Genomic DNA, 116,038 nt, shown 5'->3' with positions numbered 1-116,038 from the left:
CAGAGAGGTGCTGGCGATGTGCAACTGCAGCTGTGGGCGAGGTTGACGAAATGATTTTGCCAATGTTTTATTTTTGCGCGTATGCAGGTGCAGTGCTGTACTTAATTCCGTTTTAGCATCTGTGCAATAAATGTGCCTCGAAATATTTCGGTCGCAGCTGTGGATTCCTTACTGGACGGCGGGACGCCTCGAAACAGAAGAACAACGAACACACATGACTACGCACCTTATACAGCTGAAAGCGAAATCGCACATCGTATATTACGTTAGGGACTTTTAGCGAACTGTTACCGTGTTCCGCGTACTGCAACATGCTTTATAGTCGCGCACCCGGAGGGATACCGTGACAGCGGGACGCGCACTTAAAAGCATGCTTCAAAGGCTCCGATAGTGCGATACGCGGAACACGGTTTGTTAAACGTCCCTATTATTACACTACCGGGACCGGGCGTGATGCTCAGGAGCCTGGATCCAGGCTCCAGCACGACCCCGAAGCGATCCATACGAGAACCACCCTACAAAAATAAAGAGACGCCATGTTGGATTCTTTACGGCTTGGCTTAGAAACGGCTTCAAAGTAGGCTACTACGTCCCAAACGTGTATATAGAAGTCGTTTTGAAAAGTAAGCCAGATATTTTATTAATAGCATGGTTAGCTCTTAATATAATTTTACAATTTACCGAATATAAAATAATAAGTTAACTCGATCAAGTAATGAGAGCCCCCCACCACGGACGAGGAATTCGGCGCTACTGTACAAAACTCGACTCCATTGGCCCTATGGAATCCGTCCGGGGGTTGGCGCAGTAGATCAAACGGCTCCAACCACAATGTTTTCTTTTTTTACGCGTTTCGCTCGCGTCGCTTGAGATCACCCACAGCGATAAGACGCGCGGGCCGACAAAGAAACCTGGCCAGTACAGATATGGGTAGGCAGCGATGCGTGCCGACGCGAAGTGACGACCCACGTGCGATAAAACGTTTGACAGGTCGACCGACGTGTTGGGTGACCGAATCATGGCTTCGCGATTAGAACTCGCAACCGGTCGGACGGTTTGACGAAAAGCGCGAGGAGATGCTCGCCTAAGGAAAATACCTGTCAGAATACACTTCTCGGGCGCGATTAGGCAAAGGCAGGGCAAGGAAACAAACCAAGGAGATGCTTGAACGGAAGCTTAGGAGGACACAGAGAAAAAAGGCTTACCTTCGAGAAGCACCGAGGAATGAGCCAATTGAGCAGTGCCCATAACCTCCAGGGCTGTTCATTCTTGCTCGCGTGGTGTCTCGCCACTTATTAGTCACAAAATCCATTCTCGGACGCGGCATATCGGATCGATATGAGTTCTACGTAAAAATAAAAGACACACCAAACCGCAACAAAGCTTCGGAAGCTTCGACGCAAATGAAGTTTAGGGTGGATTGGATTGGCTTGTAAAAAACTTTGTTTCGAGGTGCATAATAAATGCGAAAATAAAAAAAGTTAACGTAACATTATTCGTAAAACAGTGGCGAACCGAAACAATAAAACGTTTTAACAAACTCAAAAAACTGAAAGAAATTTATTAAAATAAAAGTTTTATACGCGATACGAAACTGCGCTTAGCCACACAACTACGACGGGATTTTAGTTTCGGTTTGGATTCGGAGGCTGCGTATCTTCGACACCGATTGGATATCCAGGGGGCGTGGACAATGGCGTCATGGACGTAAAAATAGCAGCTTTTATTTTGACATCTTAGTTATTTTTACGTCAACAACACGTTTTCTTTGGATGCCGCTGACTGCATTGTGAAATGTCGCTAGCTCGGCGTGTGTGTGGCCGGGTGCTCGGCTCGGCGGCTCGGCGGTGTCCGCGCTGGTGCGTGTTGTCAACATTGCCGCCTGTACTCGTGGCGTTCTTAGGAACATAAAAATAAGCGTTCTCCATTTTCAAACTTCGCCCGGTGCCGTCCGTCACTCCTGTTGCAAATGAAGATTACGTGTACCGGAGGCGACAGAGCCCAGCCGCAGTAATTTCGTACGCATTTTTCTGGAGCTGTACTTGTGTGCAGTACGACGGATTATCACCCTTGCATAGAATAGCTGCGAAGGCCGTGCAAGCAGCGAGCGAGTAGCCTTGACTGGCATGACTGCACCCGATGCTGGAGCGCTCGTGGCGCGCGATCCAAAGCAACGAGCTCGCGCTTTTAGCACTGTCGTCGACAGCATTTTTCTTTTCTTTTTTTCAGTGTTAGTCATAAAAAAGAAATGTCGTAAATATCGTCAAATGTCCCAACAAAACAAAATGTGCGAAAAAAAAAAGCGGCCGAGGTTGAGGTTTTTAGGGTCTATGAAGTATTTTTTTTTATTTATTTGTTTGCCAGTTTTTTTGCGCCCCTCTTTGAGTACTGTCGCATTTTTTTGTATTATTTTCACGTTTATTTTTCGTTGGTTTTACTTCGGATATTATTTGCATAAGCATTATTGAGCTGACTTCGCACCTGTGGATATTGTCATGATGGATTCGGGAGCCCATATTCGGGTCTTATAAATTTTGAGCCATTGTAATTTCAACTCACTGTAAATAATTTAGGAAAAAATGAAACGTTTGTCTGTAAATATGGTTGTATTAGCGCGTGTGGATGTAGATTGTAGTCATATATTAACACAATTAAAATATTCAGATATGGCTAATTGTCACATTTTTATTTGCCTTGCTAACAAAAGTGTGTCAACCAATTTTATTTTAGTGATCTGGTGTCTTCGTGTATATAAACTAATTTATTATTATTTATTGAAAATATAAGAACGTAGGATTTCATTATCCCAAATTGTTAACTTCTCTCATTAATTTAAGAAAATTTACAAAAAAAATGTACAATTGGTGACATATATTCGGCGATTCAAACATTTGGGCAAGGAATGAAGAAATGCGTTGCATCCTTAACATGTTGTTTGAAGTTATATAGACGAAAATGGTCGCTCCCAGAAATAAGTAATTGTAAAGTAATTGCATTACTTTTTTATGTAATTTGTAATAGTAGTAGTAGTTGTAATTATGGTTAAACTACTTTTGGAGCGAAATGATTGTAATTGTAATTAAATTACATTTTGGAAGAAATTTACCATGTATGGTTTTCTTCAATTTGCCGCGGAACACAAGAGCCAAATGAACCTCTAGCGTATATTATAACTATGGTTTGTACCTAAAGTTTGATTTACTTGCAGCAGAAACTGGCCGGTATTGCACTGCCACCGGGGGCGCTTGATTGACAATAGGATGAGTATAAAAAGACGATAACCGAATTCTGTATTGACACCTGCCAATAAAAAGACGCTAAAGGGTTCTTTCGCCATTTGATTGCCATTGTAGCGCCTACCACGTCAGTGCCAAACTTCAATAAAGGGGTAATACCGTGTCCATAAATTTCAAGCGAGAGCAATCGAATGGCGATAGGGGCAATAGAATGTCAGTCAGATGTATATTGAATGGCAGAAGCCATTTTTATAGGGGTTATATTTGGTGGTTGTGTCTAAACCTTAGAAAACGGCCCGTGACCATGGCGAAGAGAGTGAGCGCGACTCATACCGGCCATTTCTCGATCTGCGGTTTTCGGGCAGAAAGATGCCAAATTTTGAGCAGCAAATTCTGTTCTGGGTAGTTGGACTCTCGTATGTCACGTAAAAGTAAAAACCTCGGTGAGCATAAATACCTTGTCAATGTCCCTTCAAAAAACCCCTAAAAAAAAAAAAAAAATATATATATATATATATATATATATATATATATATATATATATATATATATAGAGAGAGAGAGAGAGAGAGAGAGAGTAATATTGACGGCGCGAGACGCGATTTAGTCGGTAGTCGCCCCCTTTCCGCTTGTTTTCTCTCTCGTCATTTCGGGCGCGTAGAGGAGCGGTGGATCGGCTTCGCCTCCACGTTGTGGTCGAAAAAGCGGATTACCATACCGTGACGTAATGGACTTTGAGCACAGAATTTCAAATAAATCTCTGGCTGTCAATATTGCTCTAATTCGTTTTGTCGCGTGAAATTTATATTTCGACACGCGTGTCCAACTGAGCTGTTAAAAAAAAAAAAAACATTTCTTTTTTCTTTTTAGGGGTCCTTTAATGGAGTAAGTAAGTCCGTGGAATAGAATTCGGGTTGTGTGTTTTCGGACAACGCCTAGTGTCTACCACCCAGTTTGCTGTTGACGTTGAGCGCGTTACCTTGTACAACTTGGAATACATTTTAGCGCTCAGAAACAAGGACAAAAAGACGGGAATCAGACACCACAGTGCGCTTTTTGTCCTTGGTTTTGAGCGCTAAAATGTATTCCAAGTTCCAAACCAACTAGCCCAACAATCTACCCTACCTTGTACAAGTCATGCTTTTCCCACTATATACTCGATCTTTTTTACGGCACTTACGGCGCGAAAATAAATTAGTCTTCCAAACATGTTTTACCCAAGCTAGAGTGTATACTAGAAAGGACGAGTGAGGCAATCGAAGTGCTATTTTTGCACCTTGGCATGCGGAAAAAAAAACAAAAAACGGCTAATCCGAACCACTTGGGTTGTATAGCGCCCTCTCGTGCGCTATGAGCAAAGTGGTTCGAATTAGCCGTTTTTTTGTGGAAAAAGTGTAGCGTTCCAACCCCACGCTCGACCGGCACACTGGTCAAGATCATAAAAAAAATTGAACGCCGGGCTATCTATAGTTTATATAACCTAGACGTTAGGCGTCACGTCAATACATAATGTCACCGCGACCTGACTTGTCTTCACCACGCCAGGCGCCATCACGACGACGTCTTCACTTCAACGTCGTCTTTGACGTTGACAGCGCGCGTTACATGACATTCAGACTGCGTTTTGACGTCATATTGCGTTGACAACGACGTCGATGTCAACGTTGACGTTGACGACGACGACGTCAAGATGACGGCGTCCTTGTCAATGCGACGTCATAAAGACACTTGGTGTCAGGTTGTCGACGTCGTTGTCGACATGACGCAACTCGACGTCAAGACGGCGTCCCGACAAATTAACGAAGACGACGTTACACGACGTCAGGACTTCATCGTCACGGCACGTCGACGTTGATGTTGGCGAGGGTGACGAGGTTACACGAAGTCAAGGCTTCGTCCTGACGTCGTTGCGACGTTGACGTTGACAACGACGTCCTGAAGACGTTAATGTGACGTCATAGCAATGTTTGACGTTGCATGGGGTGTCGACGTCAACGTCGGCATCGACGACCATGTCGTCTTCGACGCGGCGCGACGTCATGACCGCGTTACAACGGTGACTTGATGTCGCGTAACAGCCTCGTCCTCAACGTGACGTCACGACCGCGTTACAACGGCGACTTGATGTCGCCAAACGGCGTCGTCCTCGATGCGACGCTATGTCACGACGGCCTTACGACAGCATCTTGACGTCGCGTAACATCGTGGCGTCGTCGTAACATCACGTCGTCGTGACGTGGTGTTTTCAGGTTACCTCTGACGTCAAAAATCATAAAAAAAATATAGCCCCTAAGGGGCTATATTGCCCATTTAACCTTGACCTGTGTCGTCACTCGCTTCAATCGCAGTGGAGGTGGCGCTGCGATCGAACTGGCTTGGCTTCACCTGATCGCTTTGCACATTTTGAGGTGCAACTAAAAGCATCAGCGGAGCCTGTAGCTCTTCCCACTAAGTCGTTTCTAGCTCATTCAACCCAAGCCATGTATTCCTGGCTCTCTCTGCCACTCTCTTTGTTCGTTTGCGTGCGTGTGCGTTTGTGTGTGCGTGTGTGGCAGTGGGGAGCTAGAGCTGGAGACAGCGCTGTACCATGCACTCCACTGCATGAGACCAAGCCCTTTCCTGTTCTCACGCACAATGCAGCGCTACACAGCACTAACTGAGTGCTTTCTCAGCGCTGGGATGCATGCGGGTCGAAAAGTCAAGTTTATCTTGGAAATCGTCGACTTTTTTTCTCTTTTGCTCGTTTTATTATTTTTGAACACGCTACTTTTATTAGTAAGAATAAATCGAAACAATATTCGCACCCAAAGTTAGGAAGAAACGTGTCTTGTTGCAGGAGAAGCGCTAAAGTAGACTCACTCACCCTCACACTCACACCAGAAAAACGGTCACTCACGTCGCGCTGTGAGTGTGAGTGTGAGTGTGAGGGTGAGTGAGTCTACTTTAGCGCTTCTCCTGCAACATGAATATCCAACTCGCCCAAGCATCCATCCTAAGAAAAAACGTGTCTTACTGACTCGCGGTGCTCGAAAAATTGGAAGTTTACGCGAACCTCCGCCATCTCGGGGAGGCTGTCGCTCGGGCAGCAGCACCTTCAATGTATCCCCGAATATATTTGTGTTAGACAACACTAGAAAGCATAATTTTTGCGTTTGAAATTACCGAAGCAAGCGTTTCAAGAAAGGCGGCGCAAACGCAAGTGGAAGACGTCAGCGGAGGAACGATAACCGCAGCCTGCTAAGCCTAACCACGGTCAAACTACATTGATAAGACCACGTGCCCCCGAGTGGGTTTTTCTTTCGTGTTTTCGCCGGACCGTCCCGCATCAGATGGAGACGAGTTAGTGCAAAGAGAGGCTGCAGGAGCTCGCGCGAGTTTTGCCGTCAGCTTGAAATCTATCGACTTCTGCACTTCTGCGTGATTCTCAGGCTGCTGGCACCAATGCACCACAGGACCTTCACTAGCAAGAAAGTTCATGCCGCTTCCGTGAAAACTTCCACTCAAAACATCGTGAGGGCCGAAATGCCGACAAGGGAGGAACAGGCTAATGTAGCTAATGTCCGACGGCACATGGTGCAAAAGGGACCAGAAGAGTCGCGACATCTAGTGTGAGACGGGTTTATTGACTGAATATTTCCTGAACACCCTAAATATTGTATGGCGATATTTCATGTAATAGTAGGCGAAATTTGTAAAGTATACATCTCTCGAACTTTCGAATGCATTTTTCTCGATTTGCGACTTTGGGTTGTCTTCAGAGTTTGTGCGGTCAGCTTTGAGGCGCTTTCGCACAAGAGGCAACTCCTGATAAATTGCAATATTTATTAGTATCTTAAATGTCAGTAACGGCTGTAACCATAAAAATACATGAGCTCTCTCCTTTTTATTTCTACTTTATACGTAGGATTTCGTGTTTTCTGAGTTTCTTTTTTTTTATTGGTGAAATTCAAAGGGTGCTTTTCGGAATTTATTTTTCGCTGAAAATTCAGGGTTTATCAGTTTTTTTTTTTTTTTTTAATTCCGATTTTCAGAATTTTAGAGTTGAATTTGACTGTTTCCAATTTTCAAGGTGAAAAATAAAAATAAATAATATCCGTACAAAAACATATCCTAAATTAACAAAAAAAAAAAAAAAGAAACAAAAAAAAAAAACATGTTCGTATCGAATTATATTTCTCCAGCTGTTTTTGGAATTGGTTCCCTTGCCTTTAGCAATGCAAATCTTACAAAGGGGTGCTTCAATTAACGTCAGTACTTTGAATTAACTAAACACCTGAGACGCTAGTCCCGCCAAACACAAAGTTGGGGCCTAAGTTCGGGGAGCATGCTGATTAAACTCATGCGACGATCTCGTCACGCGAGAAGAGATGACAATCATCCAGTCCTGTACGAGTTACAGGAAAAAAAGTAACCGATTACAATTACACTTATTTTATTAAAAAGTGTACCTGATTACAGTAATCAATTACTACATCACAAAAGTAATTGGGAAGTTACTAGAAAGTGATAAATTACTTTTTCACGTTGCTTTTTTTTTTACTTTTTATTACGAAATAAAGAAACTGCATATACATATATGTTCAAAGTGGTTACATTTTGTTTCTTTTTGTCATTCACACCTTGTTAAAGGGATTGTCCGGTCAAATTTTGTATTCGAGAAAACAATTGAATATCATTGTTATTGCCTCGAGAAGCATCGTACGTGCACTATCCGAATTTTATATGCCCCTCTGCGTGAGTAATTGAATTTATACTGCTCATATCGCATTCTAGCGTAAACGCTGCTTTCGTTGGCAACATTGAAGCTCTGACGTCACAAAACACAAAGCGAGCATTTTTGTCTCGTTGTTTGCCTGCGAGTGAACGCTTCAGCGTGCTTCGTTTTTGTTGTTGTGCTCGACTTGTTTCGTGGTTGGGTGAGATTTTTGTTGCGCGGTTGGGTGCCACAACCACCGGGCAGCACATGCGAGCCAAGACATGACGTTCCACACTTTTCCGCGAGACGTGCAGTGACGAGCAAAGTGGATCGCGTCGTGGGTAGGGACTGGGTTCCCGTCCAGATCGAGATCCTGCTTATGCAGCAATCATCTCACAGAAGAAAGCTACGAGCTTTTTTCTGTGAGACGCGGACAGAAGGCTTGTAAGCTGAGGTGTGATGCTGTGCCAACGATATTAAACTACGTCTACCCACTCCTCGCCCAAATCGGATCAGTCAATTTAGGTCTGTTCGATTCGCCTGAACTGGCTGAACTAGTTCGGCAGTGCAGGAACTGGTGCATTCGATTCAACCGTAAGTTGCACGGCCGCTGCACTAGCGCGTTCGATTAATCCCAGTTCTGAACGAGTTCAGACCCAGTTCCTCAAAATCTTGCACCGGCTCCGGACTCTGTTCAGCGTCCGTGCAGAAGCAGACGACAAGAGCACACGGCGATAGCAGAACTCCTCGACCGTCTCTGCTCGCGGTGCCATTTTTAGCAGCGCTTGCTCAAATGTCTGCGATCGGTTTAACAATAACGCCGATACGGAGGTTGTATTTCCTCTCATTTATGATAATAACGTACCCAAGGTGGACGCGGAATTGAGATCGTAACCGAGGGTGGGAATTTGCTTGATTATGATATTCGTTTTAGGCACCTGCTCGCGTAGGTTTGGCTCCCTGTGGCGAGTGTTAAAATATTGGCTCACGTAATTTGTTTCTTTTTGATGCTATGTGGGGATCCACAGTGTTGATATTCTTACAGACACGGGAATGCATATTGACGACTCCGATACATTGCAGAGGTCTGGGATTTAGTGCGTTGGCACTCGCATGTCCCCGTAGCTGAGCATAATACTGCATGCTTTGTCCGCTGGTATCTGTGGACGCCCACTAACTGGCCTAAGAAAGAAACCGAGAATCGGCATTTTTTTGCCGATTCTCGCTTCAACTTGACGCCAAATTTACGGTCGATAATTGTCTTGGCCAAGACGCGATCGTCAGGCCTTCGTCTTCGAGGTGACCGGTATACCGACCGCGCGCTGCCGCCAGTGACTCCCGACGCAAAATCATCCTGATGCCGCGAACCTGATGCAGCGAAACCGAAACCAACAGCTTGGCAATCTCGAAATGATACCAGAAGTTGTATTTAGCACGCGTGCAGCCCGATATCTGTTTGACCCGCGTGTGAAAATGGAGCGTAGCTACGATTCAGCAAGCTCGTACAAGTCAAGTGACGAGTCCGACATGCATTTGAACGGTTCGCCGTTTGCCTTCGACCCGCGGACGTCGCCTCTGAGGGAATGACCCGCAGCCTCGCCACCGATCCAGTGGATCCGCCGAAATGTGTACCCAGATGCCGCTTCGTGTACCTAAGTGCCGCTTCAGAAGCGAAATCTGCATCCTTTGCTTTGCAAGCGCCCCTAGTTCGATCGGCGTCCGTCGCAGTTGTGTTTGCGCGAAACGGCATACGTTTGCTCGAAGCTTATGGCTGTCTGCGAGTATCCTGCTAAAAGGCGGACTTCTTTTGCACGTGCTTGGGAACTGCATTAAAAGAACCGTATTTCAGTAGGGTACTAGGAGAGTATATAATTCGAAACAAAATACAAGACATCCATCGACCAACGCTTGTTATCCCGACCATCCGACAAACCTTTGCGTTTTGTGACGTCACGCAGCACCTACGGATGTCAGCCATTGACACTGGCGAAATTCGGGGTGCAGTTTCGTAGATAGTATCATGAAAGGTTTAATTAATCACGGGAGATCATATATCAAAATAAAAATGACGTCTGTCTATATGAAGGCTCCCTCGACGTAACGAGCGCAAGGACTTAAGTACTTCCGGTTTCGACCGGACAATCCCTTTAAGCTTCAACAGCAGTTGTCGTTCAAAGTTCTTGTCGGACATCTTCCCACGTTTCCTGGCGAAGATCTCTGCCCCGACGCAGAAGACCCACCCTCTCGACAGATGCGCTTGAGAGAAGAGAGGTGCTGTAGCGCTTAAACTCTTTTTTGTGTACCAAGCAGTTCGTGGCTGCGCAGTATTTCGACAGATGCTCCCGACTCCTCAAGGAAGCGAAGCGCTTCACCGTTGCGAGGCGCTGTCGACAGCTCGACAGTCAAGGCGTCGCAGAGTGCGTTGACATTCTAGTCTTTTTGGTGTCTTGGTATATTTTTTGTTATTGTTTAGGGCTTAAAAAAAAAACAAAAAAACGGCCCAACGTTGGTGTAACATCGACGAGTGACGCGCAAACAGACAGGGCGACTTTTTAGGTAAAAAAAATAATTCAGCTCATTAATTTCAGCTCTTACGGAAACATATAATTCATTACTTGTAATTGATTACAGAAAAAATAGTGATTGAATTACAGCGAACGTTACCTTAGAAAAAAAAACAAAAAAACACGTAATTGGAGCGTTGAAAAGTTACGATAAAATTGGATTTATTACAAGTAATCAGTTACTTGTAACTCGTTACGCACAAGTCAGCTTCAATCATCCAAACTCTCTCGGCGCTCAAATTCTAGCGAGATTGTGGAAGACAAAATCGGAGCCTGCTTTATCGAAGCGCGCGCGAGCAATACCTTGGGGCCAGACGATTGAAGGGCTGCACTGATGACGTCACGCCGCGTGTCCCTACACCCCTATGCACCGTTAGGGTCAATGTTGTCTAGATTGTCCCTAGGCGGGGGCTGTGGATACTCTGAACTTTCTTGTCGCAAGATCGTCGTTCGCGGAAGTTATCGGTGACGACAAAGTGATGTTTCACAACTTCGGAAAGGAATTCTTACTGAGGCGAAAATTCAACTTTGTTGTATTGTGGAGCCGTGCACCGTGTACGCGGAGCTCATCTATCGGGGTCACTGAGAGTGGCGAAAGAAGTGTCCGAGACAAGAGGGTGACGGGGGTTAGCGAGAAAAAACCGGGGGAGGTGGAATAAGAGGAGTAAGACCACCAAAATAAACATAAATTAGATTTGTGTGTGTGTGTGGGGGGGGGGGGGGGGGGAGGGGGAGGGGGAGAGTGAAGAAGGGAGGAGGAGGGGGATTTCGCATCCTCTGAATTTTTTAACATAATTTTTTTTTTAATGTTTCGGGCTGGGGTTTTTGGTCTGGGGCTTAAACTTTTGCGCGGGAAACAAACCCCTCAGATAATATTTATGAACATAATTGCCTATCACCGTTCTGCCAACAGCTCGAGCTAATTCAATTGTGAAAGGGCAGCTCTTTAAATGTCATATACTCTAGTCGCACCAGAGCCTGAAATAATTGTTTCCGCTGCAAATGAGACTAAGAATATAAATGTAATAAATCAACTATGTTCCTACAGATATTTAAGGAGCGCATATTTGTAATTTGTCGTGGGGATCTCACACCAAGCATAAGTATCATTATCAGTATGTGACCAGGCGGGATACGCGCACTTCATTAAAATTGAATTTATATAAACAAAACTAGTCTAACAAGCTGTTTCCTCACCATCATTGCAGCTTTGTGTGGGTGTTTTGTGTCCTGTCTCTGTGTAATCGTTTAATGTTCAAGCTGTTCAAGACACTCTCGCCGTCTCACAACGTGCATCGTTTCGGGCGATTGCACATTGGGGGGAGTCCTGCTTTGAACTTCAGTGAGGGCTTCTCTCACGAACTAAAGCTCGGAGAGTGTCGTTCATTTGCTCGGAGCGTGTCATTTATTTAGCAACTGAAGCAAGCGACGCCGGCACAAAAAAATCAAAGTGCTCTGGCACTTTGATTTTTTTTAATCTATGTTCGAATATTTGAAATTTACCAATACGATCTCAAAACACCTGATAAAATGATCGCAGCACATTATAAAATACTTGCCTTCGAGCACCGCGTACAAGTGTCAATATTCCTACTTCTCTGTGTTTCTCCCATAGACCTGCGTGTATCGCCTGGGGTCGAGCAATGGCCGCTTGTAGCGCCACCAACTCCTCCCCCCCCCCCCCCCCCCCCCCTTTCCAGAGCCGTGTATACAGAGAGTTTGGTCAATGGGAGGCGCGGGCAGAACCAGGGCGTCCACCAGACGAAGAAAGTGGGCTTGACATGCCGTCTTGGCCAACCAGAAGCCTAAAAGAATCCCCTAGCGGTGCTAGCTAGAAACTTTTAATCAAAGGTATATGTTGGTATATGGTTTTAATAAGCGCGTAAGAGTGAACAGTAGTAACCCTTCATGGCTGTAAATAGGGTGCACGTGATGTTTCGATCACGACCATACAGAAAGATGTAAGAAACGAATGCGCCGCTCAACTCTGTTTTGCTCGGACAGGGTGTGACTACTCGGACGGCAGATTCAAGGCCCCCAGCGCTTGGCGTATGGATCATGTCGATCGTTCCGCTAGTCGCACTCTTCCGCCATGACTTTGGATGACCGTGATAGAAATATCCCGAGCACAATATTTTCAGTCAGCAAGGGTTAGTCCGGCGTATCTATTAGGTTTGCTTCTCGAGATCACCGCCAGGGAATTATTTCCGGCTTCTGGTTGGCCACATTCGAATTCGTGAAGACACCCTGGAACACGCCCAGCCCGCTTTCGGCCAATGGCGCCTTCCCAACGAATGGCCAAACTCTCTACATATAGACGCCTTACACACGCACCAGAATACAGCCGCCATTGCTGACCTTCTCTTGTTTTACCGAGATACCGAGCCACTAAAATTGGTGTGGACGAGCCTCCACAAAGGCCAATGCTGGGGAGAAAGACAGAATAAAATCTAGGATGGCAATGGGACCTAGCCTGCTATGGTAATAATGAAGTGAAGTAAACGTAATAAGGGGAAACAAAAACTGAAGGTCAGTTATGGCTGCGCCCATGCACAGCTGCTGCAAAGCGTCTATAGGGCTCCGCCCCGATCCGCTATCCAGCCTACTATACGCCGTTTAAGCTGAAACTAGAAGCACCGCCTTCAGCGCGAGCTCACTACCCTTGCTAACACAAGTGTGAACGCGCAACGCGCAACTAAAGCACTGCGGAAGCCAGCGAGCTTGCGCTGAAGGTGGAGCTTCTAGTCTCGAAAAGTCCAATATGAAGGGAACTACATGAAGTAAAGGCACTTAACGCCTACACACACACCTGCGAAAGCTTTTAAGATTCATCCTTCTTGTGGTTACCATGGTTTCAACGTGGTACTGGGGAATTGGGGTAGCTTTTGCCTGTAGAGCGCACACTTCATTGGCATTTCCAGGTCTTCAAGTTGGTGTCAGACATGATGCACAAGCTGATGGATTCTTTTGCATGCAAGGCGAGTCAAACTTGCAGCATATAACACTGTCGTGCATCATTATCTTGAGTATGCATCTGAAGTCTGATACCGACAAACCCGTCTCATCAAGGAGCTTGATGTTTAATCCCTTGCGGTTTGTACAATTCATCCAGTCTTCAGGTGAACCGTATCAGTCCCAGCATATTAGAAGGTGTAAGGGCTTTATAAGTATTTTATTATATGGAAACGTGACTGCACCTGTCAGTAAAGCTACCTGCACATTTGTGATGTGTAAAGAAATCATTTTGACGGTGTATGGTGTGTCTCCGTGTCTTTTATCTCAATTTTTTTCATTTTGTGATCTATTTTGTTATGTTCTCAGCATCTGTTCAACTTGTTGTGCATATTCCTGCCATGCACTTTTAATTGACTGGCGGTTTTGTGAAATAAATAAAATTGTGACTTTGATCTTCTTCTTTTTAACGTAATCAGTGCTTGTATAGCTTGATGGAGATTTTTTATCTGGCATTCGCTTGTTTTGCATTGTTCTCTGGATGAGATTTGATTTTTTTTTTACCTCATTCTATTTTACTGAAATAACCTGCAATTGCTTGACCTTTTTTAGATTTGATGTAGACTCTAGAGGCCTTATATAATCTACAAAAATTAATATGTATGAATATTGACATGTTGAATAGAGAACTTTCAGGTCTTCATTAAAGTTGCATAAAAGTTAAATTCGTGAACACTCGATTAGGTGCTGAAACCGAGTACTGGTTCCCAAGTCTGCACCAGGTTTCTAGCCCTAGGACGATGGTCCGGGTGTCTAAAAGCAGTGTGAATCGTAATTAAACCTAGAAACAATTTTTTTTTTTCTGTATGAACGAATAACCGTCGAGATACAGACACTTTGATAAAATTACGGTATACAAAAACGGAACGAAACCGGAGTTTTCATTTCTAAAAACGGGTTCATCACATAAAACAACGTAAAGAGTATTTATTACGCGCGCAGCGCCCCTGCCCAGTGTGGACAAACGCGGTCTTGTTCGTAAACAGTGTGTCGGTCGATACCGTGCGCCGGTGAGAGAAACGCTATCAATAATGGCAAAGACAAGGTGACGAGGCGGGCTAGCTTTTATGAATGATCATGATGAATACCTGCAGGACTGAAAAAAAAAATATTTTTCAGTCCTGCAGTACACGAAACGTATGTTTTGACCTCGTAATTTAGACCAAAGATTCTTGTATTGCGATATAGGGCTAAACTACCGATGGGTCAAAGGAGGTTCTAAAGATGTCTCTGTAAGGTCAAAGATAGTAATGATAAAATGCCGGTGCAACCAGGCACACGTCGGAAACCTTTCTGGCCCATTATTTGCGCGAACAGATGGTGCAAGAGAACGTCGATTTTTCGAGCGTTTTTCAAAGTAAAATGAATCGCAACTTGAATGAGTTTAAACAGGTGGCCTAACGCCTGTCACCTTTTTGTTCTGAGTTGTCGGGCGGTTCGCAGTCAACTGCAAAGCCTGCACGGCTGTGTTCAGTCGGACCCCTCTTCTAAGCACACGTACAGCGCGCCGGCCTCGACTAAGCCGTGGTGAGATATTACATTCATTGCTACATAGGGTATCTCGCTTATTTATAGTTGGGTCTATTAGTGGCGAAAAATGAAATAATGGAGTAAACGTTTTAGAATCGGAATGTGGGCAAACAAACGCGACGTTTTCCTTTTGAACGCGGTATTATTTTCCGTAATTAAAAAAAAAAGAAGAAAATCACTATATGATGCAAAACAGTAGTTGGTAGCTTTGAAGGAATGTATACACCATTATATTGTTTACAAATGCACAACCCAGCGTGACATTTGAGTAGTCCAGCACGCGCGTGTTTGTCGATTCGGGAAGAAAGAGCACAACTTGCGACGTATACGCACACAAACGTTGAATCTGGTTGCGGCCAGAACCACTTTCCTGGGACTGTCTTGCGTGGAGAGAACGCGTGGTGCTTTGGGTAAATGAAGCACATAGCTTCCACCGGATTCATTCTACGGTTGTGGATCCAGCATGGAGGACGGAAATAGACCTCTCAGAGAAAAAGGCGCCATCTGTCGTACGCAACGGCAACCAGCACCATTTGCCATACGGCAGGGCAGTGGTGCGCCGTTGCATACGCTGTATAGGCCGCGGACGCCAGTCTGAATGCGTCAGTTCGGCGGCCCACGATTCCAACGTACTGCTGTGTACTTCTCTGTAAGCGGAGTAGGTGGTATTTGTATAGATGTACTCTTTATCGGTTGACGGGCGCCGGTCGGGTGGGGATATTCAGCGGCGTAGCCGCGCAGACATTTGCCTACTCAAGTGCAAGAACGAAACACGCGCCGTTCCCACCCCACTCTTCTTGGGCGTTTGAGTCCAGTGTTTTTAATTTCACTTTGTAGCCTTCGGCGGTAGAATTTTTAAGTTTCAGCTCATTTGAAGAAATCAAAGCGTCAAATACAGATGTAATGTTGCTCGTGGTACCCACTCCGCATTTTCAGGTAGCACTGCATTAAAAACGCGTAAAGGCCAGACAAAACACAAAGATAGGTATACTGTCCCAAAAGATTCCACAGCAAAGAAAAAAAATTTCGACGCTGAAAAATCAAAGCAACCGACCACGCACAAGCACTAGGGGCCCATATATAGGGCGAAGGCAATTATGAACAATCACAAAACCAAAATTTATTATCTCTTAAAGGTTTAAAAAATTCGTGCTACAGAACCAGATGCCGAAGGAAAGAGAGTCTTATCTTTGCTAGGCCGCTTTATCTTTCAGCGTGGTCCAAAGGCAGCAGCAGCATATCCTCGGGCTGATGAGAAGTCATCAGTCTGAGATCGTCGTTCTGTCATTTGGAGTTCTGCCACCGTGCAGTTAATAGGCAATTGCAAGTGGGGCGCCAGGCCGGCTCCATGGGTCTGCTCGTGTGGTCGAGTTTGCTAAAATGCGAACTTACCAAAACTACGCTCACGCGTGCGCTTCACGTGCTTGCACACATGGGGCACCGGCAGTGTTGGCGGTGGCGCGTTAACGGCGTCACCGGTAACGCGTTGGGGGGGGGGGGGGGGGGGGGTTGGAAGATCGGTGGCCGAGTGGGCTAGGGCACACCAGCTCGGAGCACGTGGAGAAAAAGCTTGCGCTGCAGAACCCAGGGATCCTGGGCTCATTCCCCACCCCTGCCCGTTTCCATCTGGATGAGTATCGTACCGGCGTGCGGTGGTGTATCGCTACTGCGTGGTGCATGTTAAAAACCCCAGGCTAGCGGTTGCACTGCACTGGCTAAATTTCTCATCTACAGCTGGGAGACTCGTCACCCATTGAGGCAAGCCAAGTTCTAGGCTGTATAAACATACACACAACCCAATTTCGGTAACGCGTTAGTTTGGTCGCTAACGTAGTATCGTACTCAATACTTTTTCAACACAGATACGGGTAACGTATGTACTTACGTTGCTTGTTTCGAGTAAAGAGTAACGTAGTTACGTTACTTGTTAGTTCCTCTTCCCAAAAGATATAAAAATACACTTCAATTTTTTTTCATGTTTTTTAGTTCTGTGAATTTTTAAGTTTTCTTTTGCGGTTTTTACTTATTTATGTAAATATTTAGGCATAACCGTAAAAAAAAGTAAAGTACTTACGTTCAGTGTCTGCATGAGCATAATGTTTCTTGAAATATGGCGCTTATGCGTACCTGTACTGTAAGAACAGTGAAACGTGTTAATTCATAATTTAAAAAAATAGCGCAACTTTTTATACGTAACGGTAATGTTAACGCCTTCCTTTTATGTTGTGGTAATGTAGGTCGGTAACGCGTTAATTTTATTTGGAAGTAACGGATAACGTATTTGGTAAGTTTTTTTGTTTTTTTTCTGATAACTTTTAGAACACTCGGCACCGGTCGCGGCGTCATGCCTGCCACGACCAACTCTATATCTGCGACCACGTCATCTGAGCGCTCCCTATGGAAGAGCTTGCTCCCGGCTGATGATGATGATGATGATGATGATGATGATGATCTTGCAGCTGTTCCCTTTGTATCGGGCGGTCCCGAACCACGTTCGTACCTAGCCAAAAAAAAAGATATATATATATATATATATATATATATTAAACGAAAAAAAGACTTATTTCTTTCACTTTCTCCTTGTCCTTCGCGTTCACTTTGCTTTTGTCCTTCGCCACCAGTCCTCCAGTCTACTTTTCGCTCTTTCGATTACTTCCCAGCTCCGTCTAAACGGCTTCGTGAACGCTGCGGCGCGCGTCCACGGACGCTGCCTAGAGAGAGGTGTTCTCACTAGGCGGCACAAAAACTCGGTCCTCCTACCTCGTGGTTTCTTCTGTTAACCGAGGGTGCGTGGCAGCTGATCGCGCTTTCTGGTTTCAAGCGCCGTTCAGGCTGTAAAATGTTTTTCTCTATGCAAAGAATACTAAAGGTGTCCAATTCGTTAATTATTTGCTTTTTTTTCTTTAGTTTGCGCAGCAAACATTAGATAGTATTGGCTACGCTTGCGCGCCACCAACACAATAGAGGCCAACACAACCTGGTGCAGCACAGAAAAGACGAAAAAAAAAAAAAAAACCGAGTTCCAGGTTTTGCCACGACTCGCGAGGCGCCGCTGTATTTCGTCCCTTTGGGAGGTGCGTGCTGGAGTGTTTCCAGATGGAGTGGTCGTAAGTATGGAGTAGTATGGAGCAGTGTTCCTGTAAAGGCTCCCGTAGGGAGCCTATGCAGGAACTCTAGTATGGAGTAGGTTTCAGCGGCGCCTTGTGGCGAGGCCTGGAACTCGGTATTTTGTTTTTCGTCGTTTTCTGCGCTGCACCAGGTTGTGTTGTCTTCTATAGACGCTTTACACACGCTCCAAATTACAGCCGCCATTGCTGACCTTCTCTTGTCTTACCGAGATGCCGAGCAACTGAAACGGTAGTTGACGATCCTCTACAAAGGCCGATGCTTTAGAAAAGGACACAGTTGAATCTAATGTGGCAATAACCTGGCCTGCTATGGTAATGATGAAGTGAAATAAACGAAATAAGAGGAAACAAAAACTGAAGGTCAGTCATGGCGGCGTCCATGCACAGCTGCTGCAAAGCGTCTATAGCGTTGGCGGCGCGCGGGCGCAGCCTTTACCATCTGGTGTTGGCTGCGCAAACTACAAAAAAAGCAAACTAATTAATGAATTGGACTCCTTCCCCATCCTTCCCATAGAGAAAAACATTTTACAGCGTCAACGCCTTGAAACCAGAAAGCGCGATCAGCTGGCACGCACCCACGGATAACTGAAGACGGGTGGGAGGGCAGTAGTGGGCGGCTTCTCCTAAAAATAGCTGAAGAGTTGCAACTGGAGGTGGTTAATCTACGACCAGCATGCGAAGGGCAGTACACATGGTGCGCACGAGGAAGTAAAACCTGCGTTGACTACGCTCTTGTATCTTACGAACTCGGAAAAAAAATATTATATAAGTACATATAGATGAAGAAGGCGATCACAGTGTTGGTAGCGATCATAATCGTTTGAGGCTGGACTTCAGCAAAGCCACCTGGAGAAAAACAAAAAAGTGGTACGAGATCCCCCGGCGATCGTACTTGAGTGAGCGGGCAGTTGAGAGCGCGATGAAAAGTTTTGAAAAACGCGACAGCAGGGCACGGGCAGCTGGATATCAAGACTACATCACGGTGCTTAAAGACCTCATCGAGCGACACACACCGAAAATATTATTCGGACGTAGACACCGTAAGAGATGGTGGGATGTTGAAGTCAAGTCCGCCATTCATGCCCGCCAAGAAGCTATCAGGTGTCATTGATTGGCACTCCACTTTGGGCTCGAAGAGATTGGTGAGAAATGGGAGGTGTATCAGATTCGCAAAAGATATGTTAAACAACTCATCCAGCGGAAGATAACAACTGCAGATCTGGCTACCGTCCAAGGTATCCGGTGCAGCGGCAAAGACGCACCGAGGAAGTTTTGGGCCTACCTTGGGTCCTTAGGTGGCAGAGATCGGGAAACCACTATTGTCGACGAGGTCACTGGGGGAGGGACCTAACGACCTTGGCACCTATTTGACGAACTACCTGAAGGAGACCTTTGTCTCCGAAGAGCCGGCAGCTCCCCAACTAGACTGGCCGACGACACACAGAGGAGAACATTCTCAAGAAGAGGTCATAGGCTCGGTGACAATTCTTCGAGCACTGACGCACCTGAAGACATCTACCTCCCAGGGTCTAGACGGAATCCCAGCCTCTTGTCTCAAATCCATGGGAAAGGACTCCATGAAACAACTGGCAACGATCTTCAGTGCAATCTTCTGCGGCGCAGAGCCTTTGCCACAAGACTGGCGACTTGGCCGGGTTGTCATAATCCCAAAGAAGGGTGGAAACCGAAAACACCTTCGGGACTATCGGCCACTAACAGAGACTTCCATGATATACCGAGTCTTCGCGCGTATCGTGAAAGAAAATATGGCGACATGGGCAGAGGGGAATGGGGTGCTCACAGAGCTCCAGGGAGGTTTCCGTCGGGATCGCCGACTGGAAGATAACCTCTTTACGATCACCCAATGTATTGAGGTTGCGCGTAAAGAAGAAAGAAGTCTGCTGTGCTGCTTTCTTGATATCGCCAAGGCCTATGACAGTGTGCCTCATGACCTACTGATTCTGTACCTAGAAGCGCTTGGTCTTCCACACCAGTGGTTAAAGCTCATCCGATGTCTCTTTTCGGGCAACACGGTGAAAACGAAGCTAAATGGTGCCATATCAGAAGAAGTGACGGTGACAAGGGGTCTCCGACAAGGCTGTCCGCTTTCACCGCTCTTGTACATCCTCTATGTGTCGGGACTGGAGAGGCGCCTAGTTCAGTCTGGAATCGGGTTCTCATTGGTGCATTTAGAGAAAGGCGAGGAGGTAAATTGGGTACTGCCGGGTCTTACATTTGCGGACGACATTGTACTGATGGCGGAGACTGCAGAAGACTTACAGAAACTGTTATACATTTGCGATGTGGGTGCGGATGCTCGAGGCCTTCGCTTTAACAACAAAAAGTCGGCAGTGATGCAGCTGGTTGGACCTCAAGAGCCTAATATAGGTAACTGCGTGCTGAATGGCGAAAGAATCCCCGAGCAAGACACTTACAAGTATCTCGGTATTACACTCACCAATAAGCAAGAGTACATGGCCGAGCGCCATCTACATCTCCGACAGGCAGCTATACGAGGCACAACGTTCTTCGCAAACGAAACTTATGGAGCTGCAACCGGTTTGTTGTTACACGAGAACTTTGGAAAGCGGCCATAGTACGTACCTGGACTGCCAACGCTGTTATCTGCGTACCCGGAGATGTGCGGGAGATCTTGGAGCGCCGTCAGCGAGACGTCGGGAGGCAGGCCGTAGGATGCCATGGTATGGTGGCCAACGAGGCTGTCTAAGGAGACCTCGGGTGGTCATCCTTCGAAGCCAGAGAAGCGACGAGCAAGATCGGCTACAACGGGCGGCTGCGATTCATGGACCGAAATCGGTGGGCAAAGCGACTCTTCGTATACATCCACCTTACAAGTATACAGACAAGATGAAGGAAGCGGCTATGTCAACTGAAAAAAAAAATTGGTTTCTTCACAGAGCCCGTGAGTGCCAATACAGACACAAAGTGGGAAACGGAGGTGCGGAAGAGAGTGCGTGAGGAGGAGGACCTTCAGTGGGCAAATGCGGCCAAGAGCAAGTCAACGCTACGGGTGTACAACCTCAGCAAAAGTACAATATCAGCGGAGGCTCAGTTATATGATAACAGCCTGGGCAGCCGCTTGCTTTTTGAGGCACGTGCAGGAGGGCTGAGAAGACTAGTGTACCAACAGAAACATAATCGGATGGTGGAAACAACAATATGCCGGGCTTGTGGAGAAGCGGATGAAACCATCGAACACATCGTCCTCTCATGCACAAGCCTGCAACCAAGCCATCCGGTGCAGTGGTATTGCGCTCCTGAAAACGTACAGACACCTGGCCAGGTCCTTCCACAAGCCCAATTGCTGGCGGAAGCACTCGCCTTCCAATCACCTGCGACGGGGTCAGTGCTAAACGGGTTTCTAGATAGAGATACTGCTGCTATCCCTCGAAGTGAGGTTGAAACGCGCGCCGCAGCGTCCACGAAGCCGTTTGGACGGAGCTGGGAAGTAATTGAAAGAACGGAAAGCAGACTGGAGGACTGGTGGCGAAGGACAAAAGCAAAGTGAACGCGAAGGACAAGGAGAAAGTGAAAGAAATAAGTGTTTTTTTCTTTCGTTAAATATTTTTTTTTGTTTGGCTAGGTACGAACGTGGTTCGGGACCGCCCGATACAAAGGGAACAGCTGCAAGATTATCATCATCATCCGTGAGCAGGCTCTTCCATAGGGAGCGCCCAGATGGAGTGGTCATAAGTATAGAGTTGGTCGTGGGTCTAATGGCGAATTCCACTTGTCGTTTAGGAGCGCGCCGGGATCGACTTTTCTAGAGCGAGCCTATTTCATTGGCGATCGGGATCGAGACCGACGTGTTTCATTGGTCGTTTTGGGTTAGCTCTGGCTCCAGATCCCGATCTCGATCCAAGAAAAGTCGCTCCCACGATTTCGGCGGATTCAACCGGAAGGCAGCCGGGCCAGCTTTCGGCGCACACATGTGACTTACTTTCTCGTGGGGCATCTCGCCTGATCTCGCCCATCTCGCCTCAGAAGAAAAAGAAGCACGTCGCGCGCTGGGCTCCTAGATTGTCTCGTCATCAAAAGAATTTGTAATGGCCGCTTGTTTACCCCTTGGCTCGACAGCCGGTTCGTTTTCCAGGAAGGAGAAGAGAAGGTATTTGCCGTGCTACGGGCATTCCGGCAATCTTTGCTAGAAGCGCCTGAGCCATTCCTGCCGCTCGTGCGTCGAACACGTGTTAGCGCCGCGATTGCGAAAACGTCTTCGAAGCGACCGCGGCGGCCGCGGAAAGGGGATTCCCGGGGAGGTGAATGACGGGAAGGCATCCGCCGATCCCGGAGCAGTGGTCATGTTCCATTGGGGATCCGTAGGCGGCGCGACCCCGTTTGGATCGTGTGCTCCAGTCCGGATCTGGTCAACTGATCCCGGCGCGCTCCAAAACGCCCAGTGGAATTCGCCATAAGCATGTTTGCAAAGGTCTATGCATGTTTGCATGTTTGCACGGCGTTCGGACCGGTGCCCCACGCGATGCGAGCATGTGCAACATGCGCGTGAAGGTGACTTTGGCAGGCACGCAATTGCAAGTGCTTCCTTTCACCAGCAGGAACATTTCAGCTTCCAGGCGCCCTCTTTGCAATTGTCTATTGACCCCCGTGGGTGTTGATTCTGAAGAACTCTCGGCAGAACAAATCTAACGGAGGCAGCTGTCAAGCATCCAGTAAGTCACTATTGCTAAACCCTTCAACTTCCTACAGCCTCACCGACAACCCATCTACGCGCAAAACTGAATACGTTTCCAGTCAAACACAAATTACGATTTTCTCGGAATTAAGACATATGTTGTCCGTGTCATATATATTTTGAAACTGCTCCGGTGTGGGTTGCACGGCTCAGCGTCATTGTAAATTCGATGTCACCTTTCCGTTGCAACCTTTTGTGTCGCTCGCTTTCTCCCGCAACAAAAACAGAAGAGGATGGGCTTGAATCCTGGTTGAAAATTTGATGACACAGGCACGACCTCCTCTATACTGACGGCCCGTCACACGCGAGTACCACAGCGCCCGCCTAGAGACTGTCTCAGCTGTTCTTGCAATAGGTCGTGAACGTCGCCGCCCGATTCAAAGGGAGTCCGTGTTACAGAGAGTTTCCAACTGGTCGATAGGGGTCACGTGGTTTATTGGTTGTATTTGCAATACGAGCTACGAGGTGGTGACGAAAGCGTTGATCGTCTGCCAACCCCTCCGCCTTTCCTCCTGCCTTCTTCCTCGCCACGCGCAGCGCTTGCGCGCTTGCAACCGACCGCCGCAGGAGGTGTCCGCCATTAAATTGCAAGCGCCCCCCATGGTATGAGATGGACCCTCTCTTCAATCTAAGCTCTCTATGTCCTGCTCGTGGTTCAGCGCGAGCAGCACTCGGGTTTTTAAATTACACCTAGTGTAAATATGCTTTATCATCTGTCAGTAGTGGAACCCGTACTTGACACATGCTTACACTGAGATGCCAAACGACCTCGACAGTAAAACTTATCATTGTGCCTTGCTCTATCCCCCATTGGACCACAGATGTTCGGTGGACATCCGCTGGACATCCGCCAACAGACATTTGGACGTCCGTAGGAGATCCACGAACATCCCGGGGACGTACTAGGGACATCCGTAGGATGGTCCCGTGCAAAGAAATCGATGTACCAACAAAAATCCCACGGACGTCGAAACCGGATTTTCGGACGTCCTTCGGACATCCGATTTTTCTGTTCAGATGTCCAGGGGATGCCTGTGGGACATCCTGTTTATTTTCAGGGGAGCTGACCTGGGCTACTGGTCAGGCTGCTGATCAATGCATTCCAGTGATCAAAGCGACCGAGATGCTGCTACTAAGAATTTGGAGTGTGCATTCTATTCTGGAAATGCACCAATTCATGTGTCTCTTCACTCGGATATTGCGTAGTGTGTTTGCATTCAAGTATCGTTTCTTCAGTAGGCTAGGCTGCACCTTTGGATTTCTATACATCACTATAGCAGCAATATATGCCAGACTTCTACGACACCACTTTACGGTGGTAGGGTGCCTGTCGTGGGTAACTAATTTTCAGTGATATCACAGCCCTAATGTATTAACATCAAAGCAGCTGGCAGTTCGCTGCAATGTCAATATATTAAGATTGTGAACCTGTCGTGGGTAACTAATTTTCAGTGATATCACAGCCCTAATGTATTAACATCAAAGCAGCTGGCAGTTCGCTTCAATGTCAATATATTAAGATGGTGATATCACACTGAAAAAGAAGTAATCCAAAACAGCCTGCCACCACAGTGTAGTGTCGTTAAAACCTGGAATATATTAGTGTCACCGTGATGTTCAGAAATTCAATCTGCAGCCTCCAACCAACAATGAAAGAAGGAAACATGAGTACAAACACAATGCACAATTCCACAGTAAAGTGCCATACATGAATAAATACATTTCTAGAATAGAATTCCCAGCCCAAATGTTTAGTGGCATACAGTCACTTTGATTACTGGAAAGCATTAGCACAGGAAATATATAATGCATTTTTGGTGAAGAGCTCTTCCTGAAAGATAAAAATGTGGCCTTATCAAAGCCTCAGATACATATGGAAAGAAAGTCTTTGGGTGATGCAAGGAATAACATTTTATTCAGACTAGCAGGGGAACATCATATCATAGATACTTCTTGTACCTGACGGAACCCTGGTAAAAATAAGGTAAGCAGGTATCCACGCAAGTTGACACAAAACAATTGAAATGCAGCCCGTGCAGATATCACAGTTTAAAATGAATCACAAGAGTAGGAACAATAACGCTTCACCGTTGTGCCACATTCTCAAGCAGTGTCACTAGTTTTCAACCTTTAATTTTATAACACTAAAGTATATGCGAATTCCGTCATAAAAAGCAGAAAAAAAGTTTCACAACACTCAGAATCGCATGTAGGCAAGTACAAAACGGTATAAACATAGCAGAACACAAAACATGGGTTCACAAACAGCATGGAGGAAATAACTCGCAAACCACGGGGCAAAGTCTAACACACTAAACAAAATGTTCTCAATAAATTGTAAAGAAAGGTAGTAAATTTGATAAAAAAAAAAAAGCTTCATTCAGATGAAAGCAGTAAACTTCCCATAGACTTATCTCGTTAAGCTTCCTTCACCTAGGAGAAATAAATGTTGCTTGGTGTCATTTATATACTATTCAGAAAACAGAAGTGAAATGAAATGAAAAGCACATTTTCCCCGCCCTTCCCTAGAAGACTAGAATGCTCAACACTGTCAGAGTTCAAACACTTTGTCACATCCTAAAATGAACAGAGGCGGGCGCTACAAGCCGCCGAAGACAATCTAGCTTGGAGAAATTGACACAAAAGGCCCGGTCACACTTTTGCAACCAAGTACGACCGAGAGAGACAAGACCGGTTTTTAAGCCTCTTACGACGTCTTAGGACCAGCTCCGCAGCAGCGCATCCGGTCCTAAAACGTTGTAAGAGGCTTAAAAATCGGTCTTGTCTTTCTTGGACTTACTCGGTCGCAAGAGTGTGAACGGGCCTTTACAAGCGCCACATAATCTGGCGTTCAACTGCAAGTTTATATGTCACGCCTCTGCAACTAGATTGGTGCGATGGCTTAAAGCGTCTGCTGCGGTCCACTTTAGATGGAGACAAACTATGGGCCACCTGGCAGTGTTGGACGCTGTTATGCTCAGCCTCCTTTGCTGGCATATCGGGAGGTAAAAGGTCCAAGAAAATTAGACAACCAAACTACAAACAAGCTGTGAATGACTAAAAGGTGCACTTAGATAACAAAGAAGTGGCCTCTCCAATGAATAAAACAACAAAAACCATTGTCACTACTTCAAAATAAAAATAAAAAGACAAGTAAATGCCTTGGTGCGGCTTGCTGCAGTCGTCGGACGGTGTTGCAGATCCGGTTGCTGGCTCCGTTTACTCGGAATCTGGAAATTCAAAGAAAAAAGTCACTAGAGTTTATTTTGGTGTTTCTTGCATACTAGCCCTTCTAACTGAGGTTAAGTGAGTATAAATAACTATGGTGTGCTCCATAAAAGTGAGAAAATGACCAGTCAACAGAAGAACTTCAGCTGCTATGCATTGAACTAAAAGGCTGAAGAGGCCATGCTAAACAAGCACGATGGTGGCTTATAGATGGCGATCTGAGGAATGACAAGTGTCTTAACCAGGCGACACACAAAAAGGTTTGCACAAACAAGAATGTGCTCAAAAAATTCAATGTGGTGTTTTAGGTCCTATATGACAGTCATACAAGTCCCTTCTTACTCTTCCACTACCAACTTATTTCTGAAAAACACACATCAAAATTTCTATATAATTTTCGATACAAACATTTTTGAAATTTTTATTTTGATCCGAACAATGTATTGCTTGCACGTCTGGCTCATGAATACAAACAGAATAGTATAGTATTATAGAAAAAGTTGTGTTTGAGAGAAGCGTTCCCTGAACACGAGGACAGATTGTGAATATAGAAAGTTTGAAATAACATATTAATAACCAAATGCACTGAGATCAAATTCCAAGCACACAGGCATCATTTGGTCCTAGCACGGACTTGTTTACTATCCACCGACTTCCATGAACTAGATTGCGAACTATGTGTATGAAGAGAAGTGCTGGACCCCATTGAACAAGATAGGATCGTTGGAAACCAAAACATAGGCTGGCACCTTGCAACAGGGCCAATAAGACAACTACTAACCGTGAGTAGTACAAGTGCGCACCTTGTAATAGGACTGCCTTCATTCTACATTTCCATGTGTATGCAATTTTCTAACTGTAAGGCTACTCTGCCAAAAAGTGGACTAGCAATAAATGGTTTATTGCAAGTGTATTATACATCAAGATGAAAAATTAAATATGATCATGACTCGGCACAGCTATGAGGTATAGGAAATGTCACGGTGGCACGCTCTAGATATTCCTAGGCATCTGAGGATCTCCCCTCATGAAAATGCAGTTGCCTTGGCAGGGAATTCAGCACACAATCTCCAGCCATTCTGAAACGGCGTAGCTACTGCCCCAACTGGGGGATGTCCAACATTCTACTGTATTAAAGAAATACTGTGGCAGTTATATGAATGATTAATTACAATAATTTATTGAAGGAAGCACTGCCCATGAAATAATGACGACCTCGCATGCTGTAGCCCATAGGCATCTATAGCGACAAAGCTTTGGAAGCCTTACACTACAGACTGGCAGGAAGCATACCGTCAGCTTGGTCGACTTCTCTTCGGTTTTCTTTTTTTCCGGCCATGCGCTCAGGTGCGTGACGGAGCCACGACTTGATGGCTTCTTCTATGGCATCCTTTCCTCCCGGCAGCTGCCTTCCAGCAGCTGAAATTAATAAGTGTGTATGAATAACATAATACCTGTGATGCCTCACACAATGAATGTGAGTGTTCCCATTGAATACTGCGTCGTCAATAGATCAACCCAATGTCTGGACTTTCGACAGCCAGTTTGATAACAATTGGAGAAATAGATGCATTTTTGCTTATTATTATAAACACAATTTTTGTAAAGAAGGTCCACCAACAGATAAAAAAGACCGTTGGAGTCTTGAGGTTAAACCCCAGCACAGAACAAATGTTTAGTTTTTCTAAGCATTCGGGCCAGATGGGTCACATGCACTTCCCTCCCTATTGATTGCCTTAGATGACACAGCTGTAGAACATCCACTGACCATCTGCATCCTTTTCAGATAAAGGGTGGACAAATTTATTTCGAAGCAGTGAAAGCTATGTTGGGATAAAGCTGACAAAGACCATAACAAGCATAAAACTTAATGAATATAATTATTAGGGATGCTGAACAGAAATACTGATATCACAAAACTAGGTGGGACGCTACAAACCATTATTCGTGAATCATACAGCAAATGGGTGGCTAAATTCATGTAGCAATTAGGCGTGCGACGATGCATTCCTTGCTTCTTTTTTTTTTTTTTGGAAGGGGGGGGGGGGGGGGGGGGCTTCACCTCCCTGCTGCACAAGCGAGCCTGCTTCCTATCCTCCAAACTTTTTTAGCTAGAAATGTGACGTCACGCGCCCCTAAAAAATACGGCCATTCGCTTGAGATATTGCTGCACAAGTAATGTTTCGGGGGGTTCGCAGTGTCCTGTCTGACGGTTTTGCTGCCCTGGTTTCTAAAATACAAATTTCAGTCCAGCACCCCTTTAACCTCGCAAGCCTAATTATGGACAGGCCCAGATTACAGACAACCTTTCTGGGGGGGCTGATATCAAAAAGATGCTGGGCCAGGCTCGGATTAATCGGAGGGGCATGCATGTTTCGCCACTGGCCTGAGTAATAGAAAAGAAAGTGTAGATATATTAACTTACCCACAATTGCAGTGGCAGTCCTCAAGGACGAGAAGTTCTGTTTGCCTTTCCGGCCCACCCACGAAAACTGTGCAGCTAGTTGGTCGCCGAGCAGGTGCGCTAGCATGCTCTTTGTCGCCTTGCTGGCCGTTTTCCCTCCGAGTTCCCTGAATTCTTGGACCTGCATAAAATGCATGACAGTGTTTATGTTTGGACTGAATAATCTTAGTTAGGTGGGGTAGAACAGAGATAACATCACAGCACGCTAGCAAATAGCCACGTGAGATTTTTTAAGAATCTCGTGCGCCTTCATTAGAGCTTAATAAAATTAGACACACAAAGGCCATCCTCATGGAAACAACCTGATTAGGAGTATCTCAGCATGCTCTACAATGTTTATATTGGGGGTTTGCACCCAAATATATATTTAAAAAGTTATTTATGAACCGCGGTGTCTAGCAAAATATTTTCTTTAAATCCCCGACTTTTCCAGGTTTTCCCTGACTATTTCGATCAAATTCCCCGACCGTTACAGAAGTGTTGAAATATTACAACTGCTATTAAACACATAATATATGAATAAGCTCACAATTTAAAATAATGTAATGAAATTTGTCCTTATGTTGCTATAAAAAAGGTCATGTTTAACAAAGTTCCTGGCAATGTTATTTAGCAGCACGTCAATGCACGACTCTTGGGCTTCATTGCACACCACCGCATCACTCGCACTGGCCTTTTTCTCTGATTTGGCCAGAGTCTTGACGATTTCCCTGACAATTCTTACTTTCCCAGATGATCCAAAATTCCTTGACAATTCCAGGTTTTCCGGTCGCATCGCAAAAAATATTATGACTCGGCCTGTAGGACCGTGAACAATACTGTGCTGGTTCAACAGGCTTAGCATGCACCAGCGTTTTTGTTTTTTTTTTACTCTTGGCACAAGTTAGCTGAAACACCTTGTATAAGACATGAAGATATTGCTGAAAAGCAATATGTTGCATAGTTCCTTTTATGGTGGAACCATGCAGCAAAAAGATGCATGACAGAGTTGCCATGCATTCAGATATTACAGCCATATGCAACTGTTGCATCACAATGCCATGCAGATGTAGAACCCAAAGCACAGCCAGACTTTTAAAAGGCAATTTACGAAGTTGCCAAATTTTGGCACTTCTACTCGGGTTCATTTAGAGAGAATCTCATCACGTGTAGGTAGACATTCATTGAACTGCCCTGCAGTGTATAGCACCTTCTTTTAGAAAATGCAGCATTGTTGACTCTGTGTAGCTGTATTAAAGTGCTCACAAGCATCGCCGCCTTTTCGTTCACCAACGTCTTGTCAAAGGCAAAGAGGTCGTCTAGCTTGTTGAACGGTTGTTCGACGAGACGGGGGCGTACGACGACTGCATGGCTTGGAAGGACCTCACAGAGCTTGTTCAGCATTTCCCCATGTTGCTGGACCGTGAAACGGACAATGTTGAGGAGCCTCAAGACGTGCTGCTTGAACCCTTGTTCTATAAAGGAAACAATTAATTAAAACATAATTTACATGATCATTCATATTAGGCATTGCATGATTCACCAATGAACATAAAAATATATAGAGGCTGAATTCAAAATTGAACGACGACAAACTACAAAATATTTTGTCACATGCTAAGAATTCATTATGTTAATATGTAGCAAGGGCCAAGGGAATCTAACCCACATTAAAAAAGTTGTCATAATCACACTGAGGCGTGACATGAATCACTGTGAGAACAGCGGAAATGCAATAGAACGTTTAGGAATGTTATGCAATTACCTCGTATATGCGTCGTGCATCATTGAGAAGACCGCCACGCAATGCAACACAATGGAAGTTAGAATGAGCATGCAACATACCCAGGCAAACCGGAAAACTAGCGAGGAAGGGGGCGCTGCCATTGTATGCTGGAACTAGAGTGTAGAGTGATGGAACCCGTAATGCAATCTAGAAGACGGCTGCAGAACTGCACTTGTTTTTTGCGTAGATCCAGCGGGACCATAGCACCATCTAGGAGGCCATCACAGAACCACGATTGTTTTGCGATAGGCGTAGGGAGGATTTTATTGGAAGGCTCCCAATAACTGCTATCGCAGTAAAATATAAAAATCAGTCTCTCATCCTGTGATAGTCTAATTTACTACAAGGGTCCACCTAGGTAATACATTTTTTTTACGCAGTGTCTAGCGTTACGTCTGACATAACTTTACGTCATGGTTTTGAGTTACGTCTGACGTAACCCAATATGAAGATTAAAGTTACGTCCGACGGAACTCCAAATAAAAATTAAAGTTACGTCCGACGTAACTTTACCCTAAGGTTTCGAGTTACGTCCGACGGAAATAAGTTACGGCCTGTGTAACCTACGGAACCTTATTGAATGTTACGCTTTGTGGCCGAAACACGACGTAAACATAAAAATATATATAATTACTTCTACATGACGTCCAATGCAGCGTTGATAAATTGTTCAAAATCGCGGCTGTATTTGTATCTCCAGATTTGTCGAGGGGGTTGGAGTGTGTTCCTCGTATGTAGAGGCTGCGTAGGCCCGACGGGTTCGATACCCGTTACATACACTTTTTTTTTCTCGTTTTTTCATTTCCTTTCTGCGAATTTTGTCTCCTTTAAAGGACACATGAAAAGAAAAAAAAAATTTTTTAAACGGCTTAGATGGAAAAAGGATGTCATAAAACGATTTTACAACGAAGAAAAAAATTTTTAGAGCTATATTTACGGCGTAATACGAATTTGTAGTTGGCGCCCGCGGGCCCCGCGGAAAAGTGGCCCATATTTATCACGTGACTGGCCCTTATTTATCACGTGGTGCTTCAGCTCTTTCGAAAGCTTTCTATGGTCTTTGAAGGTTATTTATTTTCTTTATTTTTTTGTTGCACTTATTTTGTAACAAAATATTTTGACTTTTGAGAAACTTTAAGCATAAGAAAATCATCACTTCCGTTTTGACGCTTACGAAACTAAACAAAGACCGCCATTTTTTCTCCGAAGGGGCGCGGAGCACGGTCGGCGCGGTGTTGTTTTTGACATGCCGGTTCAACGAAAGCGACGCCGCTGCTCGACGAAAGGCTGCAGTTCTCGTGATCGTGACCAGGAGGATTTCAGTAAACATGCGGTACCGGCAGACGAGCATTTGCGTGTCTTCGAGTCTACTCGAAGACTCGGGCGGGAGCCGCGACCCGCCGGCAACGCTGTCCGCAGGCGTATCGCTGGCCTCCAAACTTTCCGCAGGGGGGTTCCCTGGTCTGCGAGGCGTGTTCTCGTAGGGGCGAAGCCCTAGCTGCCCGAGCCGGTCGAGGAGTCTGCGCTTCAACTCGGGATCCATCGTAAAAGACGCGGAGCAGACTACCACCGCTTCCACCACCAGCACACAAACCCAACAACACAGTGCGCGCCGAAGTTGAAAGGAAGTGGCACGTTTTCTAGCCGAGCAGCCAAGCCAATCCAAGCGGCTTACCTCGCCTCCCCGCGGAGCGCACAGGCGCGAGAGAGAAAAGTGGAAAGGAGGAGCGTTACACCGCGCTTGACAAAAAATCATCTCGCGCCGTAAATATAGCTCTAAAATTTTTTTTTCTTCGTTGTAAAATCGTTTTATGAGATCCTTTTTCCATCTAAGCCGTTTAAAAAAAATTTTTTTTCTTTTCATGTGCCCTTTAAGAGGAATTTTCTTTTTTTTCGATTTGCTTTTAGATATGAACCCACTTCCTCCTAGGTGCGACACGCAAAAGAAAAGAAAAACATTAAAAATGGAAACCGCAGCACGCGTGCTGCGAGCCTGAGAAGCTGTAGATGAGAAAGTTGCAGTACAACCGCTAACCAGTGGTAATTACATGAAGGCGTGCCGGTACCACGACCGCCACGACCTACGCCAGTACGAAACTCATCCAGGTCGAAACGGGCAGAGGGTGGGGGTAACTTTATTTTTTATTTCGAGTTCCGTCGGAAGTAACTTTAATTTTCACATTGGGTTCCGTCGGACGTAACTCGAAACCTTGAGGTAAAGTTGCGTCGGACGTAACTTTATTATCTATTTGGAGTTCCGTCGGACGTAGCTTTAATTTACATATTGGGTTACGTCGGACGTAACTCGAATCCTTACGTAAAGTTACGTCGGACGTAACTTTAATTTTTATTTCGGGTTCCGTCGGACGTAACGCTAGACACTGCGTTTTTTTTTATTGTGGAAAAAAAACTGTTATCAGTAAAAAGTTATTAATAAAAACTACATTTTTTTATGGACATACATGGGTTTAGGCCTATTCCGGATCGGAACTTGAAAACGTTGTTGCAGGCCATTGGGGCGTTTTAGGAAGCTAACACAGGTAGTGTAGGAAAGGAGACCATTGTCACTTTGCTTTCGTCACCCAGTTCATCTGATAAATGCCCCACAACAATGTTTTTAAGCTCCGGTCTGGAATAGGCTTAACTCCATGCTAGACGATAGGATATTTATTATTTTTATTTGCAACTTACTGAGGAAAGCTTTTTCTTCAAAATGTTTATAAAACAAATTCACTGCCTAGCTGAACACATGTTGTAAATTACAGTGTCTATAAATGTGAAACTGATTTTTGTGATTTTCTTAAAGTGGGTTAGATTTCTTTGGCCCTCTTTGTATAGTTAAAGAAGAAACAAATAGTGTGAAAGGTACAAAGGACGCAAGAGTTATATACCAATGAAAAATTTCAGCCTTATTTGCTTAACTATCCGATCATGACAAAATTTATATCGGACTGTCTCTCTATCAACTGGCCTAGGTGTGTAGAAAGAATGCCTTGTGCCAAGCTTTCACTGTCTGATACATTTATATGAACTTAGGATCTAATGCAGAAAAGGTCCACTGGATGCAACTGTTTCAGTATAAATGCTAAAAGCAGTTACCCTGGTCTTGTGGATCCTCTCTCCCTCTTGCCTGATGCCCTAGAAATTCACAAGTATCAATAACACTCAGGATATTTGTGTATCATTGCTATACGCATATAGGTCAATATTGTTTCGTTGGCACCACAATATAAAATTATGAGGCAACCTATAATGAATTGTATCCAATGAAATTAAACCTATAATAGCAAAATTTCCGCGGGACCATGAAACAGAGGTGTTCAACCGCGTCGGCCACTTCTCAGGGTATGCCTGTTCAAGACAGTGAAAGTTCACCCTACAACATTGGTGCAAAGCAGTGAAGCTTGACATAAGTGCCAGAGCTTAAAATATGGATGCCAACCTATCTTTGAATATTTCAATTATTCTCGGAGAGCTTTCTCATATGTAGCATTTAGAAAAGCCTATGTATATTTTTGACACATTGTCAGTAAGACACCAATTTTTACAAAAATTGTCAACTGCAGAGTGTGATGAAGTTTGAACGGGACAATTGCCAGTAGATCAACCTGCTCAACTGACATTAAATTCAAGTTAACGATTAATCACTTGAGACTTAGTGAGCCATTAATGTATTAAATTAATTTCCCAGCCCCAACGTTAACTACTCAGAGAGGGCTTGAAGATTTAATACCTTCATTAAAAGAGACTGATTCTTGTGAGCCCCCAATGTCTGTAACTGAAAAAAAAAACAAAAAAAAAAACTGTTACTTGCCTGAAACTTGCTTATAAGTTGCAGATAGTATAGGATGAAAAATGAAATAAACTGTATTGTTGAATACAAGAGCAAAACACTCGCTTGATTTCATATCTTGTGCCACCTTTATATATGTTTTACACTGCATACAGTAAATATAATTTAATTACTTTTAAATTAATTTCTTAGAAGCAAAGCAGGCTTTGCTAGTAGCAGTGGGTTTTTGCAAAAGAATGGACATAAATTTAGAAACCTGGGAACATAGGTATATGCTCATGTTCTCAGATAGTCCGCACAGTGTAAAATATGAGCTTTCTAGGCATGTATAGTCCACAGACTACGGTCCGGAAAAAGTGGCATGCTATTTTAAATGCTTACCTATGTCTGTAAGGTTGGAGTCATCGAAGGCTTCAAAAGAGGATGCTCGTGATTGCCTGTCACCTGTAGAGCGCACAAACGCAGTGGGAATTAATGCTCTGCTGAAAGCTGTCCATATCTGCACTAAGAACTTGATAGTGAATATTTCTCCTTGGATTAGAAACAGGCGAGAGGGAACCTTTAATTGCAACCTAAGTGATAAGGATTTTTATTTTTGAAAAATTCAAAACTAGACAGTACAAAAGGCTCTTACCGTGCACACAGGGGTCATCAGAACTGCTCCCTGGGTGATCAGGCAGGTTGCCTGCATCTAAAGCGTAACGAAAACAAAGAAAAAAAGAAAAGACTTGGCTATTGATGGCCATCAGATTATGCAAACATTGCATGATCTGGAGTACAGCACCAAATTAAAGGGAAGCTACGGAGCTTCTTGGAAAAAATGAGTTAGAAGTGAATTCTAGTGTATTTTTACCCCGTGAACCCGAATACCCAAACCATTTGCTGCGTAAGTATTGTTAAACGCGAGAAAAACGCGAAAGACAGTCGCTGTCCATGACGTCATCGACGGCTCTTTTGGCTGCCCAAGGCTAGGGAGGCGGGGCTTCAGCCCTATTTTGAAATTGCTTTTGTGGCTCTCCGGCGCGTCGCATTGAAATATAATTTTGATATCTGTTATTCTAAAGGCCAAATGAACGCAATTCGAGCGTTTTTTCTCAAATGTAGAAGTGCCCCATCTTCCCTTTAACAAGAGAAAATTATATATAAAATTTAGGGACACAAACTTTGCTAATACTGTCATAACACAGAGATAAAAATAGAGCAGCCTATCTCCTCCCCGAGGGTAGGTATGAGCATGAAATGCTTTGCATGGAAGCCGACGCTAGGGCCATCTGTGGCACTAGCGTCGGCTAGTGACATCTGCATTGCCCTAGGTACATACCTAGCTTTGTCAGGACCTCATATACACAAAACCACAGTCAAGCTTCTATCAAATATCACAAATTTGAATAGGAAAGCATAGCATTAATGGCACGAGAGACGCTATGAAAGACACACTAAAGTTGAGGTGTGCTTACTTTCACTCCCCGTAGAGCTGCTACTCTGCATTTGAACAGAAGAGACCATGGCTGGAAAATAAGTGTCTTGGGTTGCACCTCGGTTGCAGCAGACTATGCTTATTTATGACATTGTCATTCAACAGCATCAGACAGGAGTCAGATCCTGGTCAAATTACCTTGGGGAAAATCACTTGGAACTGTGGGAACTCTCCGTTGAACTTTCTTAGTCGGCCTTGCTGGTGCTGGGTCAGCATCAGACTCTGACCATTGGGGAGGCGGCCTTCTCACTCTCTTGCCTGGGGGCATTTCGTTGTCGCTGCTCAGGTCTGAGGTGTACTGGCTGCGTTCAAGTTTTTTTCGTGCTTGTTCGTATGTTGCTAAAAGTAAGAGTTGGTTGTGTCAGCTTTCTTATATCATATCAGGTTCCAAGGAAGGCTCCCATGCTCCTTGAAATAGTACATACCAAACAGCCCTTTGACGGACACATCAAACTGCTGCCACAATGCATCTGGCGGTGCTGCCTTCCTCACCATTGCTGTCACTTTATCTCCTTTGATATGCTTCGGCCATGCACAGCGGTCATCGTCGACCCACAAGGCTGGTACGACCTCAACCTGCTCAAGGCCCAAGAACTCAACAATGGCATATCGCATCTGTAAAAAAAAAAAAAAAAAAGAAACTTTTGGTTACTGACAATTGGAGAATAGCACATAGAAAATGTCAGATATTTTCATTAGGAAGCAGGCGGTCTACATACGATGGAAACAAGTCATCTAAATTTAAACATTGAACGGAAAGTTTCAGAAAGTTTAGCTCTTGCATTAACACTAACCTAAATGCACGAAACAGATGTTGTTTGCACTTGCTGTCTAGGCCAGGCCGCAAAGTCCGCATGATGTAAGAAATTCAGGGACGTTAACCAGTGTGCAGTTCTGGCAAAGTAACAAACTTGCTGTCCCAAGGCAACTTCACCATTTTTTGGATGTTACGCAAAGGCCATGGCTTTAGCTCAGACAGGTGTGAAACAACAGAAATGCCAAGTCTTGAGGATTCAAAGGGTGCAGAGTACAGTTCTTCTTTGACAAGAAACTCCTGGCCAATTATGCATGGCTCATTTGAGCCTTTCATGTGGGCTATGTTCCTGGCAATGACTACATGGCCATCTTGCAAGAAACAATTGTCCCGTTCACTTAGAGAAATTCTAAAGTTCCCACATGTTAGCATCCGGTACTCAGGAGGGCAACATTCCGACAACAGCAGCCCTCCACAGTGAGGATGACTGAGGTCCACAAGTTTCCCACCATCAGAGGACTTTCTGCACGTCTTTGTCCGTGCCTCTGCAATTCGATTGCACAGCTGCTCCAAAGGTTTCCCATGCTTGCGAAGCTGCTTCTTCAACAATTGCATGTTGCTTTCGAAGGGAAATGCACTGAAGGAATCAAGCTCCCCCATCCTTTGAACATCAGAGGCAAGGTGTATGAGGCAATGTACGTTGAAAGATACATGGTGATCTCCGTACAACTCAGCAAAATCAGAAACGAAACACCTCAGGAGTTCACCAGCATAGTTGGCATGCTGGTGACAAAGCTGTCGGTTGGCAAGTATTGAGAGAGAAGCATGGAGGAGCAAAAAATGCTGATAGAGGCGATCTGTCAGGCACAGCTTCAGAAGCAAAGGTCCAGTGTAGAAAAGAACAAGCCTGAATTCAACTGCCTTCCAGCGGTCTATTTCATCTAGTCCTCGAGACTTTCGCGGGAATTCGCTTGGAATGTGAGGACGCAGCTGCTTGCTTTTCTCGTTAAATGCATGCCGCTCTAGCGGCCCCCAGCGAACAGCGAGTGGTCCTGAAGTCCACAATGAAAGCAGTTTTTTCATGACCCCAAGCAGCACAAGATGCATATAGTCCAAGGGCAAATCGTGCACACTGTTGATAGGCAGGTTCAACAGGATGGACTCTCCTTTGTGATGTTCTGCATCATGCTGCTGCCTGAAACTTAAGTCTGTGCGTAATGGGCAGTCCATGTCAAGGAACACTACTCTTCCATCCAAGTACAAGCCCTCGACCGTGCACTTTGGGCAACCACTGTAGCCTCCATGACCCTTCGTCATTGTTATGAAGGCTCGTGCAGGAGCATCACAAATGATGGACCTCACCTTGACTTGCACGAGACTGCCATTGACAGTGACACCTTGTGAAAGCAGTGCCTGCAGCTCTTCAACGAAAGTAACTAAGAAATCGTTTGAAGACATTGGCTTCGAGTGCCCTGCAAATGCACCAACAAGGAATGGTGCTACATCATCAATCCCACCAACCAAGCACTGAATAGGCCAGAGTTGCATTTTGGAGCTCTTGGACAAGGGCAAGCCGTCTATGTTAAAAGTGAGGGAAAGTACAGCTGGCAACTTCTCCACATGACACAATGCATGTTGCAACCCAGCAGCGAGTCCAAAATGGCAGTATTTCCCTGGTTCCACAGTTCTGATGGGGAATTGCTCATGTGGTCTGCGAGGTGTCTGTAACAACGTGCGTCCATCATTCGGTAGGTCGGGCATTCCACCCCGACTTCTTAAAAGCTTGAGGAGAGCTGTCAGTGGCCTTCTCTTAATTCCATGATCTATTGCCCACTCTCGCAACGAGTCTTGGAACCCGGCCGGCGTGCCTGTACCTTCTTCAGCCTCGCTGCACTCGTAAGCACCCAGACCTGGCAGGCCGCCTTCAACAAACTCACCGAACGAACAAGCCTTATCGCAATCTTCTTCGCGCCTGGACTCTTGGCGGCAGTGCTCGCTGGTATCTTCAACGGCGGCGGATCTCGGAGGTAGCTCGGGAGAATTTTGAACACCCTCATGTTCTGTCTCCTGTGCGTCGTCGTCGCCAGCGTACCCAAGAAGTTCAAGAGTTCTTCTTGTTTCTCGAGCAGCTTTTTCACAAGCGTATGCGCCTAGCGAGCGCGGCATGATACATGAAACCAGCAGATCCAATACGGACAAGAACCACACTTCGCCACACTTACATACAAAATGGCGGTATATCCGAATTCGTACATAAACAGTACATCAACCGGCTAAAATGAACACAACTTGGCATACTCACTTTGCCGCGGACGACGTCGTGGTGGTAAACGATAACTGTAAAAAAAAAAGCGCGCGAACCTGGGAGCGCCGACTGTACGAGGCGAGTGAGCGAGAACAAAGGAGTCGTGACGACGATGGCGATCTTGCGGCTACTACTTCAATAGGGAGTTTTAGAATAGCGCACGCTAAACTTTGCGTACGCAAAGGATAGCGTCGTCGGCACTGCGCATGCGTCGAACGCAAACCACGTTTTGCGCTTTGCGTGCGCTATTTTAGCGCAAGCTATTTCTCAGAAATTTCGTGCGTACGCAAAGGGTCTTTGTGCTCCTCCAAGGAGGATTTGTGATGAGAAGTCGGCTGAAGCCAAGACGAGCACAGTTAAAAAAAATGGCGGCCCCCAGGATCGTGGCTGGGGCCGCTTTGGAGGCGTCGTGAGTGCGACCTCGGCGGCATCCTCGCGACTGCGATTTTCAATACGGGACGACATTGCACTCGGTTCGGAAAACCCATCAAGGTGGGCAACGATCACCGACAACTTGATGCTTGCGACGAGCGAACATTTATCGGCGAAGGTCAGTGCACTCTTGCCGAGGTGACGCATGCGGACACGACCGGTCGACCGCTCGCGTCGGATTCTCACGTTTAAACAAATGTAAAATTGTTACTCCGGACCAAAAAGCTTGTTTTTTCTCAAGTTACAGCTTTTAGTGTGTGAAATAAAAATCGTGACTGTATCTTGGTGGCGTTGCAAGCGCGAGATGCTTGGGCTTTTGCGTCGCGGCGGAGAAACGCTATTCTAAAACTCTCTTGCGTCGCGTGAGCTAACGCAAGCGCTAAATTTAGCTCTAGCGTGCGCTAAAGTTACGAACGTTATTCTAAAAAAAAAACAAGACAATCGCTGAATGGAGTAAACAAAAACAAACGGAAAAAACAACAAGCACACTTATAAAGTAATAGAAAAAATATAAACTATTATTTTCAACACTCCGTGACTCGCGTCGGGTGCTCGGGGGTCAGGGCGGACGCCGGGGCTCGGGACAGCTCCAGCCTCTGTAGGACAGCTGCGACGAGGAGGATATGGCTGGGCCCAGGGACTCCGGAACCCGGGGGTATGGGGGGCGGTAGGAGCAGTCGCCCTCACAGGTTCTATACCAGTGGGAACATGCCTGGCATGCCTCCACATGCAAAACAGTACCGACCGGCTGCCCTCTGCCCCCCCTCTCCTTCCGTCCCACTACCATGAGGCTGTTGCATGTTAAAGTTGCACTCCATAGGCGACAAGGCGTCACAGGCTAATCCGACGCGAAAGACAAACCATGTGCGGAAAGTGCCAACAGCAGGCTATACCGCGTTGGAGCCTCCGCTCGTTGGAGCCTCCGATATCAGACTACAGCCTTCATTTCTCTGCACAGCACTTCGTCAGTGGTCCATATACATATATATATATAACTGAGAGAAAAAAAACCTTAGTGAAAACAGCAACAACGGACGATTTATTCCTCGACGTTTCGGCCAGAGTCCGGCCTTCATCAGGAAGGCCAGACTCCGGCCGAAACGTTGAAAAATAAATCGTCCGTTGTTGCTGTTTTCACTAAGGTTTTTTTTCTCTCAGTTATATACCCACGCCTACGGCCTCCCGCCACCATGCCCGTTATATATATATATCAGGCACGTAGCCAGGGGGGAGGCCCATGGGGCCCGGGCCCCCCCCCCCCCCCCCCCCCCCGAAATCTTTCATTTTGCTGGGACCTCCTCTCCCCCCTCCCCCTCATACAGCATTTTGTCATGGCCTGAACCAAAATCCTGGCTACGTGCCTGATATATATATATATATATATATACACCCTCACTGCGGGGCCGGCAACTTCAACAGCCTCTCTCGCTGTGTGTGTGTGTGTGTGTGTGCGTGTGTGTGTGTGCGTACACACACACACACACACACAGCGAGAGAGAGGTGAACTACATGATGTGACATGAGCCCCCAGACGTCGCTCCCACACATCAGATATACCTCTGGAGCCCCTGGCTGGGCCATATAATATCCATCTTGTAGACGTGCAATGCCGAAATAATGCATTGGTAAAACGGGCGTCCCAAAAATATCACGCACGGGACCTATCCGACAAATCCATGAGTGGACATTTGCAGGACGTCCAACGGAGTAGAGAAATTGGACTTCGGTGATAGCCAAAAAAAGGCATCTTATGTTTGTCCCTCGGACATCCAGTTTGGGACCCGGACGTTGGGATCTAAACAGGATGTCCGTGGGACATTTGTGGTCCAATGGGATCCGTAGACAGAAGTAAAGGGGACTGGTCAGACTTCTCGAGAATCTTCTTTAGTGACCCCACGCCGTCTTAATTCCAGCATCAAGGAAACATTTCAGCGGAATCCGGACATTTCGTTGTAGGACGTTGCGGTGTAGGGCGTTTCGGTGCGGTCCTTTCGGTGCACGGACTTTTCGGTGCGCACACTTTTCGGTACACGGACATTTCGGTGCACGGTCTTTTCGGTGTGGGGCTTTTCAGTGCGCAGACGTTTCTGTGCACGGACCTTTCGGTGAACGGAAATTTCGGTACAGAGTCAATCAAGATCGCGAGGTCGTCTTCTTTTTTTTTTTTTCTTCTTTAAAATAAATAAACAGTATTTCAGCCGAAAATGTTTTTTTTTGCTATTTCTAATTTTGTAGATTTAATCATTTATTTACGGTCACTTACTAATATGTGACCTAAGTGACTTTGTTAGGCGCAGCACCATTGTGCGGGAGGACTGGAGACATTGGTCGTTATGTTTCGTTTGCTGGTTTCTTTTCCAACGTACGCACTAGACGCATCTCGTCGTGTTTACGCGTCGGGTCGATACAGGCGTTCTCGGCGTCATTTGTAACGGTATTGGCTTTACAATCGGTAATCTATGTAGGAAAGACTTCAGCAGGAAGAAGCTTGAGAATGTTGAAAATAACCCGAGACTGGTGGTAAAAGATGGGAAACTTCATGGAACTTTGAGACGTCCTTCTTCCTGTGTCCTTTTTCTACCACGACGTGTCCCATCTTTTACCCCAGCCTCGGGTAATTTTATTGTGTTTTATGTCCTGATTTATATTAAAAACCTTGTGACGTGTGACGGATAGGAAGAAATTTAATTTCTCCTGTCACGTGTGCTAAACAGCCGATGCTATACAGCCGCGGTGGACGCACATTTGGAGATATTGTAAATTGTTTTCAGCTTGCATACATAAACAACTTTATAAGCTTTACGAAAAAAAAAAAAAACCGTGAGCATGCAGGTGAGCTGGCGGATGTAGATCATGTTGGAAATAGCCCGGGACTGTGGTAAAATATGGGAAACGTCGTGGAATAAAAACGACACAGGAAGAAGGACGTCTCAAAGTTCCGCGGAATTTCTTCACCTTTAGCTCGGGTAATTTTCAAAATTCTCGAGCTTCTTGCAGTTGGAGCCTTTCCTAGACGGATTACCAATAATAAAGCCAATACCTATGCAGAAGACGCCAAGAACGCTTCTATCGAACCAACGCGTAAACACGACGTGATGTGTGTAGTGCGTACTTGGATAAGATACACCGGCAAATGAACCATAGAGGATCGGAGACGTCCAACGACTCCAATCCTCACGCAGGACGGTACTGCGCCTTACAAAGTCACTTAGATCGTCTATCAGTGAGTGAACGAAAATGGATGACCAAGTCTACAAAATTGTAAATTGCGAAAATTTGATTTTCTAGCTAAAATAGTGCTAATTACCTTAATAAAAACAAGAACTCGCGATTTTTATTGACTGTGCACCGAAATGTCCGTGCACCGAAAAGTCCGTGCACCGAAATGTCCGCGCACCGAAAAGTCTTACACCAAAAAGTCCGTGCACCGAAACGTCCGTGCAACGAAAAGTCGCGCACCGAAAAGTCCGTGCACCGAAATGTCCGCACCGAAACGTCGTACACCAAAACGCCCTACACCGAAAAGCCCTAGACCCCCTTCAGCTATCTCCAGTAGCCTGATTTTAATCGTGACGAAAGCGAATCAGTGCCACAGACGGCACTGATTCGCATTTTACTCGAACAGAAAATTGAAAAATACTAAATTTTACTGGTTTGGTTGGTGCCCGGAGGAAGCACTTTCCTCTACAGCAGTGGTTTTTCTGACCTTTCTTTAGTTTATAAACAAAAAATAAATCTGTCGATTGCTTGTTTCAGATAATAGAACAATGCGGTGTATGTTGTTAGACGTCAAGGCCGGTTCACACGGCACCGTTTGCTTATGTTGCGTAACGTTACGGGAGCCTACGTCTGCTTACGTCGAGAGTCACCGAGAAATCCGTGCCTCATATAAAGCGTGGAAGACAATTTTAGAAATACCTTTGTGCGAGGCATACGAAGCACGGATCTTCCGTCCTTCGTATGCCTCGTACTCATAACGTAAACTATAAAAAAGAGAAAAAGTAAGGGAAGTATTTTGTGTAAATCGGCCTTTATTAAGCCCCGTGACCAGTAGTAAATGCCCGTTCATACACTTGCGACTTCTGACAACCGAGTGCCTTAGAACCTCTTAAAATCTTTTACGACGAGAGGGCACACTGGCACCACCTATCGGGTAGCAGTGGAACACTGCCCGGTCCCGTATATTTTAAACTTCTTTCGGGCATCATTCTTTTTTGCTTGGTCTGAAAAGTTTTGTCAGCGTTATGAAGGAACATTTCTCATAAGTACCACGTACTATTGACCTTACAAATATCTCTAAATCTTCGCTCCAGTGAAACGCAATTCCAGTGTCACCGCATAGATGGCGCGAGCATCATCAGTGTGTTCTCCCGTCGTAACAGATTTTAACAGGTTTGAAGTCGTTCGGTTCAAAAGAGTCGCAAGTGTGTGAACGGGCCTTAACGCTCGACAAATAAAGTAAGATAGCCGTTCAGAACAGCGAGCAGTTCAGTCTGTTTGCAAGAGCATCCGCCCCAAAGGAAAGCCGAATGTTCGTTGATTTGAATGCGGTAATTCCAGAGTGCATTTGCATATAGGTTACACGTGTGCTTCGTAGTACAACTACATCATGTGAATGCGTTTTGAACAGAAGAGTTTTAGAGGTTGAAAATACTGATATGAGTGTCCTGACCAGTGTGTATCAATAAATGCCACGTTGCATCTACCACAATATTTGCCATCATGGTGCTCCCCGTTGTGCTCTCCTACATACTCGTTCCCCGATCCTCCCATCTTTTAAGCCCTAACTTTTGTCCGGGCTCAGACCTCTTTTCCAAATCCCTCAAACAGCATTGGTGGTCGCTATTCCCTACCGTACACGGCCGTGACTAAATTGACGACATTCACGGCTTATGCGTTACTATAAAAGTGGCTCCCACCTGGGGTCAGTCGTCGTAGAACAGCAGTACGAGGTTGGGTCTGCGATGCGTAAGTAATTATAGTTTTGAGAAATACGGCCGAAATAAGGGCCTTACCTCATACCTCCACGTCAGGAAGATGTAAACAAGAACCTTCATTTGGAAGCCGATCACGGAAACTGAAGCCGATTGCTGAAAGTTGAGATTTCTACGTGCTTTGGCGGCTAGTGAACGTGTCGGCCTTTTTAATAGAACGCTCGTTTTATTTCGCAAATGAACGGAATTAGGGGGACCATATATATATATATATATATATATATATATATATAGCCAATAATGCTTATAGAGCGCGTTCTCTCTTGATATAGAAGAGCGCATGGCTGCTGCAGAAAGTGAAGGCATAATGATGTCCAGGCAAAATGAGCTCCGCAGATTCCCCGTCGCTCCTTTGCGGGAAGCGCTTCAGAAATACCTGGAATTTCTGCAGCCGCTGCTAACAGGCGAAGCGATGAAGGCATCAGAAGAGGTAACGTTCACGTTCATCATACTGTCTGTTTCATTAAAAAAAGAATTAGAATCGTACATATGACATCTTCCTTTCATATACACCAGTTATTTATAGATACCTTTTTGACCGGGAGAGATTTATGCGAAGCAACATTAAGAATTTTCAAGAGAGACCGAAATAAATACAGGCTTTTGAACAGATATTTATCAAGCCTCATTCTGAATTTCTTCAAGGCAGCCTAAACATGTTTAGATATCCCTTCCCCCTCCCACTAGTTTTCCTGGGGCGCTATCTCCGAGAAATGTGTCGTTTCTCTTAAAAAAAGAAAAACGGAAATGACGGAAGTTATTAAATCGCGTCTGATTGGTTAGAGGCTGAAATGATGAAAGAGGGAACTTTCGTCATTTGAGCCTTTAGCCAATCAGACGTGACATCGTCACTTCCGTCACTTCCATTTCTTTTTAAGCGAAACAAAACATTTGTCGAACATAGCCGCCCTGGGTCTGAGTAAAAGAAGAAAAAAAAAAATGAAAACGAAGTAAGATAGCGAACAGAAGTATGCGAGAATCGAGCGTATTGCATACATATCAAAGATAACAAACTACGTTCATCAACGGCTGCACTCTGTCTCACTAAGTCCAAGCGTAGCCCACTCGACGCTCCAGTACGATAAAGCCAATCTATCTAAAAGTGCTTCGTCATGGCGCTCGTCGTTTTTGCCTGTTGGAAATCACCAGCTATAAACCAATCACGTGTACAGTGAAGCGCCGTGATAACGCGCTTTTATCTACGCGTGATTGGTTGATCGAACGGAAAAGAACCGACCAGCGTCGTGACGATGCACTTTTGGCATTGCCTGATTTGATTTGCTCCAACGGGGGATAGCATCGACTGGCACAGCTGCTGCGTAGCCATAAGGTAAGGCAAGACAAGTATATAACTTAAAGGGACACTGACACCCCCAGAAAGTTTTAATTTTTTTGCCAGGCGATTCAATGTGGTATCTGAAGACTACCCAATCATTATTTTGCTACACCGTCACGTATCTTAATACGAACGGATTAACTGTCCCATGGAGCAAGCCGACGTCATCAGCTTTGAGCCGTGCCAAACGGCACCTTAACTCCTTCCTCCATCTGAAGCCGGCTCCTGGCCTTGAAACCACGCGAAAAGCCTAGCCAAACGACACCTATAGTTTCTCCTATAGAGAAGCGGAATGAAGCGGATGAATTTCGACTTCGGTCCCATTGGATGGCGCGCGTCATAGTTTCAAGAAATGGGGCTCCCATTGGCCGATACGCGTCAGTTTCAACGACCACCACCCTATGGCGCTGCGTGACCGCGCGTCAGCGCGCCCGTAAAGGCCCATACGCAGATTCGCGTTTGAGCGCGGTGCGTTCCGTAGCGGCAAGCGGACGCGTTGCGTTGCGAAGACCGCTTGCGCCAAACTTGTACGCACAGTTGCCTTGACACGCAGTTAACCGCAGTCAAGAGCCAATAAGAACGCGCTATCGTCGCTAGTGGCTCACCAATAGTAAGCGAAATCCAAGGCAACATGGCGGCGCACGGCGACAGCGTCAAAGTGTTCGATCTTGGGACAATATCGCCGGCTTCCCCGACGTTTTGTCAAGCTTGAACCATCGCAGCCTTGGAAAATACAGCCCCCACCGCTCCCCAAAACGAAAAAGCAAGCACTGCGACTGGCGAACCGGATACGTCTCGCCGAGTCGGCCGGGTGGGGCGAGCGAACACGTCACCCCCTCTCCTCTTTCGGCTCCTGATTGGTCGAACGCACCCGAACGCACCGCAACGCTTCGGTAAGTTGAGCGAGTCTCTACTCGCTTGCGTCGCGCTACCGAGCGTTGCGGGAAGGCGCGCGTCGCTCCGCAAGCGACCGCGCCTGGCCGCAAGGAGTCCGCAACGCACTCAAACGCGTTCAAACGCGAATGTGCGTATGGGCCTTAATACGAAGCGTCCACGGTCAGAGCGGCGAAGAGAGCGCGCGATTTGCCGTCGACGCAAATACGCCGCAGACAAAATAAGGGAGCGAAAAAATGACCGTGCATGCTTTCGTATTCACAACTCATAAAAAGTGTTTAGGTGTACCTCAAGCCTTTTTTCAATAAAAAAAAAACAAAAAAAAAAAACTTAACTGCTTGAAACCGAAACCGAAACTGAACTGGGGGGCGGCGGAAGGGGGGAGGGGGGGGGGGGGAGAGAGGAGAAATATAGAGGAGGAGAAAGTTACCAAAAATCACGTAACTGTGCAGCTTTATTTTTTATTCAACGTATTTGCAACGTTTTAGAAGCCACAAAACAGGGGCGGCTTAGTTTCAGTTTATTTTAGTATTGAGCGTGTGCCTTTGATGGCCCACAACTCTGATGATCTTTGGTGGTTGTGTCTAAACCATAGAAAATGGCTTATGGTGACGGAAAAGAGAGTGAGCGCGACTGAAAACTGCCAGTTCTCGATCGGCAGTTTTCAGGAGGAAGAAAATGAATTTCGAGCCGTAAATTGTGTTCTGGGTAGTTGGGCTCTTATATGTCATGTACAAATAAAACCTTGGCGAGCATAACTACGCTGTCAGTGTCCCTTTAACGTATCACTTTCTAAATTACTATAGAACTTCGATACCTGAAACTATAATTGTTTACTTTTCTAAATGATTCGTGCGTTTTTATTTTCATACTTCTCGAATATATTCTTAAAAATAAACAACTTGATATCATTTTAGTCCTACTAGTATATTGCTACGTGTTTCCGGTGGTTGAAAGCTTGTCATGAACACAGTGTTAAATGAAAACGGATTTGTGCCAATCATTCTTTCTAAGCTGGAACCTGAGCCGTTCGTCAGCAAGCGCAGCTGACCACAATGACCTGCAATACTTTAAATGTTATTTGGAGTTGCCTTAGGTACTTTTTTTTTTGAAAAAGGGTTTACTGTTAAAATATCCGCATGTAAAGAGACATCATAACAGTATTCTTGAAATTATTACCGTTTCATTTTACGCATGAAATTGCCCTGCGTTTTAAGAGTGTAGCTTTTGCAGTTCTCATTGCAAACGTTTTCGATAATTTAGTGCGGTAAAACCTCTTGAAGGAACGCACTTGAGTCGCGTTTGACGCTACATTACAGATCGTGAATGAGTTCATCAAACCAAACGGAGAGGGAGAAAATTTGCACAAACTTCTGGAACAAAGAGCTTCGTCTAAGGACAACTGGGTACGTACTCCGACACCACTCTGGTTAAAACAATGCCCAAGAGTAGTAGCGAACACGCAAAGACACAGAATATCACAATAACAAACTCTTCATTTAATGTAAATTAAGATAGTTGTCATATGTACTTAAGTGACTACGTCAGCTTTCAGACTGGTGGATGGAGGAAATGTTCCTGAAGCTCAGAGTACCGTTGCCCTGGTATTCCAGCCCAACACTGGTTTTTCCGAGGCAAACGTTTAGCACCAAGGAACACCAACTCAGGTATTTTCAACGGAACTGACGCCAATACCTATTTGGGACCATTAAATGCGGAATATGAACTCCATAGGTCCGCCGCCTGTTAAGGATTGTCTCTCATACCAACCACCTACGAAATGGCGAGGTTTCGTTTATTTATTTTTAAACGTTCAGTACACATAAGGCTTTCGCAACTCTCTCCACCTCCCCCTCTCTCTCTGAAAAATTTTTTTCTTTTTCACTGTCTTCCCCCCCCCCCCCCCCCCCCCTCTCATAATTATAGACCTTTTCACCCTCCGCCGCATGGGCGCTGCCATCTTGGAATCACGTGATGCGGCCGCCATTAGGTTGCTTCAACTTGTTGCTCCGCTCTCCCGTCCGCGCCTTGGTGGATGCGTTGAATCCGTGTTTTTTGTCGCTTTTCACCGCGTCTCTTGCCTTACTCCGTAAAGTGTCGTCCGATACTTATACTTGCCATGCAATTGCATTACATCATTATGCGTGCAATTTCTGTAGTTGATTTTGTAACACGTTTTGAATATTTTTTACCGTCGGCGTGCGGGATACGCGTGAAAAGGTTTTATAGGAACGGGAATCAGCGTTAGCACTTGCGCACATTTAATACATATATGACAGGAAGAGAGCCTCGAGGGTTCAAATACCAATAACTTATGAGAACTGAGGTTTGGTTACTAATAAGGGCGGAACATTTGCAATAGGAAGCCCAATGTTATTATATATATGAGTGCGCATTGGTGTCAAGGAAGAAAACAAAAACACTCAGCGTAATTAGCCACGTGTTTTCCCTGAAAACATTGTGTTTTGTAATTCCAACAGATCGAAAACAGTTTCTTTTGGTTACTCTAGGGAACTAGTGGACAAAGCGCGGGAACAAATATTTAGTTTTAATTATTTTTAATGCTGGAAATAATGGTACCTTAACATTAGGCAACTTGTTTGTTCGCAATATCGCACCTATATCTGGTTTACGTTCTTAATCGCGTGTGTGATATAAGCATTCGCTTTATCGGTTTATTTATGAATTCCACGAAATTGTATATCATGCTTGGTCCCATGTCCATAGTCTTTCAGTTGCTTAAGTCATTTTTTAATATAACCATGCAGTTTCAATTAATTTATTTCAACGCGAATATTTGAACTCCCCGCGTAAGAAACTGCCACAGACAGGTTGATAGTGCCTGTGATTCATTAAATGTGACGCCGAAAAGAATCCTTCTGCATGAAAATCACCCGAGTGCAGCCGGTTGTCGACTTCGAAAAGGGAGTTACTTTCAGTAGATGGCGACGTCAAAATGTGCAAAGCGCATCGTTTCAAATCAGTGAACAGCTTTCTACAAAGGTCCATTGGGTGGCGCCTGGCGTTCGACTTCAGCCAAACTTATCGGAGATCATTTCTTTTGCGCTGTTCAATTTCATTCGGCACATTTTACGGAAGATGAATATCAGACTTTATTTGAAGTCTGGCATTCACTTATCTCACCATCCTCATACCTTGAGAACGTCGTAAGCAAATGTCCATATAACAAAAAGTTTATTTCATAAGGCCAATATCTTGAAATGCTGTAAATGAGTTCTTTAGTTAAAGAAATTTTCTAGTCAGCCTATTTCTGGAGCGCTTAATTTCTTTAAATAAAACAGGCCGAGACAATATCACTTTTTGTATATTATCTATGTGATTATATTCAACTTTTCTAGTCATTATAAAACACGTTTCCAGTCTCGAAGTTAGAAAAAATTGGTGTACGGAAACCGAACATCGAACAGTAAACTTGTCAGTTCATCTGTTCTTGGTGATTCAGCAGATTGCTAATCATGTTGTCGACCTGATTTTTCACAAAGCACTCATGCAATATAGTATGTTGCAATATAAGATGATCAGTTCAATATCTGACTTGAGCGGGAGCTATCTACTTCCGTACCGCTCGGTGCAAGCACAGCCAAAGCACGGCGGCTGGCAACCAGCGCACGCTGCAGGCGGAGCTTGTCCTGCTCTTTACTTTTTTTTTTCTTCTTGAAATTAGTGTCCACGGGTACGGCCGTGGAGAATGGTACTTTTCCCTGTGCATCAGCGCAGTTGTCTCACCGCCGAACCTGGCCGAAATTAATGATGGACGGAATTAGACGCATATAGTGTTAGTAAAAAAAAATCGCAATTTAAGCTTGAGACCACTTCGTGGTTTGCCAAGTGGCTCAATACTATTGTTTCATTCGCTGTGTGCTACTAGAAAGAAATTCATATCGCAAAATTAATCGAAAGTGGCATGAACCAGCATCACAATCGCGTGTACGTTGAAACCAAAACCGACCAAAATGAAGCAACCTAATGGCGCCGAGTGCGCCAGCGCCCTCTACCCGCCGGTCAGGCAACTACTGGAATGAAAAGGTCTATAACAATTTTAGACACATGATGACCGATATTTCTATCATCGTGGCTATAGAGATCATTGTGCCTGGTGCCTACTCTAGATGGTGTAGGAGCAGTGTGACAGCGGCTTCAGGTCTTGAACCATGCATGCTGGATGTATTCTTAGTCCCGTGAGCTTCCATACATAATATTTGACAAATCTTTTATCCATGCGGAACGGATGTCCACGAGCCCCGACTTCTTACGCCCAATTCTACCTCTATATTTAGAGAGAAATTCAGAATGACCGTGTTATGCCTATAAGGGTGGCGTTCTTTCACATTCGCAGACATGCAGCCCTTCTTGTTGCTGGGGCCCTGGATATGAAATACCGAATTGACAGGTAATTTTCGAGCAAACATAACAGATCTCGAACACTATAACGTACGAAGAAGCTATAAGTAGGATTGTTACAGGCGTGGTTACTCCCATTTCACAAACAGTCACTTTCTGCAACCTGAAGCGACCAGAACAGGTCCCCTGGACATGTCGCAGTACTCCAAACTCTTCTACGCCTACCAGGTCCCTTGCAAGGGCCGAGACCAGCTCGAGCTATGCTCGGTCACTGACGTGCTTTCAAAAAATGTAGTGGCCATCCACAAAAACCAGGTGCGATATGTTTATTTATGCTTTGAAAATATCTCCATAAAATGGTTTTGAGTTTCAAGGTTCTATGTATACTCTGTAGTACAATATCAATGGTGGCCTTCGGTGAACTCACGGCCAAAATTGTGCTATCTATACTCCATCTCGCAAACATCTGCAGTGCTGTCTTAGTCATGGACACAAGCGCGTAACTTTGAAAAGTGCCTTTCGTGCACGAGTTCTCGTAGAACAAGAAACATCCCGCTGAACTAGGCTCATGCGCGCGTTGTCGTTACTATATTTGTGAGATGAAATATGAAGAACCAACACGCATTTTGTGAGAGATTTTGTATTGATATCACTTGTTTTTACGTACCGCTGATTTCTGCAGTATGAGCTTTGACGCCAGTTTGTTGCTTTAGGAAGCGAATGAGATTATATTGTAGTGGAACCGGCATGACTGTCAACGGTTCATCACGTGGCCTGCCTACAATCGAAGCTGCATTCTAATTCACTTCTAGGCTACCTGAACACGCACTCTCTATTTACACTCGAAACATTCTTCCCTTCCGGATTATCGTCAGCACGTGACCAAGCAAACATACAGGTAAACGCTGGGCCAGTCATGGTCCCAACGTCGCCAAGATAGACGCCGAGGAACTGAGTTGGACGTTTCACTGTTCGAGCGCATGCTACACTCGATTGGCTGTCTGCATTCTTGACGGGAAAGTAGACGCGTAAGCCTATGGAATGGGGTGCCGTCAGCATAGTCATTAGGCCTTTTCTGTTTATGATTGGTTTAGCGATGAAGGAACACGAACAGTAACATGACGAACACCATGACGGCGCGCTTTTGACGCTGTGTGATGGGTCCCAGTAGCTCGTAACGCAAGCAACGTGACTCAACATGGTCGAGCGTATTAACCTTTATGTTCATCAGTATTTGGGACCAAGCTCTTTGGTTCTTTTCATACTTTGATTGAACTGCGCTGCGATGTATTACCAATAAACCACACTGTCAGCTTAAGAAGCTCAGGGAAGGTGTTAGTTCACGCCTGTTGCTTCGTGATTGGTTCTCCGGCGTTCTTACGGGTTAATGCCGCAATATCATTGGATGCGGCGAGTTAATTAGATGCACGGGCTCGCCACGTCCCGTGTTTATTAATCTGCCAGTAACCACAAGAAAAAAGAAAAACACGACATACATAAGAATAAGCATTTGCGCTTGCTCGTTCATGTTGTCGTGTCGATTTCCGTGTTCCAGTGTCGTTTTATTAGTAATCCTTCGCAGCGCAATTCAATTCAAACCTCTTTTATGGGCTTGGGGAAACCTGTACACGACGCCGTTTTGAACCCTCAAGCCGCGTTCGCACCGCTAATACCTCGTACACTAGGCAGTCTCTTGTGCAAAACGTGAAGCGTGTGACTGTGTCTCCTGTACGATGCGTGAAGTGTGTGACTCCGGGAGTCGTTCTCTCTATTTACTATCGTGGTATAAGCTCGTGTACCGCAGTGACTGACACTGATTCCTTGTGCGATACAGTTGTTCACGTTTAGTGGACACGACGCCGGGGGAACCCCCTACGACGAGCGTGGGATCCTGCAGCAGTTGCTCCGGGTCGTGGACATGTCGCGGGAGAATGGCGTACCCGTTGGAATTCTGACGGCGCAGAACAGGGACGTCTGGGCCGAATCCTACAAGAGGCTTTGCCAAAGTTTGTCGCAATTTTATCAACTGGCTTTTACGTTGCGCCTAATTCAAAAGAAAGCTTAAAAAACAAAGTGTGCCCCCCCCCCCCCCCCCCCCAGAAGAAAAAGGGCAACAAATAATGTAGAGTGACTTTTTTTTATCATGTTGAGTTCCATCATGTTCTTCTCTGTTCACTCGAAACATACCTCTGTGTTGACTTTTCTGGAGGCTCTTCAGCGAGCCAACCATTCACGTCACATACACCAGGGGGGCTCGACAAACGACGATCCTTTCTCGAAATCCCTACAAACCCTTTATTCCATGTCGCGCCATCTAGCTGCGCCAATTCCAAACCCCGCGGGACCGCTGGGCGTGTTCACGTGCGCCGCCATTGGCGGGGTCGCGGTCGCCACTACGGTTGCGCAGGTCGCCATGCTGTAGCGCATCGTGCTTTTTTTCAGATGGACCTTCGTGCGCATGTGTTTATATATATATATATATATATATATATATATATATATATATATATATATATATATATATATATAAATCCTTCTGTATGACTTGATTCATCTCGAGCATTTGGGAGCCCGTTGACGTATCGCCGTATAAATCACAATGGCGTGACGTCAGAGCCGCGCGTCAGTCTATTCGCAACTCCAGCGCGCCGCTCGCCCTCCCGCGGACGAACGGAGAACCAGAGGAGCGGGGACGGCAGCGGCGACGGCGGCGCGGAAATGATGGCAGGAACTCTCGGCCTTGATGCGTGAAGCCGTTTTAACGAGAAAAGAGAGCGCGTTAAAAAAGAAATTCCTGTGCTCCGCCTTGCAACAGCCTTGCACAAAGGACCGGGAGGTCTAATTTCATTAGGGACTTTTGGTGTATCGCATACGCTGCGGATTTCTGTTGTTGTGCATAGCTGCCAGCTCAATCTGTGCTCGACGTGACGGAAAACGCTCCCGCTAATAATGAATAACTCTGTAGTACGGTATACGAAAAATCTATTATTTGCCATTAATAGGAGAAAGCTCGTCGCGCAACCGTATGTCGAGCAAAACAAATCGGGAATGGGTTCGCGTTTTAAGGCCGTTACAAGGAACATGACCATTTATTCCAAGCACTTTAAAAAGACAGAATACCAGCACTTGCTCTTAGGCAATTACAAATCAAATAAAGAAATGCTCGAAGCATATTAAGCGCGTCTGTGTTAGCCAGCCGTTTGTGACGATCTTAGAACGCGCAGTTTTGGCCAGAGGGACAGCAATGTAGCAAACAACATGGTACACCAAATCTACGGCATATTAAAATATTTTTATAGAGCAATAAATAAAACCCATAAACACGCCGATTATGTTAATAGGCAGTTTTTTCCTAGCGTACGACACCCCTAAACTTCAGTTGGACGTACAACGCAGCCGGTGCTACCAACGCAACGTACAACGCAACGTTCAACCGGTGCTACCAACTTTCACGAGCGGCTTGATAGCCGAGTTGTGCAACATATTAAAATAGCTTAAGTAAGTGTAAATGACTGAAAAAAGAAAGAAAGTAATCGGTGTTTTCTCGGCCCTACTGCATAACCTCGGTGTTTTTTGTTTTGTTTTTGGGTACTCTTTGATGCGTATAAGATATGTTTAATATCTTATATTGCATCGTCATCAAGCCTCTCGTAAAAGTTGGGGCCGTCAGTTTGACGTCAGTGGGCTGCACGGCGAACTGAAGTTTTGGAGTGTCGTATATGTGACAAGAAATGTAAAAACTACAACATTTTTTTTTTAGAGTGATGAGCACGACAACGCTCCTGGCGCGCACTAAAAATAGTGCTTCAAAGGCGCAGCGCGAGCTTGCGGTTGTAATGCTACACCGCACGGTAGCCTGGGGTAATAAACTTTTTGTCAATAACCATACAGCAATTTGATTACGTGTTGCAATATACTAAAACCGAGACGGTGAGCAGCGATTTGAGAGGCTGTGACGCGAAGACACCAATACTGTGTATTGCTGCTCCTCCGAAGCTTCACGGTCACCGTTCGCGGCTCTTTTTTTAGAGCACTAATGGCCAGGCAAAGCACAAACATATCTTCATCACTGTCAAAAATATTCTGCCAAAAACAGTAACATGGCCGCTGCCTAAAACGCGCTCGCTCACCACAAAGCTTCGCACTTCGAGGTTTCTGCAACTTTTAAATAAAGCATGCTCGCTTTCCTCACATGCATCAGCATCTCCGTCACCTATTATATGATCCCCCCTAACTGCTTCGCATTTGTAGACAAATAAATTATTTTTAGCGCGCTGAACAGCGTCGGCGAGCAGGTGCACGGGATATCCTGGAGAATCTATCCCCGTCTCTTTCGCAATCTTGGAACTACAGCCCCGCCACCTATAGAGCTGTGCGCTCACTACCAGCTTCCCCTAGAAATTCTCTGTGCTACCAGATCCTCGTGGTCAAAACCTGCGACCGGGCGGTATATGGCTCCGTCGTCGAACTGCCAGGATTTGTGAGTATAGAGGAGGCTATGCACAGCTCGAACACGAGTGTGACGTCAGCGTTCGGATGGGACCCGTGTCCAATCAGTGAGAACACGAGTTCGAGCCGAACACTGACTCAGCAGTCGAGTCCAATCTGCTTCATGCGGTGGCCTTCTTTATATGACGCAGAAAATTTCGGCACTAGGGACGACGCTGTTGATTTTCCCAGAGTGATGCATCCCTGATGACGCCGCCATTTTTGCGTCGTAGGCCCCAAGAATGCAGCGTGCGTAGAGGCGATTCAAAAGGCGGCGCTGGTGGTGTGTTTGGACCGAGAAGTCGACACAACAGGGCCGTACGAAGAGAGCTGCGGTCCGATGTTCGTGGGTGGAACTAAAGGAGAAAACGAAGGAAACCGGTGGAATGATAAAACACTGCAGGTGAGCCTCGATACATGGTTTTGAAGATATTACGTGAAGAGAAGAGAGATGCTATATGCCACCTGCAGTTAAAGAAACGCGTAATTACAACAAAGCAAACGCTGCGTTTCGAAATTGTTGTGTGTATGTTTATACAGCCGGAAGTTAGTCTGCCTCAGTGGGCGTCTGGTGTCTCAGCTGTAGATGAGCAACTTAGCCAGTGCGGTACAACCGCTAGCCTGGGGTTTTTAACGTTCACCACGAAGTAGTGATACACGACCGCACACCGGTACGATGCTCATCCAGCTCGAAATGGGCAGGGGTGGGGATTGAACACAGGATCCCTGGGTTCTGAAGCGCGAGCTTTCGCTCCACGTGCTCTGAGCTGGTGTGCGCTAGAGCCACTCTATATAGCAGCGTAGCTGCAAGAGTAGCGACACGAAGCAAAATTGTCTAGATGCACGAGGTCAGAAAGGCTGATAGTGATCTCCATTTTGGGCCTGGGAGGTTGCCATGGTAACCGTGCTTTTAGCGACGCCGGGCGGCAACCTTTGTAGTCTAGTTGATATCTCCATTCGTTCATTGAAAATTGATATAAGACGCTTGGCATCGCGGTACGGCAAGAACCTCTGGAGGAACGGTGCTTGTTTTTTTTTTAAAGTGAGACGATTTGCAGCCTGGGGACTGTCGGGCGACGAGAGCTGCTATGGTATCGTACGTACACGGACAAGGCGAGTGGTTTTCGGCGCCGCCGGGATGTCGGCCGCTTCGTGGGACGAACGTACCGTCCAAGTACTTTCGGACTTCGCTCCAATGGAACAAAATCTGATTACGCCGGCCACGACAGGACGATTGGCTCGGGACATGACTGCTGCTCGACTGCCCCATAGTGAGAGAATGTATGCTTAGCATCATACTTCTCCAAGACCCGATCATCCCTTCAAGATGAGATTTTCTCACCGACTGGTGAGGAGCGACGTCGACGGGGTTCAACCAAGAAGGACGGCATGGTCGTCTCTAGGGAATCGTTGACGCCATCAAAAGAGACGGACGCTGGATATGAGGTGTTCTTGCCGACAGGCGAAATGGTCGTTCGGAAGTTTACCGTCATTCAAAAAGTCAATAGAGAGTTTTAGAATAACGTGCGCAATTTTAGCGCACGCTAGCGCTAAATTTAGCGCTTGTATTAGCGCACGCGACGCAACAGAGTTTTAGAATAGCGTTTCTCCATCGCGACGCAAAAGCCCAAGCATCTCCCGCTTGCGGCGCCACCCAGATACAGTAACAATTTTTATTTCAGACACGAAATGGTGTAACTATAGAAGAAATCAAGTTTTTTGGTCCAGAGTAGCTTTTTAGATTTGTTTAAACATGAGAATGCGACGCGAGCGGTTGACCGGTCGTGTCCGCTTGCGTCGCCTCGGTAAGAGAGGTCTCGTGTACTGACCTTCGCACACCGTACCTTCGCCGAGAAATGTTCGCGCGTCGCAAGCATCAAGTTGCCGGTGATCGTTGCGAAACCGAGTACAATGTCGTCCTGCATTGAAAATCGCAGTCGCGAGGATGCCGCCGACGTCACACTCACGACGCCGCCAAAGCAGTCGCCGACATAATCCTGCAAGCCGCCATTTTTTTACCTCTGCTCGTCTTGGCTTTAGCCAACTTCTCATCACGAATCCTCCTTGGAGGAGCGCAAAGACTCTTTGCGTACGCACGCTATTTCCGAGAAATAGACAGTTTTAGTGGATCGTACGCTAAAGCCTTGCGTACGCAATAAAATTGCGGGTCGGGAGTGCGCGTGCGCAGAACGCAATAGAAGAGCTAGCGTATTGCGTACGCACGCAACGCTGGGGATTTTGCGTGGCGGGCTAGCGGGCTCTGCGGGACGTTCTCGAGAGATCTCGGACCCAACGAGAGCACCAGTTTCAAGATGGCGGTTACCTCGACTGGCGCAGCAAAGGCGACGTGGTGTTTTCGAAGTTCTGTGTTACGTGAAATTGCGTGGTGTTCGACCTACGGCGGTCGAATCAGATCGCCGCGCAGCTGAAGGAGTGCACAGTGAAAATGTTCGCCGCTCGGAATGTGCGTCAACGCTGCGATCTGCTCAACGCTAAGCCTATTCGCACAGTTCATCGCCGATGGACGAGCGACTCTAAAAGAAATCGCCGAAGTTCTCGCTATGTACTGGACATCAGTAGGTCATGAATTTCATTCCGCGATAGCATTGATAAAAGGTGCCGTTTCAAAGGGAAGATTGACGGAGGCTCCGTGATCGAATTTGGCTACGCACTCTTAAGCCTGGTTCAGAAAGTTGCGCTTGACTGCGTTTGACTGCGTTGCGGCAGCAAGAAACCAGGACATCCCTGCTACTTATCTCGCGTGCTAAGATGATTCTTTGAATTCGATTGCACGCTTCACACGAAGCACAGATGTGCCGGTGACTCTCTTTCGGTTCTCGACGCAACGCAGTCAAACGCACTCAAACTCAAATGTCTGAACCGGCCTTTACTCGTATCCTCTGTACCCCTCAGAAAAGCGCGCTTGACGAGGCAGCCGCGGCTTGGTTTAATTTGAAATAAAATGATTAGACACGTTTTCATTTTCAATATTTCTTTCCAGGAGCATGGTTGCGCTATAAGCATGCGGAATTCTGCAGCTCTAGCAAATCTAACCAAGATCATGCGCGGTGTTCACTCGAAAACGTAACGCACAACTAAATTTGGTCCGAGCAGCTCATTTTTAGCGTACGCTATAATATTGCGTATTGCGTACGCAAGAGGCAGCAACGCTATACTAAAACTGTCTAATAGCGCACGCTAAAATTGCGCACGCAAAGCGCAATACCTGGTTTGCGTTCGGAGCATGCGCAGTGCCGACGACGCTATTCTTTGCGTGCGCAAAGCTTTAGCGTGCGCTATTCGAAAACTCCCTAATATTTTTATCTGGTGTAGCACACATATCCGTGGTGTTAAAGGGACCACGAATTTATTTTTAAACTTCTTCTTCCTTACCTGTAATCCTCAACTCAGAAGAGAACTGTGAAATCACGCAGTCGTGACATGCTAGGGCACCGGTGCGATGACCCCAAGATTTCACCGTGCTTTTTAAGCACACCGTAGAACTTGGCATTCGCAAGTGATGATAAGTTCTGTCAGGGCACTCATTGGCCAGGAAAGCGAATTCAAATATCCATGGACGAATTGATTGCTGACGAGCGCATACATCCGAGCGACGCAGTTTTCGTGTCCAATGCGTGAGTTGGGGTCGGCTGACGTCATTTTTTTGCTTTTGTAGGCATTGTAAAGAGGATATTTGGAACCAAGCACACTGACATTAAGGAGCACAAAACGGGCCCAGCTACAGAAAATAAATATTACACTCGTAAGAAATAAATACGTCTGTAACTTGTTAATTACAAAGACGAACACACCTCTGGGCATCTAAGTTTAATAGTATGTGTTGATGCATTGTTATATATCAGGACATTACATATACGTCACTTGAGCAAACGCCAGTTTTTCACTTGAAAAACAAACCAAAAAACACTGCGATCAAATGCAAGCTATTGCAACGAAAGCAAGTTATACCAAAATCTTCAGAACTGCCAATTCGTAAAATTGGCGATTAGTAAAAAAGGTTACAGATCGCAGGAGCTTCCTCGCTAAAAAATGCTGTGATTATTTGGTGACCCAGGGCTGAAACAATTTCCCCTAGGCCCTACAAGTGCCGTATACCTTTCGTTATGATTTTCAGAAATTAAGACTTCCAAAAAAGCTAGATAAATGCGAAAATTTTATCCTAAAAGCTATGTGGAGCGCAAGTTTGTCTGCTTCTGTTTGCAGGGGTTGTGGTGACGTCAGAAGGCCGAGATCTGAGTGGCTCCGATTGAAGGATAGTGGGTAGACTTAAAAGCAAGCTGCCTTGAGGCCTATCCACTATTCTTTATTCAGAACCAATCAGAGCTCGGCGTTCTGACGTCACCACAACCCATACTAAAAGAAGCAGACGAACTTGCGCTGCGCATATCGTAAAATTGTTGATTAGTATGCTTGGGAGTTGTGTGAATATTTATACTGCGTGTAGTTGGCCAGCCATTTCAAAGTTGCGACGAGTCACTCGCTGTAGATGACCAATTTAGCCAATGCAGTATAACCGCTAGCCTGGGGTCTATAGGTCTTTAACGTGCACCACGCAGTTGTGATACACAACCGCAGGCCGGTACGATGCTCATCCAGATCGAAAGGGGCAGGGGTGGGGATTGAACCCAGGTTCCCTGATTGATTTTTACAAAACGTAAACATCGCAGGAGCTTCCTCGCTAAAAGTTTGTGATCATGTGGTTACCTGGGGCAAAAACAAATTTTCCAAGGCCTAACATGCGACGCATAGATTTCGAATCGATTCTCAGACACTCCAACGTTCAAATAAAGCTAAGAGAATGCGAAAATTGCATGCTAAATGTCTTATCGATCCTCAAACAGATCCGAAAACGCGAGCACCGCTAAGGCGATATTACAGATGCTGTCGCACAAGTGCTAATATCCAGAGCGATCTTACACAGAAACGGTATAAAGTATCATTCTTTCAGATCTTCACGTTATGCCTAGGTCAGAAAGCACGAAGAAGCCCTAAATCGTCGGCCAGCTGCGGCACATCACGACTCCGCGCACCGAACAAACTCGCATCCACCAGCTCTGGGCGCTGCCATCTTACCGATGACATCACGGCTCTTAAGAGGTCACGTGACGAATCGCCACTCGGTTGCTACGAAAACCGAGCCAGCTCAGCTCGTTGCTATGGTACCGCTTGTGACCAATCGCGGTGAGAGGCGGCACAAGGAAAAGCGTGGCGCTACTCTGGCAGCTACGCTGCCATATCGAGTGGCTCTAGTGTGCGCTAGCCCACTCGGCCATCGATCCCCCCTGCTGCCTTTCGCCCCTTCTACTGAGCACCGGAAAGATTATACAGACTGCGACAGAAAATAAAATGCAAAAACAACTACAAAGTATAAATATTTCATGTTTAGAAAAGGAAAGACAGGTACGTCTTTAAAATACGACGCTATACGCATAACTTTGTCCTAAGGTAAACTGCAACGGGAACGAGAATTGTACGGGAAGAAGAAGGAATCAAAGTGTAAAAGAATTGATACGAAAAGATTCGGGCAAAAAAAACGTCTTAACTTATTTTTTTTTTTTTTTTGTGTGATTGCATGCTACCGCTTTGACGGCGCAGGGACATATTTATGACAGCATTTACATCAGGACGACATTTTGTTTCTTTTTTGTCTTTTATTTTGGAGGCCATAAAGATATATACTTTTTATATATGTTACATCTTACATTGCCCGAAAAAAGGAAGTCTAAAGCCTGATCCACATAGGTCAATTTTATTTGCGATTTTGCACGTGCAAAATCACCCGTTGAAAACAAAGGAAAAAATAAAAAAGAAACGTGATGCAAATTTTGGTGTTTGTAGTTGCGGTGATTGAAGCTGGCAAAATAGACCCTTTCTGAAATTCTGTCTGGCCACTTTGTTAACCATCATCATCTAAGTGTATGCCATCTGTAGATGCTAATGGCAGCCTTTGATGGCTGGTGAAGCAAAAATTTGAAGACGAGCAGCGATGCGGAGATGAACATTTCAGACGTTGGTTCGCTTAATAGGGAGTATTCACTGGCGGCCATATCCGTGTGCGCTGCTGCTGAGCGCGTGCTGACGGCGAGCTTCCGCAGCCCTTTGGAGCGTGCATTTAGCACCATCAAGGTTGCCGGACTTAGCAGACTATTAATGTGATATCTCTCTGAGCATGCACTCTAAACATCGCCCTCAAATATGGCGTCCAGTGAATACCTCCTATTGTTGTTCGATGTCGCCGTGACGAGCCTTATAATCTTCTATGCACTACGCGTTTGAGGGTGCCGCCGTGTTAGGTAAATCATTGGAATACTCAGGTTCGGCACACCCCAGACAGCTCGTGAGAATAAAATGTAAAGAATTTTACCGACAGTTTTCCTCAACTAAGCACTTCGAAGAGAGTAACAGTTTGTTTTTTTTGGCACCACCTAAAACTCAAACAAATAGAGAAATAACTGTACAGCGAAGAACACCATGGCTTTCGTTTATGCCACATCGCGGCGACAGCCTGCGAATGGCTAATTAGAAAATATTAACCAACCTGACCCACCTATACACACCGATTCGCGGCGCCCCGCCGGCGCCCCAAGCCATAATGTCTCTCTTTGCACCTGCGAAAAGGGAATCATAGCTGGACACTCGGCGAGAATGTCGGCGAGATTTATGACTGCCACCATTGGCCAGCGCCGCTCTTGTCCTTGGCGCTGGCCAATCGCGGCAGTCATAAATCTCGCCGACTTTCTTGCCGAATGTCCAGCTTAGAGCCCCTGAGTGAGCGTCGTTGTGCGGTCATGTATCACGACTACGTGATGCAAGTCGATGACCCCAGGCTAGCAGCGGGACCGCACTGGGTATATTACTTATCTACAGTTGAGGCACGATACGGCCAATGAATGGGGCTGACTCACATCCGGCTTTCTAAACAAACACACAACATAATTACCGAAATATTTAGTACTGGAAAGTGATCATGGGACAATTTGACGCTGCATGCAGTGGCGCCATTGTTCTGCCAACTTCAGTAATATACATAGCAGGAGAAACCGGTGTGTCGTTTCAGTTCATTGTAGGACGAGAAGGACACACGGGAATCATGTTCGTCCACTCGCCCATGGACAGCTCGCTCGTGGCTACCCTCTTAGATCACTGCTACGATTACATGTGAGTTTGTTACCGGAATGCTTTTGCAACACTTGACTGTATGTTTAAGGTATCGTGGATAAAGAATAATCTCGCGCTCGAAATTGGTCACGTGGTCGAGCCTTAAGTGGTCCTGTGAACTCCAGCCCTGTAACCTCACGCAAAAAGTTGTCGAGGTGACTAACCAGTAAACATAAAGGCCGGTTCTCACATGCAGCGAAGCGCTGTTGTAGCGCTCCTCACGTGCCGTCAGCTACTTATCGTCTGCCATGAGCAACAGTTTTGACGGTGCGATACAAAGCTGGTGAACGCTTTCATTAGCACGCGCTTAGCGCGAGGTAAGCGCTTTGCTTGTAGCGCTCCGCTGCATGTGGGAACAGGCCTTAATAGTGTGCGTGATCATGGTCAGCATTCAAACGAGTCAGAAATAGACCACGCCATACCTTAACTTCACGCATTTATTTCTTTATTTCCTACTCAAGACGTTAGCCGTTTCGCGTATCGGGAGTTCAAGTATCTCGGTAATATTTAATAAAGTATATAACAAGAGGGTAAAGGTAGTGTGTAGAAGAATAGGTTAGATTTGAACTTTCTTGTGACCATTACTCCAATGCACGACTTACCTAGGAATGCCTATCTGATTATTTTGTTATCAAAATGTACTTTGTTCTTCTGCCACTTTTCTCTTTTATCTACTTTATCAAAGCTTGCGGCATGAACGAGTCATTTCCAGAAAAGAAGCTTATAAAGGTATGCGCTGATTATTTCAGGAAAAGCAGAGAACACTTTGATCCTTCTGGCGTCGTTATGGACGAGATCCCCAGGAGGCTGCAGTTCGAACTGTCTTCGGAAATGATGCAAGACATCGATAACGCAAAACACTTTCACTCAAGGTGACTCAAATCTACAACTAAATGTTTTTTATGCTACTGAGGGAAAGGGGGAGATGATAGAGCGCGGGGGCGTCAAAGCGTCGAGCTCCTGTTGAAATGATTAGTGGATACTGGTAGGCGCAGAGCTAGCTGCCTTTTCGTATACCGACTGTGTCTACGTGGTATCGCTTTATTTTCCTCTCTCTTCCTTTTCCCCCTCCTTTTCGACGCCGCCCACACGGCGGCAGCTCCGAAACCGGCCGCCGCCACCGCCACTTCGAGATTCTTGAAGGTTTTGCGGTACAAAAGTATATCTCGTAAAAGCATTCCGAAAAAGCACACATCAAAAGGACATCTCCTAGAAGCTATTCCACTGAAAGCAAAACTTTCGAATATATGCTTTAGGAAAGCAAGTAGTCGAAAGCACATTGACCAAAAGTAAATCTGCTAAAGCCGGTCTTTCAATGACGAAACACCTGCGCTGTTGATCGCAACACACTTCATGTGGTCGTTCGAAATTTTTCCGGTTTTATTTTGTTCTATCAGCGTCAAGATGGCCGACAATCGTCAATGAAATTTTTCAGTTCGCTCGATTTTTTGATGCACGTGGAGGCTATACATTGTACACCATGCAAGCATTTCGTGGTTCTAGGTGGACGCTGGCGTAAACGTAAAAGTACCGAAGTAACTCCCTCCCTTGTATTTTATGTCAGGGAGTGTTAGGCAAAGGTGAGGTGAAACATTTTGAGTAGTAGTAAGCGTTGAAGGAGAACGAATTGAATTCAAGAACGTATGACCGACGCAGAACGCGGAGTTAAAGTTTGACGGGTCCCGAACCGGAAGTTTGGAAAAGTGCAGGAAGGGAGCCCAACGTGTCATGCATTTTAAATATTTTCAGGTTGAGAGAGGACATCGACCAAGTGATCTACAAGTTTCCGGACTACGGCAAGGATTTCATCAAGTCACTCGGAATGAGTCCAGATAGCTACGTGCAGATGGCGTTTCAGCTGGCATATTATAAGTACGTGTCTATCCTCTTTGTTGAGCTCATTGGGGCACTTCTGTTAACAGAGTCCTGCTCGCAGATTTTTTCCATGTTGTGCAAACACTGGTGTTTACACACTTGCTATGCTTATTGGACGCAAAGAAAACTTATCTTAGCGAGTCGCCGTATGTTTCTCCTCTTTAGCATTTTCTGTTCTCAAGACTTGCCATTGAAAATTTCAGCGAAATTGATGGCACCTGCCGGATAAAACAGAAAGCTGCCACGGCAGGCTCGCATGAATCAGAGTTGTACAGCACCTGGAGATCTAAAGATGAAGCTGTGAAAGTAGGTTAAAAAAGATGTGCTAAACCGCCAATTCTCGGCGTCAAGTACTTTGCGCCACGCTATCAAGGCTTGCCTTGAGAGCGTGGTTTGTTCAAGCACGCCTTGCTTACCCCTGTGCTTTAATTAAATCCGTCAAAGCTATAGCTGCGCGATCGGATGCGAATCAGACGCAAGACGAAGCTGAGTTCTCTCAAGGCAGCGTGGGGCTCCAGCTCTGTGGAAGCTACGTTATAGCCTAGGGTGCCTTCATGTGCGCTTTGCTTAGGGTGATGGCAACTGGCCATTTTGTTTCGGACGCTTATTTTTATTTTTTTGTTCTGAAGCGCGTGAAAGAGCATGTTTCTGCACGCGCTCGTGGCGCTGACTGTGCCAGAGCCATATTTCGTTTTCCGCGATTTTTTTTGTATTTTCGCTGTGAGCGCGTGCTGTAGGCATGGCATCACCCTAACCAAAAAGACATTGGGGCACTCTACGCTTGCCTAGAAAGCGTAGAACAAAACTTCTTCTGGCTGGTACCATTTTAATCCCTCGTACATATCGCGTGCTTCGCTCACTTTCCCAAGCAACGCGCTTGCTGGGGTGCTAAAATCGCAAGTTGAGTTGTGAGTTTGTAAACATTGAGATAATACGTAGACGTTCAGTCCCTCTGTGTGTTCACATTTTATCGTTTCTGATTTCTTTATCAGCACGCTCATTTCTTACTACTTTTTCAAAATGCACTAGAAAAAGTTTTGAAGTTGTTTGTGAAGGGCACTACAAGCAACATAAAAAAAATACTCAAAAACAGTGCAATGCTATCCATCTTAGGGTGCGATGATAGCTATTCGTATAACAACCGAGCACCCAGGGGCTGTTTCAGTACTGCACTCTCTGTGCGTTTTGTTTGTATTTTAAATATATCGACCCCCCCCCCCAAAAAAAAAAAAAAAAAAAATTTTTTGTGTGTGTGTCGGCGGAGGTTACGGTTACGTGTGTGTCTCAGAGCCCTTCTACATTGCCGACTCCAACCGGGCAAATTTTCAGCAATCTTTCAAAGCTTCTTGTTTTGGAAGCCGGGGGTTACAATCGTTTTTACGCGAGCACCAACAAAAATTTGGGTTTATTAGGGCGACTTCCTACACAAGTGACGCTGTCCTCTTATAGCGATTGTTAATGTCAGCTGTGAGAGGATACAGGCTTTGCGTTATCATTAGCGGCTTCCCCTCTACCGTTTTTCAAAGCAGCCTTCAAAGTGACTGTTGTTTATTAATAAAAAGAGGGTCGTTTAACCAAGCCTCCATTGGGCATCAAAACTACGGTCCATAATTAGGACTTGGTTGGACGTTCTTTTCTTAATTACTGTTCTCTCAATCAAACAGATTGCTGTCAAACGTTCATGTTCAAGTCTGTTGATCATTGCAATATAAAATGTTTGCTTTCTTTACCAATATAAATTTACCCGCTGTTTTCGTTAGGCATCATAGCGCATTAGAAACGCTCGCTTCTGTTCGTTAGAAAAGAGTACCTGCGTGTTCGATAATTTACCCTCTCTAGTCTTTCCTCGTGGAAATTAGAGATCCCCGCGTGTTCTGCCTTTTTATTAGGCACATAACTGCTAATAGATGGCATTGGTTTCGGAAAACACAGCTGTCATATGTAGGATATGAAGCATCAGTAGCACCTACGTTCGAAAAATGCGATATACTCGAAGCTTGGTATGTTTTCCGCTGTACGGTGTATTTCACATCCGATTTGCTCTTTCTTTACAGCTGTGCGTCAAAGCGTAGACACGTGGGAGTATAAATTACAGGGTTTGTTTGGCCAGCCGCCAGTGAACTGCCAGTACCCGGCATTTGAAATGCAAGTCTCAGAAAGACTTTTTCTTGGAGTCTTTAGTGATTTACCTGAACAATTCAGTGCCGCATTGCTGGAATCGAGCACCCAAGTGTGTGCCTTTAGAAAGTGCTCTCCCTTCGCGAGTAATTGTCCAACAAAATCAGTTTACAGAGAAAAGTATGAGTTTGCGAGTCTATTTGCCTCGGACAGCGCGGCAGAAAACGCGATATGGAGTTTGGTTCGTGCGGCTAAGTACTTGTCATGGCGCACGTAGAATTCGAAACAAACTCCTTGCTTTTCCATGTCACCTGTTGGACGCTGTAAAATAATCATTAGTCGATCTTCAACGCATTTTGACCACGGTGCCTCGAACGCATTACCGACTGGTGTGTTTAACGTTTCCTCAAATACGGTCCCTCCATGTTTGCCCGATGAGATCGTATACGTCCGAAACGCTCCTGGCGGTGTCACAGTAGTGGAGGTGGATTCGATCAGACGCCTGTTCTGCTCCAGGTTCCAGCCGCTAACAGTTCACGGAAGCTTCATAAGCCGGAAGTTGAACGTGGCGACGACAGCGACACTCGCCTTCGCTCGTACTTTCTGCCGGAAGTTTTGCAACCAACCAACCGCTAGGATCGCGACGTCCGCGACAAGATGACACGCCGGCTCCTGTGGCATAATCTGTTGCCACTTTCCGACCGCTTTCGATGCATGCGCGGTACATGGCGGTTAACACAGCAGTCGAAGACGCGCTTCAGGCACCGTAATTTGCATCTGAAATTCACTATAAAGTCACTTACGAAATGAGAGCGGAACGGTGTGTTTTCGGAACGCCCGGCATCCAGCACGCGTTCCATGCCTAGTAGTAGAACAACGATCCCAAATTAGAGTAACAAATACCTACGATAGAGTTTTACCGCGGAAATAAACTGTACTATAGGCATTCCGTGCAGAACCTGAAAAAATTACAATGATGTTTCCAGAATGAACAAGGCTCCGGGTTTGTTACACGAAAGTGTTTCTTTACGTAACTTCCTTTACGGTCGAACGGAAGGGGTCCGGGGATCCTCGACAGAAAGCCTGTCCTTCTGCAAGGTCTTCGAAAGTCCGTCTGCCGGCATGGAAGAAAAAGAGATCAGCCTCAGAAGAGCAGTGACGAAGCACAAACGCGATGTTGCTCTTGTAAGTCGGACTTTTATACCCACATGAAGACTTTAATATGTACTTACATAAAAGGGAAACAAATAATTTCGAAAGTTGCGTGCCATTGATAGGAGCTCTGCATTATGACGAAACCTCCAGCACCGTTTTGTGTGCGTCGTTCCGGTTTATCTAGGACAGTGGTTCTAAACCATTGATGTTTCGCGGGCCCCTTGTGGACCGGCAAATATGATAAAAGACCCCGTTTGTGGTGAAAGGGAGGGAATGGTTTAGGTTAATTATGATAACGAGTTAATAAACGAATAAAACTAAGCGCTAGTGTAAAGTACACTTCTCTGATTGGCATACACGTGAGAAAACCCACCCAAAAATTTAATCGTTCCATGTCAATATAAAAAAAAAAAGTTTCATTGCCGGGCTTGCCTGATGAGGCAGCTTCTTGGACCCTTTGAGTGCCTTCGCGTACCCCAAGGAATCAGCGGACCCCCATTTGAGAACCACTGAACTTGGAGATGAAAACTCAAGATAGAAGCCACAGTCAAACAACCACTCGCAGGTTCTGTGGGGATACAGTACTAAAACGGGCCATATTTTGTTTTAAACGTATGTTTAATGCAACAAATAAGAGTCACACCGCTGGAAAAAGTATTATTAAATGACATATACACTTTCGGCGAAAGCGAAATTTCAAGCATCTGTAGACTTGCCAGTTTGACCATGTCACTGGCGCAGCATTTTGTTGGCTATCGAGAAAGAGCGTAGCCTCGAGAACTTGTTAAAAGGAGCTTGCAAAAACAAAAAAAGTTTCAAGGTCTGTGCGGGGCTGTGGCTTGGTGAAGTGCATTTCTAATGTAAATGAATACATGTTCCTAGGGTTGGACTTGACTTACTACAAATGACATCTGCAATAACTTGCTTTGATCAGCTTAATACTTTAGCCCTCGTGACAAGTTCAGATATTGTTTCAGTGTTCCTTCATGTGTTCGGATTTACAAAACTGCAAACGTCAAGTATAATAACTATACCATATATACATATCGTCATGCAATTTGTATTTTGTTCATTTTTTTTTCTTGCTCGGCAACGACACCCTTTTAACTTCCCCATACAAAGTTTCCGACCGAGGCTTCTTCAGTGAATTTCTTTGTGGTTGTTTGAATGTTAGATTAAAGAATGATACCTCACGGGGTGCGAAATTGTGACACAATTCTGATGGTTGTTTTCCAGGAGAATTTTAGGGAAGCGCTTTAGAAGGGGCTGGTTTGAGCAAGTGGCTTTAAAATATGTATTTCTCTCGCAGGTATCCCTGTGTTCTCCTACGGAATTTCGCGCGCACTTGTGGCATCAATAGTGCTGCACACAACTTACAATATAGAGAACAGAAACACTGTGTTTGTGTTTGCTGAAAAATGCAAGAATAACAATAATACAGGGCGTGTGATTTTCATTCGGACAAGTTAATATAGAATATCTGTAAAGAACACACTAATGCAGTTTTTGCAGGTGGATTATACGGCCTAGGGAATATGATATAGACTGCTAATCTTCCGAATAAGTCTGAATATTTACTCAAATGTATTAATTAACTTTCTAAATAGTGAAAATAAACGTGTGGTTTTAGTTAGAAACTTGCTGAGCATCTTCAAAGACACCTAAATCAGTCAATTTTACGACTTGAACCACGTGGGAAACACGGGGGTGCAGCAGATTTACACTTCGTGCAGCAAGCGTAAAGCTGACGGCGGGGAAACGCGAATGATTAGATTAACGTTAGCTTTTTCTTATCTGTAGGTAGCTTTGTGCCTGCTACATGATTGGTAACTTTGACGCACCCCCCCCCCCTCCCCCCCGTTTCCTACGTGGTTCGAGTCGTTCTAAGATTGACCGATTTAGTTGTCTTTGAGGATACTCAGCAAGTTTATAATTAAAACCGCACGTTTATTTTGACTAATTAAGAAGTTAATTATTATTTTTGTTCATTATCGGACTTATCGCGAAGATGAGTAGCCTATAAAATGTCCCCCTAGCCGTAAAACTAACCCGCACACACTATCCGCGTATATTTTTGCAGATTTTTTGAAATAAACCCGTTTGAATTAAAATAAAACTCCCCGTATATATTTATCTATATTAGGGTTATATTTAGCAGTCAATAATATATATAATTACAATTCGAATTATAATCCTTCTTGCACACGAAACTGGTCAAATCGATGAAAGCGCCATAATGTTTGTTGACTTCCCTTCCCAAGCTACCCGTAATAGAGAGTTTTAGTAGATCGTTCCGATACCTCCGATAGCCCCGATAACGATACTATGCATGCACAAGGGAGGCGGTGGCGGAGTATAGGGTATCGTTATCGGAGTCATGGGAACGATCTACTAAAACTCTCTAATGATACCTCACCATTTCGATACCACGCCATTCCGATAAGAAAAAAACAACAAAAACAAACATCGAAGTGACGTTTTTGAACAACATTTCTGAGTAGTGAAAGCGGACCTAGTACTCAGCGATGAAATCGAAAGTTGTGACATACGAACGAAAGTTTGGAATCTCCCCTTTCCAGGGAGCACACTTGACGGCGGTCCACTACCGGCGTCGGTGCACTATCATCCACATGCCGTCAGATATGATGTAATGGCGGACGTCGAGCCATCAGACTCTTGACTCTTTTTCCAAGATACAGGAACATCTAAAGGGTACACAGTTTGTGTCCGACGGCGAGGTTACTGATGCAGCGTGGCCGTCGGTGTCGGCAACAGCTTCCCTGAATCATCTACGACGGCACGCGGAGAGTGGTGCACCCACTGATCTCAATGACAATTGCTGGATCGCGTTTGCCCGCTCTGCGAATGCGGTCACTGGCGGCCATCTTTAGGTAGAGTTATATTACCTTTAGCCAAGGTACTATCGGGGAAAAATGAAATGCGAACAGAGGAGCGCGTGGCTCGCGGTACAGGCTGCGCCGCCTGGAAGTGAACATAGGGGCGAGGGTGCGTGGCCTACTTCGATGTGTTCACGCCCCTCGATTGGTGCTCCCCCAGCTTCGGCAGTGCGCCTCTCAGTGCGCTGAAAGCTGTCACCGCTATCTTTGCCTGCTCGGCGAGTGCGGCGAGCTTCTTTGCACCGCACGCGCTGAGCCAGCAAAGATAGAGGTGATAGTTTTCAGCGCACTAAGAGGGGCACTGCTGAAGCTTGGGGAACGCAGAGGGAGGGGCGTGAACACGTCGGAGTAGGCCACGCACCCTCGCTCCTAGGCTCACTTCCAGGCGGCGCAGCCTGTACCGCGAGCCACGCGCTCCTCTGTTCGCATTTCATTTTTCCCCGATAGTACAGCTCCTGCAGCCACTGTAATCCATCCATGACAGACAGCGTTTTGGCAGGTGTGGTGGCAGGCTGCCGTCAAAATAGGGTGGATGATATTTCGTGCTTGATTGAAATTGTTTGACGAAACATGTTTTTGAAACCCAGCGTGAACGGTAGCGCGATCTTTGAGGACCCGGTGAAAGTTTCTCAAAATCGCAGCACCGGGGGAAAAGCAGCACAGCTCGCATCGAAAGTCGCATCAAAATTAGCATAAAAAGCAGACGCTGGTACGGAGTCTGCTTTCGATGCGAGCTGCGCTGCTTTCCCCCGGTGCTGCGCTTTCGTACAACTTTCTCCGGGTCCTCAAAGATGAGGCTACCGTTCACGCCGGGTTTCAAGAATCTGCGTCGTCGAACTACTTGAATCAAGCACGAAATATCTCCCACGGCACAGTGTACTAGATCCGCGGCTAATTTATGGCACCCGGCCGCCATTGCGCTGTCCGCCATATTACTAAGATGGCTAGAGATGATATAACTCTACCTAAAGATGGCCGCCAGTGACCGCATTTCGGTCCATAGGCGGGGCTGGTCAAACGCGATCCAGGAAACAGACATAGAGATCAGTTGGTGCACCGGAAGCCGAAGTGCACCGCCGCCGGTAGAGACTATATATACAGTCCCTGCCAGCTTACCAAATGCATGAACCTCATTATCTTAGCGCAGCCAATGAAATGGCGGCGATCGCCGATAAGGACGCCCGAGAGCGAATCACAGGGTAGGAAGTGTGAACACAATAAGTCACCTCGTGCGTTTCTCAAGCTATCGGAGCAACTATAGTAAATATTTAAGTTCGATCTTGAAAGCCGTAGCAGGGGCAAACGCGGGATAACTCGCCATTGTTGATTTTTTTTTCTCTCACACAAAAGGCGATTAGCGGCCTTGGCATCGACCGTTTACTTTTTGGATTGAAGATGATCGCAATGGAAAACGGAATGCCGCTGCCTGCACTATTCAAGGATCCAGCATTCGACCTGTCCAGGAGGTTCAGGATCAAAACGACTCAGGTGGGCGAGCATGACATTGCAGATTTCGTATAGTCTTCAGAAGATATACATAAACATTGACGGCGACCTTCGTCTCTAAAAGTCCTATACGATTCATGAAATTCAGTTGAAGGGATACTGAACCGATATCTTGGGTGGAAACTGTTGGTCGTATCGGCATTTACAGTGGCGCACCAATTAGTTATGACTCATAAGAACGATTTTGTATTTATAGACTTTAAAACAGTCGGACTTTTGGACGCATAAAGCCTTCAGTTGCTGTCCTCATCCTATGAAATCTACAGGTTCACATCTCTTACCGTTATAAAAACTCAATCCATCCTCCCTGGTCGAAACTGAAAACCGGAACAATAGTTTTTGTCGTGGTTCATAAGTACATTGGCCCATTGTACTGAACGAACGTTGACGGTAGAAACAAAAACTTTCCTTCGTAAATAAAAAAAAATATATTTTTTTTGCAAAACTATTATAGCTTTTTCTATACTGTCAAAGCCTGGCAGACCGCCATGAGACGCGGCCGCCGAAAGTGCAAGGTAGAGGGACAGACAACGGATGAGAGGAGAGCCATGTAACGGGTGCCCCGCTGCGGCGAGATGCCGAAACACACTTCTCCCGAGCGATGGAATGTCCGCTCGTTCTCCTCGCGTTCCTCGCGCTACCGCTTCTTTTCTCGTCGGGTTTGAAAACAATGTTTCGGGTCCTCGCCGCTGCAAAAGCTGTGCGCTGAATACCAGATTCCTCGAGAAATGCTCTGTGCTACCAGATCCTCGCGCTCCAAATCTGCAACCGGGCACTCGATGGCTCCGACGTCGAACTACCAGGCTTTGTAAGTATAGAGGAGGCTATGCCACTATGCCGACTATACTCCGTTTCACTTTAAGTGTCAGTGAGACCGAAGCTAGAAGCACGAGCATGTGGCCCTGAACAATGCTTGCTCTGCACGAGCGCGCGTACTTGGTAGGGACGCTGAAAGCCCGGAGCCAACGTTACTAGAACCCTCAGTTGGGAAACTCACCGTTGAAACCTGGGCCGCTGGCGTCCACCAAGACCGAGCTAAATACGACAACAGCGCCACTCTTTAGTTAAAACAAAAGTTGCTTTACATAGCTACTGCGAGATGGCCCTGCGAGATGGCGCCACCGGCCCTGGCCCAACTCGACGTCAGTGTTGCCAGATTGGGCTATATATAGCCAAATTGGGCTACATTTTTTTCTAGTTGGCGTCAAAATTTCGTGGTTGGCTATGTGGCTATTTTTGGGCTATTCTTAAGGATGCGGCGAACTCTTGGCGAACCTCAGGTTCGAGGTCGAACTTTGAGGTTCGACTAGTTCATTTTCGAACTTCTAATCAGTTCCGAAAAAAAATTGTTTCTCTTTCGGCTAGTCTAGAGGAAAGAGATGAAGGAGAAAGGCTTCACACTTCGGGGTTTTCACAATGCGCAGGGAAGCAGGGGCGGATGCAGGAATTTCCTGAGGGGGGGGGGGGGGGGGGGGGGGGTCAGGTGTTGGTCAGCGTGCCATATGTTTAGGAACTGTTCCCCTCTCCTTCGTTTTACGCCCTAAATTTTACGCATGCAGAAATCAAGAGGGGGGTCAGGACATCCGGACCCCCCCTCTAAATCTGCCCCTGCAGAGAAGCAATGCTTGCAGAGTTTAAGCGCTCTCCCCACAGCGCAGTGGAACAAATAAAACAAACATATTGCACTATTCCCACAGGCCCGGTAGCGCGTCTTCTTCCCGGACCTAGACTGAACTCTCCAAACGCTGATTTGGTGCGCAATGTAAAAATTCTTAGGCATCGCTCACCCCAAGAAAGGACAACACAATCAAAAATAGCGTAAACTGGAACGGGGGGACACACGAGTTCTACACAAAGAAAAATAGACGGGTCCTTAGATATTAGGGGTTCTGGTTTAAACTCCCAGTGTTCTCTGCTTCTGTATTTTGTTATTTTAGTGTTTTTCCAGGGCTTCACAAATCAGCTGTGTTCGTGTGTTTGGTACTTCTGAGGTCCTACGAATTCATCCATCTGAAGCTTTTTTTTAATTAACAAGTGACATAATGCACACAAAAAGCGGCGTATTTGAGGTTTGAAAAAGAACACGTAACGTATTTTGTATGTGTGTAAAAAATTTTCAATAAAAGGCTTAAAAATCATTGTTTTTAGATTTGGCTATTTGGGCTATATCTTTTTTATGGCTTTGGCTATATTTGGGCTATACCTCTCAGCCGTTTGGCGGTTTTTTGGTGGGACCATCTGGCAACACTGCTCGACGTGTCGTTCCCGGAGTGGACGCTACGGGAGAAATGGCGGCGTTGCGATCGCCATTAGCTTGATTCTCGAGTACGGATCGGAGCCACTTTTTTAAAGCCGGCTCTGTGGCAGTTTCCCAACTGAGTGGCTCTAGTAACGCTGCTCGGAGCTCTCTCTTGTGGCTTCTTCTACGCTTACAGTTAAAGGACTAAAGGGAAACAAAGTGATGATTTACCTGTGATTTACAAACTTTATTCGTGAAATATCATGCTCTTTTTTGGCCTAATATTTTGCCATTGTGACCTCGAAATTTGGATTCTTTCGGATAAATCCGAATTGTCGAACATTCGGATTCGAATTGTCGAACGTTCTGAGCATGCGCTCTAAACAGCACCCACGAATATGACGTCCAGTGAATACCCCTATACTCCGTTTACTTTTAAGAGGGGGCGCACCTCAGAGCCCCATAAAGAATACATGAGGTTTTTCACCAAATTAAAAAAAATTCTCACATAATAAAGGTTGCGCGGATCTTCTTGAAAATTTTGGCTTTAAAGACATTGAGTCATTATCGAGACACTAAGCGCAGCAAATGTTTCATCATAAATTTAATTACATTCTTTAAAAAATCATGAAAATGGTCAAAATTGGCTAATTCGGCACTCTTGCGTTCGGAGCGAATTTACAAAATTATATAAATTCAAACATAAGAGGTATTGCGCTTAGTGTCTTCTAAATTTATTACGGAATCGAATAATATTCAAATTATTCATGTAAATCGATTTGTTCCGTAACTACAGCAAATATAAAGAACCAAGGTGTCGGTGCTTGTTTTCGTCGTTTTTAAGGTACCTCTCTCTCCCGTGCGGTGGCGCTCGCTGTCCACGAAATGCGAAATCGTCCGTTCGGAGATCGGCCGGATCGGCACTGTGCGAGGTGTTCTTCCGCGGCCGTATTCCGCGCCCGTATCCTGTTTCATTCTGCACGCCGAGGCGTCAGTGTGCGTGTCTTGCCTTCCTGGTTCTCGCTGGGTAGGTCTCCGTGTTTTCGCAAGTGGCAAATTCACCTTGGAGCTATGGGTCGAAGACAACCGTCCTGTGGCAAGCGGACCGCGAGGTGTTCCACAACCTCGCGGTCCGTCAACGCGTTGTGCTTGTTTCTACTTTTTTTTTTTCTTTTAAAAACGGGCTTTTTTTTTTTTACGCAAAGTTTTATTTTATCGTTATCCTTCACACAAACGTCCTTCGGCCTTGGGCTCGTGGAAATCGAGGATGAAGCGTGCACAGAGTAGATCGTTGTTTGCCTCCTTTTTATTTTTCACGGACGTCCTGTGACCTCCGTACGGTTCGTGGTCACCGCAATCTAACGCGGGGAAAAACGGGTCGCCTGCTCTGTAGTCAGGGTATTCCCAGGGGAGGGTGATAACTCGCTGTTCTTCTGGAAATTCACATATCACCCAAAAAGGTGACATGGGTAATGATTACGGTATGTTTTTTCCGGTGTTTATTTTTGAGCGAAAATCGGTGCATGTTTTTCGGTGCTTATTTTTTAATCACCAGTGTATTATGGGTTGAACGTCTTGTGATGACGCTAAAAAGCGTTGATAACCAAAGAAAAATGCGATTGGACAAGAACATTTCAAATTTCCAATTCTATTCACATATCCATTACGCTCTTCTCGTGGGAGCATCTATCCTGACGAAAAATGCCTAAGTCATTGAGCTGTGAACTCATACTCAGTGTACAATCTTTCGGCCTAGAGAGGTATTGCGCACGCTCGAACGCGCTTTACAGCCCAGTAGACGAAGTTGGTGGCACCCAGAAAGCGAGTTTTTGAATGGTCTGTAGTAGGCAAAAGAAACAAATAACAATCAACGCATATCAGCTCTTCAAGCGAAGAGGCGCGTTTCTAAGGTCAATGGTTCCGGACGGCACTAATGTTGTTGGCGTTGTCGTAAGGTGACGTCAGTTCATACGAACTGACGTCATCTTACGTGATCACGTGACACAAACACGTCATCTTACATGATCTCGTTACACGAAATGACGTGATCTTACGTGATAACGCTGCACGAAATGACGCCATCTTACGTGACCACGTAACACGTCATCTTGTAAGTCAACCTCTCCCCACAGCAGCGCGCTCCGCGCTTTCCGGGCCTGGGCAGTGCTGTAGTCGAAAGCAAGCTCCCTATGGCAAGCGAAAGCTTCTGAAGTCTCACATTGAGAATACTCGCAAGCGACCGTCTGTGGAAGCTTCGCACGTTGAGGTTTTTGTTGAGATCGAGCCATCGTGTTCCATTAACTATAGTTTGAGTTATCGTTGAATAAAGCCCTAAAAAATATGAATGTAGTTGGTGTAGACATCAAGATCTAATCAAAAATGCGGTTTGACGTCGTTTAATTAACGTGTATATACAAGTGTAGAAAAAAATGAGTTATTTGTGCATAGATGTTTAAAAAAGTGTTTATTATTCGACACAGGACTTTGGGAGAAGGATGTGTTCCGATTTTTCTTCATGAGCGCAAATATACCTGACGCAAAAAATAGTGACGATTTCATCGTCCCAGTGGTGAGCAGGTGATTTCTTGCTCGAAACAATGATGCCATTTCATAAACCAAGTTCTGTGACATATGCTTTTTCAATGCCTGGTCACTATTTTGTAAACCTTTCAGTCCAAACGAGTATACTTATGTTTGTTTTTGTTAGCTTAGGAGGGAATCACAGAGCCTATCTTTCTGTCTTCCTCTACAGACGTACAGAGTTATACCGCAACACGCATCTGTGGAGCACACAGAGCTATCGCTCTCCTCTTGGCGGTACAGTAGCAGACGACACAACGCAGCTCCGTAGTCTATCGAGGGCACGGCTAGCCGCGGCCCGTAGCGCGACCGTTCAGACTAGGGAAATGGTTTTGAAGAACCGAGAAATGGTATCTTGTGTACAATAATCACATGTCGTTAGTATACTAGTATTCTACTTGCTAAGCCAAATAAATATTTGCAGCTTGTGAGAATATGTTTGCGTGACGATTTACCGTTCACACTCCTGACGGATGTTAGCGAATCCTTCATGTTCGTGGCTCGCAGTTATCGGTACCCCCTCGGAGTGACTTCACCATATATATTTTTTTCTTGCTTGCAGGACATCATAAAAATCACAAACACGCGAAAAAAAAAAATCTTATGAGTACGCGTGATTTTGAGCTTCGCAGCTCTAAAGATGCCCGGTAAATGTCGTCCAGCTTGGGAAGAAACTAATCCTTTTTGTTGGAGTTTGACTATCGTATGCTGGCAGCTCGTTTCCGGTCTGTTTTGTCTATACTCCGTTTCACCGTAATTTGGCAACCCTCAGTCAGAGCTGCTGTGAGGGAATCACAGTCGCGGAGCAAAGCACGTGACCGCTACTTTTAGGAGCTGTACTATGGCACCTGCAGCGCGTCTCCGACTGGTGTGTTTAGCGTCTTATGCTGGCCATACATCAAAAATGGTCCCGAAGTGCAACAAATGACGTCACAGAAGACGGAGTGCCACGCTGTTGCATCTCGCGATCCTGGCAATTCATCGTAGAAATGCTGGCGAAAACCACGAGGGAACACGAGTGTCGCTGTCGTCATGGCGTCCCAACGAAAAGCAATTATACAATTTCGATGTTTTTGTAATTCGGTAATTTAAATTACTGTATACAGTTTTTAAGAAAGTAAAGACATCATAACCAAATAGGAACTTCCGTGCTAAAACATGCAGTGCAAAGTGAAGACAACTACTATATTTTTTTTTTCTTGATGTCCACAAAATAAAAGGCTATGCACCATCGATCCTACCGGTTTTTTTTGTTGTTTTTTTCGCACATTATGTGATGTCCTTAACACGAAAGTACCGACGTAAAAGCGCTGTAGAGACGATATAAAAACAAAAATTCAAATGAATCGAGCTTTGTAGTGGAACGGAAAAAAATAAATAATTAACGACTTTTACGGTAAACACTTCACCTCTAAGTAGAACTTCAAAAAAGTGACGGTTACGCGCTTTCATGCCCATTTCGACAAAGTTGGTAGAACGATGTATTGCATCTTGTGAATAGACATGTGGAGCAGCATGTTTATGTTAGAGGCATTGTGTGTAATCGCTGCGCAGTACCTGCCAAAAGAAGATATTATTTGGGCACAGTCTCAACCGTTTCCGTCTGTGTGTGCTACGAATACAGCAGCTCTTTTCGTAGAAGAAGTGATGAGAAAATGGCGTGCCCTTGATGATACGATTGTGATTATGAAATAAAATTTTTAATCAGCCAATAATTGCGACCTGTCCGGTCGCCTGGAACCCCGACAACAACTATCGTTCTCTGGAAAGTTCATTCTAATATTTACACGTTTTGTGGAGTTCATCGAGCGAATAAGAATGTTCCAACAATGAGCTAAACCTACACGAGTTCCCGAATCCAACACGGCGCTTTTGAATTTTAGCGCCTTAGATAGTTCTGCGAACAGTGCATACTTCTGTGCAAATATTCGTCTAACAGTTTTGCAACGTTGGAAAGCATCGGAATGATTCAGAATCACTGCGGAGTTGATACTCGGGAAGATAAGACGGGCACTTGGGAGAAACGGACCGTGGCATTTGAGACAGGGGCACAACCGGGGGACAAACGTGCTACAATCGCATACCCTTCCAAGGTCATCGCTTGGGCGACCGCGCGCGCGCCCAAGAAACCTTTACGGTGTTTGTGGAGAATAACATAGAGGACGAAAACAGGACGACACGTTTCTCCAACTGGCAGCATACATTTATTTTGACGCCCGTCACCGAACGCGACAGTCACCGCGCAGAGTTGGAAGGGTTGAGGAGGACAGAGAAGGAAGGGAGGGTGGGGGTGGAGAGAGGATGGAGATGGAGGGAAAGAGAAACATGTTTTTAGCCGGCAGCGCACGCCGAAGTCAAAAAAAAGGGGGGGGGGGGGGGGTAATAAGGGAAGTGACCTTGAGGGGGGAAGGGCGACCCTACTTCAAAGGCGCCTACGTTTGTCGCAACTCCGGACGCAGAAAGGAAACGTCGGCGTCGGAGAGACAAAGCGATGGGGACCCGATGTTTTGCGGTGAATGGCGCATAGCGAAGGCTTCGATAATCTCGCGGCCGTATCTTGACCTGTGTGTGCCCACTGTCGTGGTGGCCGGAAACTCTGGTTCGCAGGAGGGGCACGAACCGACGTGCTGGGCAATTGGGTGCAGGGAATGGAGGGATGGGTTGGAAGCCGCCTGTTGTACCTCGTTGGCGTGCTCCCTTAGGCGGTCGTTTAGACATCGGCCTGTCTGGCCGATGTATTGCGCGCCGCACCCGAGCGGGATCGAGTAGACGCTGGCCTGTCTGCAAGGAACGAACTTGGTGGCGTGTTTTTTGGAGCACGGCTTTGGGACGGTTGGGTTGTTGACCTTCCTGCAGAGCGAGGAGAGCCTGAGGCGACATGAAAAGAACACCTGCGTGTCATGTCGGAGTGCTAACGATTTGATTCTGTGGGAGACGTTGTGCACGTATGGAATGCACGCGAAGCGGGATGCGCGTGGCCTGCTCTTAGGTTGTGTGCCGGAGGCCTGGGCTGTCATAATGCGTTTTAATCGGGTCTCAAGTAAGTCTTTTGGGTAGCCCGCTTTGACGAGGCGGGTGAGCTGTAGGGAGCAGCTCGTCGAGATTAAGTGAGAGCATGACTTGGATCGGGATGAGGTTAGGAGGTTATGAACGATTCCGCTTTTGACGTTTTTTGAATGGTTGCTGTGGAAGGGAAGCACTGGTTTGCAAGATCTTTGCTGGAAGGACCAGCAAATGCCGGAATCCTTGGGGTGAAGGCGAAGATCCAAGAACTGTAGTCCGTTCTGTGTGGGGGCCTCGCTGGTAAATTTTAGACCGAACGAATTATCTGAGAATATCTGCTCAATATTTTTAGGATCTGAGGTGGCTTGGTGAACGATAAGGTAGTCATCCACATATCGGAAGACGGAAGTGCCCTGGGCGAGAGTTGTGAGGGCCTCGGAAACACGCCTATCGACGAAGAACAAGTAGATCTCACTCAAGATGGGGGCGAGGCACGAGCCGATGCAAACCCCTGTCTTCTGGGCGTAGATTCTTCCCTCGTGCTCCACTAGGGTTGAGCGTAGGTAGAGGTCGATGAGGTCCAGAAACCCCGACACGGAGATCCCCGCTGAGTTCTGGAACCTGACCGCGCCGTGGAGGTGTATGGCCTCGCTGATGAAACAGAGCATGGTGGGGATATCTAGGCTATAATACATGTCGACTATATCAAGTGAGAAAACGGCGACGGTGCTCTGGGCGGAATGGAGTTCCTCTAGGGGCTTTATCAAGGCTGAGGAGTTGTCAATGCGGAAGGGGTGAGGGAGATCAAGGACTGAGAGTTGCTTTTGTAGAAACAAGGCCAAGGGTCTCTGCCAGCAGCCTTTTTCAGAGATAATGCTGCGGAGTGGAATGTCTGGTTTATGGGTTTTGGCCGAGAAAAAGATAGAAAGGTATTGCTGAGAAGGCAGGCTGATTAAGCTCTTAAGAGAGGGAAGGTTCAGAGAGTCGCAGAGGGCTTTGGCCTCGGATCGAAGTGAGCCAGAAGGCCGGGCCCTGAGGGGCCTGAAATTCTTACATAGGGCGGCCGACGTCTTCTGGTCCAGCTGGTCCCTGTCAAGGACCACGAAGATTCCCCCCTTGTCTGCCTCGAGGAGCCTAAGGTCCGCCTGGCGGAACTCCTCGATGACCGTTCGGGCCATGTTCCCAGTGGTGGATCCGCCTCCGTGGAAGCGGACGGTCCTGGAGCCGGCGCTGACAAAATCCTGGCGGTTGGCCTCCGGGATCTTCGAGGCCACCTCGTGCACCGCTGCCAGGTTGTCGACCCTTGAAACCGGAAGCTCCGGAGCGAACTTCGGTCCTTGTGACAGGAAGGCCTCGGTGGCCTGCGAGAGCTTGACTTTCGAGATGTTAATGGGTGGTTCGAGCTGCAGCTTGGGGTGTTGTGCCATCCTGGTCTTCAGGCCCCGGAGGAACTGAACCCAGGACATCTCCAGGAGGTGAGCCGCCGACTCCCTGAGGAACCGGTAAGGGGGCTGGGAAGCGAAGCCGACCCCCAGGTGCTTTGACATGGTGGTGGGGAGCAGAGCCTGCATGAGGCGAACTTCCGATGACACCTCCTCTCGCGCGATCTGGGTGATCTTGTAGTGGGCAGGCCAGCTGCTTGACTGAAATCCGAAGACGCCTCTGATGTCCTCGTGGAACAGTTTCTTGCGGAGACACAGGCCCAAAACCCCGAGCCTCTATGTTATTCTCCACAAACACCGTAACTTAACCAGCACGCTCCATTTCCACGAAAGAAACCTTTCTTTTCTTCTTTTTAGGGGTGGTGGGGGGGAGAGGGGAGGGGAGTGGTGTAGGCGCTGATTGTCTTCCTCCTTTGTGGCTTTTGACAGACGCACAACGAGACTGGCAGAACAAGCGCATGATTCTTTTCTTTCGATGGAGGCGTTCTGTCTGTGTATGCGAACATGATTTTTTTCCCCTTTTAGTAGTTAGTTGTTCTTGCCTTGACTCGGGTCCCAGTGGGTGCGTTGTCGTTGTATGGCCACTATTTTTTTATTTTTTTTTTTTTAGTTTATGGTAGTTTTTGCGCTGATGGGGTATCAAGGTAGACAAAAAGAAAAAAGAAATAAAATAGCGCCTCGACAAAAAAAAAAAAAAAAAGTTGTTGCGATCAGGAACGTTTTTAAAGCGATTTTAGGAGCCTGCAGTGTTACCACAGGTGCAGGATTGAGAGCGTAACCCACGCACTTGAAGAGAAGGGGAAGCTCTCGTCTTATTGGAACTCTCTTTTACGGGTTTCCACGTCGCGATTGTCCTTCAAAATCAACTGTCATTCATTTCTCGCTCGTGGCTTCGAAGTACTGGATGCCACGACTCGAGCCACAATAGTTTTGCGAAATCAAGGTTTCGCTGAAAGGGATAACTCTCACGTACAGTTCGACGCGCAATACCTTTGCCGTATTGACTCGCGAGAGATGCCCCCAACACGGCTGAGTATGGCGCTTCTCCAGACCTAACATCTAAATTTTGTTGCCTTACCTGTTACTATTTCGCGCCCATTTTGAGCCATATCAAAATGAAAGCGCATGATGAAATAAAAATGACACTCGTTTTCCGCTCGATGGAAATTTCACGCCAGCTCACTGTCTTTGCTGGTACCTTGAGCGTTTACCAGCAATGCGAAAAATTAAAAAAAAACAAAAACAAAAACACGTACGATGGCATCCCTTGCACACTCATTACTTCTATAACACTGAGCCACCTCGTATCCTTTTGTTTTTCTTTCATGCTACTAATTTCTTTGTGGGCGGCATTACGGCTGTTACGACGCTAAGTCTGTCTGCCCTTCGAATTTGAACTTAGGCTCAGATCAGGGACGAACCAGTTTAAATCGGGAAAATATAATTAACACTGTAGCAAAGTAAATCTATCATATCGATCGGAAATACGATTTAGCACATTCCATCTGAACACATATTGTGCACAGCGAATGCAATAGCGAGTCAGCGTGCAAAACGCCGCCACACTGAGCTACCATAACATGTCAGCGATTTTTGCATAGCACCGAGCACACGAAAAGAGAAAACAGTTATTCATTCACATAAACGAAGCAAATTTATTTAAAGCCCGGACACTCCGTACGTCCAATCTAGCTAAGCTTATCAATAGACTCGACCATGTCATTTGTCGAAACGGATAAAAGACGTTGGCAAAAATGATTAGACTGAATAAGTGAATCTAACGCACGTATTTTACCAACCGACGGTCGCGCGCCTTCAATACTCTTTCCAATTGTCATTGCGCACCTTGGACACACTTTGGGGAGCAATGCATATTTACATCGCCGCCCGAGGTCTCCATTGAACGTGTAGTGCTGACCCAAATAAAATGCTAACCTGACTTTCAATCGCTCACCGCAAAGGACGATTTCGAACAGGCGGTACTGTAGGTCACTTGAGATAAAAAAAGAAAAGAAGAAAAACAAGCTATAGAAACGAGCGTCGTAAAAAAGGGGACCGGCATTTTTATTCCTACCTCCGAACAGAAACGAGCGCCACCCACTGCATCACACAGCGCAGAGGCCGGACTCGGCCACCGCGCGTACATACCAAGCGCGCGCGAGGGAAGGAGAAACTTCCTCCGCCGGGAGAACACGGCACATTTCAGGATCTATTTCACGCAGCGGATAACGCGGGCCTTTTCACACCTCGATACTGGCGCCATCTAGAAGTTGCGCGTTCAACCACGTTTCGAGCCGCGCGCCATCTGGTGGCTGAAACGGACGAATAAATAGAGGTACCGCGCCCTCTTAAGCTGACACTACAGCCAATGCCACAGGCACGAGAGCTTGGGGACGCTGCTTAGAAGTGCTCTTCCACAGAACGAGCACTAGCACTAGAAATGCACGTCTCAAAGCCAGGAGCGCGGGCTAGCTCGCGATTCAGGAGTCAAAGAAAGAATAAAAACACTTAGGGACAAGGACAGTACAGTTCTTTCAACTAGCAACACACATTTACTGGTGTCTCCTTCAATAGTGCATGCTTGAGAAGAAACTCGCTGCTTGAAAAAACCTTACAGGGTCGAATTCAGACGGTTTGAAGGTGGGACATGGACAAGACATACAAAGCTCAAAATATAAGAGACAAAGATGAAAGAGCGTGTTGGTGAAAATACAGGAGTCAAAGAAAGAATACAAACACTTAGGGACAAGGACAGTACAGTTCTTTCAACTAGCAACACACATTTACTGGTGTCTCCTTCAATAGTGCATGCTTGAGAAGAAACTCGCGATTGTAGCTTTGGCTGCCAGACTCAACTTAAAGGCCTACGTACACTTCCCGCTTTCCACTTTTGCACACCTTCTTTTTTCCTATATCCTCTCCACTTTTTTACCTTGCCCCAACTTGACTTGCTTGACTCCCCCTTGCAGCCTAGGAGAGATGAGCACTAAGAGGATTATCTTCCCTGAAGAAAACCGAGGTTGTAAGTCGGCCTTTAAGGGTGAACAAGGTATAGCGTGTACCAAGTAAAAGGCCTAAACTGCTGCCATTGGCTACCCTACACCCCGTACACCTGCGACCCGTCGGCGTCGTCCTCGTCGTCGTCGTCGTCGTATGCTCAGAACGATGCTTGAGGCCACATTTTTTGGGTATTTCAGAAGATGCGAACAGCTTTGATCGGTCCACCAGACATCCATGCCGACACCTTGCACTCTCTCTTAGCCTTTGTGCTTGAGTCGGGCCTGGAGGCGCAAATCAAGCTTTCTCTTTGTGTGTTGAATGCGTCATGTGGCAGGGCGTCGAGGCCTTGTACCCATCGACCCACTCTTGCTTATTTTTCTTTCCTGTTTTTCTGACGGTGTAAACGTGTCTTACTACTCGGAAACAGAATCGGTGTATAGGTCACTCGATATCGATTTCCGCGTTGATTTTGTTGGGGAAACGTAATCGGTGTGTAGATCACGTGACGTTAGGTCACCATGGCATAAATTGGCATCATGTGACTTAAGCACCAATTCAGTTACCCCACTTAATTCAGCGGGGAGTGGACGTATGGATGGACGACGGACGGACAAAATTTTGAGACTGGGGGCACCGTTAACTAGTATTTTATGCTTTAAAAAATGAAAGACGTTTACAATGCCCTGTAACGCTGAATAAGAGCACAGCTCTTGAGCGGAAAGGGGGGGGGGGGGGGGGGGGGAGGTGCGGAGAGGAGTGTATGCTCCTTCTCCTCATCCGTGCCCTCCCCCCTCCTCTCCTGGTCGCCTCTCATTTAGCGGGTAATTTTCGCAAAATTTCCCACTAAATTTAGTGGAAAAAATTTCCCGCTAAATTTAGAGCGGAAATTTAGCGGGGAAACTTTTCTGTTCAATTTAGTGGGGAAATTTTTTCACCAGATTTAGCGGGGGAATTTCCAGCTAAATATAGTGGGGAAAATTTTCCGCTAAATTTAGCGGGTAAATTTCTCCGCAAACGTTAGCAGAAAAAATTCCCCGCTAAATTTAATGGAATATTGTCCCCGCTAAAATTAGCGGCGCAATTTTTCTGCTGAATTTAGCGGTAAATTTACCCATAATGCAATTCACGAGTGACGTCCCTCAGGACCTTCGTGACGTCGCACGTGACATCACGTGCGACGTTATTATTTGAAATGTCCCGTAATGCAACGCGCGGTTACGCCGAAGCCGACACCGACGGTGACACCGCTCAAGCCGGAAACGGGCGCCTAAGAGCTGCGCTCTAAAATAAACGTACCTTAACCCAACAAATGTAGTCAGGTATGTGTGTGCGTGTAGGCGTGGTGAAGAGATTGAGAAGGGAGGAGAGAGGCCGATTGTGTACGCGCACGGGGCGGGAGACATGTAATGTGCAGCATATTTTGAGATGCGCTGGGTTGGTTGTATTCGTGGTTCCTGATCGCTTGCCCCAGCCAATGGGCGTGAGGCTTACACCAGCCAATGGGAGAAAGGCGCTAACCGCGAGGCTCACTCTCATCGGCTGGAGTCACCATCGCTCGACGTCGTCCCATTAGCTGGCGTTATTTGGTCACGCTGAAGACGTTTCGCCGTCATTTTGATGACTACACGTGACAGCCGTTTGCCTAAATTGGCGGTGACCGGATGTCTCACCTTCCAAATTTAGCAGATCATGGTTTGCGTGACGGTTTTGCGTGACGCTCTTTCGCAAACGTTGCGATGGTATCTCAGAAACACCTCCGTACACCGTGCATATCTCATACACCATATAACACGTCCTGAATTAAAAAAAAGAAATAAGAATGAAAAATTATCTATTGGTGGATCCTTAGGGAAAGCGTTAGCATGATCTTTGGCGAACGCCACAGACGTCCCCCCTTGGGAAACGCTACCGCTGACTGCTTCACTTTTCTGTTTTGACTTTCTCTTTTGCTTCCTAAATTTTTTGTTGCCTCTTTGTAGCTTCGTCACAAAGTCAGTGTCCGCGTTTCCCAAAAGGGGACGTGCGTGGCGTTTCCAAAGGTCATGCTAACGCATTCCCTAAGAATCCACAAATGGATCTTCCCTTAATCTTTTTGCCGCCTACGTGGACCAGGGCTAGTGCTTGGTTCACACTCCATTTTCTAGTACAAGCCAAGGCATACGCGCTCCGCACACCTACAAGTTAAAGCACGCTCCAGCATCCGAGCCCGTATTGGCTTCCGCCTCGTGACGTCAACTCCTTCTCGCCCTTCCCCTTCCCTACTGTCCTCCTCTCTACGCGACGCGCTTCCTTTTTGTTCGCAGGCGGACGCTGTCAGCTCTTCCCTGTCATATGGGTACTATTGCTAATGCATTAAAACATAGTTGTAATGAGTACACTCTACTAAAAGGTATGTGAGTTCACTTTCCCGCAGAACACGCAGACATCCAATCAGAGCGAACAATGCTAGAAGGATCTCAGCGAATAACAAAACTAAACATATGATTATAAAAAAAAATGACGTGCACAGAGTCAATGAATATTGTCACAAATGACAATTGATAAGGCAACGAAAACTGAAGCAAACTAAACGTTTAGTAGGGCGAACTTGTGCCCAAAACAATATTGAAAAAGGCTTGCGTCACAGGCGTTGATGGCGGCGAAACAGCATGATCGAACGCTGGGGCAAGACTGACCCCGGCTCGCGACGCGGAGCCCCTATGTACTTTCTACACGTGTGGGCTTTTGGGACATTCGGCGTTGAACGTTCGGTGCGTAGAACATTCCTAACTCGATAATACGACAGGGTTCTCGAACCTACGAGAACAATCAATGGAAAGAACAAATAAAATAAGCGCTCGCTTCCAGGAATCGAACGTGGGGCCTCCGCGCGAAGCACGGTAACTATTCGGCCACGCACTAGCTCGTTCGGCGACGCGCGAGGCAATAAATGACGTATTATATTTTTTCCTTGTGTCCATGCACACGTGACATAAAAAAAGTCGCCTTCTCAGTTTTGCAATTTGCTGGGATGAGTCTATTGTTAGCCCCGATTAGCTGTATTCGTGCTCTGCAGGAAAGTGATTTCGCAGACTTCTCTTTTAAAGCGTGTGCCTTGATCTGAAATGTATTACTATTTCCAGGTCTCCGCTCGGTGCGACGGCGTCATGATAGTCGGCCCAGTGTTTCCCGACGGCTACTTTGTTCTGTACAACATGCGGTCGGATTCCGTCAACTTCGGGGTGTCCAGCTTCGGCAGCTGCTCGACGACGTCTGCCGCGGAGTTTAGGAACGCTCTCAAAGAGAGCCTCATTCAGATGCACGACTGCGTGCTTCATTCGCAGACCCACTTGGGGATAAAAGTACGCGTACAAGATCCCTGTTAATGCATCAATGCCTGAAAATGGATTTGTTTTTCTAAATAGACTCGCATTTAGCGAGAAATGTATACGTTTTTTTCGGTGGTTAAAACCTCAAGGATAGTAGGATTGCGAAGCTGTTATAAAGGGCTTGGACAATACCATATGTCTGGCCGTCTTCTTTACCGCACATCATTCTGAGAACCAATCACAATGCTCTACAAATGAAGTCTATAACGGGATACTTAACACGATGTCGGACGATGTTACGTCGTACTTGAGTGTTTCTATTAGAAAGCAAACCATAACAGTAACGGTGCGCAACGCTGTGAAAGCTACGTGCAGTGAAAAAAAGAAAAGCCACCATTTTACAAATTTACGCTGGGGGACAAGAGCGACGTACGCGATACACAAAAGGGGTTCCTGGTAAAAAGGAACTTCCTTCTTTCCCACATTTCCAACTGCTTAGGTTACAATACTGTAAAACCCTTAATTTTTACGAGCCCTTAATGTTCGCGAATTTTCCGAATTGAAAAAAGTCGCGAAATTTAGGGGCACGCGAAAATTTCGGTCCGTAAAGGCCGACGACCAGACTCGAGAGTCTGCAAGGCAGAAGATCCTCCTCACCATGGAGGAGGAGGAAACAGGCAACGGTGGACAGGGTCGAAGGGGGAAGAGGAGGAAGCGGGGAAAAAGGGGAAAGCGCGAACTGGTCGTCGGTCTTTAAGAGTTTCAAATGCGAGCGTCTGGAATTCGCGAAATTCAGTGGCCCTGATTACGTCCTCTGTGAGCGATTCGCGAAAAATAGGGGCCGCGAAAAGAAAGGGTTTTACAGCATCGCCCCTGCACCAACGCACGACACTGACGTCACGCCGCAGCGATAGCGTTGCTGTCGGCGCGACGGACGTACAGAAGCCTTCCCTTCCGGTGGTCTAGTCTGCGCATGCTTTGTGCCCCCACCTGGCATAAGCTAACCCAGGTTTGTTTGTACACAGTAGCTGCGTTCGATCTACTTGCACTTATTGCACCGGTGCAGAAAAGTGTAGGGCAGTGCGCGGTGTGTGTATTGAGATACGACCGAAAGTACGCCGCCCTACACTTTCTGCACCGGTGCAGCGCGAGTGCGGAGCATGCTGCTTTCCACTAAGAGACAGTAAGTGTGCACGCCCAGCTTGAGTAACATATTCATGCCATACCCGACATTCAAGTAGTAAGGAATAACTGGCTAACGCTTCCTAATCTTCAGGCACACGCTATTAGCGGCGAGATGTTACGGTGGCGCCCTCGTGTGGTTCCCTCTCTTGACGTCATGACCATGCGTACAACAATTTCGATGGTGTTTGTAATAAGCATGTTGGAAGCTTGAAACCATAGCACTTTGAAACCAACTTCGGCAACAGCGTCGAAATTGAAGTCCGTACATTCCTCTTATTTCCGTCGATGAGAAAACCTTTGCTGACGTCATAGTCGGCATTCGAGCCGCCTCGGTGGCTCCGAGGCGAGAGCGCTGGCCTACGGATCCCCATGTGGCGGGTTCGAATCCCAACCGAGGTGCCCGCAATCTGTCGGAGGCTTAATGCGGAAAAGGCGCCGTGTAACCGAGCTTTCGGTCGCACGTCAAAAGATCCCCAGGCGGTCCAAATTAATCCTCAGTCCTCCGCTGGGGCGTGCCAGATGCCCGTCTTTGGTTTGGCACGTAAAACCCCCAAATTTGATAGTCAGCATTCGGCCAATCGTGGCAGGTCGACCACAGCGACGCTTTTGATCGCTCACGTCGCCAATACACATTCACGTCTTGTGACGTTAGAAGTCAGAACAAACAGAAAATATTAGTCACTGGCAAAACATTTAAAGTTAGTTTTTATGAATAAACATTGAACCAAAGCTTTCGTCAACTCTGTAGCACGCGCGAAATCACAGTTCCGACGAAGTGGGTTCTATCATTCTTATTACGTATACAGAACCAAACACCGGTTCCATTCTTTTTACGTCGTTCTAAAAATATTTGTTTCCATCTAGGTAGATAAAGTCTATAAATCAACGTCTTTGTAGACCTCTATAACAGCAGAGTTCATCGCTGGTTGCAAATTTATGCAACTGGCCACTTGTTCGTCACTCTAAATTTTTCTGCAGTTTAAGTTAACCTTTTACTTTTTGTTTTAAGTTAGAAGGCTCCTTGTAAACCCTCAACGGATTAATTTAACGCATAAAGCAATGCTGATCGAAGCTCAAAGAGGGTGGGATGGGGGCAGTGAGGACGGGGCTTTTGGCTCGGGGGTATACGGGACGGGGGCCCTGTTCCAAAATTTACTCAATCTTACTCCAGGGTAAGAGTTTTGTACCTTGGCGTTCCAAAACCTACCCGCGTTCAGCGTTCTTCAATTTGTGTTGTCACGTGACACGACCCGCCGGAGTAATTCGGGTTCATTTGGGTAAGATTTGGAACACAGCCGGGGTAACAGACCTATTGCTATATTACCCAAGCAACAAGGAGAATGCAGGGATTGGTGTTCCACGCGCCACACGTGCTGGCCTTAGCAGTAGTGATGTTTCTAAAGCAGATACCTAGAACAAATGGCATCCCCCACGCGAGTTCGGCAGCGTTTTATTTTGGCTATTAACTTCGCATTTTCCGTAAGGGGAAGGCGTACGCGTGTGCTGAGTAGAACACCGATCCCTGCATCCTCCTCCATGCTTGGGTAATTTAGCAATAGGTTTGTGGAATGCGGGTTTTTCGAAACGCGGGGCTCATAACGCGGGGCTTTTGCGGCAGGGGTTCTGCATGCGAGGAAATCTTGCTAGGCCAGCTTGTTACGACATCTATCACATAAAATCAAATACGGGCTTACACTTTCATTGGTCAGCCAATATTGCGAACATATGTGACGGAACTGAAATCTGCTAGAACTTGCAATGTATGCAGGCGTGTTTTGCAATGTTGGATTCAGTCACCACAGTACGCTCCTTCCGACTGACGACGCGAAACATAGAGAACATGTACTCTTTCGACATTTGCACTGGAGATAGGAAACGCTAAAAGATTCAGTGTGCAACGTGAAAGAGCCGACCAGTGCGCAACAAAAGGAGGTCACAGGAGGGCGAGTGAAGGCCTTAGAAAGGCATCCTCCCGGATGCCTTTCTTGGACTGGCTACGTACTTGACCTTGGTTCGGCCTTTATCGTGGGTTGTACGCGCGGCTTCCTGAGAAGGGTTCGGAGAACGTACTTCCTTTGGAAAGGGCAAAGGGTAACGAACGAACGAACTTGGCAATTTTCAGCGATGGTGGTACCGCGGTGTGAAGATCGCGGTTCCTAGCTCTTGAAGGATCGGCTTCAGATTGAAGGTACTTACTTACACCTTCCTGACGTGGAAGTATGAGGTAAGAGTCTTATATTGCTCGTAGTTCACAAAATTAGGTCTGCTCACGCGTTCCGGACCCAACCTCGTATACAGCTGTTATATGGCGATCACCCAGATGACAGTCATTTTAATAGGAACTAGTGCGCCCCCTATAAACCTTTCCAAGAAACAGTCGACCCCAGGGGCAACCAACAGTTCTCGACCCCAGTCACTGGGTTTTAAACTAGACTCTCACCGGCGTTCCTGCTAACCCTAACCGAGTGGACTGTGATTTCGATTGGCGCAGCCTGCGTAGGCGCAGTTTCAAACACTGCTGGCGGCTAAATTCTTGTCTTTTCCTGCTCTATTTTGTGTTTCATGGTGTACGAATCTTCCCGAGGACACGGAGAAAGCATTGTACCACTTTGAAAAGAAAAGAAACGCAAAGACAAAATAAAAAAAAAGGCCTGGAAACTATTTTTGTATGGTACGCGCGCGACTGAACGCACCCCATTACGCGAAAAGGCGTCGGCGTTGTGTCCGAAAGATGGGCACAAAAATACCTCACCAAGCACACGCCGCTCAAGGTCAAAACAAACGCGCCAAAAAGAAAAAAAAAAAAAAGAAACACAAAGAAGCACAGCAACGCAGATGCATTGTCACGGAAGCCGCGGAGCCGACGGGAGCGCCGCACCTGAGCAGGGAGGGGGGGGGGGGGGGGGGGGGGGGGGGGGGGGCGTGATGTCATTGCCAGAGCGCCGTGTGCAAAAGGAAGATGTGGCGCACTGCCTGTAGGAACGCGCTGCCCGTTTAGGAATGCTTTCGCCTTCCTACACGTAAGCCGTCTTAAGTGTCTTCTTTTATTTTTTTTAATCAAGCCACGCGAAGAAATTAGCAAAACAAGAAAAAAAACTACTGTTTCTTAAAAGTATAGATTGTATTGCGATCGTAAACTATATCTTTGTCAAACTGTGTTCTTTTGATAATAGGAACTTTTAGTAGATCGCACGGTAGAGGTTTGCTCAATTGCCATCGAGAGCGCGTTCCGCCAGTTCGAAACGCGTATTGAGCTGGCCCGCTTTCCGCAGCGTACGAGCTGCTAATATTCGATTTGAGACTTTTAGTAGCACGCCAAGAAATAGCGTCGTCTCTACTGCCCATGCACCGAGCCCATTTCGCGATTTCGATTGGCGCGTGGCGACGGAGCTAATTGTTTGGTTCCACAAAGCCTTTGCGTACGCCATTTTAAAACTCGCTGTTAGAGAGTTTGGGATCAAACGCGAACACTGTGTACACGGTTGCGTTAGGGTTACGTGCTCCACGCTGCGCATGCGCGTAGCCGCTATATGCTACAATGCAAGAAGCTTGTTCGGGCTCTGCGCACGCTCAGTGCGGAACACGCAACGCTAACGCAAACTGCAAAGTGCTTGCGTTTGCTCGTATACGCAATGCTACAACTCCCCGTTGTGTCGTAACGTCCAGTTGTTCGTCTTTTTTTTCTTCTCTAACAACGCGTCACTCATATGACGGGGACATCTAACTGCGATACCATATCTTTTTCAACAGTCCAGCAGACAACACTGGCGGTCGCCATTGCCCTGAAATGTAGCGTGTGACTGGATCGGAGTCATCGCCGACGGCGGAAGCAACCCTCGTGTCCTATACCCGTTTTCAGAGTACGCGACGAAGCAATGGCGGATAGACGGTGTCGCGGACTTTTGAAAAAGGATCTATTGCAGCTTGCGTAAAGTGGTATGTCTTTTTTTTTTTTTTTTTTTGCGCGTATATTTCAGCCTGTGATGCACGTAATTTTCGTTAGAACCGTGACCGACTGCGACCACGGTGCAGGTGCGCACATCCGGCGCGGCTGCCTTTTAACCCGATGTAAAGCTGCAGCGCGCCGTCAGGATCGAGGGTAAAGGGCATTCGTTTCAAACTGAGAAGTCTAGAAAATATGTGTTCGTTCTCGATGAAAAATGCCCGACGAAATGTAATAATCACCTCAGGCACGTAGCCGGGATTTTGTTTCGGGGGGGGGGGGTGTGCCCATGACAAAATGTTGTATGAGGAGGAGGGGGGAGACGACGTCCCAGCAAAATAGAAGATTTCTGGGGGGGGGGGGGGGGGGCCTAGGCCCCATGTCCCCCCCCCCCCCCTTCCCCCCTGGCTACGTACCTGCATCACTTATATAGCCGCGGCCACATTTGCTACTACATATCATACAATATACAGTCAGCAGTCAGTGTCCGAGACGTATAATTGTATAATTTCTTCCCGGTAGTACTTTCTCATTAGTCGTACGAAACTGTCAGCAGACGATTCTGTCATCGTGTCTGCAGAGAACACCGTGTCTTTCGTGTGATGTGTGAGCAATGTCACTGCGGCTTTTCAACCTGACGAGACGCACCCGAGCGAAGCAAAGGAAAGTTGACGTTGTTGCGACTGCTTCTACGACCAGAGGTTGACCTGCATTCGAGAACGGCGATACTGGTTCAAGGCTGGAGAGAAACATTCTAGACATTGCGCTGCGCTAACCTGAGGCTGTTCCCATAAATGACACACGCCAAACGGTCTTGATACTTGCTCGTTCGTAAATAAATAAAAAAAATATTAATGTTTGGTTATGGTTACTCGTTTCAAGGGAACACATTTTCCGGACAACTCAAGTTTTTATACACCTTCACGGGCGAAAATTTCTGACACTAGAACACCCGCCATAGCCAGAAAAACCATAAAAAACACACACACACAAACACAGAGAGACAGAAAACTAGAGACAAGTAATAGGTTCTTCCGCTTGAAAAGGAAACTCCCAGTCTGCTACACTTGAAACACAAAACACACGGATTAAGTTTTTGAATATTACATTATTTTTATGCGCATAGTACTCACTCCGCACATGATTCGGCAAAACAACAGTAAAACATTGGGACACGGGTGATGCAGCTGTACGCCAGCTGTAGGAAGAACATGGCGCCTTGAGGGCCCGAAGCAGCAGCGTGCATAGTGCGTCGCCGCCATGACTTTCCGGTGCGCTGCATGACGTATACCTATCGGGCGGAAGTGAACGACGTTTCTGCGAATCGCAGTGAACAAACGGTCGCGCCGTGGATTAGGCGTTTCAGCAGCAAGCGCAAAACTCGGCCATCGAGCGCGCCGCGAACCGAATTCCGCGGAGGAATCAGTAGCACTGGGATCGTTTGTTTTTGTAATCACAGGTGAGTCCATTTATCACGTTCAATTTCATATTCGGGCCAACAGACCCCTTCCGATGTTCAGTTTGGCAGCTCTGATCCCTATCATCGACTCAGTGTGTGGCATCTGTGTCAAACTGACGGCAGCCTTCTTGTGGCTAAGGAAGATACTATCCGGAGCGAAGAATATACCGGGTGTCTTTTTTTTTTCTTTTTTGAAGCTTTACAGATTTGTTTAAAAAAAGAACATAAAAGCTACACTTACGCGGTTTGTGCGAGTGAGTTATAAGGCCAGGGGGACGTTATGAGGGTGGCTAATCTTTGCGATAAGTCGGCTAATGAAATAAAATTTCTTAATTAACGTTTTAATTTCTGAAAATGGACATATGGTTCCAATTAGAAACTTACTGAGCGTCATCGAAAACCACTAAATCAACTCTCTCAATCACTTGAAGCTCATAAGAAACTCGGGGGCGCACCAAAGTTACCACTCGTGAAGCAGGCGCAATGCTAGCAGTGGCAAAACGCGCATGATTAGATTATCATCGCGTTCCGCCACTGCTAGCTTTGCGCCTGCTGTGTAAGTGGTAACTTTGGTGGGCCCCCGAGTTTCTCACGAGCTTCAAGTCGTTCTAAAGAGAGTTGATTTAGTGGTTTTTGATGACGCTCAGTAAGTTTCTAACAGAAACGATATGTATATTTTCACCAATTAAAGAGCTGAATAACGAATTTGGATTAATTAGCCGACTTATCGCAAAGAGTAGCCACCCCACATGGTGTCCCCCTGGCCTATAACTCACTCGCACAAACCGTATATAAGTGTAGATTCCACTGTTTCTTTTGAAACAAATCTGTAAAGCTTAAAAAAAATCCTGTTTAAGGTTTGTACGTTCGAGACGTCAGTACAGCACGAAGCACAAATTAGATAAAGCGGCTGCGTAAGCGCTTTCTTCGAAGTGCGGTCCAATGAATCTCTTGGCACAAGGTCGGCCGAAAGCGCTTCATGACAGAAAGGTTATCGAGGGACTTAATGGTCGCCGCCACTGTTCGCTATGAAAATTGTTTGGATCGCGTAGCCCTGCTTGGTCGCTGCATCGCGAGTGCGACCACCGAAAGTTCCGAATCGGTCATCTTGGGCCTGCGCAAATCTGCCGGGTGAAGCGTTGCAGAGGCTAGGCGACTGCTTGCTGAAAGACATGTTTTCCGCTCGTTCGCCGTCATTCGCCAAAGAAGTTTTTGGAAACTCTGTGTAATAGGTCGTAGCGGCCTATTACACAGAGTTTCCAAAAAGAAAATTTTTTTTTCATGCTAGGCGTTGAAACGGCATGTCAGGACATTACAAAAAAAATTGTTTCAGTATAGAGGTGCGTAGTTATTTTTATAAAAAATATAAATACGAGGCCCAATTCAAAGTTCCCGCCAGTACACTGTGACGTAACAGTGTACCGCAAGGTGTCGGGGCGGTCAGAAGGGAGGCATCGCCGGAAGTCACGTGAGTTGTATCCCTCCTCGGGCTTACCGCGAGCGCGTGTAATATTTTTTAAACATTTTTGTTATTCTCCGCACCTCCACGAGCGATCCAAGCGGACAAGGTTTCTTTTATTTGCTTTTCATCGCTTAATGTTGCTGTAAAGGTAGAAGAAGAGGAGTCAGTGAATTGACGTGATCAACTACAATGCCTAGAAGGTGCTGTGTGAGGGACTGTCCCGGTATTTCAGCAACTGAAGAAGAGATCACACTGCATGCATTTCCGAGAGACGGCGGGCATCTTCAGCCTGGAGAGCATACGATGATTCGACGATCTCGGTGTCCGAACCTTCAGCACTGCAATTGCGCGTGTCGTACGTTAGCAATCCTAATTTCCGCGAGCGTTCTAAGTTTTTTTGTTTTTTTTTTCAAAACTTGATAGCTTTTTTTGTGCCCAGTATAGCTCTGTATCATCGGACTGACGGCATGCACTCGTACACTGGCTTGTACTCGCAACGCTTTCATCATTGACCTCCATCACGTCGATCCACTGACTCTTCGTCCTCAACTTTTACAGCCCGCAAACTAACCAACGGTGCAGCGATAAAGAGCTAGTGGAACTAAAACTTCGTTTCCTACAATCGCTCGTACAAAGAGCAGAAAAAAAAAGAAAAAAAAAGTTTTAGGCACGGTCGCGGAGAGCACGGGGAGTGAAACTCACGTGACTTCCTGCGAACCCACCTTTAGTGACGTAGGACGATGCCTCCCTTCTGACCGCCCCGACACCTTGCGGTACACTGTTACGTCACAGTGCACTGGCGGGAACTTTGAATTGGGCCTCGTATTTCTATTTTTTATATAAAAACTACGCAACTCTATAGTGACACAATTTCTTTTTTTTTTTTTTTTGTAATGTCCTGACATGTCATTTCAACGCCTTGCAGGAAAAGTTCTTTTTTTTTTGGCGTGTTAGAGGCTTTTTTAAGAACTCGTGGAAATTTTTACAAGAGCTCAGCACTGCAGGAAAAAGGCAAAACTATACTCCGTTTCACCTTATGTTGTACCGCAAAGAAGGCTAGGAGCGCGAGCTCATAGCGTTGGGAGCTGCTCTTAACTCACGAGAGCTTGTGCCGTCGAGATATGCTCTGAAGCAAGGAGCTCGCGCTTGTAGCCTTTCCTGCGGTACTTTATAAGGTGAAACAAAATATAGACGCTTTACACACGCGCCAGAATACAGCCGCCATTGCTGACCTTCTCTTGTTTTACCGAGATACCGAGCCACTGAAATTGGTGTGGACGAGCCTCGACAAAGGTAATGCTGGGGAGAAAGACAGAATAAAATCTAGGATGGCAATGACCTAGCCTGCTATGGTAATAATGAAGTGAAGTAAACGTAATAAGGGGAAATGAAAACTGAAGGTCAGTTATGGCGGCGTCCATGAACAGCTGCTGCAAAGCGTCTATAGTCAAACGCGAGACTATACTCCGTTCGCCCTTAAGCTAAGACTAGAAATTCCGCCCTCATCGCGAGATTTCTGCCCTTGGTAACACATGTGTGAACGCGCAGGCATGCGCAGCCTAAGCACTACGGAAGCCCGCGATCTCGGGCTGAAGGCGAAGCTTCTAGCCACGAAGATCGATGGACGGAGTATAGCCGCTGCATCTTATCCCCGCACATGTATGCTCTTTTCACACTTAAGACCCCTATGCACAGTGGCGTCTGAGAGCGTTCGAGTGCCTTTGACTGCGTTGCGGCTGCGAGAAACATGAACATCCCTGCTTCGTATGTCGCGTGCCAAAACTACTCCTTGAGTTGGATACCAGGGGGGCTATGTTGCACGTTTTGGACTCCCAGGAGACTAGGGAGGAGGAAGTGACGTCAACAACGCTCTTCGGATCTTGATTGGTGGAGTCGCTGATGACGCGTTGCGTGGTGCTGCTAAGATACGTTCATTCACACTTACGTCACTTCCTTCTCCCTAGTCTCCTGGGAGTCCAAAACGTGCAACATAGCCCCCCAGGCTTCATTCGAAGCACATGTGTGCCCGTGACTTGCTTTCGTTTCTCGACGCAACGGAGTCAAATGCACTCGAACGCTCGCAAACGCAACTGGGCGTAGGGGCCTTTAAGCTAATTAAGACTACAGCCAAAGCTACAGGCGCGAGCTAGCCCGCACTCCTGGCTTTGGGATGTGAATTTTTAGCGCGAGTGCTCGTTCTGTGCTTCGAAGCTGCGACCTCGAGCTTTCGTGCTTGTGGCATTGGCTGCAGTCTCAGTCTAAAGGTGAACGGAGTCTTGGGGAGGAGATCGAATAGTCACGCCTCTAGCGCTCTGCTTCACTTGTGGGGACAACAAACCGAATTTTTAATACGAAAGCATTAACTGTACCCTGGAAAGAGCCGACGTCATCAGCTTTGAAGGCGCGCCAAACGGCACCTAAACTCCTTTCTCCAAGTGAAGCCGCAATGTGATGGCTCCCAACTTTGAAGCCGCGCGAAAAGCTTAGCCAAACGGCACCTAGTTTCCCCGCTCCTATTGGTGAAGCCGAAATCTCATAAATTTTGGCTTCGGTCCCATTGCACGCGTCATAGATTAAAGGAACGAGGCTGCTATTGGCCGCTGCGCGTCAGTTTCAACAACCGCCACCCCATGGCGCTGCGTGTCCGCGCCGCCAGCACGACGGTAACACGAAGCGTCTCGCCGCCGAGTGAGGCAGTGGCTCCACGCCCAAGGTTGGCGCAGCGAGGAGAGCGCGAGCTCCGCCGTCGACGCAAGTACACCGCAGACGAAATAAGGGAGCGGAGGAACGACAGGCATGCTTTAGCATTGACAATTCATAAGAAGAGCTGAGGTGTACCTCGAGCCTTTTAGGTTTAACACAAACAATTCTGTAACGCTTAAAAAAATATTGAATTTCGCCTATCACGTACGGTCTGTGTGAGTTTCAATTTTTTTTTTTGTTATGCTTTGTTAGTAGACACCGGGCTGTGTGAACAACAAGCTCGATATAGCGCGCCCTATAGTTCCATCTCCTACCCAGCGCACGTGTCACTGAGAGGCACACGTGCAGCTTAAGAGTAAAAGCAAGTTGTTGTTCCTGATATTGAAACCGCTTGATGTCTATGTGGCGTCGGTAATAATATATTTGTACCCCGAACAATTCATTATTTCCAGGAGTTTTGCTTTTGAAACAATGGCAAGCGTTGCATCTGGAGCAGTGAGGACTACCTACAACGAAAAGTTTGATGCGCGTCTGTATGCGGACCTGTTCAGTCAAAAAACTGGGAAAGTTGCTACATTTGTTGAACAAGAACTACATAGCATCTTTCAATCGGGTAAGTTATGTTTACTGCTCTGAACACCGAGTTTTGATTTAATAGTGTAGCTCTACAGATTGTGAAGGACAAATATATTAGCTCGTATTTGTGTCTGCAAAGCGGGCGAACGAACTGTGTACTTGAGTTTAGGGCGCCGATTCTAGCGACCAACGAGTGTTTCGCTTATTCCATCGAAATGTCGGATCGCCGAGTTCAGCCCAGAGGGATTGGCGATTTGCTAAAATTGATTTTGTCTGGGTGAGATTTATGTTTTCGTCACGTCACACGAGTGCATAATTGATGAACACATTTAATTGTTTGACTGTTTTTTACCTAGCCGCCAGTTCTTGGAACTGACAGCTAAGCACAGAGTTCTACACCAGCTCGGAAATAAGCAAACGCGCACACAGGCACACAGATTAATGATTGTTCCGGGAGTAAGTGGGCAGTCATGTATGGCACAGGGGGAAAAAAAAAGGTGGTTCGAGCACAGGCGGGAATTTCTTCCCCTAAAAACAAGAGAAGCAAGACTCTATAGTCAGTGCCAGGTTAAGAGTTCAGAGGAAGCTACTCTCCTCTCTTTTCATTTTAGCGAAGCGAACACTAGAGAGGAGGTGAACTTTTCTCCAGCGTTTGCTCTGATAAGTGGAAATAGCTCTGGGAAGAGCTTCCACCGAACTCCTAACTTCTCACCGTATTATGTATTGACTCCCAGAGGATACGGTGAATAGGGGGAAAAAAAGAAAAGGAAAAACAGTCACTTAGAGATAGATAGACGATGTTGCACATACAGAAACACACATATTTGAGGGGGCAGGAATGTGCTTTTTGCGGAAATAAGGGTTGATGTATGGTCTGAAATACAAGAGGATTTCGGTTTGCATACGCAAAAGAATAAGTCCTCTGTCTTAGTGACATAACTAATACCGAAAATAAGCAGTTTTCCCCTGCGATAATCGAGACACTTGGGAACCATGTACAAATTATTACTACAAATAAAGATCGCAGTGTTGTACTCTTTAATTGCCCGACGTCGTGTCAAATATTGCGAGAAAAAAAATGAAACCAAGTACCTTACATCTGGTGAATATGGTGGGCGGGCGACCAATCTTCTACGGTAAGCTATGTTGAAAGAAAGAGATTGCTTTTTATCCGACCAAAGACTCTCACGTATCTTTTGGTCTTTTAAAATTGGCGTAAAATAACTTCCAAGCTGAAATTTGCAGAAAATAACTCTAACCGAGCCCAAAGGCTAGGGCCACAAGTTTTCGTCAGATATTTTAGCCCCCAGCTCTCGGCAACAGTGAATGCCTCTTTGCTGTTGCTGTCTAAATTGTCCGAAGTGTGTCAATAGAAAGGTACTGGAAACATTTTCCCTGTAATCTACGTTAATATACAGATGCAGTGTGGGAGTCGCAGCTGCCTCGGTTGCTCCGAAGCAAAGCGCCATCCCACGGATGATCAGGGGCTCTAAACTCGTCAAATACAAAGTATGGGCCGAAGTTTACGGAGCGCACCAATTGGACTCTCAGGATGATGACTTCGCGCTTTCGTCGCTGGTGTCCAATCGGCGCGCTCCGCGAACTCTTGGCTCCAACTTTGTGTTTGACGAGTTTAGAGCCCCAGTTTGAATCTCCGCCGAAATGCCCGTAATCTGACGGAGACGTATTGCGGAGAAAGCACCGTGTAACCCAGATTTTTACTTGCACGTAAAAATATTCCAAGGTGGTCGAATTCAATTCTTAGTCTTCCGCTGGGGTGCGCCAGACGTCCTTTACTGGTGTGACATGTAAAAACTCCCAGACTTGCCAGACTTTGAGGGTGGGAGTTTTCTATGCAGCCCGTACAGGAACTGCGAGCTCGGGACATAACCTCTTTGTAAATTGAAAGCCTTTTTTTTAACTGCCGAATAAAAAATGTTGATGTCGGCTTTCCTTCGTTGCCTCAACTGAATATCTTGTCTTTTTCCCAAAGATCTGGTTCAGGGAACAACTTTCGTGGACGTGGGCACCGGCCCGAATGTTATCCCCTCACTCTTGGCCTCTGGTCGATGCAACGACATCGTGCTGAGCGACTTAGTCGAAGGCAACAGGCTCGAACTCAACAAGTGGCTCAACAAGGATGAAGATGCCGTCGACTGGACCGCCCGTGCTGAGCAGGTTGCTGCCTTGGAGGGCTATAGGTACGCTCGTGCGCTAAGTTGGAAGGGCCAGGTAGGACACTCAGTGGGAAACTCGGCGAGATATCTGACCGCGGTGACGTTTGATCAATCGGCCCATCGCGGAGGTCAAAGATCTCACCGAGTTTCTCGCCGATTGTCCAACTTTGATCCGCAGGAAATTATATTCGGTTCTAATTTACTGCGGTTACCAAGAGCTTAAGAAGAGCAGGACGAGGCGAGTTCTGATCACCTCCTATTGCTCCACAGCCTATGAAATATCGGCATCAGTTGATAAGAACTGAGGGTAAAAAAAAGAACCATGAGGCTATAAGCGTGAACGCGAGAAGCCACGACCTGCAGTTCTTAAGCTGTCAACGACTGAAGTTTTCAAACTGCACACCGCGTGATCAAGAAAAAAAAATCTAGAACGTGAAGGGGAGACGCTAGAAATCTGATCTCCGCTCTGATATTTTTTTAAATTGTAAAAGCAGACTACCCCCCTGTTTTCTTCTTCCGAAATGGTTCCGGACACGTTTGTGAGGAAGAAGATTACAAATACAGCATAAGCACCGATTGCCACTGGTCGGTTTACGCATAGCGATAACGACGAATTTTCGTTTGAAAACAACCATGGGCGCCATTTACAAAAAAATGGCTCCTTTCCTGTTCCATTTCCAGACTTCGTGAGTATGGCGCGTGATTTGTTCGCTTCGCGAAACGACGAACATGCGTGGGCTGGGCTGAGGAGATCGCAAGCTGGGCTGAGGACTAGTAAATATTGGGATGGTGTACAGCTGCGCCAGCGCGCTGTGCATGCAGACCGTGCTCGATGTCTCCCATAGGGCGACTATAGGTCAGGCGGGACAGCAGATGTGGAAGATATATACTTCGTGTCATCACATTATCAGACTACTGCCGAAGACTCGAGCACAAACAAACACGGGCACAAATACTAAAATTGCAAGTCACGGGGTATTCACTGCGCCCAGTTTGTTTAACCAGTTATAAAAGAGGTACAGAAAAACTACTATGTACAGTAACGACATTGTGCTTTTGACGTTGTTTGACTGGTCCCATCGGTTCGCAGCGTCAGTTGCTCTATGACTGAATTTGAAATGCGACGACATTAAAATTGAAATACAAATGCCAGCTTAAAAAATCCAGTGGTTTAACATTCTCTGGGGCCATCTGTTTGTACTTACTGTCAGAGATAACATTACACATAAGCTGATGGGGTCATTTTTGTTCTGCTGTTACAGCGACGTCAAAAAGGGGGCGCTGGAAATACTAGAGCGCACTCGTCTCGCCGTTCGCAAGGTGGTGCCCTGCGACGTCCTGGAGCCCGGAGTGCTCCCTGAGGAACACAGGGAGACCTACGACGTCGTTTTTTTCCGCCGGCTGCTTGGAATCGGCGGCAGCAGACCACGAATCTTTCCGGAAGGTGGTTTGCAACGTGGCAACACTGGCGAAACCCGGCGGCCTACTTGTCCTGGTGGGCATGGGCGGCTCAAAAGGCTATCCCGTGGGAACCGTGGAATTTCCCCAGGCGAATGTGACCGAAGACGTGATCAAGGGAGCCGTGACAGATGCCGGCTTGCAGATGAAAGTCTTCCATACCAAGAGTCTCAAAACACTTTTGGGAAAACCTGATGTATTCACGTTTGTCCTAGCGGCCCGTAAACCCTAAAGGCTCGTTCACGCACTTGCGACTGCTTACGACAGAGTACGTTACAACATTTTGCGATCTCTTACGACGAGATAACACACTGGCGCCATCTATTGGAGAGCCGTGGAATACTTGCGTCACTTTCACTATTAGCTCGAAAAATGTTTGACTGTGTTATAAACGACGATTTCACATAAAAATACGTACAATTGATCCTCCAAATACTGCAAAACTATTGCTAAAGTGAAATGCAGTTCCAGGGCCTCCTTAAAGATGGCGCCAGCATGCCAGTGTGTTCTCAAGAGCAGAGTTGCGCAAAAGTTTCAGGCACGTGAACCCTAAATTACCAGAACACCAACCGGTGAACCCCCCCCCCCCCCCCCCCCCCCCCCCTCTTCCCACCTTTAGAGCAGTATCAAAGCTATCATCGGCTCAGCTTTCTTAGGCCCCCGCGACCCCCGCTTTGGACACCTCTGCTCTAAAAAGCAAAAGGCAAATGAACACGAATAAGTGTAGACTATGTGAATACCTAGAGGAAATGAATAGGCGAGTTGAGATCAATTTGGCACATGCCACTTCTAGCAATCGAGACATGGGAATCAGAACTCGTAGCCGGTTGCCTTCAGGTAGCGTCGCAGTGAGTCGCGGGCCGCAACGAGACCGCGGGCCGCGTGTTTGAGACCCCTGGCCGAGATTGTAGAGATGTTCCATCTCAAACCCCGGGAAAGGTCTAAAATTTAAAAGTGAACTAAAGTGATTTTTGAGATCCTAGTATTATTGTTATAACCTGATCTGCAAACTCTAAACATAGTAAAAAAAATAACTATAGGTGCATTGATGTGCGGTCGATTGGCATGTTAAGAAAAGCGATTAAAAGTTGCGACACTATTATTGAGTGGAGTCCTCTTTTTCTGGACAGATGAAACGCCGGGAGAGTAGACGTCCATCAGCTTATCTGCCATACGCGCCACTGTCGTGGGGGGCTCTGTGGTCGTTGTGGTTAAGATCATCAGAACTTGTTGAGGAAGCCGTCGGAGGAAGAGCTCGGGTATAAGATGGAGGCATCCACAGTCGCTGCCTTGTCTCCAAGAGGTTGCTCTATGCGTCGGAAGAGTTCTGTGGGTTTTCTTTCCACCTATTAATCGGATGCTAGAAGCTGCTGGAGACAGCGAAGTTCGGACTCCGTCGTCGGATCATTTCGGTATGCAGTGCCTTGTAGGAATGGTCCAGTAGCGGCGACCGCAGGAGCTCGCCTATTGTGGCTGGCTGCCGCCGACTGGGATAGAGGGGAGACCACGTAGTCGAACTTTGAGGGCAATGGTGTGTTCCGGTGCTTTCTAAATATGAACTGGGCGTCTAGAAACCAGAGTTCAGAATCGGATGACCAGAATTCCGGGAACGTGATCGGGGCTGTAGTCGCTGCCACCATTGTCGATTTTCCCCATGAAGCCGTGTCGCCCTGAAAATTCATTTTGAGAAAAAGTGACAAGAAATAGGGAGTTCGATCCCGAGCCGTGTTCGGCCTCGAGATTGAACACAGTCGCCACCGTGCGGCCGATGTTGGAAACACGGCTGGTGTGGATACCGCCGCACGTCTTCTGCTCTCGGCGCACGTTGAGAGATGGATCCTCGCGACGATGAAGGCTTGTTTTCGGGTAAACTGCGCTATTTACGTTCTGAATGCTTGTTTCTTCGAAAAGATTGCATCATTCCACGAGAGGGGAAACACGTGAAGGCAAGGAATGCCAAGCCGGATGCTTATATAATGTTGCTACTGAGGTTGTTGTTGTTGTGTGCTGTTATTTATTTCAGTTTCAATGCCATTGCCTACGATTTTGGAGTACACTGACGACGGAAAGCGGTGCCTTGTCGAAAGCGAACAACTTGTGGATGCTGGGAACATTATTGAGTGCAGCATTGTGGCCCCAACGACCACGTCGACGAGCGTACACGTGCGGAGTTACGTACTGCGTTCGTCGGCTTTCGGCCAGACTTGTACATAGTTCAACTACTCTACTCAAGTTACTGTAGTTTAACTATGTTTCTGAGTAGTTTAGTAACTATCAATTACATATTTATTTTGGTAATTAGTAGTTTACTTTACTTATTTTTTCCGGGTAACTTCTACTCAAATTACAAATTACTTTTGAATTTTAGTGGTGAGTTTCCTTATCAACAAACATTCCTGCACAAAGATAGGTAAGATGTTGGAAGGTCAGCTGATATTTGCAAGGAGGAGGAAGCATATTGCGTAGGAAAGGGGGGGGGGGGGGGGGGACTAGGTTGAAGGGTTCGAAATCCTTCTAAAATTTTCACAAACCCCCCACTGCAAGAAACCTGCTACGAGGAGCGGGGAGCGGACAGGCACGTCGCAAGTGGGGCCCAATAAATGCGGGAGCTTTTTAATAGCCAATGAAATAGGCTATGAAAGGTCATCATGAAATATTGTGTTAAAGAGTATTTGTACTTTACTTTAGAGGCAAGTTGTGTTCATAGTACTTAACTTCACGTACATTGAAACCGGTGTAGTACCTGTTATTGACTTTGTACTTCATTTCAAGTACTTTTTAGATGTATATTACGCAACACTGTAAACAAGGAAACAGTATGCAAAATCAAGCTCAGGGAGTGCTAAACTTCAAAGTAGAAATGATATATCCGCAGTAATTCATTGACCGGAGAACGAGGAGTACAAAACGATTAATTACGCAACAGCAGAACCAGCTATTAAATCGTTTATGTGAAAACAGAAGTCGCTTTATATTTGTCTCGCAGAATTTCGCTGACGGATTAAAACATTTATATACTTTCTTGTTGCTATAAGAAATATAAAAGTAACTTAAAAAGTAATTCGCTACTTTTTACGGTAGTTAGTAATTTACTCAATTACTTTCCTTTTGAGTAATTTCTACTCTACTCAAATTACTTTTGAGGCCAATACTCAGTAACTTAACTTAATTACTTTTTTTGAGTAACTTGTACATGTATGCTTTCGGCAAGGATCCCCACAATGTAAATCTGAAACTCACGAACGGTGCCACAATTGATGAACTTTGACGCACTCGTCGTGCCAAATAACTAATTTTTTTGTAACTCCAACGGCGGGAGAAGTCTTTGAGAGAATCGCACGATTCGTTCTCCCGATTACAAAATTAGCGAGAAATAAGGGCACGCGAATACCACTCTTGTTTTGAGGTCAGAAAGTCTTTAGAATTCGCGAGAGTTAGCGACCGCGATAGGTTTCTATGCCTAATTGGCGAATAACTGGCATCGTAAAAATAAAAGGTTTTACTTAGGCACCATACGTCAAGACTTTTATTTTTGCGATCCCAGTTTTTCGCAAACTAGGCATAAGAACCTATTCGCGGCCGCCAATTCTCCCGAATTCTAAAGACTTTCTGGCCTCAAAACAAGAGTGGTATTCGCGTGCCCTTATTTTTCGCTAATTTTGTAATTCTGGAAAATAAGGGGCTCGCGAAGGGCTTTGCAGTAGGCAGTTCCGTCCATTCAAAAAAAAAAAAAAAAATAGCTCGAGGTTTATACGGGATAAAATACGTGGCACCCATGTCCTTTAGTAAGCTGTCAACCTTAGATGTTACTACGCCCGTTTTCATGTAGCGTGATTTAACGTTGAAAATTTGTTTTTTCAAGCAAAGTGGCACGAAACCTTCGTCACGCGGAGGATAAGCGAAATTCATGGAGAATAAACAAGTAATTGATTAGGCTCGAGAGTCCCTGTAGCTCCTCTGGTAGATGGAACAGTTGCCATCAGCCTTATTTACCACGTCCTTCCGGCCGAACTTCAAGAAAATTGATCAGGTGCGTCTGACGCAAACGCAGGCACTGAGCGAATCACTTCCGCTGCAGTCGAAGCCTTCTTTAGTGTGGCCTTGTCTCGAAGGGCTAGTAGGAGGTACAATTCTACAATACTTCAAAAGTCGGATTCTCACGCAGTGATAAGTTTTCGGCATTCGCATTTTCTCCAAAAGCATCGCAGCGGGAGAACCCATACTAAGGACGATCACACTGCTCAGCAGCGAGCCAGTATCAATCCGTACGCTTTACGCGTACTATACTTTGGGCCACTCGTGACACTTATGTAAACAGTTTGGTTTTTCCACTTACCTTGGTTGTTATGCATCGTTGGTTTGAAGTCTTCGGCGGTGAAATGGTTAGAGAAAACCATCGCGTGAATCAGATCTCAACTTCAAGAGTCACTCTTTCCTCAGCGCGCCGGCCGCTGGATATCGGTGAAAACTGACCCCCACCTCGGTGGTGCAATAGATATTGCACTGAGCCAATGAATCATATGGGACCATTTTCTGTTTAAATTGCTTTCAGAATGGTACTGTACGAGGAAATAAACGCGATATTCTGCAGATCATTTGCCGCAACAGCAGATAACCGATGGGGCAGTGATCTTCCTATCCAAGCATTGATGATGATGATGATAGTGCGACAGTAGCGCCAGCTCTAGTTATATATCGAGGCGAATAGCCTGAGCATTCTAACATATATGTTTTTAAGGCGAAAGCATGAACTGGGGGTCCCATCGAGCGAACAGGCGTTATCAGCTTTTGAAGCCGCGCGCCAAACAGCACCTCAATTCCCTTGTCCTCATGGATCGAAGCCTGTCGTCTTTATCAGCGATTTGATGGATAGGCTCCTATTGGCTGGCGCGCGTCATAGTTTCAAGAAAAGAGGCTCCCATTGGCTGGCGCGCGTCATAGTTTCAAGGAACGCCACTCCATGGCGCTGCGGGCCCCGCACCGGCAGCGCGCCGGTAAAAGGAATACGGTGGCGCTCCGCTCAGCCGTTCTACTCATCTCGACGCCCAACGAACATGGCGGCGTCTGAAGCATCTACAGGGTGTCCCACAAAAGAAAATTTACACGGTCTTTTTTACCGCAAAAATAAACTAGACATCGCCGAACGCTCATTCTCCGCCCAAAGGTAGAGCTAAAGGTCACAACCAGATGCCAAAGTTTCAGCCCGATCCAATAACTTAATCTAAAGTTATAAATGATTTCCTGAAAATTTCAATGGGAAAATGGCGACCGACGGAGTTTTCAAACACATGGGGCTCTATGGCACCCGAAACCGAAAACGAGCAAAAATGGGCTCCATTTTCCCATTGAAATTTTCAGAAAATCACTTATAACTTTTGATTAAGTTAACGGATCGGGCTGAAACTTTGGCATCTGGTTGTGACCTCTAGCTCTATCTTTGGGCGGAGAATGAGCGTTCGGCGATGCCTAGTTTGTTTTTGCTCTGAAAAAAACCGTGCAAATTTTTTTTTGTGACACCCTGTACATCGTCGGCGGCCGCAACCTCGGCACTAGCGAAACCTGCCCGTCCACGCAAGTACACCGCAGACGAACTAAGGGAGCGGAATAACGCGGCACAACGAGCGAGGAAGCAGGCAGTGAAATCCACCATCGTTGTCAAGCCTCCGAATACACGGCGGGCAGAACGAGCGGCGGCGCAAAGCGCTAGGAGACAGAACAAAGCCTTTCGAAAGCGTGAGGCGCAAGTGGATCGCGATTCAAATCGTCTCAGGCGGCAAGAGGACGAAGTGGAAGCAATACGTCGCAGGCATCATGATTTCGCATTCACAACTCATAAGAAGTGCTTAGGTGTCCTCAGACGTTTTTTTTCCCCTAAAAGTGAACCTTCGATCGGACGTCGTTACATTAGCGGATTCATTGGTTCCGGCCAGTCACACATTTATATACAACACCGGGCGACAAGACTTTTTCATGTTCGGTCTGACCTGTGAAAAGAACTGTCCCAAAACGTCCATTGTCAAATTCAAGGAAGCGTTCGGAAAAAAAAAAAGAAGAGAAAAACATTAAAACAACGCCCACGGAGATGATAGATCTGTTTTATTAAGGTTGGTGTAAAAATAGAGGCTGCGCGCATATTTTGTCGACGTGAGAAGTATACTTGGTTTGTTTTTAATGAATAGAAATAGACGAGAATATATGGCTCAAGAAATCATTCTGGAGAGAGTGTCTGAAGCGTATTACAATTGATTGTAGGTCGGTGCTACCACATTTGTCACACAAAAAGTCAGGGATCCAATCCACGCTGTGAAGGTGTTTTGACAGCGAAGCTGCCGTATCCCGTGCAACGATTTCCCACCACAGTATAGACCCTTTTTATCGCAAACGCCACCAGGCGGTGCTGAAGTCCTTGACTTCGCAGAGAACTTCCGGTTCATAAAAAAGAATGAACACAGCCTACCCTAACACCGCTGCTTGAAATGTTGATGAAACGTTTAACCACCAGTTCTCCAGGTGAACGCCAAAGAACGAAAGAGTGCGAGACCTGTTAAAATGTTTCGAGTATACTCTTGTAAACTAACTTGCCTCTTCCGAGTTCTGATATTGTATAGCCGAAGGCCCTCATTAAATCTCCAACTTTAATGCACGTGTAGCATTTATACTTTCCAGCACTGGTTTCACAAGCAAGCTCGACAGGCTTGCAAACCCGGAGCGACCGGAAGTCGTTTCGGACGCAGGAGGCAGTTCATGCTTGTAAACAGCAAAAGGGTCTATACCAAATGATTGACGCAAGAAAAGTAAATGCACTGTACCAAAACATTTTTTTTATATATGAACGGATATAGTGAAGTCATTCCCCACGTGGCAAGCTGCCGTCGCTGTTGTAGCTTACGCAACAGTAATCTTTACGGGAAACGCATGCGGTGAGCGCTTAACGTGCTTCGCGTTGTTATCACGAGCGTCTTATCATCAATTATTTGGTTCAGATGCTTGTTTTGTGCTTGTTATTTATTGAAGCGAATTCTGCACTGTATGTAATTGTATGCGTGCTATGCAGGTTTTCGTTTCAATCGCTGAAGGTTTCTTCTTTTTTTTCCCCCGTGAGGACGACGACACGAAGAAATTCAAGGAATACCACCTGTAAGTCATACATAGCTTCGCTGTAAAACTGTGTGCTTACATGTTCGAAGCATACATAAATAAAACATGTTTCGAGCATGATTGAGACGTTTCCGTTAATAATTCTTTATGATATCCGCAACAAACACCGTGAGTTTTGTATGATGTGCGAGCTGGGGGGGGGGGGGGGGGGTGGGGGGGGGGGGGCGACTTGGCAGTGTAACTCTGGTCAAAAGCCGAACCAAAATAAATTACCGATAGCGATTCACGAAGCCTAAATGTGAGCACTGCCAAAATATCATGCTAATGGGAAACTGTGGGATCCACTTTAAGACCGATATCAAAAATGCTATCGCCCGCTTTTCGGTGGGCATTCCGGGGGTTGGTTGTTTCTTCAGCAATTTTTTGCACTATGTCATGTTCGTACTCGTACGTATACTGCGACTTTCTTCGCCGTGTTTTCCTACCGTGTTTTCGGCCGTCCCAGATTGACGATTTCTGCTCGTTATGCGATTTTTAGCGGCCGTTGTTTGTAAATAGAGAGTTTTAGTAGATCGTTCCCATGACTCCGATAACGATGCCCCGATACTCCGCCACCGCCTCCTTGCGCATGCATAGTATCGTTATCGGGGCTATCGGAGGTATCGGAACGATCTACTAAAACTCTCTAATAGTGCTCTCCGCCTATCGCGCACGAAGATTATTACCTCCCCGCTCGCTCGAGTGCGTCATGGTGCCCTAGCTAGGTGGCATTCACTGACCGGCCATAGTGTGGTCGGTTCCTGCTTAGCGTGAGCTTACGATTAGCTTCCACCACGCTTCTAAAGTATACATTGCCCACTTCCGAGATTCTTGATTGGAATCCAAGCGTGTGAAGGCACAGAGACTTCGTCGTGCCAAGGTGTGTCCTTTGATCATGCTGCCTGACTGCGGAACTTGCGTTCGACGAGTTGTGCCTTTTTCCCAGGGTGCTGCGCTTTCGTAAACATTTCCTCGGGTTCTCAAGGGCAGCTACGACTGTTTACTCAGTGTTTTCAGGGATGTCTTCGACGAATGACGGCGATTGACGACAAACGAGCAGAAAACGTGTCTTTCAGCACGCAGCCGCCTAGCTTCCGCAACGCTTCTCTCGGCAGAACTTACACAGTCCAAGATTGTCGATTCGTAACTTCCGGTGGCAGAAAATTGTCATAGAGATTAGTTGGTATAACTCACTGGTCTCTATAACGATTTTCTGGATCGCTGATCCACGCTTTGAGCCCATTGCGCGATTGCGGCCACCGGTAGGCCATCTTACGTCACCCACCGAAGCGTTTTCAAGGCTGTGGTCCCGTGACATTAGCGACTGTTGTCACGTGACCTACATATGGTAACCATGGTAACCGTCTAGGCTTGACAGCGCTAGAGCGGGTGACGTAAAATAGCCGACCGGTGGTCGCATTTACGGAGGGGCGATCAGCGATCCTGCAAATCGTCATAAAGAGCAGTGGTATAACGCACTCGCAAGTTATTATGAGAAGAATTTATGGTTGAACCTGTAGCCAGTTTTCCAGAGATACAAAAAAAAAAAAGGTAAAATTACACTGGCATTGCTTTCGATAAGCAATAATGTCGGCCCATTACGATTTTCTACAGATGAAAGAGCTATGCACACCACCAGGATTAAAAAAAAATGTGTCTGGGGTGAAAACAAGACTTTATTTCCGAATGCGTTGTTTGAACAACAACAAAAAAAAAAAAAAAAAAAAAAACATACTGCTGTATGAAGCGCGAAAAAACAAATTGTGTCTAACAGTGCACGATTGCAAGTGGAAATGTACATCTTCACCGGTCGTTCGCTGTCAAACACGTGGGCGCAGAGTAATGTGATTTCTAACGTCCACTTGATAAAACTTTCTTCGATTTCAATGCTTTTCGAGATCAGGGGCCGAATCTGTTAGCGCACCGCTGCTCGGAGCACGTAAAGCTGCAGAATTCGGGGATCCTGTGTTGGATCGCCACCACTGCCAGCTTGGATCTAGATGAGCGTCCTACCGGTAGTATACCTGGTGGGGTCGTGCGCCACTACTGTGTTGAGCACTTTAAAACCCTAGGCTATTTATTGGTGATACTTAGGGCTCCGTGTTTTCGGATAAATTCGAAAAACTCCGAAAAACACCCGCCGGTAAAATTTTGTTCAATTCGGATTTATCGGATAAACTCCGAATGTTTATGTGTCAATGCCACCCCCCCCCCAAAAAAAAAAAATGAATAAATAAATAAAAAGAAAAAACTTTTTTTTTTTTTTTTTTTTTACAGTTAGATTAGCACGGAGTCAATGGTCCCGGGAAAATGGCACCATAATTATCTTTCAAATCTCAGACTGTTGTCAAAAAAGGTCTTGTCGCTGTCTCGTCGAGGTTGATTCAGGGCAACAGGTCATTGTACATTCGGGTCACGACAAAAGCCACTCTTTTGGTTTCCAGTTTGGGCCATGGGATTTAGAGAAAGGAGACGGTATGTTTCTGGGGGTAACAGTGAAAGCTGTGCCATAGAGATTGTATTAAATATGAAAAGGGATAGTCGAAACTATCGACTACATCTTTAACCACTCCACCTCGCGCGTCCGCGGGATAGATTCATGGGATGACTATACGATATTCCTTGCGGCTACCTCCGGCATAATTATAATGCAATTAAATGCAAAGGGGCAAGCGATCTGGACAAGAATGACGAAAATAATCCCCGGAGAAGGGGAACAAGAGGGACAAAGGACAAACACAAATCTCCAAACACAGCTAGGTACACTGGTGAGCGACCGAAAGAATCCGCCTGGTCCGGGTATCGAACCCGGACCAGGCGGATCTTTCGGTCGCTCACCAGTCACCTAGCTGTGTTTGGAGATTTGTGTTATGGCGCACCGTGAATTCACGAGGGCGCCCATCAAACCATTCGGCCAATCTTGGCCGCGACACGATCACATGGTCGTGTTGCCGCGGGGTCGATCGGGATCTCGAATTCGGCTCCCGACGCGCCGCTTTCTCTCCTAGCCACTGGAGGGCGCTGCAGGCGCCCCCGTGGCAGGCGAGGAGAAACCTCCTCGCCCATCGATAGATATACTCGGTGGGGCAGGGGGCGAGAGGCCTCTAAGAACTCCGGACGAGACCGAGACGCAGGCAGGCAAGTGGGTGGCGACCGGATCTAGGATATCGCGGGACGCGAGGCCTAAGGCCTTCTTTGTGTTTAGCGTTGGGCTTAACGCGCGGTTGTAAATATTTGTATAATGTAACTTGTATTTGTATTTTAGATTGAGTGTTTTGTAGCGTTGTGTGTTTTTGTACCAATAAACTGGGAGCGGAATCCCGCTCCCGTGAAAGAACCAGGCTGGACTCGGGTTGTTGACGGACCACGTGGGAAACGGCGAATCGGCGGCGGTACGCGAATTCCTACAAATGGCGCATCAACGTTGGGGCAGGCGAGCCGTAATTACGGTCGCAACGTCCGTCGACGACACTGCGTGAAAGTTCACGCGGGGCGGTCCCCCTGGTTGGCGGGTCTATACCGCGGCACTTTGAAGTTGGAAAAGGCACGTCCAAACAAGTGTTCGGGATGGCCGCGGGTAATTTCGCGCTAACAGATTTGATGTTTTTGGCTGACGTCGCGACGACACAAGCGGAAAAAGAGCCACGGCTCTCGGGGTTGGCGGAGGGGAACGCCGCGGAGATGACCGTAGTGCGGAGTCCGGAAACGCCGGCGGTATCGCCAGTAGTGTCTATGCCGCAAAGCACGGAGATGTCCCGTGAATCCACGGCGTTGGTTGCGGCGTTCGCTCAGGCCTTACAGAGCATGCAGAGGCAAACGCCACCGCCGAAAACCCTCACCCGCATTCCGGTGCCGGAGTACAGCGGACACAGCGATCGAGCTCTGAGCGCGACCGACTTCTTGCTGGAAATCCAGCGATATCGGAAGGCTACCGGCCTGACCGAGACGGAGACGCTAGGCAGGGTTCTGCCGGTGGCTCTTGTAGGCCCAGCAGCCAGGTGGCATCGCCTTGTGGGCGAGTCAGCCGGAACACTCGACGAGTTCACGGCCCTCTTCCGGCAAGAGTTCTTGCCGGCAGACTACCTGCCAAGAATGCGCAGGGAACTGGAGGAAAGAACGCAGGCTCCCGCTGAGCCCTTTGCTGAGTACCTGCGGGCAATGCAGGAACTCCTGCAGATCGCCGATCCGAATGCTACGAACCAGGAGCAGGTCGAGCGGGTGGTGAGGCAGGCGCATCCCACCTTTTCGCGGTATCTGCGTGGGCGCCCATTCGGAAGTCTGAGTGAGCTCGCACAGGAGGCACGGAAGGTTCAGGCCGACATACTGGCGGAGCGCAGGTACCACCTTCCCCCAGCACCAATCGACACGCTCGAACCCCGATGCGCGTGGCACGGGCCGGTGCCACGTGGGTGTCGACGGGGGGAAGCCGCAATGGCGGCGGCCAGCGGGGAGCCGAGCGGGAATCCCTGGGAGCTCACAGATGACGCCTTGGAGCCAGGATCACGCCGAGGAGGGAGCGCGGGCCGTCCACGCGGCGGAATTCCGGCCGACCGGCGCACCACGGATCGCCGCAGCCCAGGAGCAGTCTGCCGCCGACCCGCTGCCACAAAGGGGTGAGCGCATCGCACGTCCCACTGGGGAGAGTCCTATCCCAGGTTGGCGAGGCCGCTCTTTCGGTGCCACGAAATCGGGCACTATAGGCGCGACTGCACAAGGGAGATACCGGGAAACGGAGGAGGCCGCCGATAAAGTTATCGGCGGCGAAACAGACCAACGAGCGGGTCCCCGACACCCCATCGACTGTATGCGTGCCGACGGCGTATCGAGTCGGAACAGTGACGAGCACCGCGGCCCCATTTATTTCCCTGACGGTGGCGGGAAAGGAGTTCGCAGCTCTTCTGGATAGCGGGGCTAGTGCGTCGCTAATTGGGGACGAGGTCCTCAGGCATCTCCAACAGAAGTCCGTTCGGGTGAGGCATGGGGAGACCACTTTCCAGTTGGCTTGTGGGTCGACGACCTCGAGGGGAGCAGTGCGTCTCGTGGTACGTTGGAATCAACGGGCGCAGAGACAGCGGTTCGTCCATTTGGCCGGGCTGACAGTACCCATCATTCTGGGACGGGATTTCCTGGCCCACACCGGCATCATCATTGACGTGGCAAGTGGCGGGTACCGAGAGGGGGCACATGCACCCCTTTCAAGTTTCCGAGAGCACTCTATGGGGGCCATGGCGGCAGCGCTGGGAAAAGCGACAGAACAGGAAAGAACCGACCGCGACGACGCCATGAGTCACCCAACTCCGAGCTCCGCTGAGCACTGCGACGGAATGGGCCACCCGTTGGCCAATGCCGATGGACTGTCTCGACCAGAGCGAGAGAGGTTGGCGGCTTTGCTGCACAACTTTGACGAAATGTTCACCGAACAGCCGGGCTGCACTAAGCAGGTGCAACATCGCATTGAAACTGGGGACGCACGCCCTTGGAAGTCCAATCCGCGTCCTGTGAGCCTGGCGAAGCGAAAAGCGATAGATGCCGCAGTCGATGAGCTCCTGAAGTCGGGAATCATTCGCCGGTCATCAGGACCCTGGGGATTCCCGGTGGTTTTGGTGCCCAAGAAGAACGGAACATCGAGACTCTGCGTCGATTATCGGCGCTTGAACGCGGTGACCGTAAAAGATGCGTATCCATTTCCGAGCATCGAAGAAATCATCTCGAATCTGGGGAAGGCGAAGTATTTCACTACCCTCGACGCAAGCAAAGGCTACCTCCAAGTGGAGATGAGCCCGGGCGACGAAAGCAAAACTGCATTCGTGTGTCACCGAGGCTTGTTCGAGTTCACTCGGATGCCGTTCGGATTAACAGGTGCACCGATGACATTTCAGCGGTTGATCGACGGGGTGCTCGGAGATGCCAAGTGGCAGCACGCGCTCGCGTACCTGGACGACATCATTGTGTACTCGGAAACTTTCGAGGACCACCTTCGTCACCTCGAGGACGTGTTGCGCAAACTGCGGATCGCCGGCCTCACACTTAACCCGACTAAAGCCCAAATTGGAGCTTCTGAGATCAGCTTGTTGGGATTCCGGATCGAGAGAGGAAAAGTTTCCCCCGACGCGGACAAGTTGCGGGCGATCTTGGAGTTCCCAGTCCCTACCGATGTCGGGGGAGTGCGCCGTTTTCTCGGCATGATAGGATACTACCGAGCCTACATCCCGAACTGCGCAGCCATGCAGGCACCCCTCACGCAATTGCTGAGGAAAGCGGCTCCCTGGAGCTGGGAGGCGGCGCAGGAGGAGGCGTTCCTCCAGCTGACCGAGGCCTTGGCGCGTACAGCATCCCTCAAACTGCCAGACCTGAATAGGCCCTTCACGATCCAGACGGACGCCAGCGACCAGGGACTCGGCGCGGTACTCTTGCAGGAGACAGAGGGAGAGATCCGCCCGGTGGCATTTGCCAGCCGGGCGTTG

General features: G+C 46.7%; 2 protein-coding genes and 1 pseudogene across 2 annotated transcripts; 2 read left to right on the top strand and 1 right to left on the bottom strand.

The window, feature by feature from the left end:
• Window positions 1–25,668: 25,668 nt before the first annotated feature.
• Window positions 25,669–38,235, bottom strand: LOC115326006. Its single transcript, XM_040220486.1, has 12 exons — window positions 37,724–38,235; window positions 36,033–36,222; window positions 35,746–35,946; window positions 35,588–35,638; window positions 34,765–34,821; window positions 34,512–34,574; window positions 34,071–34,115; window positions 33,437–33,475; window positions 29,818–30,026; window positions 28,534–28,693; window positions 27,402–27,527; window positions 25,669–26,110 (listed from the first exon to the last, which is right to left on the bottom strand). Exons 1-12 carry the CDS (start codon window positions 38,120–38,122, stop codon window positions 26,100–26,102), a joined length of 1,551 nt encoding a protein of 516 aa, XP_040076420.1. The 5' UTR covers window positions 38,123–38,235; the 3' UTR covers window positions 25,669–26,099.
• Window positions 38,236–64,110: 25,875 nt separating this feature from the next.
• LOC8038315 (carnitine O-acetyltransferase) lies at window positions 64,111–87,531 on the top strand. The gene is made up of 4 exons (XM_040220490.3): window positions 64,111–64,223; window positions 67,331–67,529; window positions 71,747–71,884; window positions 87,289–87,531. The coding sequence occupies exons 1-4, from the start codon at window positions 64,174–64,176 to the stop codon at window positions 87,529–87,531; spliced, it is 630 nt and encodes a 209-aa protein (XP_040076424.1). The 5' UTR covers window positions 64,111–64,173.
• An 11,166-nt stretch (window positions 87,532–98,697) lies between these two features.
• LOC115308391 lies at window positions 98,698–102,669 on the top strand (annotated as a pseudogene).
• The last annotated feature ends 13,369 nt before the right edge of the window (window positions 102,670–116,038 follow it).

This window comes from Ixodes scapularis, unplaced genomic scaffold (genome assembly GCF_016920785.2).
Source record: "Ixodes scapularis isolate PalLabHiFi unplaced genomic scaffold, ASM1692078v2 PGA_scaffold3__209_contigs__length_174095766, whole genome shotgun sequence".
NCBI lineage: Eukaryota > Metazoa > Arthropoda > Arachnida > Ixodida > Ixodidae > Ixodes > Ixodes scapularis.
Note: the sequence above shows the minus strand (reverse complement) of the source record. Positions and strands in the feature narration are given on the sequence as shown.

Bases quoted from the DNA above. Each gene is read 5' to 3' on its own strand.
- LOC115326006 (XM_040220486.1), bottom strand. From the start codon at position 38,122: ATGCCCGACCTACCGAATGATGGACGCACGTTGTTACAGACACCTCGC. The intron at 35,947-36,032 runs GTATGTACTATT...TCTTACTTTTAG, and splicing joins GTCCGTCAAAGGGCTGTTTG to CAACATACGAACAAGCACGA. The intron at 28,694-29,817 runs GTGAGCACTTTA...CATTTTATGCAG, and splicing joins ACGAAAAGGCGGCGATGCTT to GTCCAAGAATTCAGGGAACT.
- LOC8038315 (XM_040220490.3), top strand. From the start codon at position 64,174: ATGAGTCCAGATAGCTACGTGCAGATGGCGTTTCAGCTGGCATATTAT. The intron at 64,224-67,330 runs GTACGTGTCTAT...TGATGTTTCCAG, and splicing joins TTTCAGCTGGCATATTATAA to AATGAACAAGGCTCCGGGTT. The intron at 71,885-87,288 runs GTGGGCGAGCAT...TACTATTTCCAG, and splicing joins TCAGGATCAAAACGACTCAG to GTCTCCGCTCGGTGCGACGG.